This window comes from Pleuronectes platessa, chromosome 10, assembly GCF_947347685.1.
Source record: "Pleuronectes platessa chromosome 10, fPlePla1.1, whole genome shotgun sequence".
In the NCBI taxonomy this organism is placed as follows: domain Eukaryota; kingdom Metazoa; phylum Chordata; class Actinopteri; order Pleuronectiformes; family Pleuronectidae; genus Pleuronectes; species Pleuronectes platessa.
Genome location: NC_070635.1, coordinates 10,835,013 through 10,974,177, shown reverse-complemented (window position 1 = coordinate 10,974,177; position 139,165 = coordinate 10,835,013). Strand labels below are relative to the sequence as shown.

The 139,165-nt window shown below is 43.9% G+C and overlaps 11 protein-coding genes across 25 annotated transcripts in view; 7 read left to right on the top strand and 4 right to left on the bottom strand.

Annotated features, from left to right (window-relative positions):
• Positions 1–3,893, top strand: part of rab13 (RAB13, member RAS oncogene family) — a 4,823-nt gene extending 930 nt beyond the window's left edge. Inside the window, exons 2-8 of the mRNA XM_053431822.1 lie at positions 311–371; positions 663–723; positions 826–903; positions 1,456–1,545; positions 1,903–1,968; positions 2,083–2,133; positions 2,242–3,893. Coding sequence (XP_053287797.1) covers positions 311–371; positions 663–723; positions 826–903; positions 1,456–1,545; positions 1,903–1,968; positions 2,083–2,133; positions 2,242–2,313 — 479 coding nt within the window. The 3' untranslated portion in view covers positions 2,314–3,893. The remainder of the gene's footprint in view (positions 1–310; positions 372–662; positions 724–825; positions 904–1,455; positions 1,546–1,902; positions 1,969–2,082; positions 2,134–2,241) is intronic.
• Positions 3,894–6,399: 2,506 nt separating this feature from the next.
• Positions 6,400–11,654, top strand: fam189b (family with sequence similarity 189 member B). The gene is made up of 14 exons (XM_053431821.1): positions 6,400–6,633; positions 6,723–6,779; positions 7,496–7,603; positions 7,787–7,903; positions 8,000–8,107; positions 8,289–8,449; positions 8,544–8,643; positions 8,725–8,797; positions 9,062–9,362; positions 9,490–9,839; positions 9,923–9,964; positions 10,857–11,032; positions 11,157–11,303; positions 11,397–11,654. The coding sequence occupies exons 1-14, from the start codon at positions 6,400–6,402 to the stop codon at positions 11,652–11,654; spliced, it is 2,232 nt and encodes a 743-aa protein (XP_053287796.1).
• A 2,052-nt stretch (positions 11,655–13,706) lies between these two features.
• fdps (farnesyl diphosphate synthase (farnesyl pyrophosphate synthetase, dimethylallyltranstransferase, geranyltranstransferase)) lies at positions 13,707–18,460 on the top strand. 4 transcript variants are annotated; one of them, XM_053432479.1, is made up of 10 exons: positions 13,707–13,847; positions 15,040–15,524; positions 16,095–16,235; positions 16,446–16,526; positions 16,624–16,746; positions 16,837–16,925; positions 17,019–17,091; positions 17,223–17,300; positions 17,401–17,535; positions 17,922–18,460. In XM_053432479.1, exons 2-10 carry the CDS (start codon positions 15,249–15,251, stop codon positions 18,120–18,122), a joined length of 1,197 nt encoding a protein of 398 aa, XP_053288454.1. In that variant the 5' UTR covers positions 13,707–13,847; positions 15,040–15,248; the 3' UTR covers positions 18,123–18,460. The 4 variants fall into 4 exon arrangements, with proteins under 4 accessions (XP_053288454.1, XP_053288457.1, XP_053288456.1 ...); XM_053432482.1 differs by having other exon boundaries at positions 13,711–13,847; positions 15,360–15,524; XM_053432481.1 differs by having other exon boundaries at positions 13,714–13,847; positions 15,045–15,524.
• An 8,597-nt stretch (positions 18,461–27,057) lies between these two features.
• Positions 27,058–37,652, top strand: rusc1 (RUN and SH3 domain containing 1). Of its 2 annotated transcripts, XM_053433503.1 has the most exons (11): positions 27,058–27,152; positions 30,602–30,724; positions 30,818–30,894; positions 31,753–31,770; positions 32,050–32,224; positions 32,616–32,721; positions 32,859–32,905; positions 33,388–33,878; positions 33,963–34,198; positions 34,343–34,507; positions 34,913–37,652. In XM_053433503.1, the coding sequence occupies exons 2-11, from the start codon at positions 30,655–30,657 to the stop codon at positions 35,076–35,078; spliced, it is 1,551 nt and encodes a 516-aa protein (XP_053289478.1). In that variant the 5' UTR covers positions 27,058–27,152; positions 30,602–30,654; the 3' UTR covers positions 35,079–37,652. The 2 variants fall into 2 exon arrangements, with proteins under 2 accessions (XP_053289478.1, XP_053289479.1); XM_053433504.1 differs by lacking the exon at positions 31,753–31,770.
• A 551-nt stretch (positions 37,653–38,203) lies between these two features.
• LOC128450065 (histone-lysine N-methyltransferase ASH1L) lies at positions 38,204–54,531 on the bottom strand. Of its 9 annotated transcripts, none has more exons than XM_053433499.1 (14): positions 54,409–54,531; positions 49,368–50,263; positions 44,413–48,532; positions 42,585–42,933; positions 42,227–42,400; positions 42,038–42,132; positions 41,882–41,955; positions 41,740–41,785; positions 41,588–41,628; positions 41,423–41,493; positions 41,156–41,331; positions 40,553–40,644; positions 40,310–40,455; positions 38,204–40,227 (listed from the first exon to the last, which is right to left on the bottom strand). In XM_053433499.1, the coding sequence occupies exons 2-13, from the start codon at positions 50,055–50,057 to the stop codon at positions 40,324–40,326; spliced, it is 6,060 nt and encodes a 2,019-aa protein (XP_053289474.1). In that variant the 5' UTR covers positions 50,058–50,263; positions 54,409–54,531; the 3' UTR covers positions 38,204–40,227; positions 40,310–40,323. The 9 variants fall into 9 exon arrangements, 6 of the variants coding, with proteins under 6 accessions (XP_053289474.1, XP_053289471.1, XP_053289475.1 ...); XM_053433496.1 differs by lacking the exon at positions 54,409–54,531 and adding an exon at positions 53,874–54,348; XM_053433500.1 differs by lacking the exon at positions 54,409–54,531 and adding an exon at positions 50,710–51,461.
• Positions 54,532–56,768: 2,237 nt separating this feature from the next.
• dap3 (death associated protein 3) lies at positions 56,769–63,082 on the top strand. Its single transcript, XM_053432425.1, has 13 exons — positions 56,769–57,030; positions 57,126–57,167; positions 57,746–57,859; positions 57,999–58,100; positions 58,186–58,294; positions 58,387–58,479; positions 58,586–58,716; positions 59,912–59,992; positions 61,112–61,276; positions 61,367–61,426; positions 61,538–61,627; positions 62,669–62,786; positions 62,869–63,082. The coding sequence occupies exons 2-13, from the start codon at positions 57,129–57,131 to the stop codon at positions 62,952–62,954; spliced, it is 1,188 nt and encodes a 395-aa protein (XP_053288400.1). The 5' UTR covers positions 56,769–57,030; positions 57,126–57,128; the 3' UTR covers positions 62,955–63,082.
• Positions 63,083–63,808: 726 nt separating this feature from the next.
• Positions 63,809–69,342, top strand: gba (glucosidase, beta, acid). The gene is made up of 12 exons (XM_053432445.1): positions 63,809–63,935; positions 64,025–64,102; positions 64,699–64,890; positions 64,975–65,121; positions 65,640–65,773; positions 65,866–66,038; positions 66,120–66,209; positions 66,299–66,446; positions 67,118–67,342; positions 67,779–67,942; positions 68,041–68,157; positions 68,614–69,342. Exons 1-12 carry the CDS (start codon positions 63,866–63,868, stop codon positions 68,717–68,719), a joined length of 1,644 nt encoding a protein of 547 aa, XP_053288420.1. The 5' UTR covers positions 63,809–63,865; the 3' UTR covers positions 68,720–69,342.
• Positions 69,343–69,439: 97 nt separating this feature from the next.
• rnf115a (ring finger protein 115a) lies at positions 69,440–76,328 on the bottom strand. Its single transcript, XM_053432409.1, has 9 exons — positions 76,169–76,328; positions 74,034–74,092; positions 73,807–73,861; positions 73,283–73,566; positions 73,048–73,116; positions 72,882–72,954; positions 72,701–72,794; positions 72,009–72,124; positions 69,440–70,635 (listed from the first exon to the last, which is right to left on the bottom strand). The coding sequence occupies exons 1-9, from the start codon at positions 76,244–76,246 to the stop codon at positions 70,516–70,518; spliced, it is 948 nt and encodes a 315-aa protein (XP_053288384.1). The 5' UTR covers positions 76,247–76,328; the 3' UTR covers positions 69,440–70,515.
• polr3c (polymerase (RNA) III (DNA directed) polypeptide C) lies at positions 76,322–82,713 on the top strand. Of its 2 annotated transcripts, XM_053432407.1 has the most exons (14): positions 76,330–76,488; positions 76,846–76,933; positions 78,153–78,299; positions 78,657–78,921; positions 79,284–79,585; positions 79,693–79,797; positions 80,077–80,250; positions 80,343–80,394; positions 80,497–80,557; positions 80,645–80,795; positions 81,833–81,934; positions 82,021–82,070; positions 82,207–82,356; positions 82,448–82,713. In XM_053432407.1, exons 1-14 carry the CDS (start codon positions 76,454–76,456, stop codon positions 82,527–82,529), a joined length of 1,764 nt encoding a protein of 587 aa, XP_053288382.1. In that variant the 5' UTR covers positions 76,330–76,453; the 3' UTR covers positions 82,530–82,713. The 2 variants fall into 2 exon arrangements, with proteins under 2 accessions (XP_053288383.1, XP_053288382.1); XM_053432408.1 differs by lacking the exon at positions 76,846–76,933 and having other exon boundaries at positions 76,322–76,488.
• itga10 (integrin, alpha 10) lies at positions 82,712–117,071 on the bottom strand. 2 transcript variants are annotated; one of them, XM_053432406.1, is made up of 30 exons: positions 116,161–117,071; positions 110,022–110,133; positions 109,775–109,884; positions 109,599–109,687; positions 100,502–100,616; positions 100,272–100,399; positions 99,526–99,674; positions 93,752–93,902; positions 90,665–90,830; positions 89,462–89,535; positions 89,036–89,180; positions 87,907–88,055; positions 87,625–87,768; positions 87,267–87,473; positions 87,046–87,176; positions 86,671–86,837; positions 86,068–86,210; positions 85,859–85,969; positions 85,411–85,496; positions 85,187–85,328; positions 84,996–85,088; positions 84,806–84,882; positions 84,556–84,645; positions 84,380–84,464; positions 84,181–84,294; positions 83,992–84,099; positions 83,787–83,900; positions 83,601–83,696; positions 83,399–83,512; positions 82,712–83,120 (listed from the first exon to the last, which is right to left on the bottom strand). In XM_053432406.1, the coding sequence occupies exons 1-30, from the start codon at positions 116,210–116,212 to the stop codon at positions 83,067–83,069; spliced, it is 3,516 nt and encodes a 1,171-aa protein (XP_053288381.1). In that variant the 5' UTR covers positions 116,213–117,071; the 3' UTR covers positions 82,712–83,066. The 2 variants fall into 2 exon arrangements, with proteins under 2 accessions (XP_053288381.1, XP_053288380.1); XM_053432405.1 differs by having other exon boundaries at positions 87,046–87,473.
• Positions 117,072–129,103: 12,032 nt separating this feature from the next.
• Positions 129,104–135,409, bottom strand: crabp2a (cellular retinoic acid binding protein 2, a). The gene is made up of 4 exons (XM_053432791.1): positions 135,064–135,409; positions 131,376–131,554; positions 130,697–130,813; positions 129,104–129,802 (listed from the first exon to the last, which is right to left on the bottom strand). Exons 1-4 carry the CDS (start codon positions 135,143–135,145, stop codon positions 129,752–129,754), a joined length of 429 nt encoding a protein of 142 aa, XP_053288766.1. The 5' UTR covers positions 135,146–135,409; the 3' UTR covers positions 129,104–129,751.
• Positions 135,410–139,165: the final 3,756 nt, after the last annotated feature.

Genomic DNA, 139,165 nt, shown 5'->3' with positions numbered 1-139,165 from the left:
TGCTGCACGGGACATCCTCCCTCTCTCCCTCCTTTGCCCCCTCGCTGTCTATCTGTCCAGCAGGAAGAAGAAAGCAGGACTCACAGACAGTGTGTCCTGCAGGCCTGTGAGCAACATCTTTCCTTCATGTGCACCCAGGGGGTCAAAATCAACCATGAATCCCTCCCCACCCGAGTGAGGGTGACCTATATTATGCAATGTGTGTGTGTGTCTGGGTGTGTGTGTTTTTAGTTCATATCTGAGGTATTTAACTCATTCTCTGCCCTGTCCTCCTGTCTGCTCCCTCTCCCGTCCTCTTGTTATCTCCCAGGCATTGACTTCAAAGTGAAAACCATCGAAGTGGACGGGAAGAAAGTGAAACTACAAGTCTGGTAAGAGCTGACACGTTGAGTTGTGTTCCTCTGTTCTCTAACTGACTCAAACTTAATTTTTCCGGAGAGGAAAGAGGAACCTCCCTCGTTCTCCAAATCAGTGGGTTATTGTCCATCACACCCTCACTGCATGGCATGTGTGTGCGTGCAGTGTTACAGCCACATGTATTCAGTGTAAAATACACAGTAAATGCACCACTCTCCATTCAGCTACACCTCTGCGTCTCACTGTTTATATAACGTGTGTGGGTGTGTTTGGTGTGTGTGTGTGTGTGTGTGTGTGCTTTATAGGGACACAGCAGGGCAGGAGAGGTTCAAGACCATTACGACAGCCTACTACAGAGGAGCCATGGTGAGACGCCTGCTGCACAAGCAGACTGGAAATTCGGGGCTAACATCACTGGCCCTTTGTTCTCGCTCTGTACCTTTTGACTGACTCTCCCCTCTGTGTCAGGGCATCGTCCTGGTGTACGACATCACGGACGAGAAGTCCTTCGAGAACATTCAGAACTGGATGAAGAGCATCACGCAGGTGAGGCTGCTTCCCCCTCGGACTTAAAAATAGTGCGCAGTCAGTTGGGTTCATGTTAGTCACCAGTGCAGGCCTTGAGTCACCAGTGGCCATCGCACAACTGGTGACCTTAAAGGAAGTGTTCAACCTTTAATCCTTTTATTCACTTCAAATGAATGCAATAATTCTCCATCGCTTTTACGTTAGAGGGTTTACATACTCTTTTTAAATATGGTTTTCGAATATTTGATGTAACCTATTTAGTATCACTAGCATCTGTTTACTCACTGCTTTGTCAAGTACCTTTACACAACCTCATTAAATCAACCATTGCTGATTAGTAGGAATTCCGACCCACAGTCCGTGCCCTTATGAAAGATCCTCTACCTTCATTCTTATCTAATGAAACATTTTATCTTCAGCTGCTGTTAAGGCCTCTGGAGTGCAGATCCTCGTGGTTCTGCACTCACCTCATGATCCGATTTCTTTAATCTCTTTATCTGTGTCTGCCAACCCCCAGTCATCCCAAACTCTCTGTGCCCCAATCAATTAATTGCATTCCCTGTTTCCCAGAACGCATCAGCCGGGGTCAGTCGGATGTTGCTAGGTAATAAGTGCGACATTGAGGCAAAGCGGAAGGTTACCAGGGAGACGGGAGAGAAGGTGAGAAGACCCTGAGAGGAATTTAATTGAAGCTCATGTGTTATATTGTTTGGAATTTGGAGAAGTGTCATTTGGAGTCAGTGTTAAATCATCCCTCGGGGAATAGTGGATAGATGAATAAATAATAAGAGTCGGTGTCCTATCAAGCAGAACTAAAATGCATCATGAAAATGAAAGTCAGGTAGAGAGAAGTAAAAGAAAGAAACAGTTTCTTCTAACTTTAACAAGGAGTGATTATTTGAAGAGGGGGCTGAGAGTGATATACGATTTTAATGAGTTACTCTAGATAAGAAGCAGGAAGGGATTATTGCCCACATCCTGACCCACTGTAACTATGAAACTTTGTGTCCTCAACAGCTGGCTAAGGATCACGGCATCAGGTTCTTTGAGACCAGTGCAAAGTCCAGCATTAACGTCGATGAGGTGAGCCGGAACAAAACACACTGTGTCCTCTCACACACCTCAGTAAACTTTAACCTTAAGCAGTTTTTTTTAACGTCACCTCTCACTCTTGTTATCTTTCTGTGTTTCCTTTAGTCTTTCCTGGCTTTTGCAAGCGACATACTACAGAAATCCAGCAAGAAACCAGTAAGATAGAAGACTCGTTGTAACAAATAACACTGAAGCGTGTGTTCCTGGGACTACAGACAGATGTTGTAATGCACATGTCTGTTGTGTCTATTCTCTGTGTTGCAGGGCCCCACAGGTCGAGAGGTGAAAATCACCAGCAGTGCAGCAAAGAAATCCTCCAATTGTGCTCTTCTCTAGACAGGACACTGGCGAGCACACAGAAGAAACCACCCAGTACGAATTTAAGAACACATCAGTATTCATGGGGAACAAACAGTACAACGGGTTTTTGTCTCCATCTGGTGGGTTTAATGTCAAAATACACGCAGGTGAATTTTAAAGCAAAAAATTATTTATGGATTCCTCGTCTGAGAAAGTGCCTGTGTTTTATATTGGACATATTCTCTGCTGCTACATCCTCTGTGATAGCCTTGATGTCATAAAGAGTTGGTGGAGTCTTGGATGACCCTGATAGAAACTCAAAAAACACCTTTAATACCGCTCCACATTTTCATTTCCACTTTGTATTACTCTGGCTTATCAGCAGCAGCACCATCTTATGTCTTGAATGAACTTCAGCTCTGTTTTAAAAATACATATTTTCTGGACTTGGTAGCTCTGTAAAAAAACAATCACACCTCGGCTAATTGGAACCGTTTCAGTCATTTCTTTTGAGTGAACACATACAGTAGTAGTTTGTGGCACAGGAAGAGTTTGTGTTGATTTATATACAAAAAAAGGGTCTTTTGGGCCCTTTTACCCTAAAACTAATTTCTGTTAACCTTTTGAAAATGCAGATTTCAAAAGGTGACGGGCATGTCAGTGATTCTGTTGTCTGGAAATCAGATGGATATTACCATTAAACAAAAAGTCATAAAAGGCCTTCGGTTAGCAATGCACTTTCATTTTTGTCTGTTCACTCCTTCCAAATCATTGATTCGGTCAATATTACAACAGCAAAGACACGTGGACTTCTCTTTCCTGCAGTGTCACATGAGAGACACACAATCGGTTTCTCTGCCTTTTTAGCAGCACATAAACATACTCCAGAGACGTCCTGTACCAAATATGATTTATATTTACATTTCCTTATTTTATGTGTATCTCTATGTTAACTGTTGATGGGGTTCAATAGTTCACAGCAGTATAATGAATTCCACAGATTCTACAGTACAAAAGAACAAGATGACTCCATAACGTGGAAATCTTCTTGTTATATCCTAAATGACGAATTGAGAAGATGCTCTTTGTATTAATTAAATGAACAAGTTGATGTTGGCTGTTCGGTGAAACTGAAACAAACACTGCTGGTAAACTGGCTTAGTTTTAACGGATGCATGGATCGAGTATGCGGTAGATGGGAACAGTGATAAGTGCAATATGAGAGGATGCGTGAGATAAAAGAATGATGGATAAAGCAAGTGGATGGACAGGATGTAAGAGCCTGGGAAGCAGCAGTGCTCCTGTGTCCCTCATTTTCAATTGATTTAGTGGATCTTGCCTTTTACTTGAAGTGCCTGGTAAATCTCTGACCAAACGCAAACCACACATTAGCTACATCTGAAGTGATGTGTCTCTCTGCTCAGGCGGCTTTCAGAGCAGCAAGTGTGATGGCTGCAGCTCATCTGATCCTGACAGTCTCTTTTTATCCTGCACAGACACACTGAGTTTCCTGTTACAAGTTTCTGTCACATTTTGTTTCTTTTTAGTTGCGCCACAAAACTCTGTACGAGGTTTACAGATGTTCCACTTGCTGAATAAAAATCTTAAACTGTAAACGTATGAGTATGTTGTAATATGAATCTGTATGTTGACACAATAATATAATCACGTTTTTATTATATGGGGTCAAGTGAAGAAGACTTTATTCCCATAACATAAAGTCACAAATGTACCTCAGAGGTCTTGTGGGGGTGTTAGTAGACATAAGTTACAAAAGATAATTTACAATATGGAAAATCAATCTTGACGACTGGAATACGTGCAAACATATATGGAGAAAAGATGAAGGATGGAGCCATGCACATACATTTTGTATAAGGACGAAGTAAGCTTGGCTTTCAGTCCAAACATTTAGCTCATCATCATTATCTTTGTTATACCATCACATCTTAAATACCATGTCACCCCACTACAGCACTGCGCTGCCAGAGTTCAGGCCTTCTTGTGGTCCCCAAAGTGTCTAAAAGTAGAACAGGAGCCAGAGCCCTCAGCTGTCAAACTCCTCCCCTGTGCAGTCATACCCCAGTTTCAGTTTCCGTGTTGAGCTCTATGAGACAAATTGTGATTTGCGAATACTAGCTATACAAATAAAATTTGATCGATTGATGACAACTGTAATTGTTATCTGGCTGTTCAAACACTCTGGTGCATTACTTTATCACTTAGAAATCTGTTTTCACCATTCATTTTAAGTAAAAATTAATTTATGAAGGTGGCAGGAGGTAGATTTGAATGATACTTTGCTCAGCAGTCCTTTTGAGGAGAGACTCTCTAACTAATTAAAGTCCATTGCCCAAAAATATCTTGCTTGAAGAGGAATTTTTCATAACCTGGCTTTCTAAAACGTGTTCTCCTTAAGGGTTCAAACCTGCTGATAAATTATGTATTGAGCTATAATAGAGCCAAATAGTTACAGCACTGCAGCCAATAACGCCTTAGTGAACAGTGGTTCTATGTAGTATGTGTGTTGACCTATGCAGTCTATGGTGTTGATATCATGGGATTTCAGGCACCTTCACGGACACTCCCACTTCAGGACCCCAGGTTACCTTCTCTTTAACCGCTCTCCTCCCGGTGCAGCGGCCTGGAGATGCACCGACACTCTCTCCTCTCGTTGCTGCAGCAGCGGGATCCCGAGCTGGAGTGTGTCGCTAGGCAACCGCCCCTCCCTCGCAGCATCAGCACCACAGACGGTGTGTGCACGCGCTCTGCCGCATCTCCGAGCGGCCTGCACGTTCTGTGCGTGCCTTGTCATCACGCATCGGGCAGGTTTGCAAACACGATTCATTTCCTCTCGCAGTGTCAGAGCCGAGGAGCCGAGGTGAGGCGAGAAGAAGAGGAGGGAAATAAAGCTGGAAGGATTTCAGTTTAAACATGAGAGCCGGGACATAGGTTGGAAACAGGTTATGTTGTTATGTTCCTGTGACGTCTGGTGGGAGGCAGTGAGGTAAACGTCCGCACACACTAACACACGGGATGCCCGCGTGACTGCAGGGAGGAACGAGGCGGAGTAGGAGGAGGGGGGTGATTGTGGTGGTGGGGGGGGTCTAGGTGCGTGTGTACCACCGCAAAAAAAAAAAAAAAAAAAAAAAAAAAACCCGAGGTGGAGTTGTCAAGAGATCGAAGCCTGCGGGGGAACGATTCATCCCGGAGAGGCAGCTATTTTTGGTGCAGTTTGAAAATCGATGGGGGATATTTATTTCCTGTTCAAGTCGAGGTGATCTCTCTCGGATGTGATGCCGGAGCTTTGCTTCTCCACACCGTGTCTTCTCGTCGCTGACAGGATGAGGTCCTAGCACAGGGATTGCAGGAGGGTGGGAGAGCACATGATCGGATTTTTTCTTTTCTTCTTTTCATCCTGAGTGGACACACGGAGTGGCCCGGCTCCTGTCATCGCCGCTGGGGGGTGAAAACAGCGAGCGATCAGCTGTTTTTCTGTGGGACGCTTCAGAATTTGCGGCCTGCTCGGGTCTCCAGTTACCGCAATGCCACTGGCGAGAGGAGGGGAGAAGTGGAAGGCAGAAGATGGAGAACGGACGGAGCAGCAAAAAAGCAAATGAGTGAAATAATAATGTGAAGAGTGCAAAAAAAAGAAGAAAGAAAGAAGCCCAGTTGTATGTGATTGTGATATAATCAGAGAGAGACTGAGTAGGAGGACGATAAAGTGTGTGCAGTGGATATAGGCTGTGGGCTGTAATGTTCTGTGAGCTGCATGAGGTGAAAGAGACACTGGATTGACTCGAGCAACCTTAGCATCACGGCTGAAACGTCAAATGAGGTGAGTAAAGTGGCTGCGAGTGTGTAGCGGCTGCTCCTTTCTCAACTTTCTGCTGACAGAGTTCTTGGACTCAGTGACTGGACTGTAGTGCACACACCATGGGGCATTGCGCAGCACCTATGGCACCTGCCAGTGGAGAGCTTGGTGCATAATCGTGACAGAGTGGAGCCCTGAAGCCAGCATTTATGTCTCTCCTTCTACTCGACTGAACTTTGTCTTACGAAACCTGAAGCGTGAAGCGTGTAACCCTCTCTCGTCCTCCTCCACCCACGGATGAGCCGGTCATGCCTTCGCCATCAGACTCCAGCAGCGTGGCCTCGGCCTCGGGGTCTCGAGGGTGGTCGGACAGCCGTAGGGGCATGTCGGGTCGGGGGCCCGGTGGCGCACGGCTGCTCCTCTACCTGGGACTGTGCCACCTGGGCCTAGGGGCCATGGTCCTGGCCTTCTCCTTCACCAGCATGGCCTTCACCTCCTCAGCCCGAGTGAGACAGTCCTGTCCGTTCTGGGCTGGTTTCTTTGTAAGTGTCAATCTGACAACAACATGCAGCATTAACATGAAACAATAGATTCATAACTGTGTTATCTTACATGTGCTGTCTGTTTCCAGGTGGTGGCCTCAGGAATAGTTGGAATAATCTCATGGAGGAGACCGTTGACACTGGTGGTATGTACCTCTCTATCTGATAACATGAGCATTCAAGTCTTGTAGAGCAAAGAGTCCCAGGGTCCAGGGTCACTCCGTTCCAACCAGGTTGTGGTGACTTGACTAACTGTATTTGACAGTTTATTACAGTTTATCCATCATTACAGCTCAATAAGAAATGAAATGAAAAAGTTCGAAAACGATCGTCTCCAGCAGATGGAGTTTTCTCAGCTGTCATGAGAACATAGATTCAAATATTTTTAAACTTTTCATCCACCTCTGCTTAAAGCTGTGGTTCAGAGTTTATATGAGCTAAAAAACAGAAGGTGTCAAAGGAGATTTCTTGTTGAATGTAAAAAGTGTAGCAAATGTCGACACATAAGTTGATGCTCCCGCAAACTTTACCTGTAGGTAACATTCTGGGCACAAGCCTTTCTTCAGACACGTGACTAAAACTTTATCTGTACCTGGGAGGTAAAATAAAAAAATTTGGGAGCATCAGCTAGTGTCCGGACAATTCTCATCTTCTTGTTTTAGCAGCTTCTATCCATCAGCTAGAATTGATCAAGTTTGGATGTACATAACCTACAGTGCATGTGGGGGTTGGCCTTTTAGCTGGTTAATGATTCCATTAAGGGGAAAAGCAGCAAATTTACACTCTATTTCCACCTTGAGCCTTTTGTGACACGTTTTAACATCCTGCTCCACACAAATCTTGTCTCTGTGCTCCTCCACAGGTGTCACTGTTCATGCTGCTGTCTGCAGTGTGTGTGATCCTCAGCCTGGCCGGCTCCATGCTCTCCTGTCAGAACGCACAGATGGTCAAGTCGATGCTCACCTGCCAGGTACACAACATTATGCAAGTGTTGAAAATACCCTTCCAACCAGATGCACAGGGAACGTGCCAGGAATATTGTAGTGTGCAGCTCGGTACCTCACATCAACCCTGCCTGTGTGTGTGTGTGTGTGTGTGTGTGTGTGTGTGTGTGTGTGTGTGTGTGTGTGTGTGTGTGTGTGAATGTGTGTAGGTGGAGAATGGTCTGTGTGTGTGTTGTGCGCCCACTCAGTCCTGCTCCATCACAGAGGAGGAGACCCTGGTGCTGTACCTGAACGCTGACTGCCACTCAGTCCGGCATCGCCTGAAGGTGGGTAGGATGTGCCTGTGAACCCAAATGATCGTATTGCATAAGTAAAACATTGAATAAGATTCAGTGATTCCTCTGATGCATATCTGTCCACAGGACCTCTTGTTCAGTGCTTGCGGTCTCAGCATTCTCTCCACCATCATCTGCACCTTGTCCACTGTGACCTGCAGTATTCACATATTCTCCCTGGACCTCGTGCACCTGGTGAGAAAAAACACAGCACATTCTACGTTCAGCACGCTGGCTTTTGTTTAACAATGAACAGCACTCTGCAATTCATCTATAGTGTTCCCCTAAGTCTTAATGTTTCACCGTTAACAAATGTTACAGCCTATAATTAATCTATTTGTTGTGTTGTGCTGTGTTTCCCACTCTGCCCGCCCAGCTGGCTCCTCATCGCTCTCGTTCAGTCAACCCAGAATGCACCACTCCTCAGGACGCCTTCCTGACCAACATCATGGACTTTGAGGAGTTTGTCCCACCCATCCCTCCGCCTCCCTACTATCCTCCTGAGTACACCTGCAGCTCTGAGACAGACGCTCAGAGGTAACAAAAGCAGAACAGGCACTTTCGGTGGTTGACATCAATATGCTGGATAACCAAAGTTGGTAATATCTATAATTTTTGAATGAACCTCTAGCATCACCTATAATGGCTCCATGGAGAGCCCTGTACCCCTGTACCCCACTGATTGCCCCCCTCCATATGAAGCTGTGATGGGACAGAGAGCCGCCAGCCAGGTGAACATATTAGAATCTGTGATTTGTGTGTATACATGTGTGTGATGACCCGGCTGACCCTTCTCTGTTGTGACTGTCCAGGCAACAATGTTCGACCCTCAGGGTACTGAGCTGTCTGGAGAGAGAGGAACTTCTACTGCTTTCAGTGGAGAAGGTGAATTGGAATTCCTAACAGTGGTTTTGCCTTTTGGGACTTTAAGATAGTAAACAGTCCAGCAAATATTACTGTATCACTTGATAAGAGTGAGATGCTTAATATAAGGGGGTATGTCAAGTTTAGTTAAATAAATTATGAAAACTCTGCATGAACAAGGACTTTACCCATGACACAGTTGTGTACATTTCAGATAACATTTTTCCGCATAGATTCTGGCCTTGATAATAAAAACTTTTATTTAAAAAAACGTATTTTTATTAGTCTCCATGGACAGTGGATCTCTGCTGATGTCGGAGATTGTGGACATCCCTGATGATTCGTCTCCATCAGAGGACTCATATTTGATGGATGTCGGGCCAAGGCACCAGGGGGAGAGAGGAAACAGGTCCGCTGGTGGTGAGGTGGGAGACGGGGGAGACGCAGGGGAGTATATCAGCTTCCGTGGTCCTCCATCTCAAACAGCGGAGAGTCCTCTGGCAGGAGGACCGAGAGCGAGACGCTTCCTCCGAGGAGAGAGGTCCAACTCCTGCTCCTCTCCCAGCACAGCCTCCCCCACATACAGGTGAGGACATGGTGTAAAAGACCTAATGTGTTTACTCATCATTGTACAACTTTATTGGGATAAGATTTAAAAGCTCAAATCCAAAATCAACCAGATAGCTTTTGAATTCTCCTTTGTCGACCTCCAGGTCTCCAGTTTTGCGGCGCCAGGCCATGCTGGCCAGCAGCTGTTCCCAACTGGAAGCAATAGGGGGCTCTGTCTCTCAACAGCAATCCTCCAACCCAGAGATTCGACTTCAGCTGCCACAGGGAGCTGCTGCCACCTCCTCTCTTCCCCTCACTTCATCCTCCTCAGCCGCCAGCGAGCAGGCCGGAGGTCAGGGTCAGGGGCAGCTCCTCCCACGTCAACCTTTGTACCTTCGGCGAAGGGCGGGGAAGAGTGAGAAGGATGGAGAGAGTGTGAGAAGGGATAGTGAACGGCTGCCGCACCTGGTGAGGTCACACAGTGAGCCCGGGCTGGGCTCCTCCACTGACACAGGTGAGTCAGGCACAAGCATGAAAACATCTGTTACTTTGGTTTTACAGTTTCCACAACCTGTCCTTTTATCCCTTCCTTTCTAGTTGACTTTGGCACTGGAGGAAGCAAAGTCTCTATAGATACGGGTAAGAGCTTCAACATCTGATGTTCAGAGGTCTTATTAGTCAAAAATGCATAAAATCTGCGTTTTAAATCTGAATATTTGTACATGCAAGTGCCTCTTTTATTTCCTCTCCACATTTACTACAGCACTAAAGAGGGAAAAGCCCAAATGAAAACACGTCTGAGCTGTTCTGATGATCTATATCTCAGCAGCTAAAGACCGTCATTTATCAAACACTATTAGACCAGATGTGCAAATCTGTGATTTATGAAACTCCTCCGCAGCATCTAAATGAACATTGATGTCATTACAGATTGATAAATTAGATTCTAACATTATTTTTATATGACACGCTCTGATTTATTCATGTTTGTCGTCACTTGTCTTACCAAAAGGAAGTATTATACAGTAAAACCTTTATACACCATTTGACAGGGACATAGTTAAAGAAAAGAAATCAATCGGTTTTGAGTTGCCTACATTTAGTAGCCAAGATTTTTGTACTTTGTGTCGCAGTGAATGTTACATTGTAACAATTAAAAACAGGATAACTCTCTTATTCTTATTACTGTGTCATTCAGTATAGTTTTACAATGACCAATATGCAGCATTCTTACAGTTACAGTATGCCAGACAGGAAAATGGTGAATACTGTCAGTGAAATTAGCTGTGCCATTGTGTTTCCTTTTTTTCTCTGGTTTTTATTTACTTATGAAGTTAGTGTTTGTATTTTACCTTTTTCTTTTGGGGTTATTTATCATGTATTGGGTTTTTTGATAAAACCCGACCAATATGTTTTTTGGCCCGTTTATAATGGCCGGCATGAGCCTTTCACAGGAATACCAATATGTTCTATATCACACAACTTTAGAGCAGAAATATTTCTCTCTTTCCTGTTTCTTCTGACTCCAAAGGTCCGTCCTCGGAGGCGTGTCTGCTGCCGCCCACTTCTTTTCCTCCTGCTGCAGCTTTGCCCTTGAAAAGCAGCGTAAAATCTGCAACCACAGGGGTGCAGGTCCCCGCCAAACCTCCACCCACATCCCCACTGCGTTTACCTAAAGACTGCCACCGTTCCCTCGGAGACCTTAAGGCAAGTCTTTAAGGATAGGCTGTTAACGGAATTTGACAGTTCCCACATACGTCTTAGCAAAAGCTGGATTATAGTTTGTCTAATTCAAGCTTCCCCACCACTGATCTTCTTTCTTTTCCTTCAGGTGACACGAGTTCTAGTGGCTCGTTTCCTGCAACGCTCAAAACGGAACCTAGCTCCCTCCTCTGAGCATGCTGGGAGCACAGGGCAGGGGCCTAAGAGGCGGGGTGGAGCCGAGGGAGTGGCCAACAACCATCTATCCCTAGAACAAGTATAGCAATTTATACTACTCCTACATCTTCAAACATCATAATCAAGCTGTCCAACATGTGTCTAAAGCTTTGCTTGATAAAATCCTCTTCAGATGTTGCGGAGCCCTTGGAGCACCAGCCGAGGACAACCCAACCACCAGGCTCACCATCCCCCTCCACACCGCGGACACCACCACTCCCACAGTGACAGTCGACACAACCGGCACTACAGCGGCCGGGTGCCAGAGGGGATCCACCTGCGCAGCTGTGGAGATTTGAGCTCCTCGTCCTCAGCGTCACTACATCGATTGCTGACGCCTTATCCGCCGCATGGGTCATCGGGAGCTCTCTACTCTGAGTCTGCGCTGTGAGGAAGGGAGAAGGTTCAAGGAGGGATCGAGGAGGAAAACAGAAGGCGTAGAAAACTGAAGGGTTGTAAGGAGAGAAGGCAAATTGAAGAAGTCCTTTTTCTTCCTGTCACTTCCGATTCCCTGAAGTCATCTGTGCAAATGGCCTTATTTAGTGGTGCTCTTCAATCCCCTCAGAGCAGCAACACAGAGCTGACACGTTCTTCTTCACTGTTTAACATCAATGAAACTGTTATTTGATGCTTGTTTTTAGCTACTGTGGTCAGAACAATCCCATTAATGGCTGAGACCAACCAACAAGGAGCATCTTCACTTCCTCCCTCTCAATAGTCATCTGGAAAAAGGTTTTCCTCAACACTGGAGCTCAAACTCAACATTAATGCTACCGCAACCACCCGCTCACATGTACATTAAGTCTATAACTGCGTCAATATGCGACATGCGTCCAGCACTTTTGTACATTGCTGTATATCCACAGGATCGCTCAGGTGACGTGGTCATGAAAAACTTATTTGGTCTTCCATTGACTTCCATTGATAAAAAAAAATGCATCTCAATAAGCATAGAGTTAGTAAAGTAGAAAGTAAGCTAATCGGATGAGGACAGATGCTCTCACATAAAGACTTTCCCCCCCCCCCCCCATCTTTTCCACACGTTCACAGCTCCACATTGGCCTTCAAACGAAAGGCGACCAGCATTTCTAACAATGACAGCTCTGCACGCCACAGACACACTTCGGCCTTTGACATGTCTTTTTTCTGTGGGTGGCCCCTGGACACGTTGGTTTGATTTGCATATGTGCATGTTCTGCTCCAGCCTCCAGAATACAGCAGGAACCCTGTGCATTAGATCCTGACCGTCTGTGTAACTACGTAACAAGTCCTCAGAATGTCTTTATCTGCATGTTTAGAAAATCTTTAATTCCTTTTTTTTTTCCTCCTCTTGCACCCAACCCCTGTGATATTAGCCATTTGAAATGTGTTTGAGTTAATAGATAGCTGAAGGGAAAGAGTCCAAGATGTGCTCCCAACATGCCGCTGCATCCTAATTTGATTTTGATTGGGGTTGAAAAGGTTTCAGTTGCACAGGCATATCTATGAAACGGGCTCCAGCGGCCTGATCCCGGGAGATGAAGAGGTGTAAACTGCACTGTGGCTCTGATGAACTGATGAGTCTCTTGCAATAAATGTACAGACATTATTTGTTATGAGGTGGGGCTTCACGCTGTGTGTCGTCTCGGTTCCCTTTGGACTTGCAAAAGGGTTGTGAGTGGGCTTTGAGGAGAAAAGGCCTTGGGCCGCAGACACACCAGTGACTGTAAACGCACGATGAGTCGGGACACTCTGGATAATGGATTTTTGAAGTGTATCCGTATATGTGTGTCAGATTGGTCAGAAAGTCTTTTGTGGTTTGTTCACTAAGTGATGAAATTGACTCCATATCAGTAAAGGCACATTTTTGAGGCACTCACATGTATGTAACGTTTTTTTTTTAAATTACACACATACACAGACACACTCATGCCCCCCTCTTATTAAAGCACCAAGCTGTGTTTCTACCTCCTGTCTTGCATTTAAAAAATATATATTTATTTGAAGAAATGTATAATATGTATGGCAGGCTTGACGGGGTATAGCCTTGAAACCTGAATTATAAATGTATCTAAGTATTCCAGATTTTAAATGAGAAAACTTTCAATGCAAGTTATGTATTTCAGCATATGAAATAAATAATAGACATCAAATAAAAATACCCATGTTGATGTCACAGACTACATTGTAAGGTGAGTTATTTCTCTTGCTCTATCTTTTTCCTTTTTTTCTTTTCTCCTCTGCACCAGTCAAAGTTTTGATCACCAGGATCGAGGCCAACCACTCCACACCAAACCCCGCCTCTTGACAAATCCTATAGGTCGGTCATCATGAGAGCCCATCCTGGTTCGATGCCACCAGCCAATGAAAACGCTCAATGTCAAATGGAGCCTTTCGTGTCCACGCCCAGATGCGCCACTCGCAAAGGCTTTCGGGAAACTTAGTCCTGCTGCTTGGTATTAAAGCGAACCGCAGGTGGAGCGTAAACTACAACCTCCACATCCTGGATATAAGAGGCGATCCCAGACTCCGGTGAAACATTCAGGCGAAGAATCAGAGAAGCTGTTTCACTGAAATGCCCGGACACAAGGACCAGGTCGTTATGGTGAGAAAAGTCGTGTTTATAAATAATATCTCGATCCGTTGTGCGACACCTGGCTTAGCTAAGTGGATGCAGAGGAATCATGGAGTGACGTCAGAGTATTTGGAGAATTAAATATAAATCTATGCTTATTTTTTTCTGACTGAATATTTACGTTGTTATGGTTTTTTATTCTGCTACTTGTGCAGATTTGTATTTTGTGGTTTTATTTGTATTTTGAAAACTGGACAAACAGGTATTAAAAGCACAGCTACTTTAATGGATACACATGCAACAGGTATGTGTGAGTGCTGTAACATACAGGAAACAAATGCATGTGTGGATTTATTATCCTCAGTATCATCAGGAAAAGACAATAATATCATAAGCTGGCATAGAATTAATCTTAAATCAGAAAAGTATAGGCTAAGCGCAATCGGCACCGATAAGTTGTTTGCCTACCGCCAAAAAACATCAGGTGAAGAAGATGCAACTAAAGAAATCAGAAGTTAACTTTTGGCTGAAGTTTTCAAGCACAATCAAATCAGAGGTTACTAAGAAATGGCAGGAGGGATTGCACATGGAAACTTAATGTAGACAGTATGATAGAAACCAAAAGGAAGTAGGAGAATTGAGAGAAACTAATACATAAAAATAAATAAAAAGAGTTTGTTTCGAGGATGAGATTTGGACACAGGTTTTTAAAGTATACTAAAAATAATGGGCATGAAATAAAAGTGAACATGCATCAGGTATATGTGAGAACTGTTACAGGAAACCACAGAACACATTATTATTTATTGTCTTCAATATCGACAGGAAAGACAATCATTCAGTAGCAGATTAGAAAAGATCACATCACATTGGCACTGGAAGAGAGATTAATACTTGATACTTTAACTGAACTCTGGGCATATTATGACGTTGCAAGGGAAACTGGTACAACAGAAATAATTTAAGGAGTTTTGTTTATAGCCAATCTGCCAGTCTTCTGAGTCCCACTCCAGTCCTGTAGATGGCGGTGATGCACCAAAACGTTGATTGCCAACCACCAAAGAAAACAAGAGAAGAATCATTTTTTGTGTTTGTGTTTATTAATTCTATCCCATTATTAAAGCACCGGGAACAACATTTTGCCAAATAATGACGTTTTCATAGGAAACTGGTACAATAGAGAGAATTTGAGGAGTTTTCTTTCTCTGTATTTGCCTGCCAGTCCAGTAGGGGGAGGCAGTGATTCGTAAGCTGGCCTTTAACCCCAGAAGAAGAAGAAGAAGTGCACCTGATGCTAGCAGGGTTTTTTGAACATGGAGCTAACAACATTAGCCTGGCAGGTGTCCTACTGCGAATCAGCCGGTGTCTGACATGATTCATAAAGCTTTGTTAGCGTGGGCAGACATCTGACCGGAAGCAACGTGGTTCGGGATGAGACGTCTGCTCGGCCTGCTCGTGAAACTTCCCGGGAAGTGGCGGACGGTGGCTCCGCTGAAGTTTAAAAACACGTGTCCTCTTGTGCTGTGCTCCTCGTCCCTGCAGGCGGACAGCACCTCCAACGGGACCATGAACGGGACCCACAGCAAGAGGCCGCTGCTGTCGGATCCGCAGCTGTTCGAGGCGCAGTTCGATGAGCTGCTGACGGAGATGACGGAGCGGGACTTCACCGACCCGGTGCTGGCTGATGCTCTGCGCAGGATGAGAGAGGTATGTGTGTGTGTCACTGTCAGGGAACCGAAGACTTGTTTGAGAAACCTTAAAGAGTCAGAAGGCAATGAATTGATAATTCCTTAAATCCCCTGAGTGATTGCGAGTACGGTGGCCGAGAGAGATCAACGCACTGCAAATGAGGAAAACCCATGCAAATAGAAAAAACACGTTCAAATGAAGAAAACAACTTCATCATTTTGACGACACATGAAAAACCTGGCTGTAGTTTAATGCTTTGTGAAGTTCCATCTCCACTGACTTCGATAATATCCCAAAGCATTGAGCTACAGCCAGGTTCATCACTTATTTGGGTCCCCTGGAATCATGTACGTTGGCGTTTTTGCAATTTGCTGATGCAGATGATTTCCAGACATAAAATACGATTTATAAACAATTCTCAATATCATTTATTAGGCACCGTAGTTCCAAAAGCTGAAATACTAGTTTGATAAAAAATACAACCATGCAAATAATATTATAAGTGAGTTTAAGAGTTTACATTTATTGGTAAGGTAAGCGTGCAAGTGCTTCATTTATAGTTTGTGTGCCACTTTTCCTTGCTGGTAGGTTTTGGTGTACAATGCCCCTGGAGGCAAGAGGAACCGCGGCCTGTCTGTGATTGGCTCGCTCAGGGAGCTTCTCCCGGCCTCTAAGCTCACCCAGGACACCGTGCAGCGGGCTCTGGTTGTTGGCTGGTGCATTGAGTTGGTAAGTAGATGTTCACTGTCGCCACACATGCACGTTCCACATGCCTCATCCTGCTGAAGACAATACAAACAATTATCAAATAATTCTATTTGTCTACCTGTAATACAACTGTTTAGATGTGAGCCTCATCGGTTGACATTTTGCTTCAGTTGTGGTGTTTATGACTTGGTAACTGATGAAGTGTTACAACTGTGCCTCTGTTGTTTGCAGCTTCAGGCATTTTTCCTCATGTCAGATGATATCATGGATTCATCTGTGACTAGGAGAGGGCAACCCTGCTGGTACAAGAAGGTGAGACTAAAATGGCTTTTTTTTGTAATGTGATTGTCAACTATTTATCACTATTACTGCCCAGTTTCTAAAGTTGATTCTGCTGTTTGTTATTAAGGATGGAATAGGTATGGATGCCATCAATGATGCGTTTCTCATGGAAGGATTGATCTACAGGCTGCTTCGCAGACACTGCAGGGATCAGTCGTACTATGTCCACCTGCTGGAGCTATTTACTGAGGTATTACACGTCCCGACTGAGTACACAGACACACACACACACACACACACGACTAGCACAGGACACTGATTGCATCTCTTTGTATTTCAGACATCTTTTCAGACAGAGCTTGGCCAGACATTGGACCTCATTACAGCACCCCCTGGTCAGATAGACTTCAACAGATTCACCATGGAGAGGTAATTGAGGGAAATCTAAAAAATAAATTTGCAAAGGAGAATGTTGTTTTACCAAACCAGTTGAAATTAAGATTTATCTCCTTGTCTTTTCAGGTACAAAGCTATTGTAAAATATAAGACTGCTTTCTACTCTTTTTACCTCCCAGTGGCCGCTGCGATGTACATGGTGAGTTTGTTAATATCACAGAATCAACCCTGTGATGGGAATGACATTGAAAGCTGACACAATATATGTAGAAAAAGTAACAGAGTAATGTTATACTCCTACTCATTACTTTTTTATTATATATTTTGTAGGCAGGAATCACCAGCGATGAGGAGCACAATAATGCCAAATACATCCTACTTGAGATGGGAGAATTTTTCCAAATACAGGTAACGACTTTTACACATCATCCTGCTTTTGCGTCATGTATTGGCAAACATGCTGGACAGTATGCAAAGGTAATAACCACCCAGTGTGCGTCATTTGCAGGATGACTACCTGGACTGTTTTGGTGACCCTGCTGTTACAGGAAAGATTGGTACAGACATTCAGGATAACAAGTGCAGCTGGCTGGTTGTGACGGCCCTGGAAATCATGACAGCTGAACAGAGAGCGGAGCTGGAGGTGAGACATAACAATCTTGTCTGTTTAAACACATAGAAAATTGTGTGACCCAACTACAATCAGATTAAATGGAAGAAATGTGGTTTATACTTGATGTATACAGTTTGTTTGCAGTGTAGAAGAGGACAGAGATATGTTAGTATTCAGTCACTTTCCCAGGTATTCAAACAATACCAAAACGAAATCCCCTCAAATCCCTGCAGCAACAGAAGGTTTGTTATTAATTGTAATTATTTATGTCTGAGAAGAATCAAACTGTTTCTCGAGTCCCAGCTTCTGGTGTGTTTTATCTCTGGAATCCTCTGTGTTTGTGGTCACTAACCTCTGGGAGAGAACAGAACTAGTTTGTATAACAATATCTGATTTCCTCTTCATCCCCTTCACAGACATGTTACGCACGCCACGATGAAGCCTGCATAGAGAAGGTCAAAGCGCTGTACAACACCCTGCAAATGCCAACACTGTACCACAAATACGAAACTGAGAGCTACCAGCGGCTTCAGAAGCTCATCGCTCGTCACGCTCAGAACCTCCCCCACCCCATCTTCCTCAACTTTGCCGACAAAATCTACAAGAGAGACAAGTGAGGAGGAATGCTGCTCTTCTGAGGTGTTTTATCTCCTCTCCCTCTACAGAGGTTTTACCAGGGACAGACCTCCAACTCGTACAACACGACCCAATCTAACACGCTATATTTTCTAAGTCTTGCACTTTCATGAACTTTTCAGACATTTGTAGATATTTGGATGTAAATGTCATCAAACAGCCATTTTTTTTCCTGTACTATTTATTGAACCTAGTGCATAATGTACAGTGTAGTCATTGATAATGCATGTGTATGACATTAGATCTATCCTGACTACTGAGGACAGCGGGCCATGCTGTTAATTCCATATATTTTTAATAAATATGACATATACATACAGTATTTTTCTCACTTTTTGATCCTTTGTTTGTGTGTGTGTGTGCTCTGTCTGCAGAGCTGATATTTATTGAGTTGATTAAACAAAACAAATAGAATGGAACCCTGTGGAGCTCAGACCTCCGAAAACAGTCCCCTCAATTCAATTCAGCTGCACACCACAACACACCCATTCATATCAGTCCCCAAATATGTCAGATTATTTTTCACCAAGATCCATGAATTATTCCCTGGGTAATCAGTGAAAATGTAAATAAATGATCAATTTCACAATATGAAAAAAAGTTTACAATGTCCTGGTTCCATATTAAAATGTAATGTTCCTCCCTGAACCCTACTGAACTGTTTTGTGGTTGTCCATAGAGTAGTTTTTGCGTAATCTTGCTTAAAAATTTACAAACAAACGCACAGGAGCATTAACAACCTCTTTGGCCGAGCATAATATCTTCAACTATTTTGATAATTGTGTTATAATTTGAGCCATTATTATGCCTCGATGCTGGCAACAGCCAGTGGCCGTCAGTCCATCCGTCCTATTCTCGTGAACATTACCTCTCAAAAACGCCTATAGGGAGTTTCTTCCAATTTGGTACAAACATTAACTTGGACTCAAGGATCAACTCATTCAAATTTGTTGGTCAAAGCTCAATGTTATGGTGGGTTCAAAAGGCACATTATATTCCTTTTTTTTTAAAACACTTACTTGGACTCAAGGGTTAAGTCACTTCACTTGGGTACCTAAGGGTCGTAGGTCACGGTGACCTCATTAAATATTTTTTTTATTTTTCTTAAATATGGTATCCGAAGATCAGTTTGAGGAAATGTCTTCAAATTTGATACAAACATTCACTTGGACTGAAACATTAATTGATTTTGGTGATTGAAGGTCAAGGTCACTTGGACTTGCGTGTTTTTAATATGATATATCAGGAATTCCCAAAGGTAATTAAATTATATCTGTCGCAAATATTCACTTGGACGTATGGATGACCTGATTAGAATGTGGTGGTCAAATGTAAAATGTTAAGATCACTGTGACCCCACGTATCTCAGGAATGCATCAAGAGATTTTTTTCACATTTGTCCATCTTAAATTGAACTCGATGATTAACTGATTAGATTATCTCAATAAATGTATCTTATCTTATCTCAAAGGTCGAGGTGATCTTATATGAATCTGGAAAAGTAGTTCGAAATATTTAAACAGAAACTGCACAAAAAATGCCAGACATTAAGTTTATAATCTATAAGAGTAAATGAACTGTCTTCTAGTTACACATTACAAGCAATATAATATGAAGTCACTATCACGGTCTGAGGTTTGTTGCAATTGGCTTTTTTTTTTTTTTTTCACAGTGTAATAGACTTTACAATAAATCAATTGCATTCGGAGACATATTAATCAGGGATGACTTTAGGTGAGGTTTGTATATTAGTTAATTTCCTTGCAGACGCATGAACACGTGATTGAACAGCAGATATGTTGACTGAAGGGAAATGACAGGAAATTAGTCTCTCACTGCTCTTAACACTTGGGCTGAAAACTTAATTCCTTGAGGGGGGATAAGCAGAAAATCACTCGGTACAAATTGGATGTGGCGATAAGGAGAGGGAGGGGTGTGGTTTGGTCTGGAGGGTGAGGGAGGAGGAGGGGGCGGGAGGGGGGTGGGGTGGTGGAGGGAGGTAGTGGGATGCTCGCGAGATCGCGGATGCTGAGGCTGCGAACGTCGGAGGGGCTCGCGCACTGTCCGGGATGTGAGAGAGCGACGAGATGGAGACCAGCATCCGTCTTTACCCGCATCCGATGGTGAGTCCACAGCCATTTTATCATCATCCCTGTACCATTTATTTAATCACGTTTTCAAATGAGGCTGCACGACTGAGCAAAAATCCTCCCGTTCACACTCGCACTCACACACACACACACCAGCACACACGAGCACATAGACACACACATACACACACAGGCTGCGTCGATCCAGATACACGCAATTCCGCTCCTAACACTAATTATGGTTCATAACAGTCGTTCTGCTGAAACGTCAAGTGTATCATCAATCTTAACGTGAATATGAGTTTCATGTGTAAGATCTGAGATCTGGCTGAATAAGGGTGGATGGGCCTGTATATCAGGGCGATGCGGTTGGTGGTACCCCCTCCACCCTCCTCCTCCCTCCTCCCCCATCCTCCCTGTCTCCATCAGCTCTGTGGGATCAATAAATGCAGAGGTAACGTCAGGATGGGTTCGATTACATGACGCCTTGCTGCTTTTTCCCTTTTCGTTTCAAGGCTTTCTCTTCTATAATGGTCATTCCGAGGAAAGGCCTGGTGTAAGAGGGGCACTTGGGTGATTCATGTTCCTCAGTGATGTGAAGGGCACTGTGGAGGGAGGAATATGTGAGCAGTATAGCCTTCGGTGGATGGTCTGTGAATACAAGGCAGACTCGGTATTGTTCAGTGCTGCTGCCTGATTATTTCATGCCCCAGTTAAACATTGTAGGAACACGGTGGTATTTCTGACTGATGTCTCCCAGCCATGGTTGTCCTGCTTGTAAAGATGGACCGGCACAGATGGAGACAGCTTGACTGCTGTAAACTCATGAATATCAGAGCTCAGTGGAGCCGGGCAGACAGATGAAGACGTTGAGTGACAAGTTCGGCTAAAAAATTGGCTGACAATTGTCATATTATCGACGGGGGGACATTTCATGTGATAGGCCTCTGTGTGTGGGAGGCCGTTGGCTTTTGAATAAAGAGATAACGCCTGAATACCAAGCATTTAAAGATTTTAAATTCTGAATGCTAGAACACATGCAATGTTTTGTAAGCCGCTTCCTACTGCATGACTGTAATGCTAGTGTCCTGCAACAGAACGTTATTCAAGGGCTGCAGCTTGTTTTCATTCTTCATCGATCTTCCCAGAATCCAAGGTGACATCATGGAATGGATTGTTTTATCTGATCAACAGTCAAAATCCCACAGAAATTCAATTTACAACCACAAAAGACTGACAACAATTCCTGTTCGAGAAGCTGGAACCAGCCAATATTTCATTTTTCATTTGGCTTGTTTATAAACATTTTTGGCTGCCTAGTCAGAGTACAAGCAGACAACAAGAGAATTAAAAGAATACATATCACATATTACACAATAATCACAGTTTCTTTAAAATGAAGAGATTCATGAAGACATATTTCAGTGTATAATCCAATATTTGGTACTGTTCATTTGATTTTATCATCAAAACAATTGATATTTCCTTTTCTGTAAATTGATTAAACGATTGATCATATCACGTCTCATTATTTGCAGTGATACTTGAAAATATGTTTGAGACAGTGTGAGTGTTCATGTCCCTGCTGTGTCCCAAAAGAACCTCGACTTTGATAATTATTAAGCAAGAAGCCCAAAGCGATCGGGTCTGAACGAATGATCCAGATGAGCGATGTAACTTCAAAGATTTGGCCCAAATGTAAACGTGCAAAAGAAAATGGTGTTTGAAGAGCAGCTTTCGCTTGTGGTCTTATTCACTGTGTGTCTCCTTTGATGTTACAGGATCTTGGGAGTGAAGCCAAGATGTGACCGTCACGGAGCGACATTGTTTGGATCTCCCGAGCCTTTCCAACACCCGTTTCTATAGCAACAGAAAGAGCACCAAGAGTACCCAAAAAAGTCCCATTCCCAAAATGCAGTCCGCTCAGCCCGCAAAGCTGCGGCGCTTTGACGCCAGCAGACGGACAAATAACTTAGCTGGACCAAAGTCTCAAGTCCCTGGTTTTCCGAGGGAGGATAAAAACATGAACACTATCTCTGCGTCCTCCCCACGCCGGGTTACTAGGACCCCCGCTGCACCCACCAGGACCAGGGTAGGAGTGCAGCCTCGAGCTCCAGTGAACCCCTCCAGGTTTGGGGCTCAAAAACAGGTTCCCACCATCCCAAAATCGATTAAACCCAAACCCAAACCCAAGACCACTCGAGCATCTGCAGCAGCCAAGATTGCACCCAAAGCTGCTGCTCCTCCTCCTGCGATTCCAGCTGTTCTCCCTCTTGACCCAAATTGCAACGAGCCGAGCCTCCCGTGTCTGTGCTGCGATGGTCGCTCCCCGCAGGACAACAACAGCATGTTCAACCACAACCACAACAACAACAACACCATCTCTATGAGGCAGCAGCTACAGCTTCCTCCTCCTCCTGCCCCTGTGCTTCAGAGGCAGGATGGGAAAGGGGCCAAGGAGAAACCTCAGCCTCCATCACAGGCACAGGCCCAGCTGGAGTCAGCTTCCCGCCCTGCTGCGAGTCTGGAAAACGAAGACAAGGATGGCGATGGAAGTGCTGATCTGGACAACAAGAAAAATGTAAAGGTAGAGGAAGAAGATGACGAGGAAGAGAGTAGTGGGGATATCGATATTGATGATGATGAAGAGGATGCTGACAATGATGACGACGACGATGACGATGATGACACTCTGGTCCCCTCGTGCTGTGACTGTCCGCCCTCCCTCCTGGAGTTCTCACTCTCCTCCTCTACCTCCTCATCCTCCACTTCCATCAGCTCCTGCTCTGATCTGGAGTCTGACTGTGCTGATCAATCTGCGTCCATCTGCTCTTCCCACGACCAAGAAGATCTTTCTGTCGCTTTGTCCCCCAAAGACCACTCTCTTCCACTGGGCCTTGAATCTAAGCCTCCCGCACGCCCACCTCCATCGCTCCCTCTTGGCCGCAATCCTTTCACTGTAAGGTCACGTTCCCCGATGTCCCCGTGCTCCCCAGATGAAGGCTACCCCTCTGCCCTGGACTCCCCATCCCCTGATTATTTAGGAGTCAAAGGTGATACTGAGATCGCTAAACTAGGTTTGCTTGACTTTCTAGAATCAGTAGGGGAGTTTGGGAAGATGGAGCGCTTCAGCCAGGTGATCCAAGTGGCCCGCTGGGATCTGGAAGGGGAACAGCAGTGGGATGTTCTGAGGGATCGGTTAGATCACCTTGATCGCTTGGAGAAAGTTAACAGGGAGGTAAAGCTGGCCTACATCGCCAGACTCCATGATAAGGGATTCGATCTAGGAGACCTGGAAGAGCAGGATCTCTCGGATGTCATGGATGAAATGGGCAACATAGACATTTCCTGGAAGTTGTATAAAAGTCGTGGGGAGATGATGAAGTCGTCGGTGTCTCAGCAGTTCTCTGATGCTGGGGTCGACCTCACTGCTCCATCAGACTGCGACGAACCTCTCGTCCCGGATTCTCTCACCCCTTCCCCTGTCGAGCCACCGCCCAGGCCCCCCAAACCTCCTGCCCGTCATGCCAGTGTGAGCTCTTACCTCCACACCTACATCAATATCAGCAGGGAGACCACCTCCATGGCTGTCTCCACCTCTCCTACATTGTCCACTTTCACCCCTAACTCATCGTCCCCGACATTCACCACCTTTAGGTGCGAGAAACCCCTACCTCCATCGCCACCATGTGTTCCTCCTCTCCCTGCATCTGCTCCCTCTAAACCTGTCCCTTATCTCACCCTCTATACCACTCCGTCACCCCCTAGATCTCTCCCCACCCCAACTCCACCCATCCCTCCCCCTCGGAGACGCCACCTTGCCAGGAAGGAGGCACAGCGGCTCGCTGCTCTTAATGTCGAACATGAAAAGACCCCCCTGTCCCTTCCACCTCCCACTTCACGGCCCCCGCCTCTTCCTCCTCCACCTGTTATCTCAGTCTCCTCCTCATCTCCCCCTGCCATACCTCCTCCACCTGTCCTGCCTCCTCCCCCCTCCTTCCACGCACTGGATGTAGAGATTCGTAAGCTGCTGATGCTTGCAGGATTGACCCAAGCTGAACTCCTCAAACTCAGCCCAGAGCTTGGTGTCTGTGTCGGAGGGTTGGAGGATGAGAATGAGGGAGACACTCTTCCTCCGTCTAGGTCTGTGGAGCCATATGAGTTCAGACTAAAAGACAGGGAGGAGGAGAATGACCATTACACTGGTTTCATTTATAGAAATGGAGGCAGCAGCGGAGGCAAGTTGGATGGACATCGAAGAGTAGATGTAGCTGGAGAAGGCGAGAAGATAGAGGACGCACAAAGAACCACTTCATTTACAGAGATGGCAAAAAGAAAAAAGAGGAACAGCGGTCTGACGTCTGATCATTACTACACCACCGGTCTCAGCAATACAAATGAAACTAAAGAAAACAACATGAGCTTTGAGACTTTCCATTATGCTGAATTACCAAATTCTCCTCCCCCTCCTCCTCCCCCTCGCCCCTTACCCCCATTCCCCCTGTCTGTGCCGTCTGTCAAAGTCAGCACTCTCCCTGCCAACTCTGCTCAGCCTGAGCGTTTTGATTGGCTCATAGCATTCACACCTGAATGTGACGCCCTTCTGCAGCCTCCGCCCCTGGCAATGAGGAAATCTCAAAAGGAAATCCAAAAGAAACTTGCTCCTTCAGGGTCACCTCCAGGGTCGGCCCCGATTGTCACAACATTCAAAGAATTGCGTTTCCGCAACAAGAACGGCTCCCCTCCAACGAGGGTGATCATGGAGCCGGAGCCTGACCCCACAGTCATCACGCCGGATCCAGACATACTCTACAACCTGAGGTGGAGGAGAGAGAAGGTGGGCAACGATGGCATCCCGTGGGAGTACACCTCTCAGGCTCAGGCCCTGTTCATGCAGCCACCACCAGCTCTCACCTCAATGGCTGCTCTGAAGGAGATGCTCCAGAGGGCGGACGAGCGGGGCAGACAACCAGAGCTGTGCCCGTTACAGAAGATCGGCTGCTCGGTCAGTGAAAACAGCCTGTGGACCATGGGCAGAGAGTGGGAGGGCGAGGAAGTTCCGAGGGAGGAACAGGAAGGGAAGGAGAAAGAAAAAGAGGAGGAGGTGGAGGTGAGAGGACAAGCTGATGGAGGAAGAACCTTGAAATCTAGAACTACAGGTGAGTATGAGCTTAATGATCATAAAAATAATGATCATTCAAAAGAAATCCAGATTAATTTGATGTCTAAGTGGTTGAATGTGTTTATGGGATAAAATAGGCTCATCAGATTATCTCAGTGTAAATTGGATGACATAACGCGATGATGGAGAGAGACAGATGGAGGAAAACAGACAAAAAGTCATCTTTTTCATTTGTTGCACAAATATTATCCTTGGAAAGAATAGAAAGAAATAATCTCTTCCAAAAGGGATAAAAATATAAACTAATTTTTTGAGACGGTGTAAATGGAAGAAGACACAAAGAGATGGAGGAGGAGCGTGAGTCACGGAATAGGATGATGGGTGATGTGATGGATAAGTGATGACGAGGGGATGAACAGTGGGTGAGTTCTGATGGAGGAGGAAAACGAGAGACAGTAGAAGCTGGAGAGGGAGCATGAGCAAGTGGGAGAGCTGGAGGGACAAAGAGAGGGAGAGGGTCGGAGGTAATGTGAGGATAAAAAGGAGGCTGGAAACTTTCCAACGTATTTCCTCTAATGTTTATCTGAAAAGTGATGTCATCACTGTCTTACTCAATTATTCATCCACTTTATAGAGGGAGGAGAGGGGGGTGATTGGGGGGCCCACTGAGTTCTCTATCTTCCTCCTTTCTCCCTCCAGCTCTTTTGTTTTATGTTTCTATCTGTAAAATGTTAAACGCCTTCCCTTTCTCTTTTTAAAAATCCCATCAGCTTGGGTTGTTTATATGCTGCTCTCTTACTGTGGATGGCGTCTCCTCACCCCCACCCATGCTCCCTGGAGTGGCACAGATAGCTCAGATCAAGTTACTCGTCTCATACAGTGCTGCAGTGGGCTGCACAGAAACCAAGTATTACATTGTCAGAGTCAGGATGCAGTGGGCTGGAGGTTCATTATAAAACTGTTCAACTTCTCTTAGCCCCAATCTGCTTGTTATTCTCTGAGATAAATATTTTCTGTTTTATCATTACTTTGGCATTATGTGTCGCTGAGTAGTAAAAATCTAATTAATATGTGAGTTATGTGTTGTGATAGTGTCAACAACATCATTGCTATTATGAGTTTTTTTTTTCATTTCAATAAAACACAATCAAACTAACAAGCAGCCAGGGGGACAAGTGCAGGTGAGGAAAGATAAATAAACTAGAATCACCCTCAGAAGAGCAACTACCTCCACCAGGGCCCTAAATTCAATCAGGCTGCACCAAGTATCACACACACATAGATATTTGTTCACCTAGATCCAATAATATTCTCTAGGAAATTGATGTGAATGTAAAAAAAACGTCATATCTCACAATGGTATAGAACAAAAGGTGCTAACCAATACACTAACAGACAAATACCTATAAAAAAATAACCTCATGGTTTAGGTAGTCAAATAAATAAATAAATTAGTAACTTAGTAAAAAGTTCATGAAAGAAACACTTTATAGGCAACATATATTTTTCTGATTTTATTGGCTTATTGTTGTTAGAGGATATTAATACTTTTTTAATACTTTTAAAATGTTTTATTGAAAACAGACTGGCAATGTAACATATTCTCAGAATAAAGTTAAAAAAAAACTTTGCACCAACGTAACAAGGTGCAGTGTCCAATGGCAAGAAAAAGGTGTGTACACCTTTAAGAGACCTGGGGGCGGAACTAGGTACACGGTCCAATGGCTGAGAGGCAGTGTAGGACAAACAGGAAGTATCATGTGTTGGTGACAGCTCAGGAACAGACCAGTGTGAAACAGGTAGGATTGTTTTCCTACTCGTTCTCCTGCGCGTAGCTCAGCAGTCGCTCGCAGGTCATCGGGGATGTGAGGGAAACTGTGGGTCAGGCACAGGGTGGGACAGGGACACAGTGATGGAGCAGCAGTGGACAGAAGAAGTGTGTCTGTCTGTCCACTGACTCAGCATTACACTGTGTACTGGTGGAGACGGGAGGGGTGGGGGGAGAAGCAGGACGGAGAGAGAGAGAGAGAGAGAGAGAGAGAGAGAGAGAGAGAGAGAGAGAGAGAGAGAGAGAGAGAGAGAGAGAGAGCAGAGGGGGAGAAGAAGGAGAGGGGAGAGGTAGAAAGCAAAGTAGAGGAGAGTGATAGAGAGGGGTGGAGGGAGATAGAGGTAGAAAGCAAAAGCAAAGGAGAAGTAGTGCGAGAGGGAGAGGTAGAAAACAAAAGCAGAGGACAGTAAGAGTGAGAAAGTGAGGGAGCGAGGGAGAGTTAGGAAGCAAAAGCAGAGGACAGGATGAGATGGAGATGGAGAGGTAGAGGTAGCAAGCTAAAGTAGAGGAGAGTGGGAGAAAGCGGAGGAGAAGGAGTGAGAGAGAGAGGGAGAGGTAGAAAACAAAAGCAGAAGACAGGGAGAGAGAGAGTGAGGGAGCGAGGGAGAGGTAGAAAGCAAAAGCAGAGGACAGGAAGAGAGGTATAGATGGAGGAAGGGAGCAAATGAGGGAGAGGTAGAAAGCGGAAGATAGGGAGGGAGAGGGTGAGAGAGAGAGAGAGCAAGGGATAGAGGGAGAGGTTGGAAGCAAAAGCAGAGGACAGGAAGAGAGAGGGAAAGGGAGGGAGAGAGAGAAGGTGATCCAGAGGTGATGAGGGCGAGCACTGCAGTAAAGCACTAAACATCTGGCCCTCACTGTCTTCATCTAAAATGAAAGTATGGAAGAGAAAGCGAGAGCAGCTGCCTTCAAATAAAACTGGGAGCGTTCACCTCTAATAAAATCTAAACCTCTGTGATTGATGGTGATGTTTTAACTTCAGCCAATGAGATGCTGATCGACTGTTTGCTCTTTATTGCGCTGCCGCTCTTTTACGGCAGCGGGTTCTCAGTGAAGTTCAAAAAATCAACTCCACTCGATTTGCCCGTCCACTCTTTGCCTTGTTAAGCTGCCGTGTGATGTGACGTGATGAGGTTTTCTATAGACATTCATGAGTGTGCATTTTTCTCTCGACTGACACTAACATTTTCTGCATCTCTCTCCTTCCCACTTCTCTTTCCGCATCTTTTTGTCTTACTCTCCTCTTCCTTATTTTTCTCACCTGTCCATCCCCATTCTGTTGTTTCCATTGTTTGTCCACGGTTCCGACTTCGCTCCCTCATCCCACTCCGCTTGTGCGCCCGCCCTCTCCCTCTGCACTGCTGCACCCTCCAATTTACCCTTCCTCATGAGAAGTTTCCTCCCCCCCACTCTCACTAGCCCAGGCCTCCCAACCCTACTTCCTGCACACCGCCCTCCCTTCCTACCGCCCAGGCTTCTGTAACTCCCAGCCCACTTCAGATCCCCGGCCCCACCACCACGCAGGCAGGGAGTCCTCAGACGAACGCTCCGGCACACAGTGGACCCCCGCTGCCAGATCAGCTTGTTCCTACAGAGACGATTCCAGCTCTGATACGAGCTCTGTGTTTAACTACGACTCCCTGGCTGATGTAGCTGGAGACTCTCCTCGAGATTATGGGAAAATCTATAACAAAAACACACACTCGGTGCATCAGTCCATCAGCGACTCTAAAACTAATGACAGGGAGTTTGACTCTATTTGTAATTTTGACTCTCTCTACAGTAGTGACTCAGAACAGAGGAAATACATACACACCAAGTCACCTGTGAGTGGCACCACTGAGTTCTCCGGCTGCACCACTCCCTATAAGAACATAGATGTCATGATGAGGTATTCAACAGGCCTCAGTGCTGCGGATTCTTCGCTGTATTCAGCAAAGCGCTCAAACGCACACCACGGCAGCGACAAGGCCAGGACGTCCAGAGAGCTTCCTCCTCTCCCCACCTATTACCTGTACCACCCCAAGAACTGCCCCCTGCACAGGGGTGCCCCACCCCGCCTCTCCCCTATCGGAGCCCTGTCCCCTCCGCAGCGCCCCGGAGCGCCCCCTCCAGGCACCGCGGGCTCTTCCCTCAGCTCCCCGCTTTTCCCCCGCTCGCACACCTTGCCCGCCCTCGCTGCTCCCCTCTACTATCCAAACCTCTATCCTCCTATGACCCCCAAGGCGCCTCCCCTACCCCCAAAACTCTTCCAGGCACCTCCGCAGTCACGTGTGGCGAGTAAGATTTCTCTCTCTCTCTCTCTCTCTGCTCTCCCCCTACATTTTACACACTCTCTCTCTTTTGTCTGACATCTTGCTTGCATGTCTGTCTGTCTGTCTGTCTGTCTGTCTGTCTGTCTGTCTGTCTGTCTGTCTGTCTGTCTCTCTCTCTCTCTCTCTCTTCTGCCTGTCTGTTTCTCTCAGTGTTCTCGGCTCTGAATATGGTGGCCCTCACACCTTTGCCACTTTTTTAACCCCCAGGGGGATTTTGCAGATTTGAAAGAACTGGGTAACTCAAGCTGTTTTCTGCATCACAAGCCTGCTCCCTGCAGGTCATCTGATACCTCTTATGTCCACTGTCCTTTCAAATCTGCAAACATCCTCCAGAGGAAAAACAGTTTCTCTCTCTCTTTCTCTCTCTCTCTCTCTTTCTCTCTCTCTCTCTCTCTCTCTCTCGCTCTCCCCCTCCTCTATCTCTCTATCTCTGTGTTGGTGTTGTCCTGTCTGTCTCCATGTTATTGTTTTTTTTGCACGTTGTGTTGAAATGGACACACACATTTCATGCAAACAAACCAAGTAGCTGGTGGGTGATGCTGTCATGTAAATGATTTTCATTGAACCTTTTTATTTTTGCGTGTGGCAGTATCCCATCTAAGCACAGCATCCTGTTCATTATATGAATGTGTGCATTACGTAACTGGTTTATATAACTCCATTTATATAAACATGTAGACAACACCCGTCCTTTATTTGATCTTACATGATTCTTGTAGTAGGTCACGCAGTTGTTTCCCTTCTACCTCAGCCGTTTCTCCTGTGTGTGTGCTTTTATAAGGTGTGTGTTTTTGTGTTTGTGTGAGTGGAGGTAAAGCACAGGATTGTGTTTATCCCGGATGCAGACAAGAAGTTGTTTTTCACGGCTCCAGATGTTGAATGCTCGCCACAGTGAAGCATTATTTACAGAATGCGCTCACACACTATTTGTCGTCAGTGCGACCATCTGCTTCTTTCGGCCTTTATCCAATTGCTTCTCCACTGCTTAATTGCTTTTACTAACAACACTGATATTTCATTTTTTGTCTGTGGTGATTCATTTTGGTTCCGTTGATTTAGGAGTTTTTTCTCATGATCGCGCCGTGAGTAATTTTTCTTTCCCTGTCAGCTGTTCGCAGTGTCTCGTTCGCCGGCTCTGTGCAGAGGGCAGAGACGTCCTGGATGGGCGAAGATGTGCAGATTCCGATGAGAGGTCTTGGCCTGTCCTCTCTGTGCCTGCAGGAGAAGAAAGGTGTGGTTTGTCCTCTGCTCAGCTGTGCCTCTGTTTTCTTTGACCCAGCCATGACTTTCTATGTTTAACTGTAAACCATTGTTCTTCTTCCAGCTCTGGTCAGTGCGGTCAGTGTGGCAGTGGAAGCCATTTTGGCCCAGTTCAGCTCCTCTCGGACTGTGGTTCAGAAGGTCAGTCACTGCCAAATTCACTGCTGTTTTTTTGTTGTTTTTTTTTCAGTTAGAATGACTGAACCTTGTTGTATCTTGTTTCACGTGAGGACATTCTTTGTTGGGATTTAGCTTTAGGGCCAAATTGAAGGAAAACAATTCTGGGACTTCGAGAATAAAGGCATAATTCATTTCACTGCTTCATGACAAACTAAACCCCTTTGAAAACAACATAGAAGTAAACAATGATAAACTCAATGTCGACCACTATCAAACCTTTCCTCCTCTGCAAAAGAGGACGTTTCTGTGTGGCTCTTTCTTCAAAATTTCTTGCAAAGTCCTGATGCTTAGGTTAATGTGGTGCTGATGTTCCAAAATGTTCCAAAAGTATTTTGCTATTTGAGAAACCTTGATTGAAGTATAACTTAACAAGTTGCTCCATATTCCCTATTTTGGCCCAGGTGACCGACTGATCTTTTAAACTTCTGATATTCTACTTCTTAAATGGCATGTGGCATAAAATAATGACTTTAAGTTATGACTTTCCTGTCACTTCCTCTGACACTTTTTTAACGTAATATTACAACTTTTTGGCACAATATTTCTTCTTTATTATTATACACATTTAATCTAGTAAAATTCCAATTTAAGGCTCATAAAGAAATTACGCCTTTATCTCATTATTCTTTTGACTTTATTCTCCCTACTCTTTGTCATTCTTTCTCCAAATGAATGTCACTCACATTGCGAATTACAAATCTTGTGATGACTACAAAACAAAAATGTCATATTGTGATATAAGATCTGTTTGTCTGAAAATGATTTCCCTCCCTCTCTTTCTCGTTCTCACTCTGCATATTTGCTTCCGTCTCTCCTCAGTCTCTCTCAGTTAACAAGGTACTAGAATATTTCTAGATAACCCAGACTCATTGTTGTAATAATTTCTTTGTCAACTAACTCCCACCCCAAATCACCTCTCATCCCATCATCCGGACCCTGTCACCCCATGTCTCTCCACCCACCTCCTTCCCTCCCTGCATTGAGTCATCCTTTCTGATCTCTCCCTTTGGCTCTCCCTATCACTGCACATCATCTTCGTCATCCTATCCCCTTTTTACCACCACTATGTGTTCATCCCATTCTCCTCATCCCTCTCTCCTCTCCTCCTCCTCTCAGGCCTTATCAGGAGACAGCTCTATAAATCCATCTCTGGGCCGTCTGGTGCTGCAGTGCCTCTGCCACGCCCTGCACAACTTGCTGACCGATGGCTTGAAACCCCATCAGAGTGACCTGATTGCCGGCAGGAGGCCAAACTCTGCATGGGGCCTCGTCCAGGCCTCAACCAAGCCAGGTAATATAACAAGGCTCTTCAAAGAGGCTTTAAGATTTGAATATCGGGCTGCTCTATCTGTTGGGTTTATTTCCTTGGACATAATATTAAGCTCTGGAGTTTATCACCCTCTTATTTCCCCAGGCATCAGCCAATACTTGTTGATTATCATGTCTAAAATGCTGAATAAAGTGAACAGTAGGATGCAGATATCGATTGGTCAGCAAGTGCCAAGCTTCACAGCAATTTTTCATTGACCATTCTTAGTGCCACTGCTGATCTCTCTCTCTCTCTCTCTCTCTCTCTCTCTCTCTCTCTCTCTCTCTCTCTCTCTCTCTCTCCCTCTCCCTCTCCCTCTCCCTGCCTCTCTTTATGTGTGATTTCTTCTCATCCACTCAACCCACTCTTTCAGGTCATAAAACACAAGCATTGTTCAACTTACAAGTTCGAGTCGGGGAGTTGCCGCAGCTCAGAAAGAGCAAACACAGGTTCAATGCATTCCTCCTCGGCCTACTGAAGTAAGTATGCCTCTCTGGCTCCACTGGTTGCCTGAATATATTACATTATATTATATCATAATTCATGTTTTGTACTCTGTGTTTATTTCCCTGAACATGAATTCTCATTTTGTTCATCTTTGTATTTCTTCCTCCAGTATCAAGTTTCTTGATTTCTGGCTCTCTCACCTTCAGTCGTGCAGTGGTAAGTTTCCCGTACTTCACTGTTTACTGCATGCACACGGCTAATGGTCTTTGGACAATGTTTTCTTTATTGTATTTGTTCCGACACTTCGCAGTAGGTGATAAAATGGAGTCGAGCAGTGAGGATGATTTAGTGACTCCTCTCACTTCTTGAAAAATGAAAAGAAAACATTGGGTCTGTCAAAATCTGAGAAACCGTCAGGAACGAAGATAATTTAATCTTCTGATAAAGGAGCTGAGAAATTATCCCAATCGCTTCCAAGTCTATTTCAGGATATCAGTGGTCCAGTTTGATGTGTTATAAGCACAGAGACCACATATCCAAAAGAAGAAAACAAATCTCTGTGATTCAGTTGATATGAGAATGTTAATGACGGACCAAAGTGTCGGTGTGTAAAGTCGATTGACACAACACATTTATTTTTTAAAACCGAGGATGATTTCAGATGCAAATACCATAAAGTGATTTTTTTCTTTTCTCAGATGTGTTGGAGACATTCTACTGTCCCACCTCCTTCATGCGTCTGTCCCGCACCACCTGCCAGCCTCTGTTCGAGGAGCTGCTCCTGGTGCTGCAGCCCCTCAGCCTGCTCACTTTCAACCTCGACCTGCTCTTCCAGCACCACCACTTAGAGCCAGACTGTCATAGCCCAGAGATCCCTAGTCCGCCCTGTCAGGAGGCAAGGTTCCAGCTGTCAACTAAGGGGTCCCAGTCCAAAAGCACGGGCAGCAGATATATTGAAAGCCTCTCAGAAGTGGACTTTGGAAGCTCAGAACATCAGGCAGCTAGAGATAAACTTTCACCGCAGGCTCCAAATCCAAAGAACGAAGGATCTCCTGTCAGTGCTGCACCAATGAAAGCTCCGGCCTCTCTCATCCACACAAGTCCTCAGCTTCAGTGGGTGCAGGAGAAAGAAATTGGAGCGTTACCTCTTGATGTGGACGAGGACAGCCTCACTCAACAAGCAGGACAGGTAACCTCTTCTGAGTTTAATGTCTTTGATCAGTCACCATTGTGAGACTCCTGCAGGGCTGATGTTCTGTTTGTTAAACCACAGGTGATCCAGCAGGGATGGGGGGCTGTGATTCGCTGGGGAGGCCGACTGCAACAGAATCTGACTGAGCTGAGTCAGAAGAGGGAAGAAGTGAAGACTGATTTACCGGACCTCCAGACCCCGACAGGCAGCGACTACACTCCGGTCAGCAGTGGCTCTCAGGTTCCCTGGAGTCTGGGTCGGCTGTTTGGAGCCTCTAAAGGCCCCAACAGCCCGACGGGTCACACACCACCAACCAGGTGAGCCAGTGAATGTGTAGCCATTAAATATGTAATGAATGAATTAAATTGATCGCACCTCACAAATAAACTGCATGAGATGTGTCTGTCTATGATGCAGGACTGTGTGCCATCTCTTTTTTCTAATACTCCGTCTCTCTGCAGGCGTCCCTCTCAGTGGCTGGCTCCCAGTGTCTCGGCACTGACTCGGATCATGAGCAACAATCCCGCTCATATGAAGGGGGCCACGGAGCCTCAGGGAGAAAGTGAGCCGGAGTCAGAAAAAGAGGCTGAGCCACTGGAGATGAAGGACAAACCCCGGCCACTCAGGTACTTCAGGGACGGACATTTTTAACATGAGGGATGGAATTTTGCTTTGCTACATCCCCGAGTCGCTAGTGCACAGACTCTGTTGGTCAATGGTTCGAATGCAAGATATTTTACCTTCCTTTTTGGATGGTGGGAGGAAGAGGAGACAAGTCGTCCATCTTTGTAAACAGTGCATGTCTGAGACAGAATGACATTGGGTGGGAAGTGATCAGACAGATCAGGCTCTGTCTGTCCTTCAATCCATTATGCCCCTTGCGTCTTTGAAAATTGGTGACTCACCTGTTTGACTTTGAGTGAGCTTGTGCTGTGACTCATCCGCGACCGGGCTACATCATGAGCTAGACATGACGTACGTGTTTGCGGTTGTTGTTGCTTCATTTTGACCGTTGTGCCATCTGTCGTCAGGTCCATCCGAACGCTGTGTGACCACGCCGGAGCCGGTTCAGAGCTCACCTTCTGCAAAGGCGAGGAACTGGTGGTGCTGGGAGGCGTCGACCAGGACTGGATTCGCTGTCGTCAGGGAGACAAAGAGGGGCTCGTACCTATTGGCTACACGTCCCTCATCATGTGACTTTGGCGCCGTAACTGCTGCACTCAATCAATAATGAAAAAAAACAAAACAAAAAAGTATATATTTTAGGCGAGTATGGAGAGGTTGTGGTGAGGCTCCTCTACTCTGAAAGGGATATTTTACACTTTTGCTCGGTTTAGACTTTGAGTTGAGTGCATAACACCATCTGCTCTGCTTTGCGTTCATCACGAGCAGGCTGCAGCTCTCTCCCTTCATGAACATAAGGGAGTTTTTTTTTTCCGCCATCACAATCCATCCAGTTTGGTAGCAACTAATGGATCTTAGCAGCAGGACTGCAGCAGATGGTGTGATATAATGACTCAAGTCAAATTTAGACCATTTCACACATGAAGAGCGTTGACGTCGGAGTGAAGTATCCCTTTAAATGCCCTTTTAGTCCTCAGTGTCTGCCTTCCTTGCCTTTAGCCACTGATTTGAAAATGATCACAGGGGGTGGGAAATCTGCGCAATCGACCAATGGCAGATTCACACGTTTTCAGATCAGCGGCTGCTCTTTGTGAGGAGGCGGCGGTCGACAGCCCGATGGCAGCCACGTAAATATCTCTATCCGTCAGCAGCAGAGAGTGGTGGTCAACGGGTTGTCGAGTGGAGGAAGCATGTCAGAGTACTGGAACGTAGCCCCCGTTGCATACTGCGTAGTAATGTTGTGAATTGTAGCTGTGTACATCTGTGCTCTATTGACCTTTCACCCCTATTGACCTCTCACCTTTATCGCCTGGTTCATGTGTGTTTGACATGTTTCTGCTTCTATATTTGACTGTAAAATATACATAAAATATATAAATATAAATATATATATAGGTATATATATTGAGATTATTACCAAGATAGATAGAAAGATAGAAGAAGAGGAAGAAGCAGGCGGTGAGAGATGAGCAGCAGCTTGAGAGGAAGTGGATGAGTAATAATGGAAGGATTATTTCTTTGTCTTTACATCTACATCTTCTCACATACATCAGGTGGTTTTCATACATGCAAAAAGAAAGGTGTGTGTGTGTGTGCGTGTGTGTGTATTAGGTATGAAATCCAACATCTTCCCTCTTGTGTACTTCCATCGTCTTGTCGTCATATCTATCAAATAATTAGACATATAGTATTATTCATACCTGTATGCATTGCATTGTGCCATTAATGCTTTGAATTAATGCCAGAAAATACCCACATGTCCCACTCAGCCATAGACGAATATCTGACAACAGCAATCTGTAGCTTTTCTCTCCACTCGTCCAAAACCTCACCGGGCCGACGTGGGTCAAAGGGAAAGCCTCTCACAAAACTGTGCTCAGCGCTCGTTCAACACTATCTTATCTTCAAACTTATGAGGGAATCCATTCAATCATAACTCATACCTGCTACTTTAAAGTCTGCGGGTTTGGTAGCTGGACTTCACCTCGTACCTCAGCTCTTTGTATTTAACGTAATTCCTGCCATCATTTGCTGATCATGATCATTGATATTAATGATAGTGGTAGTAGAAGTGGTGGAAGTGCTTTGTTGATTCTGACGTTGAAATATGTTGCTTTGTGTCATATATTTATTCGTTATTCTCTAGATTCTGTATTTATGACTATGCATAGGGTTAAATGTACAACAAAAACACATTTCTTTTACAAAGTCAAGATTATAATTTAATGCTCTCATGCATTTAAATTCTGAAGTAATCATTCAAAGTACAAATAAGAGTGCTCTAAAAAAATACAAAAAATAAAGGACCTCAGTTTAATTCAGCAGCAAAGTTTCAATGCAATGAATCAGGGAAAAATTCAGTCCTTCAAAGTTTTCTCATCTTATTGTGTCACTGCCATGTAGCATGAGATTACTGTCACTATGGCAAGGGTCCAGTAGCATTAAATTAAACCAGTGCTCATAACTTGTAACTAATCATCACAATCAGATGCCATCAAATGGATATTTCATAGATGTTTACAAGAAAAAATGTCCAGATAGATATATATATAAAACATCATTTCACACATTGACACATGACGTTGTGTTAATCAATTTTTTGTATGGTGGATATTTGTTCCAAAAGTGAGATTATATTCTAAAGGCATTTATTTTGAAAATCGTTAATTTATTGGATGTGCTACTTATTGATCTTGAGGTTCGTTTGAAAGGGATAGCTCTCCATCTGACCCATCTAGTGTCTCTCTATCTAGGTTCTGTGTGTGTGTGTGTGTGTGTGTGTGTGTGTGTGTGTGTGTGTGTGTGTGTGTGTGTGTGTGTGTGTGTGTGTGTGTGTGTGTGTGTGTGTGTGTGTGTGTGTGTGTGTGTGTGTGTGTGTGTGTGTGTGTCTGGCAGCGTGTGAGGCAGTGAAAGCAGGGATGAGTGTCTGCACATCCTGCACTTTCACTCGTGTGTGTGTGTCTGTTTAAGTGTACTGTTCCCCCCTCTCTCCTCTCTTTCTCTCACTGGTGTCATGTAGCCTGTAGACATCCCCAAAGTATCCTACTATTGCATTTAGTTGAGTGCCCCCCTAGTGTCAGTCACTGTCCACCTCCTGCATGTGCTTGTTTGTAAATACACCAAATAAAATGATCAGTATAAACCGAACATGTTCAGCAGTTTGAGTCGTGTGTGTGCACCATAAAAGTTTCATTAATCGGTAGTTTATGTGTTAAGAAATGTAGAGGAAATCACACATCCTATATATGTTGTTGACTGAAATGTGACAGGAAGCTACCTGCGTTCGTCGGACTGCAAAGGAAATGAAGAGTCACAATGCAGCTCTCACTGTTAATACCTAAATAAACCCTACGTCCTGTTTACGCTTAAACTTCAAGAGATTCCCCGTCACGTCTTTGCCTGGAAACAACGTCCCAGGACGCCCTCGGCCGTTGTGAAGGGCAGAGCGAGTTGAATAAATCTCCCAGGGCGAGCTGCAGCCCTCCCCCATCTTGTAACGGGGTTCTTTTGACAGTGTCCTCCATTGTGGGTCATTATGGAGGACAACACGGGGTGAGATATACAATCTGACACCACTAGATAGCACTGTTAGCTCAAGCTGATTAACATCACTGCAGCACAACCACAAACACACAGTCAGACACACACACACAACAGGAAGGAGGTTTTGATAACTGACACACGCAGACTCTGCAGGGTTTAGTACTAGTCGACATAAAATGATTTTATTATTATGGATATAGAGGAAAAACATCTGAGCTGACATTCTATGGCGTTGAGTTATAACTGTTGTTGATGTTTTGTTTTCAGATGCATGTTATCGGAGGCAACAGGCAAAGGTTACATGTCATGCAAACTAGATAAATAACTCTGTATGTGTGTACCTTTGCTATAAAGTTAATCATCCACTGGCAATAACGTAGTGCTCTTAGTTAAAAAAAGGAAAGAGGAAAAATATACATACGGTATGTAAACAGTCAAAGAAATTGCACTTTCTTGGCTTGTAACTAGAAGCCGCACTACAGAGAAGAGAGCGAAAAATGTAACACTGGAAAAACGAATTCACTGTCACTGATTGTCTGACCAATTAAAAACGGAGTATGCTCGGCTAAAGAAAAAAGAAAAAAGAAATGATGTAGTTCTATAAAAAAAAATCATATACAATCATAGTCAATTTTAAGGAGAAATGTCTGATATATTGGTCAGCTGTATATCTGCTTTAAAAACATCTTAGTAAATGATTTGATTATAACCTTTTTGTATAATCCAGATAGTATTGTCAGGTATAATACTAATTTTACACGCTACTGCAGATAGAAGGAAAACAGGTCCCTCTCTATGTACATTCACATGAAACTAAACGCTTATGGTTACTCGGCCCGACGCTTCTAAGATGAGCACAATCTACGGCGCATCTGTACAGAAAAGTCCACCTCAAATATTCACAACTTAAAAAAGAAAAAAGAAACATAACAAAGGAAGTCCTTACATAGTTCTTATCAGAAGAGATATTGCTTTTAAAGACTGCATGAGTTCACTTAGGTACATACACAAGACAACATGGCACTTCTACAGAGCATTTTTGGGGGCCAATACGTTTTTTATTCCCTTCCCTCTCTCGTCTTTCTCTTCCTCAACCTCCGAGCACATTCTGATTGTCAATGCTCTGGAGCAAAGAGCGAAACATTCTCAAAGGCAGTCTGAAGTAAACAGACACACTTTTTTTTGTTACTCTTTTGTCCCCCTTCTCCCTCCCTCCCTCCCTCCCTCACCCAGGAAGCAATACTGAAAATAGTCAATAACAATAAACATTCCTATCATGAATATATTTTGTCCATTTCTGCTGCAGACAGTTCTCAAGCTGCCTTCTCTCTTTTTTTTTTTTCTTTTTCAAAAATAACTTCTTAAAACCTCATTAGAAATTCTCTACTGGCGATGCCAAAATTCCTATCGCTAAGCCCGCCCCCCTCCCCTGCCTATTCACTGGTACATAGCAGACACTGTCTCGGTAAAGTGAAGAAAAAAACAACAACCTTAACACTGCCTCAACAGATTTTTAACTGGCTCGCTTTCTCCTCGTGTCGTTTCCCCAAAGGTGCAATGTGACTTTGAAAGCCTAACAAGCAAAAGCGAGGGTTCAATTTTGACCTACTTAGGTGCCCAGGCTACATTTGAGTTTCCCCCCCGGGGCAGTTTGTGAGCGCCTTGTCTCGCCGCAATTTCGGAGTACTTTACATACGTCCACTTTCAATCAGTGAGCAAATGTCTCTCTCCCAGTTTGCTTAAGGTGCTGAAGTAAGAGCAGTCAAAATGTATGTGTGTGTGCATTTATAGTGTGTCCACTCAGCGTACATACAATCTTTAGTGTGCTTGTTCATCCAGCACTAGTGCAAATTCATCTCAGCTGGTCTGTTTCTCTCTCTCTCTCCATCCGGGACAGTCTCTCTCCATTTCTCTCATCCCTCGCCGCTTGGACAAAAGATGCGTTGCCATGGTTCCATCCTTGGTGTGATGCCCTTCAGAGCGCCGGGTTCAACACACTCATCTGTTCGTGTGCGATTTGTCTTTTCTTGCATTTTTCCGCCTCTGTGATTATCCGGCTCTCTTCTTCCCTTCTTGCTTTCCTCTGCGGCACTACCACTGTTGATAGTAGTGCTGTGACATCAGTTTGGTGTCTGTCTGTCCGGTGGTGGGCCTGGTCCCCCTTGCAGAGTGGTCCCACCTGCATAAAAGGCCAAAAACTGTCAACAAAACAATGCATATACATCTCAGAGTCCTCCTCCTGTGTGTGTTGCTCTGCTCACCGGCCTCCGTTAGCTTATGAATGCTGCAGGGTCAAAAGTAAATCGTTGAGCCGTCTCCTCCTCTGTTCTCTGCTGCAGACCTCTTCCTCCCCTAGACTCTCCTTCTGTCCCTCCTCCTCCTCTGGTCTGTTCTGGGTTTTGTTGGGCTGTGGTGGGCAAAAACAGATTTTTATCCTCCTGGAGATTTGCATTCACAAAATGGAATTACGTATTTATTTCCCGTGGGTAGCATTGTTGACTCACAAAGGGGCAGGCAGTGAGCGAGCTGGAGGTGTCCTGACTCTGATGCAGAGGGTCACTGCTGATATCCGTCACCTCCACCCCCACTGGCTGATCTGAGGTTCAGAGGTCAAACAGCGGACTGTATGTTAGTGGAGTCAGGACAGAAAAGTGCACAACATCTTTTTTTTTTAACTGATCTGTGATTATGCTAATGTACTTCTTTCCCCTCGATTCTTATCCACAATCAGTCAGGGAGGCTTTGGTGGAAACTGTGTGGTTTCACTGCTAATGGGGAAAGTTGAAGCCTGCTGGTTTTTTTGGATACCAGGAGGGGATGACAGAAATGGGGAAACATTTCTGCCGGCTGAAATTCTGTGGTTGGAAAACTGCTTAGTTTGAGCTGCTGACTGTGATATGGAGAGACAAGCCAAACATGAGGATGACGAGCTGTGAGCAGAACACGCACACACGCACACAAAACCACACAAAGTTAAAGACACGAGCACAGGACACAAAAGGGAGTCCATACACATGAACGGTATGGAAATGTGTAGAGAAGAATCGCGTATGCACACACGAACACCTACAGAAACAAAAACTAACACACACACTTGCTTCATGGACCTGACTTGATGTGGCTGTCGTCCCCACTGGCTCCGTCGCAGGACAGATGCCGAGAGTCCCCCTCCTCCCCCTCTGCATCTCTCGCCCTCTCCCTCTCTATCCTCAGTCGGGTCTGTCTGTCTCTCACGAGCTCCCAGTTCCTCACAAGGAACACGTGGTGCTTCACCACAAAGCTCCTGGCCAGACAGACAGGGAGAGAAATTAGACGTCAACGCTGACATCAAGTAGTTTTATCCTGAAAGGTGAGTCGCTGCGTTCTCTCCATACCTGTCATTGCTAGTCATAGGCTCCATGTTGAGGTGAGGGAACAGGCTGGTAATGTCACTGGAGCTCTCATCCTGTACAAGAAAAAGCAAATGGTGGGATGCGTGTTAAATTTATAGAACAAACTGTTTAAGTTTCACTCTTGGACATTTCTCCTCGTGAACTTACCGCAGTCAGGTGAGAGGATAGAGATCTCTCCTTCAGTCGGCCTGAGGGAAACAGAAAGAGAGAAACAAAGGATATGAGAGAATTGATCAGACCATCAACTAAACCTGACGATAACACATCAAACTAAAATGGCCCTAATAATCAGGACTCACAGTAACGCCGCTTCCTCTTCAGTGGGACAGCCGGCTGGCTGTGAAGCTGTAACCAAATAAGATGAGAATTACATCCTTGTCCTTATTATACTCCAAAAATCGACTTTCCACTCTGTCCTCTGTGCGATGTGGTGCTGTATACCTGGTTGTTCTGCCACAGCCACATAACATCGTAGGGTAGCTGGAAATGAATCCGCTTCAGCCTCAGGTACTTCCCTTGAAGACGCAGAGGGAGTTTAGATGGACGATCACAGCTGCGACAAAGTACAGCCGTGTTTGCATTTTCTTCTCTACTTACCGACATGCATGGGAGCAGGTAAAAGTGTGTACTCCTTCTCCCCAGGTGTGTACTCCAAACTCTCTCTGCAAATCTGCTGGGCTTGAGAGGGGGGGCTAGGAGAGACATACCAAGCAAATTAATAAACAGAAAACCTGACAATGGTAAAATCATTAGAAAAGCTTGTTTATGAAATCTGCTACTACTCACTCTGTAGTTTTATAATCATCTGAGTAAAGACCCGCCCTCAGAAACCTTTTCATGGGAGGACTATCAGCTCTCTCCTCTCTTTGCATGGTTACTGGCTGGGACGGAGCCGGGTCCACATCCGCTTGCTCGAAACATTCAAGGAGGGCGTCACACTCGGGATTATCCACAGTGACACTAAAAGGAAAGCATGAAGAGAGAGAGATAGAATGATAGAGAGGAAAAAGAGAAAGAAAGAAAAGGCACTGGTTTAGCACACAGTGCTGAAAACAATAGGTTAATATAGTGATAGTGAGTGGTTGTATTGAATTTTCTAATCAACCAGCTCAGGTTCCCTTTTGATGCAGCTGTGAGCGTTTACCTCTGATGACAGGGAGAGTCACCGTGTTTTCTCTTCCGCCCTCTCTTCCTCCGAGCCTGCAGCTCGGACTCTGTCACCTGCTGCACCGTGTCGCCTCCTCGATCTCTCTCTGGTACCCGCTCCTGTTTCCTCCCTCCAACTCCATGTCCATCTCTGTTGTGGTTGTGTCCTGGCAAGAGGTCGAGTGATGACACAGAGGGAGCTGCGGATGGGTGTGCGGGGGAGTTCGCAGTGAAGGGCAGTGGGTGCTTCCTGGGCCGTCCTGGCCTTCTTTTGTTTTTCACCGCCACACTGTCTGGCGTTGGCACACTTTTCTGCTGCCCCCGGCTTCTCGAGTCACCTTGTAAACCTGCCGTCATTGAAATGAACAGAAAGAGGGAGGGAGGGGGTGAGGCGGGAGGGGAGGGTGGGGTGTAAGTGGCGGAGAGGAAATGAGACAGATGTGGATCAGTGATTGAGGCAGCAGGAGGTGTGAGGTGAAGCCAGTCTACGCTGAGTCATGTGGACGGGCCGCAGATTAGGTGAGTCACAACATTTCCTCTGACCAGATCACTTCTGGGAAATGCATTAAGAAGTGATTTATCTGCACACACACACACACACACACAGAAACACACACACAAAGAAGAATGGACCCCATCCCTGTGCTGCATGTATACTTTTCACATGCGGGCATGCACACGTATGCACTCTTTCACACAAATAGTTTTTGCCGATTCAGTTAATGTGGCAAAACAATCTCAAAGGGCTGAGCAGACAGAGAGAGAGATTGAAAAAGTGTGTGTGAATATGCCCATGCTCGCACGCTGTACTTGAAAACATGTGTGTTTGGTTAGATGATGAACTGAAGTCACATGAATTCCACAAAAACAACACGCTTCCCTCACAAGCTCTCTTTGCCCCAGCTCTGACCCCCCGTTCTTTTCCTTCATCAATCACTCCCGAGGTCATTCATCTTTTTCCTCAATTTTCCACAGTCCCTGACAAGACTGACCAATCGAGCCTTATTGGATTTTTCCAAGTCAAATAGGCTGCTGTTGGCCGGCAGTGAGGGATAGGCCAGTCTTTAAATAGCCAATTTGGTGGTTAACTAATGACTGTGTTCACTGGGTAGCCCTGGGCTGCAACAGTGTGCGGTTCGCTGCAGACCGGGGAAGATTTCAAAGATTTTCTGGCAGATTCCCATCGAGATGCTGCTCCCGCCTGCTCTAACACTTTATCAAAATTCCACCAGAGAGTAGTTGCGTTTGTGTGTGTCTTTGTGCGTGTGTCAGGCACGTCCCCTGCACAGCAGAAGGAGTCTGAAATTGACTATAAAAAGTCTGATTTCCTCAGACACCCTCCAAGGCTTTGATGTCCACAACACCTGAGGAAAACCCATGCTGTCTGTTTATTGGGTAAACTCCTGGTGCCACACACTCGTTTCAGTGCAAATATAAAAATCTGTCATGCTGAGCGGCTGTAAAAAAACTCTTGGCATAGAACTTATTTACTCAACTATCTGTCAAAATTTGGTTGCTGTTGTATTTCAATGGTAGGCACAGTTGATGTCAGATCCCCGACATCATCTAAATTACTGCCAGTTTTTCTGAATATTCATATTTTCTGGAGGTGAAACAATCCTCGAATACAACTGTGCAACTCATGAAGCATTTATCACAGTTTCCATCTACTGAAGTTCAAACAGTGCTACTACATCCAAGTGTAACCAACAACTTTAGCACTACGGCTAAAATAACCTAATTTTGAGCAAACAAGCACATACACAAATATGTCATTGACCTATTCATTCACATTTGTATAGATTAAGTCATTCATGCATCCTCACCTGATTCTCTCCTCTCCCTCCAAGCTGGCTCGTCTCTCCTCCATGACCTCTCTTCACTTCCTGAATTCCTGCTGGCCAATCCACTCCTCGGGCCCCTGCCTCCTGTTGCCGTGGCGGCGGATGTGAACAGGTTGGTGTGCGGGGGGGAAGGGGGCGTCCTGTACAGGTGTGACTCTTGAAAGTCCTCACCATCGTCGTCCTCTCCGTCCGATGCGATCAGTCTGCCTGTGCGTTGCTCCGCAGTGAAGCCCCTCCAGCCTGGGTTTGAGTTTCCAAAGCCTGGCCCTCCCAGGCTGCCGAATTTCATCCAGCTCTGACCCAGGCCACCCCAGCCTCCTCCGAACGAAGACAGGTGAGAGGAACCCAGCCCAAGTGAGGTGAGGGACATGTGTTTGTACCTCTCAGCTGAGGAAGATGATGATGATGATTTGGCGGCAGCAGCAGAGGAGAAGGAATCATTTCCATTCTCACACAACCAAGGTGATTCTTTGGAAAGCATGCTCCCCATTCTTCTTGTCCCTTTCCGTCCTACGTCTCCTTGCCCCAAAGTGAACCCAGACCTGGACTTGGAACTGGCCAATCCCTCTCGCTCCATGCTGTCTTCCTCCTCGTCCCTGTGTAACTCCTCCTCATCATCCATGTCTTGCTCGCAGTGCCGGTGACGATGTTTATGTTTGTGTTTGTGATCACTCCTCCCACAGCCACACGAAAGGCTGGGTGCGAAGCCTGAGCTGAGATGTGGGCTTCCTCCACTGCCTCCTCCTCCTAAATCCCCCTCAACCTCTCCTCCTAATGCTCCTTCTCTCAGCAACCTGCTCCTGCGTCTGTGGAATCTGGCGGGGTTGAGGAGGAAGTGGGCATGGTGGGGCTGATGGGTGGCATACTGGTGAGGAGAGGGAAGCGGGTAGGAGCTAGGGAGGTGGTGGTAAAGTGTTGTGGATGGGGGATAGCCGCCGTAAAAGCCCATGTTTTCAATGGTCTCCTGGAACTTTGAGGGGCAGCCACACTGTCTGCGATCAGGCTTCCTGTTACAATGCACTTGCTGGCAGGGGTAGAAAGGCTGGGGGGAGAAGGAGGGATTAGAAGCGTAAGACGAAGGGTGAGGAGAGTAGAAACCATTCAGATTGATCCTGAAGATGTTGGAGCGGAGAGGATGTGAGGAGGGGTGATGGCGCCTTCCTCCTGCAGATGTCCCACTCCCATCAAAGCCCTGTCCCAGACCGGTCCTCACCCAACTTCGCCTACCGATGTGGACCTCACTGAATTGGCCGATCAGGTCTTCGAGTTCGGCGAGAAACTCTGGATCCTGCATGTGCAGCTGCTGGTGCTTCTTTTTGTGTTTATTTTTCTGTCTCTTCAGTGCATTGTGCCCAAGGCAAGGGTAATAGTCTGAATGACTGCACTTATTGTGTCCTGGGCAGGGGCACAAGCACGTACAGGAAGAGGAACAGTCATAATCTCTCCGCCTGTGCCGGTGTCTGTCTCTGTGCCGCTCTACATTACTTGAGTTGTTGATTGAGTTTGTGTGTCTGGGGATATGAGAGGGGGGTGAGGAGATAGGAGAGGGACAGTCCACAAGAGAGGAGGGGTGTCTTTGACCCCCAAGCATCATTCCTGACCCCAACCTGAGAATGCCTCGAGCTCCCCTCACCTCCCCTCGCTCGGAAACACTGTTGCTATCCATTCCGATTCCGCTGTCGCTTGGCAGTGTCTCTTCGCTGTGTGATTCACTCCTTGGGGAGGGGGTGGTGTCTTTGAGGTGGCCAGGGGAGCCAGGTGTGCGATGCAGTGGTGGGATGGGACAAGAGAGCTTACATGTAGACTGGTGAAATGGGAAGTGAAGCCTTCCCTGACATGGACAACTCTTCTTTACAAAGGGAGAGAGGGAAGAGGAGGAGGGAGGACGCGGGGAGGTACAGGATGATGACGGGGAAGGGAGGGAGAAGGGGTGAGAAAATAGTAGGGAAGACGTTGGTTCTGCCAGGCTGCCCTCACTGTAGGGACTCTGGGCCCCACTGGAGTGGGTAAGAGATGGAGAGGGAAAGGGGTGAGAAGCAGGAGGCTGGGGCTGGTTAGACGAGAAGAGAGATGTTTCAGGAGGATTGGTAAACAGACTCGACTGAGTGGAGCTCTGGGAGTTGGAATTCAGGTTAGCTGTTTGGACTTTAGGCTTGCGTCCTCGTCTCTTGCCCATGTAGATGGTCCCTCTCTTGCTCACATTGATCTGAGGGCCCAGCTTGCTCCCAAAGGAGGAGGACAGGGCTGAGAATGTGTGTACTGTTGTAGCATCTATTGATTTACACGTTCTCAGAGAGGTTTCGGCATCTGCTGCCTCTACTCCCCTTCCCTCCTTTCCAACGTACCCAGACAGCATTACCTTGTGAAGTCTCCTCTTCTTTCTTTTCTTCATCTCATTAATGAGCCTCCTGATCTTTAGCCTTCGGTTCCCCTTATCAGGAGCATGAAAATCTTTACTCTCGTCTGTATCATCAGTGGGATTCAGTGCATCTCCATTTTGTCCCTCTGGGAGGGGTCGTTTGGGAGGACGGCCACGCTTCTTGGGGCTAGATTGAAACTGAGCGGCACACTGCAGCATTGGACTTGGCTCCAGTAGAGGGGCTTTCTGAACTCCGTTAAATCCCAGAAGAGGCTCCTCTGCTGGGACAGCTTTCATAGAAAGTCTCGGGGGATGCTCATCTAAACTAGAGCTGTGGGATTTAGGGCGGCCCCTTTTTCGGGCAGGAGTTATGGGGCATCTGGATGCAGGAGGGCTAAGATCTAAAATTGGGTGCTTTGGGGATGGGGGTTTGGTTGAAGAAGAGAGAGGGGAGGAGCTGCTGCTTAAGGATATAGAAGCTGGGTGCGAGTCATCGGCCGGTTGAAAAGTGGCCTTGGCAGGAAGGGATGTCTTGGGGTTCTGGGGGAAATTTAGTGAAGGATTATGTTGGGAATCTGAGGCGGCTTCATAATTTTCTGCCCTCTGAGCTCGTTGCACCAGCTTAGTCCAGCTGGGCCGTCTAGCCTTACGTTTCTTGAGTGGTCGGCTGTCTTGCTCTTGGGGGAAAGAAGGGGGAGAAATGGGGGCACGGGTAGAGGGGGTGGGCAGAGAGGGAGGAGCCGAAGAAGAGGGGTGGCTTGGAGGCACAACTGAATGTCTTTCTTGTTCTTTTGATTGACTTGCGTCACCTGTTGTTGTTAATGGCTCAGCTTGTTTAGCTGACATACAACTGTCATCTGTCTTGTCTTTCTCTTCTGCTCTGCTTGGATTCACTACTTTTTCAACTGTTACACCACATTTTGGATTATTGTCTTCTGCTCTTTGTCCCTCTGGGATAAGCTTATCCCTCTTTTTCTCACCCCTTGCTCTTTCAGTCTTTAGTTCATCTCTCCACATATCATCACTCCTATGTCTTTCAACTTTTTCTTTACCATGCCTTGATTTTCCCTCTTTCCCTTTCTCTTTTTTCTTCTTCTTGCCCTCCTCCTTTCTGCTCTCAGTCTTTGCTCTTTCAGCTACCAACCTATCGCGCTTGGATTTTTTGTCTTTCCGTTTGTCTTTCCTTGATTTCTTCTCTTTTTCTCTCTTTTTCTCTGGCGATGTCTGTAGAGAGACATTCTGATCTTGGGATTGGGTAGAGGAGAGCTCCGCAGCGGGGGAGGACTGTGGTTTCGAGGTGACTGAAGGAGAGTCTGGCCTACTCTTGTTAGAAAGGCTAATTTCTTTATGGGAGCTGGTGGAAACTGGAGGTCTTGTCGTAGAGTCCATGGAAGAAACAGAGGAAGAACTGCTGTGTTTTCCAACTTTAATTCTTGACGACAAGGAAGTGCCGAGAACGTCGGCATAGCATTTCCCATTTGATAGTCCCTTCTGCCTCGCTGTCTGTACCAAACCATTATGTTTCTTGGCAGCATTTCCTTCATTTCTGGTCTCCGATGCAGAAGGTGTCTGGATGCATGTGGTGGAAGGAGTAGTTGAAGCTGTCTGGTCTGTTGTGGGTAAGCAGGGTTTGTGTCCTGCAGGAAAAGGCTGGCCATTGACAGTAGGAAGCTTCTCTTTCTTCACTTTCTCAGATGAGCCATTTGAATTCACCTCTGTCTTATTGGCCAGTTTGGTAGGAACCTGGGGAATGCAAACATGCAATCTCTGTCATAGAAAGCAAAGGCTGTCACATCCATTAGTTTGCTGTTGACAACAGTGAAGGATAATGGGGAAGAGACAATAACTGAAAGCTTTTGTTTTTGTCTGACCATTAAAAGAGAGTGAGAACAAAATGACTCAATCAGGCAGAGAAAAGAGGGCAAACTGTGGAGAAGGAGAAGTGAGGTGATGGAAACAGGAATGGGGCTGACACAGAAAGGAGAAATACAAAGGCAGAGAAACAGCGAGGAAGGGAGTGGGACAGGGACAGAGGGGGGAGTGAAAGATAAATGAGAGCAGGTAGAGAAAAGAGGGGATGTAAAAATAGAAGAGAGGGACAGATATAGAGAGCCTGGCAGAGATGGAAAGAGAGAGAGAAAGCTGTGCTATTGGTAGCTATAAATTGCCACTAATACAGATGAGAAGGCTTGACATTTCATACTTGTCCTGTAATTTTGGTATGCTGCAGTCTGAGTGGTGTTTGTGCAGCTAAAGCAATAAGCTTCCCCTCGGGTGATTGTCATAAGGACTGATGGACCAATGTCTGTAATAGCTCCAAGTGGTTGCTGTGCTGTTGTCCTATTTATAGGTGTGTTTATTTAAATGTGCTGCACAATGGCTCATTTGACCTTATTATTACTGAGCATATAGTAAAAAACTAAACAAAGCACAGATGTTCCATAACATCTAAATGCCTTAACTATCTGCATCTTCAAATTTTTCCAGTCAATTTCAGCTAATAACAGGTTTGATATCGGAGGCTGACATAAACGAATCTGTGCGTGTGTGAGGAAAATTGCCTTTGTCCTTAACTTACCTGTTTGGCAGACTTTGTCCCCTGGCTGGCAGTGGCAGGGACTGAGGCTGGGGTGGTAGCTGCAGCAAATGTTGATGATAATGACAGTGGCTGCGATGACGAAGATGATGATGATGACGACGAGGATAATGATGAGGCCAGTTGTGGTAAAGCAGCAGATGCAGTTTGTTTGGATGTGGTCTGGACAGCATCCAAGCTTGAGCGCTGCTCTCTGGTTGTCTCATCTGGGGTAGAGCTGGTTTTGCTCTGTTGCCCCACAGACCCTTCACCATCCACCCTTGCCAGCCCCCCCCTGCTTTGTCTCTGATAGGTCCTGATGGTGGGCTTGCAGACGTAGCTCTCCAAGATCTTGGGCGGTTTCTTGGTGCGTTTGGCCTGGAGCCCGATCCGGAGTCGCACATTCCCCTCAGGGCAGCTGGTCTCTCTGCCAGAGATCTGAAGCTGTTGCTGCCCTGCACTTCCACAGCGCCCCTCGATGAGCAACTCCAGCACTGCCCCCTTGTCCCCTTCTCTCTTCCTTCCTGCTCCTTTTTTCTCCTCCTCCTTTTTCGCCACATCTCCATTCTCCCCATCACCCCTTCCTCTCTTTTTCTCTGCCAAACGGTCCTGTTCAGAGTCCTCAGGAGCAGAGGTGGGGTCCAGATTGGAGTTTGTGGATGGAGGGGTTCCCCCCTTCACTCTCTGGTCCATCAGAGAAGTCAGGGGGGAGAGGCAGGATGCAGTGGGGTGCCCAGTATAACACTCAAATGTACTTGTTGGTGTTGATTGGGTCAAGGGTCAATGGGCTAAATGCAGGTCTAGATAAGGAGATTTCCAAAAGGATGTCCTAAAACAGCAGGCTCAGTTGGGTGTCCTCGTCCAGACAAGGTCTCTCTCTCTTCTCTTTTCGGCTCCAACTGAGAGGGAGTAAGGTTGAGGCAGAGAGAGAGAGAGATAGAGAGAGAAGAGAGAGAGAAGAGAGAGAGAGAGGGGGGGAGAGAGAGAGAGAGAGAGAGAGCGAATGGACAGACAGAAACAGAAAGATAGAGAGGGCAGTGATTAGTCATTTCAGTGAGCTCAGATGCAGAATAGCAGAAGTACAGGAATCGAGGGGAAAGTCCCCTTCCTGCAGGCAGCTGTAGAGAGGTGGTGAAGTGTGTGTCCACAGAGATGATCTCATCATACAGAAAACCCACGGGACCAATCAACGCTGCCGTTTCCCAGAACGTCGGCACTAACAGGAAAGAAAGACCTACTCACATTCTTTCAAAATCACCTTCAGATAGTTTTCTCCAATAATCCACAGACAACGGCAACTCTGAACGACAGCAAACGCTCGTTAAACCTCCGCGCTTTTACTTACGTTCCAACCTTTACACCCTGCGTCCCCTTTCTCAAATCAATATATCAATCAATCAGCTCCTGACTAATTCAAACACTTGATCCAGTCTCCTCCCCTCCTCTCCCCGCTGTCTTTGCGCCTTCTGTTCTCAGCTACTCCCACCAGCACTTCTCCTCCCACCCTTCCCTCTGCTGTACCGTCTTTTCTCTCCGAAACTCCCCTCTTCATGTTTGGCAGAAAGCGTTTGCATGCATTCTCTATTAGTCCCATCCACTCTCCCCTCGCTCTCTCCCTGTAGACCACACAGTAAAATGGTCAACTCATGCGCTGTATCCATGTTAATCAGAACCATATTTCCTCCTCCGCTTCGTTCTTTTTCTCCTCTCCTGCCTAAATCCCTCTATTCACGGTCTGACCGTTCCCCTCCTCCCCCTTTTTCAGTAGTGGTAACACAAATCCGTAGGAAAGGGTAAAACTTATTTTTGGAAAGGAGTGCAAATTCCTCCTCCTCCCATTGCTTCCTCTAAGTCAAGTAAGCTTTTCATTGACCCCATTGTAAATGGACTTTTAATGTGACATTACAGCAGAGCAACACACCCTGAAATAACATTCTCCTCACCAGGAAAACTTTCACTCTCACTCGCACCATGTTCAGTCCGGTTTTCGACCCATCGTGTTGGGGATAGGGAAGCAGCATCTTCTGTCATGCTTCCTTCATTATTCCCTCTCATTAAGAAAGACACTCATCCGTTTTCAAATCAAACACACCCTGCCAAGCATTCCTGCAAATTGCTCCTGAGAGCCTCTTATGAAATAGCACATCCGTCTCTCAACATGTCACCCCCCCGAAACTTACAACTGCATCTCGGATAATATTTTCATTCAAGAGCTCAGTGGGCTATCTCTCGCGCCTCCTGGTCCCCCCACACCCAAACCTCTTTTCCTCGAATCACGCTGAGCTCAAATCAACATCTGTTCCAATAACTTGCTGTTATGCAACAGTATTGGAAAGCATTTCCAAGGCCCAACCTCCTCCTCACAGTGAAATGAAAATGAGCACAGAGATGGACAGTGGTCCTCTTAAATCACAGCAGCCACTTTTTATCATGACCTCTACTCCAGAATCCTGACCTGAATGAAGAGGTGCAAACTGAGTAGGAATCAGGGCCTGAGGAGAAATCTGGATTCATACGAGTTATGATCAGATTGTGCAAAGGGACTCTTAAAAACAGAAATAGAGTGGCAGGTTTGCAAACCTAAAAGGGCAAGTCCATTCAACGTGAGTCAAAGTGCATACTAATAGCTTTTTATACCCTCCACAGCTATACCTCTCAAACATAACTCAGAATTATTCTAACATTAGACCAGAAGCTTTTCCCAGTGACAGGATGATGGGTGGACTTGACACTGTAGTCTGTGTTGGCTCCTTGGCAGCGCCGAGGAGCCGATTAAATCATGATAACGGTCCACCATATTTCCAGGCATCATCAGCATCCCATGACGGTGTTATCATCAATAACTACAGCACCATTGTCATCTGCCTGACAACAGCAGGAGCATGGCCGTGCTGCCCCCTGGAAATCCGGTCGCTGTGTTGGCATCTCGCATATGAACCATGAAGCCTCACACAGTGGGTGATGCTCCATATGTTCAAGGATGTTTTCACTTCATTCTCCCTCCTCCTCACACACACACACACACACACACACACACCTCACCTTGAAATTTAACGATTTACGTTATGGGTACTTAATTTTTGTCCCCATAAAGAAGACAAGTCTCAAGTCATTTGCTGGAGACTGACTCTAACCTTAACTGTAATCAGGCAACTACTTGCCTCTCCCTAATCCAAACCCTAGATACATACCTAATCCTTACCCTTACTCTAATCCCAACTAACTTGGTCTGCATATGAACCTTTTACTCACTTACCTCCTTTCTGTTGTTTTTATTTCCATGTCCTGACCCCTGCCCTGTCCCTTAACCTAACCTTAACCCCCTGCCCTGCCTCCTAACCATAACCTTAACACCTTGCCTCGTCCTCTAACACTAACTGTGTCCCCTAACCTTTGACGTTTTTCACGTAACAGATAGACAAATCTGTGCCTGTGCCTTCTCAACACCTGCAGGTGTTCGAATGTAAGGTCCCCTAAACTAACCCGAACACTAAAATAGTCATAACCATAGTTACTACTTGCCTTACTCTAAACCCTTACCTTTACCTTGACCCTAAACTACCCCTAAACTTAGCCTTAAATCATGTCTTCACTTTTCAATTTATGGATTTACGTTATGTGGACTTTTATTTTTGTCCCCATAAGGAAGACATGTCCCCATATTGTGACTGAGTAAACAGATATAGGCCCCCAAAGTAGGAGCAATACCTGGATCTCACACACGCACACACACACGCACACACACACATTAGTTGGGGTGTATTAAAAGTGTGTTGGTCGTACATTGTGTACCCAGGTCGCAGCTGCGTAGGCTGAATGATGTTGCTACTGTAGATACAGTACGGGCAGCAGTGGGGGTGTTCACCGCACCGGAGCAGCCTCTCGCTGGTTTTACCGAGCACGTCAACAGGAGCTCCCTTCTCCATGATGACTTTGCGCACCCGTTGAAAATATCTCTGCTGTCGCACTTACAAATGATACACACATGCACGTGTTGTTGTTGTCGTCGCCCCTATACCTCCTATAACGAAATACATCGCACCTCCGAGCCCCTATAAACACACAAACACACACACACACACGCATAGTTGCACGTTGAAACTCAACATGGAAGTGGATTAGGGGGGGGGGGGGGGGTGTACGTAGCATGAAAATGTGCTTGCTCTTGCAGGGTTTGTGTTGTGGATTAGTCCCGAGACACCTCTGCTTTTTTCTCCCCTTCTCTTCTATCCGCCTGTCCTATGCTGGCTCTTCTGCTGGTGTCAGCAACATTGAAATAAGAAATATCACCGTGCACGGAGAACGGGGGTGGGGGTGTGGGGGGGGGGGGGGGGTACACATACACTCAGCAACAAGGGATAAAATTAGCGCAAAGCGGATGCACACACACGTACACACCAAAAAAATATCCCCGTAACCTCCAGTGGTTTGGTTGTGTTGATGTCAGGCCTGCACACACTCACGCACACTGCCATGACAATCCGTAATAAGGCTACGTAGGCTACTTACCCGAGAGCGCGTCCCGGAGCCAACTGCGTTTAGGCAGGAGGAGGTGAAGGTGTTGCTGTCCTGCTCTCCTCTCCTCCTCTTCCTCCTCTTCTTCTTCTTCTTCTTCTTCTTCGCGCCGACAGCTCCCGGTGCATTAGACGTTGCTTTGATTGCACAAGTGAGGCCAGCGGAGGTTCAAACACCTCCTAACGCCGAGTTTCGGTGCCATCCGAGCGCGGAGCCCGCTGTGGAACAACATTGGCGCGGGTGTTTTCATAATCGTACAGTCGACGGTCGGCGCGTCTCTGCAGCTAGGTGGCGGACTGGTTACACTGGCGCTGCTTGTGTTTTTTTTTTTTTTTTTTTATGTCCTGCCACCACTTCTTCTTCCTCTCTTTTTTTTCTCTCGGGGAAAGTTACGTCGCTCCCTCCCGCGATAGTAATGGCTCAGATTGTGCCACTTGCGTATTTGCGCACAGGCTGTTAACGTGTCAGGACGACGCGCTGCTGCTGTGCGTGTGCGTGTGCGTTTACGTGTGTGTATGTGTGTGGTTACCAGAGCAGAGAGAGAGGTTGCCTTGATGTGCGGGAATGCATCTGCGTGGCCATTTTCATGTGGTCAGAGGCAGAGGACGAGATTAAACGGTGAACACGGCGCAGGATCTCGTTGCGGTTCCTAACAGGCGAACAGGGAGGGCTATTTAGACACTTAATAAAATGGCGACGACTTGGCTAAAATAGGTTGGCTGGTAGGATTGTGAGAGAGCAGCTGAAAAGTTGCACGGTGTAATGTAACAGGAGCTTCACAGCAGAAGGGGGGGGGGCAGCTCAGGACTGAGCACTTATTAAAAAGTTCATCTGTGTCAGTTTAACAGAAAATACTTTTTCATTCATTTGAAATACAAAAATCGATGTAATGCAGAACATGTATTTACTGTTGTTATTAATAGTGTTAATGAGTACTTTCCAAGACTCTGCATCAATGAAAAATAATCTCAACACCTTGGTTGTGTGGTCTCTAATAAATTGTTCTGATTCTACTAACACCTCTGTTACTGCTGTGTAGTTTGTGGTGTCTATGCACAGGACCAGAATATCTCCCTATGGGGTCACGGGACAAAGACTAATGCTTGTAGGTCTCTACTTGCCCCATATTCCTCCTGTGCTCTGTGCATCATAAGTGCTCTGTAACCTCCAAATTCCCTATTGAATGCACACGCATGAATGTCACCCAATAAACAACCACCTACTGTGTCCATAGATACAGAACATTTTAATGAAATACACAATTAATTTAAGAATATGGATAATAATAAGGGCATTATTCCCTGAATATAAAAGTATTAAAGCTTGATATTGATTTAGGGTTCTTCTGCAAGACTGATCTAGCAAGACCTTAGTATTTAAGCTGCTCAAGTACAAACCCTATTATCCGTCATTGGCCTGGCTCTAATCAAATTAAAACTTGAGAAATAAAAAAGGCTCTTGGTTTTGAAATTGATTGAGTTGATTATTTGAAAGATTTCATCGGTATCACAGATTTGCATTATTATAATAATTATAACTAACTTATTTAGGGCCCGAGCACTGACAGGCACTGACAGACAGTGAGGCCCTATTGAAATTGTAAGGATTATCAATTTTTTTTACCTCCTGCGCAGAAGCGATCTGAGCAGCATGATTAAAAATGTTTTATTTATGTTTTAAATTGAGTGTAAGATATGGTGCAATTAATAGGTATTCAATATCTTGTCAAGGACAATTCAACATGCAGATGGGAAGAGTGGGACTCAAACCACCAACCTTCTAATTGGAGTACATCCACTCTACCCCCTTGGCCACACCGCCTTCTCTTTCCCATGAGAAACTAATCACACTAAGAGGATGGACAAATTATTATGCGTGTGTCTGTGTCATTCTATGCTGCTTTTGATACACATTTCCGAGAAAACCATTGTATTTTCTACTTTACTACATATGTTTGACAGCCTTACTTAAAAGTTACTTATATATTTTTCGATTTTTGATACTGGATGATTTAACATGCTTTAAAAACTTATTGTTAGAGAATAACACAGTAGTTTATAACCTTGGCTTCTGACACATTACAAGAATCACAGTGTGGGACACATTTAATTTAATATAATTCTGAAAATTCATGCAAAACCTTCTAGTTTATATTCGGTGATCAAATAAATTACATATTGTTCCGTTCAACTAACACAAGGAGTATGGATCACTCATTACTCATTAACCAAATCAAACCTAAGGCCTCCTGAACTTTTACTTTGAAGGTGAGCTGTCTCTCTGTCCTCCTCTAGATGTCCTCGTTCAAGTTTAGCTTCTCAGGTTGACTTCCACTTCTTGCAGAGACCAGGTGAGGCCTACTACTGCACGAATCTACAACAACAACAAATCCCTGGTTTCTATTACAATTTGTTTCTGTTTTACATACAAAGACAATTTAAGTATCCATCTGTCCCTCCCACCTTCTATCTATCTATCTATCTATCTATCTATCTATCTATCTATCTATCTATACATTTTGAGTTACTGCGCAGGTATACGCCAGGGCAGTCGTCTTAGTCCCCATCTTTTCTCATTACCATTAATTAATGTACCAGTGTATGTATTTTTACTTTAAAATCTGGCAATTAACATGGAAAAGAGGAATAAAATAATCAGATATTTTTGTTATGTTAAAAAAAATCTACAAAGTACATCATTGGATTGTAAGCAGCTGAACCTTCTGTCTACCTTTGCACTAGCATTTTTCTAAATCGTCATAGGCAAGTTTTGAATGTATACAATATTTACTGTTATTATTGTTATTGTTATTACAGGTGAAAAATGTCAAACTCCATTTTCCTCTGTTGTCGTCGCCTGGCTCCTGCCACCTGATTGGCTGAACAGAATCCTGATAGCATTTCGTCACTTCCTGCTGTGGGCTGCATGATGGCGGTGCCCATGTCGGCTTCGGCTCGTTGACTTATATTCACTTCTCCGGCCGCTGTGAGGTTTTTACTTTCAGCTTCAACCCTGAACACAGGAGGTTTATGTCTCCCTGACATTACCCCAAATCCTCCTCGGTGAAGATTTGCGGAAGTGAACGTGTGCACGACCTCACGCTGCTCCGCGCTGCTGATGTTAGCTGTTAGCTAAGCGTGCGTTACCCAAGGTGAGAGCTGTCAGTCTGACCACGCACATCATCACCTGTAGTTGTCTCTGTGTCTGTGGACAGGATCTGAACTCGTGTCCTCCTCTGGGTTTCAGATCATGGCGCTGCACAGACTGTCCTTCAGACTCCGGCAAACGGTGAGGTCACAGCTAGCGAGAGGAAGCTGTACACTGTCATATAACCTGCTCTGTGCTTCAATAATGATAGGAACGTGTAGATCTGTGTAACTTGCTGCTCTGTGTACAGCTAATGGAAGACGATGTAGCAGCTGATCATTGGACATCAGCTCATGTCTGTCAATAAACCAACTATTCAAGCAATTCAATTCTGCTACTGAAATTACACATTATTCATATTATATAATCATTTAACAATCGTTTAAATACAATTATTACATATCATGCAACTTGTGTAGTTGTTTTTCAAAGTTTACAGTGTATGTGTCAAAATACGTTTCCTTTTCTTGAAAATTTAGTTTGGTAAAATTAAGTAGAACTCAAACAATGAGACGATCGATAGGAAAACAATTGCTAAGGATTTAGGTTTTTAAGGTGTTTTTAAGTTGAGTTTGTCCTGAAAATGCCTGTCAGACATCTAAGTGTGTTGTGAAATGTCAAATAAATGTAGATCACGGTACATGTTTGCATTAAATCTGTTTACATCCCTGAACATGTTCCGGTGTATATTAAATATTCCCCCTTTTGAATTTTCCCAGGTGACGCATGTAAGGAGCCTTCACACCTCTGGATGTGGGCAGCAGCTGGAGTCTGTGGCTGTTGAGTCAGATCCTGAACCCTTCTCAGTTTTCAGGACCCAGGAAAATAATCCAGTGAGTAATCAGACGTTGAATACATCTTCACCATGATGCTCAGAGCCAGTGACCACGTCGTTAAACAGCCTGGCTGCATCAGATATGTGTTTGTAGCAATACTTAATTTTATATTTCTTAACTCTTTGTGCCTTTCTAGGAATTTCAGTGTGAGAAACATCTGGGACAGTATTACACTCTGCCCTCTGCACACATCAGCACCGCGTTCCCTCATGGACTCCCCTGGCGCTATCAACAACAGGTGGGATCTTGTTTGTATCATTGCATAAACATAAGTTTTAATAGTAAAATACAAGGACAACAAGATTGAATGCCTGGTTTTACAGGTGAAGACGTTCAATGAAGCCTGCATGATGGTGAGGCAGCCTGCTCTGGAGGTCATCTCGTACCTGAAGAAAGCCGACTACAGCAAACCCGCGCTCAGATATTTATTCTGTATCCTTCAAAGCAAACACTCACACAGACAGAAAAGTAAACAACCTCTGTGAATTGTTGACTATTGTGGACCTTACATCAGAGCTGCTCAGACGGGTTGAGGGGCAGCGGGAAGACGATGTCTCTCTGCCACACAGTCCACTTCTGCCACACACAGGGGTGGCTGGTGCTGCACGTCCCGGACGGTGAGACGAACACAGTCACACGTGATTCATGGCTGCTGACTGGTAAACGGAGAGTTTCAGGAGTTTACCTTCTACATCTTCTCTTTGTTCTTTTTTTTCTATACAGCCTTCCTGTGGGTGAAGAACTGCAAAGAGCTGCTGCCCTCGTCCTTTAACACCTCTCGCTTCGACCAACCGTTACAAGCTGCGGAATGGCTGCGCCATTTCAAAATAACCAATGAGCAGTTCCTTTCAAAGGTAACAATTGTTGGGCAGTGTGCATTAATCAAGCTTTCTGCAGAGTCTTACACAGTCTGTGTAACATTAAAAAGTCCTGAAAATGGCGAAATATTAGGCTCTCAGTCTTAAATATATTTAGTCGAGTTTTAATTCAGTTCCTTTGAATAATTTTTAGAGAAATTTCCTTGTGGCATGCATGTTTGTAACATCTCTGTATGGTTGAGTTCTTTCTCAACGATCCAGATATTAGCATGCTATAATAAAACAACACACAAGAAAAATGTTGGACTGATAACTTATTAATTCAGAATTTATCTCAGTACAGTAAGCTTGGCTCCGGTAAAGTTTAAGGATACCTACTGTCTCTGGCTGTAGTGTAGAGATAACTTGGTGTTTCAAGGGTTATTGTCCCCTCTGCTACTTCACTTTATCTTCAATGATGGGGAAGTGTCAGTATTTCTAGAACTCTGATATTCCCTCACATGTCATCTTGACTTAGGTCTTGAAATTAATTTATTATGGTCTTAAAAAGTCTTAAATTGAACTTGAAGAAACCTGCGGAAACCCTGCTGGATCAACATCACTCATCAAATGATATTTATATAAGTCACTTAAAATATACATAATCAAATTAAGGCTTGTGGTGCTGGAAACGATTCTCACATTATCAACAAGCTCTCAGGCATTAATATTCCTTAAATGTGCCTTAACTGTGTTTTCACAGCAGTTGAGGTCACATGCTAATAAACATAAAGCAATTAAACTGCTGGATGAACAAACCTGAATCTATTGTAGTTTTAATCACAGTATAGTATAGTAACCTGTAAATCACTGTAAGAAACAATACTGTCTTATATGTAATAAAGTAAACAGCCACACAACAGACTGATCAGATTATGTTTCTGGATAATTTAGGATGTCAACTTTACTCAGGACTTTATATAGCGAAGTGTAGAGTGTTTACTTTGGCCCTATTGATTTAATCACATAATCACAGTCTTAAACATATTGACACATGCAGTTAATGCCAATAGAAACATACCATTGTGCAGTTAGGAAAGGCTTCAGACATTTATGGGAATGATTATTGTAAGATTAATAACACAAGCCTTACTTTTCATTTTGAATGTTTGGCGAAAGAAACACCGGAAACTTAAATGAGAACCTTGTTTGTATAAAAACAGTGAGTGAAATTGTGCCCTCTCCCTCTCAGATAAAGACAAAGCAGCGTTATGTGTGGACAAAGCGTGAGTCCACCGAGGAGGGGAGCTTACTGGGACAGTTGGTGGATATGGTGAGTGCTCTCTTTATTCTTCTGAGTAACTATTTTTGTGCAGCAGGAGGTGCAGTTTTTCTTACCCGCCACGATATAATTCTATCTGTTCGCTGTTCTTTCTCTCTGCCTTAGCAGCTGCCCCAAAGGGGTCATTAAAGTTTCATCTTTCACCTCGCCTGTGCTTAGTGCTGATCTATAGCCGATGAACTGAGCAGGGTGATGGATCAGCACAATGTTTTTCTACTACATACTGTCAACGGCAGAAAGAGAAGTGAATTTATGTGCAGCCCGTGAATTTCTCCTTTTTCTATGCTGTTGTTAGGCTTCTAATTTAAAGAAACTTTGGGACAGCAGCGCTGACGGGCTGTGTCTGGCTCGTCAGGGGGTTTATTTTTAGGTGACGCTGTTACTGTGAGCTCATTATTGGCTTTTAATGTGGTTAGATCTCATATCACCAGCCATCTGACAGCACAATATGAGACAAAGCAGGTTAGACTGACAGTTGTGGTATTTTATTTCTCACTGATTTTGTTTCACATCCCGAGTTTTGGCATCTGTATTAAACAGTTTGGTCTTTAGAGGTTTAAAATTAAAAAAAAAAAAAAAAAATTGCGGTAGATGAGTGTTTACTAGGCACGAAAATGGAATTTATTTCCTATGCAATAACCAACGCTCATTAACCACTTATTACCCATTAATCAACTGCCACGAGTAAAGAAGCACAGATCAATACAGACAGTCTGTGGTACTGTGAGCACATTGCTCCATGTGTCAGGTTCGGCTCCAGCAACTGACAGAGGTTTATCATTCCCTCTGATGAGAATCTAAATCTTTCATTAAGATACTAATTTTTATTACTTTTATTTATTTAATTTTCTCTCAGAACCCTTACATGTTGTATCAAAGGAATTGATTGGTCTGTGGGTGGAGCTCTGAACTGGTTGATTTTTTTTTATCTCTAACTTAATCTGCTCCGGAGCAGGTTAGCCGCTCAGCATTAGTTACCTTAATTACTTTTCCATTACTCAGTTTCACAGATTTTCTCTTTCTAGAGAGTTGTGTATTGTCACTCTTTCAGTTAGATGTCCCTTCACAATACAGTGTCTTCAGGTTTCGATTGTGTGTCCTTTACCGCAGGGAATATCCCGTGTGAAGAGCAGCAGTGATGTTGTCGGGGCGGTGATGAAGGAACTGAGGCTACAAAGCGGCCAGCCGGAGTCCAACTTTCGTCTGGCCGTGGCTGTGGATGGTGTCAACGCCCTGTGGGGAAGATCCACCATCAAGAAGGAGGATAGGAGCGCTGTGAGAAAACATATTTGCAATCCTGTCATGTTTCATCTCAGTGTCAACAGACGGGATGTTTTATGTGTCTCTGTTTCTCGCCATCATCAGGTGGAGCCAGAGGAGCTGACTTTGGTTTACAACCTGAGGAAGCTGATGAACAATGACTGGGTGAGAAGAACACACTAAAGGCGTTGACCATAGTTACATGAGAATATTTTATATATATATATAAAAAAAATTCTTATTTAAATTATTTCCTGATTAACTCTCTTGTCACAGACCGGAGGCGCCATCATCTCCACTGTGTGTCAGACAGGCTCCCTCTTCATTTCAAAATCTGCCTACTTGCCTCAAGAGCTGCTGGGAGAGGTCAGAGGTCATTTTATCACGTTTATCTCTGAAACTTCTCATCAAGATCTGACAGCAGATTCATCTTTCCTTCTCGTTACTAACTCTGGTTATTAATCAGGAAATTGTAATTCCGACCTCATGGCTGCGCCGCTCCGATTATCAGGGATCTGACTTTGAAAGATGACTTTTAGTGGAACACACAGGACATAATGTTTTGTTATTGATTTGCAAAACAAACCTTTTATTTTCTATGAGCAACAAGGCTGCTATTATATCAAGTAATATTAACAGAAAACATTAATTCAACACATTCCTCCAGACTCGTTTTACCTTCTGATTTTGTTTATTAACATTAGAGCCAGTTGTTGCACGCCACTCCATTTTGTGGAGAAACAATTCTTAACGATATCCTGTAGAGTGATGCACATTTATTCTTTAATCTGGTACTGATAGCTTGTTAAAGATTATAGAGAACCAGAATATTCTGCTTAGAACAGAAACTTCAACATGACAGGATTTTGAATGTGTCCTCACCCTGTCTGCCTTGCTCAGTTTAAAAGCCTGAAAGCTGGGAGTGTCGTACTGTGCTGTTGTGTTGTCGCAATGGGCTTTTACAGGATTATTTATTACCGTCATATTTATCTGCTGTCGGCTGCATCTAACTAGATCAATTTACTAATGGACCAATAAATCCATCGCTGTCAACCACCTCTTCCATTTATGGAGGACGAGGGCTGAACTATAAAACTGAAGGAAGGGTCAAATAACATTTTACTAAATAAAAATGGCTGATGCTTTGATCGCATAGTTTTAAATCATTTCTATTTCTATTCATGACCAGCCACCATGTTTACCCATCTGTGTGTCTGAGGTATATAAATCCTAATATCTGTATTTGTTTGAATATTATAGCAGGGCTTGTGTTGAATATAGTTTTGTCTGTTTGTGATCTTAATACATCTCTTAATATGCTGTTCAAACCAAAATGTGTTTCTCTGCATGAACACAACTGCTCTGCTGTCCTGTATTTTGACTTCCTGTCTCTGTGCCGCTCACCAGACGGGTTTTGACAAAATGGACCCGTTCATCCCGGTGTCGGTGCCCAACTACAGCGAGAAGGAGTTTGAGAGCTGTTATCTTTACTATATGGATCGCAACTGGCTGCAGCATCCACAGAGTAAGTGATACTGACATCGGAGCTTTCACTATGACGTTGTACTTTAAGTGATGCTGTTCGACTAACTTTTTCCCCCCATCAGGTCTGACAGAGGAAGGGAAGAAAGAACTCGTCTTTATGACCAACCGAAATCCAACCATGATGGAAAGAATTTGTTCCTCCCTGTAAAGACACAGAGAAACACGTCACATAGAGATATCAGTGTCCTGGGAATATACAAACTTACCAATGTCCATTTCTGTCATTTGTAAATTATGATGCATGTATGTTGCTTTGATAATAAAAAGTTGAACCAAGTGCTTGTGTAATAAGATGCATTTATTCGTCCCAAACACATGCACAGTCATGCAAAGGCACACTCATGCAGGTAGGGAAATTTAATCTCTGCTTTTGACCCATCTGGTGCAGTACACACAGAGCAGTGAGCAGCCATGTACGGCACTCGGGGAGCAGATGTTGGGGGAGTAAGGTGCCTTGCTCAGGGGCACTAGACAGGGTAGGGAGACTCTTGGATTTTTGGACTGATCAATCCAGGTTAGTCTTTTGTTGTCTCTCCGTGGAGTCAAACCAGAGACGAACCAGAGACCTTCTCTGCCCATAGTCCAAGTTTCTAGTCATTTCTCTCTTGATCATTTTTAAATCCAATGTAGAAACATCCCATCTTTTTGATGTTTATGAACATCTTCATACAATCTTTAATTTCAAGTAGGATGGATAGATGGAGGAATAGATGGATAAATAGATAAATAGATAGATAGATGCCACTGTTGTATATATTTCCACATACAACTTGATAAACTAATAAAAAGTGATGCAAAGCTGTTCTAAGATAAAGTCACTGAAATATGTATTTGGAACATACATGCTGCAGAAGTCTAAAAACATAAAATGATCTTGAATAGGATCAGAACAGTATAAAAGGTCCATTTAACCACATTTATTATCTATATGAAGATGCAGTGCCTCCTGGTGTCCGGTACAGGTTATGGCACCGGTGTCCACATGACAAAGTCACATGACTGTCAACACACTGCCGTTACAGGAAGTGTTTGTTTGGTACAAAGGACACGTGAGAGTGGATGGTAGAGAGAAACTATTATTTCCACTTATTCCCAGGACATGTCAGAGTTTCTTTCTGGACCCTGTCAGGTGAGACCATCTGCTGTGACGTGTTGGTGTTGTTTTACTGAATTAACCAGTGTTTCATTCATATGCAACTGGATCTACTTTGCTTGCAGATGAAATGGCTGTGTCACTGCCAGCTGCTGGACTTGTGGCTCTTGTCTTCCTCACAGCACAAGTGATCATTGCAACAGGTAACACAACACAACACAACACTTAAGACAAGTTGTGTTGTTAAGCTGAGAACCAGATCCCTGCTCAACTCCTTGAAATAACTCCCTTTGTCAACAAGACAATTTCAATGTAAATAGTTAAACTTTTTCCAATATTAAAACCACAGAATATCTGCTTCTCTTGTTATTTAATTCAAACGTTTTGCTTTCCAGTACTGGTTCCATTGTATTGATCAGTACAACCCAAAACTAAAAAATGAAATCATAACATGGGGTGTTCAAAATATCTGAAGTATTGCCAACTTAAAAAAGCACATTTCATTTAGGTATATCTACGCACTATAGATTGGCCACTTGTCTGTTTAAACTTTTTGTTATGTTTATTTTGTGTGTGTGTGTGTGTGTGTGTGTGTGTGTTGTATTATATACACAGAATGTCCCTATTGTTATTGTGACCAATCACCCAGTCTTTTGATGTTATATGTGTTTTATATGACCAGCCTTTATTGTTACCTCTGTTACTTTTGATCTGCTGCAGTTGTTTAAATGTTGTATCCTCTTCTTTGTTCCACAGTCGTTAAACCTTCTCACTCCTGCGTCTTCTTCTCTCCCAACAGAAAGCAACACATGTGTTGCCAGGAGCTTTGGCCATGGCTCCGTGGTGTGTGAGTGTAACTCCACGTACTGTGACAGTGTCGGGTCAGTGACCCTGCCCCCGCTGGGACAGTTCTCCTCCTACCTGAGCAGCGTGGCAGGCAGCAGGCTGGAACGGGGCCGGGGTCGGGTCCAGGTGAACAGCACCGGGGCAGGTGAGTGATGTGGGCTTTTGTTGTGGATGTCAGTGGCGTTTGCACAAGTGCAGAACATCTCTTGTGTGTATGTGTCTCTGTCAGGCCTCAGGTTGACCATCGCTCCCTATCAGAAGTACCAGAAGATCCGGGGGTTTGGTGGAGCGATGACAGACGCAGCAGGAATAAACATCCTGTCGCTCTCTGCTGGAGCACAGGACCAGCTGCTGCGACAGTATTTCTCCAGTGAAGGTAAACTACACGTTCTACCTGCCTCGTCTCGAAGGTGCTTTGTAATACCACAGTGCTGCATCAGAGATGTATGATGTTAATGTTCATTTCAGGAATATTCAGGAGGTAGATACAAATGTATTACTTATTATTATTTGCTTGTTAACTTTTCACACATGAACATAAAGTAACTAGAGCTTTGCACAAAGCGACCGCTTCAACACAATAAAAAGTAAATTGCATACAGTAGGGGTCCAATAAAGCATAAAAAACTTCTCTAACTACTTTTGAGAAGTTAAGCAGTTTACAAGTGGGAGACAGCTGCCGTAAATGCTAAATAAATGGGGCTAAAGTAAAGAAATCCAAAGACATAAAACATCAAGAACAACTTTAATCAAACTTTTTAAAAACAATTCTTCGGTTACTTTAGCTCCAGGAGTGAATTACTGCAGAAAGTTGTTGGTCCACTGGGCTTTGATTAGTCAGAATATGTAGTGATTATTCAGCCTTTGTTGTAACTGGTGCTGTGTCTCTGGCAGGAATCGGCTACAGCGTTGTGCGTGTCCCTATGGCAAGCTGTGATTTCTCCACCCGTCTGTACACCTACGCTGACTCCGCTGGAGACTACAACCTTGACAACTTCTCCCTGGCCCCAGAGGACGTCAACCTGAAGGTCTGTCTCTCTGTCAGTGTCTCACACACACACACAGACACACACACACATCCATCAGTCCCTCTCATCTCTCCTCCTCTTCCTCTCCTCAGATCCCACTCCTGCAGCGAGCTCAGGCCCTGTCTCCTCGCCCCCTGTCTCTTCTGGCCAGTGCCTGGAGTGCCCCCGCCTGGATGAAGACTAATGGTGCACTCATAGGAAAAGGCTCCCTGAAAGGCCAGCCTGGTGGCAAAGAGCATAAAACATGGGCTCAGTACTATATCAGGTGACGTGTGGGTTCACCTCAGTGGGATCCAGGAGGGGATGGAAAATGAGTTCTGATGGTCGCTCCCCTCTCTCCTCTCAGGTTCCTTGAGGAATACGCTAAATATAACTTGACCTTCTGGGCCTTGACCACAGGGAATGAGCCCTCTGCCGGACAGATGACTAACTACAGGTGAGGGATACACTATGAAACATCATTAACCATCCTCATGGCTTCTAAACATTCACATCAGACTGAGAAGAAGCTTTGTCTCGCTGAAGTTTCCAGGCTCTGGGCTTCACGCCTGAGGAGCAGCGGGACTGGGTGGCTCTGGACCTGGGCCCTGCACTGCATGCCTCATCATTCCCTCACACACACGTCCTCATACTGGACGACAACCGTCTGCTGCTGCCTCACTGGGCCAAAGTGGTGAGTTCAAGGACAGAGGTACTCTGGAAAAAGCCACGTAAACTTAATTAAACCTGAGTATTCATTGGTTTTGCAGAAATGTAATCAGAACTCTCCAGCCACATTAATGAATAATAGGTTTACTCTAACAACAGAAAACAGATTAGATAATACAAAAATATAATATTAATAATAACAAACTTTATTTATACAGTACTATCAAAACAAAGTAACAATTCTAATCAGGGGGCCTTCAGGGTAACATTAAAGTACATCATTAATACAATAATCGGATATAGTCAACACATAGGTAATAAAATATTGTACTAGGATTCATAAATTATGTTTTAAGAAGCGTCAGGGAGCTGAGGAGCTTCAGCTGCGTCACCTTTAGTCTTGCAGAGAGCCCTACTCTTAGTCGCGCAACAATTATCTTAATGCAACTTTGGACCCAAATAAGTTTCTAAAATTAATGTATGGTTAATTTTTTTTTGAATGATTAATAAATATAAGATAACTTAAAACTTGTGCTAAAACTATGACTTCATTAGCTTCTAAGCTGCTCTAGATAGTCCCAGTAAATTTAGTGCTTTTCCAAACCCTTCAGATACCCTGGTAAATAACTGTGGTGTTCTGTGTTGCCTTCATTTATGTGGAAACTCAGTTCTCACTCCCTTCCCTCGTCCCTGCAGGTCCTAACCGATGTTCATGCAGGAAGGTACATTCACGGCGTGGCGGTCCACTGGTACATGGACTCCTTCGTCCCCGCTGAGTTGAGCCTGGGAACCACCCATCACCTGTATCCAGAGTATTACCTGTTTGGCACGGAGGCCTGCGCCGGGTGGAGCCCGCTCGACAGAGGGGTGAAGCTGGGGAGCTGGGACCGGGCTGAGCAGTACGCACATGACATTCTAGAGGTGAGACCCTCTTTATCTTACGTGTGGAGGGTTGTGCTTGTTCAGTCACATCCACAGTAGCAGATGTGAGTCCTGACAAGCCGTGAGTTGAACCGGAAAGGTGAGTCACCTCCTCTGATACTGCAGTGCAGGTGTACAAGTCGCACTCTGCTGCACACTCTCCACACACTGCCTGCAGGCCATCAGAGCAAGCTGGAACTGGTGTTTTCTTTCGTCTGTCTTCACTCCCTCAAAGGAAATTGGACGCCTTCCATTCTGTCCATTTTGCATGGGTGCACCCGGCCTCCAGACGGCTCCAGACTCAGGAGGAATTTGTTTATGTAGATGTGTTGTCTTTGTGACATTTAATCTAAACACCAGGCTCCACTCCAGTTGATTCATTTACACAAAGTAACACCGGATAAATTTTAATCTGTGGGTGTTTTCTCTGTGGCAGGACTTGAATCACTATGTCGTGGGCTGGACTGACTGGAACCTGGCGTTGGATCAGACTGGTGGGCCAAACTGGGTTAAAAACTTTGTGGACAGCCCTGTAATCGTAGACTCAAAGCGTGACGTCTTCTACAAGCAGCCGACTTTCTACAGCATCGCCCATTTCAGGTAGAACATGAACCATCATCGCACTGTATGTCCCATTTTTCCTGTTTCATCCTCAGAGGGCAGCAGTTTGAGAATCACAAATCTCCTGTTTTACACAGTAAGTTCCTGTGGGAGGGGTCTCAGAGAGTGGGTGTGTCTGCCAGTCAGGTCACACACCTGGAATTCTCCGCCTTCATCAGACCAGACGGCTCAGTGGTGCTCATCATACTCAACAGGTACAGGATCTGTTTGAGTCATAGATTGTTCATAAAGATGGACGACTTCCCACCATGCGCAAATGAAGCCAAAATATCCTAGACATTCGTGCTGCCACTTTGTGAAAACAACGTCATTTGAAACCAGAGTTAACAAGAGAGATCGGGCAATCGAGCCGTGGTATCGAGGTCCCATCGATACAAACCAATAACTATTAAAACTTACCACATAACTTAACACTTGCACATATATCAGTGTGATAATAATTACCTCACATGTTTAGAAACTATCTTTTTTATTGATCAAAAACTTGGGAGGTGGCCGGCTTCATGTCCTGTACTGCAGCCGGCCACCAGGGGGGGATTGAAACAGTTTGGCTTCACTTTTGGGGAGCGGTCATGTCGTCCATCTTTATATACAGATGGTTTGAATGTGTTTAACTGATAATGGGTTGTACTGATCACTTTGTGTTGTAGGTCGTCGTCCGTGATCCAGTTTGAAGTTTGGGATCCGGCTGTGGGCTACATCCCCTCCACCGCTCCGGCTCATTCCCTCCTCACACTGGCTTGGAACACTCACTGATCATAACCACGACATCATATTTACAGGGGACTTGTTTCAACAAGATCCAAATCATAGAAGTTTAAGTTCAGGGAGTCGTCATGGAGGTGAAGAGGTCATGGTAAATGATATCAAGTCGAGCATTTCTCCACAGGAGTGTATTGCAGCGGTGCATTTAAAGAAAGATGGAAAAGTTGAGAAGTACAGAAGTGATTTCAACATTACACGAGATAAGCTTGTAATGATTGAACTCCCCATCAACAAAGATGGTCATTACTTTGAGTACGTCTTCAGCCACTTAAATGCACTTCTTTTAAATTATCTGCTGCAATTTTAGTTTATCTACCATGCCTTTCTGCAGGTTTTGTGATTTTGTTGGTCACTTAATTAAATTAACCTCAGCTAATTGCACTTTGTAATGCACCACTTCCTATCAGGGATGGTACCTTGAACTACTGAACGAAAACACCTCAGCAGAAAGACCTGTGCTGCTGTGTAACTGATGCCTTAATTTCCAGGTAATAAGATGCTTTAAGTGTCCTCATCATGTCGGAGCACTGAATAAATTATATAAATAATGTACAGAGTTTGTAAACCACTACGCTTGTTTCTGTTTTGAATAAAGCACATCTTGTTTTAAAGTATTCCATGTCACTTCTTATGTTTGTAAGTATCCTTGGGGGCAGAGAGAATATAAAAAGGAAACGTGTTAACCGGATTGTGAGAAATGAAAAGGAAACATTTTAAATTTGTCATTTATTAATACCTCATAGACATTTTTTTCCCATATATATAATATACAGTTTCAATAACCAGGTATTTCACATTTGTTTCTCCATTCTCAATGTTTTTTCCTTTGCAAACCGTAAGTAGTTGGACTAAAATTATTTACATCAAAAAAAGTGATAAAAATGTGAAACAAAAGACAAGTCATAAACAATAGGAATCAAATGACAGAGGGATGCCATCTGTTTAGAATATATACACAAGGAGGAATATGTTGGAACCTAAAGCATTAGATCATGGGTTGAGCTCCATAGATATTTAATTTCATTCCCTTACTGTTATTTTCAAATGTAGAAGAGTCGAAAAGGTGTGAGGAATCCTTTGCTTCCATCTGATGTCCTAGATAGTTTCGACAGCGGTACTAAAGTACTCGCTTGTGTTGTTTATCAAATAGTAAGACTACAGAGGATGGTCGCAATGACATCAACACCCTGAAAATGCAATCCCAAAAAACTACCAATTAAATAACCACCGTCCTATCATCCTCCTGAAACTATCTCAACAAAAAACATTCTACACTTAATAAACTACATTTTATTGCAGGGGTGCAGGTGTTCATGTTGTTAGGCCCAGGCTCTGTAAATGCCAAACCCTACTGTATTCCAATATGCCGTACAGGGCTCAGTTGCAGGTTTCAGCGAATCGTCAAGTGACTAGAGAGGGAATGGTACATGATATAAAGTTTCCTCACAGGAGTGTATTGCAGCAGTGCATTTCAGAAAAGATGGAAAAGGAGAAGAAGTAGAGAAGACTTGGGCTTGATCATCATTATCAATCTAGGCTGGTTTGTTATTAGGCAAAAAAAATCTTGTAGACCTCAACTGAGCGTTAAGACGTCTGTTCAGGTATCTGTGTACATGGTTGAGGAGAAAGGCATTGAAACAGAAAATAAAAATACAAAAGAAACAATAGACTGAGATGATTACAACTGCAAAAGAGATGAAGAGAGGGAAGTAGAGAAGCGCTTTTGTCTTCCCGGTGTGTTGGTGAACGTAGGCAGGGAGAACGGAGGGATGAAACGGGTGGGCGTCTCAGAAGGACCATCTCTCCTGTGTGCGAGGGTCCATGGAGAGGGAGGGGGACTCTGATGGGGGCTGGCTGCTGCTGTCTTCACCGTTCAAACTCTTCCTACACACTGGACATGTGTCATGCTGCGTGGCCACAGAACAGAATGCACATAACACAACATTAGCTTTAGGCAGTTTTCTCACAAGAGTTTCAACAAGAGGACTTTCTTATTTTACTCCTGTTTTTACCTCTGACAGTGAAATTGTGTTTTCATGGCTGTTTGTTGGTTTATTTGTTTGTCAGAAGGATTACACAAAGATTACTGAACCAGTTTTTATTAAAACCCAGTGAAAGGGTTGGATATTACTTTTATATTGTTTTTTGATTATCTTGTTGGAATTTAGAGATTTTTTGACACTGATTTGCCAAGGACTAATTCATGAATCTTGATTAAATAAAAAAATCTGTCTGATATCTATAATTGTGTGTGATTTGGTGTTTGAATCTAACCTGATGGACCTTTGTAAGTGCAAATGTAGTCTATGATGATTTGATTGCATTTGATTGACTGTGCCTGTCTGGTCACTCAAAACATACGTAAGCCAAGTTCAAATTCAGCTACGCTTTAATTAAGCATCAAACTATGTATTCAACACGTCTGCACAAATGTTATCTATTAGACCTTCTTTTACTGAAAGTGATTCTAAGTTTAGTTTAAGGACGGTAATATCCTACATTTTGTATTATTGTTGACAAGTATCACAAGACCACTAAAGCCAGGTATGATTACTCAAGCTAACTAATAAGCTACTACATTTTTTTTGTAGCTTATTAATCTCAAGAACACAATCACTCTGTACATTATATTATTGTTTTATGAAACAAATTTTATTTTATTACTGCTTTGTTTTCTGTATTATAACTCTGGTCTGTCTTAATTGATTCTTCTTTATTTATTACTTACTTAACCACCAATTTGTTTTTGTTAACAAAGCCTCCCTGCAAACGTGAGTCCCTCATTTGTACTGAAAAATGGTTTAATTAATAAACATTCTTGAAACCCGCTTCCCTAGGTAACACGTTCCTTCATTATAATAAACGAGGGAAATGTTTATATTCAGGATATATCACGCACAGTACATGGTTCTGCTGATGGAAATGTTCATTGGGCATCAAATGAATCTGAAGCATTATTTACGTGCTTAGCTGTTCTGGGATATTAGTAAGGTTTTCAAATGAAATTCTTCTAATGTATAAGGTGCTATTAAATATTTTCCTTTGGTTTCACAGACAGGGGGTATCGGATTATTGTTTTTGGTGTCTTCATGGTATTTATCGATAACAGAAATATATAATATCGCCGGCATCACCATTTAAATTTACCCTGAGGTTTCTATGTGGATTCCCAAGAAGCCAAAACATGTGTAAAAATGTCATGAGTGCTGTTAACATCAAATACACTGTGTGCACCACTACATGTGAGGAAGCGAAGTATATCTTCTTTGATGTGACTCACCATTTCCAGCCATGGCACTATACAGTCTGAATGAAAGAAGTGGTTACAGGGTAACTGTCTGACTGGCTCTCCAACTGTGAAGTCCTCTTTGCACACTGGACATTCCATACAGCAGTCTGAAAGGAGAAACCATACACATGTTTAATCCTTCCCTTTGTATTAATATTCCTGTGTTTTCAAGAAGGACTTGAGGTGATACCAGGCTGCTGAGGATGACTAGTGAATAAAAACACAGACAAAAAGCCTGACTAATCACATAGAGCGCCATTAATCCCAACAGATCAGCTATCAACAGCTAGGCTGCACAATCAACCACAATGTTACAGCTCAGTGGTAAAATAGGACACACTGCATTCACACGAGGCGCAGCCCAGAAAGACAGGACGTCATCTTGAAATAATTTATGGAACAACCGGTTGATACTCTCAAGGTTAATGGGCATTTCTCCTCAAACACCAACAGTTTCAGAGGCTTCTCTTGGCAGTTGGCAACAGAATATAAACACAATTGCCTGTTCATGCTGTGTCTGAAATGCAGCAAAGACTTCTAACCAAATAAGCATCTATTTACATAATGACAAATGTGTTCCTAGCCATTGTTTTTACTGAAAGTGTACAACTTTATACATGTCCAGCAAGAAATATTTAAATTTGTAGTTAAGGATTGCACAACAAACAACGCTGCTTCCTTACCGGCTTGTTCCTGAGATATATTGACAGTCGGGAGAGAAGAGATCTTCTCTTTCTCTGCTGGAGGAGGTCCTGTGTTTTCCAGCTGACCTAGTAGCTACATAAAAACACACCCATGTAAATTGAAGACCATTTAAACAGCGACACATATACAAAGTCAGATGTTCTTTTAAGTTTGGTTTACTTGTGTGATCACAGCGTCTAACCCTCCCTGTCCCCAGGCGTAGTCCCCAGGGTTAGAGTGCAGCATCCCTGTCCTGAAAAAGATACAGATGACTCAGGCTGATCAAAAACTGCAACAACATGACTACCCTGGCAGACACGGTGATGCTACTGTGATGTCATCTTACCATGAGAGCGGAGGTGAGCTAGAGACTCCAGAGTTGGCAAAGAGGCCAGCAAGAAACTGTTGCACAATCCTAGCACACAGAGAAAAGAGAAAATACAGATAAGTTAATGTAATTGCCAAAAAAAAGAAGAGTGAAGATTGTAGAGGCATAAATAGCACTGTCATTATAATGAGTGGGAGTATGTGAGGCGGACAAAAATGCCAAAAGAATGCATTTACTTCAGACATTAACTCACCCTTCCACAGCGGGCGAGCGGTCAGGCCTGCTGCTGCCTCTAGAACGGTATCTTCTCTGGCTGTGCAGGCGAGGGGGGCGGCCCGGTCCCCAGTGATCCCCCGCCCCTAGTAGACCCCCCATGGGTCCCCCAAGGCCTGCTGGGACTGACCCCCCGATTGGTCCCCCTCCCAACCCCCCCAGGTCACTGAGACCTCCCAGCCGTCCTCCAGGGAGCCGGGGTTCTGAGTCAGGGGTGTCATTGTCTGTTGTAAACGGCCGCTCCAGTAACAACAGGTGCCATAGCTACGGGAATATCAGGATACGACAGGGAGGGAAAACAGATCAAGGTTTGAAGAGAGATGGGGTTTCAGACAGAAGGAGGGAAATTAGAGGAAACAATAGTAAAATGATGAACAGGGAGAGAAGAAAGGGGGAAAGGCAGGGGAGGTAAAAAAGTTATTAAAACACATGAAATTATCGCAATCCATCCACTTTGCAAACTTCCCCACCCTGTTCTCCAAACACATGTGTGACAGCTTGTACCTCTGCAAACTGTGTGGCTGTGTCATCTATCCCATTTGCACCACCCTCTAGGAGACTGAGAAAAAGGGGACAGAAGACAGTATAGTTTTAACCTGCGACAAAACTGTAGAATGAGCCTCAAAACTTCAACAGCGTAACATGTACACTAACACTAACAGGACTTAACACGTCTTCTTTTCTATGGACTTGGTGTTGAGTAGATAACAACAATAATAGACATATCTTACCTGGAGTCTTCTGTTACTTCCTCTATGAACCCTGAATCACATCTCGGACAGATGTACTCCTGCAAAGAGACGCAACAAAGACTGAGTCACAGAGGTGAGGAAAAACAGACAAATAGAAAAAGGTGACACATTCCAACGTCTTATTTCCTTAACAAACTTTCCGATAACAGTTGACAATATTATAAAATAGAAACGAGCTGCAAGATTTCCACCTAGAGAATCAGGAACCAAAAAAATAACGTTTGCTTTAGAAATGTCTCTTTACACCATACTTGAAAACACAGTAGTGACAAGCTGGTACCTGGAAATATTCACCCAGCCCTTGGAGTGAATCATAAATCACTGTAAAGACTTTGGGCTGACTGGCTTTGACAATGACATAACACTGTGTCAGAGGATAATATCTGTCATATTTGTACGATGGCCTGTGTTTTATGAATGTAACCCAGAAGGAAGAGCTCATCGGCCAACCACACCTCACATATGCAGTGTTTTTAAAACCACTCTAACAGAATGAGGAAAAGACTCCTGTCCGCTGGGTCAGCCAGATCACGTGTTGTTCACTCAATGTTAGCAAGAGTTCCTCAACGTGAGTTCCTTTAATATACAGACAGGGCTGTGACAGATTAGACAGATACTTAAGCTTTATCATTATTATGTTCAATTTGTAGATGAATAATCATGTTAATTGTGTTTCTTCACTCAGAGGTTAACCTCTCTGTTGTATAAATGGACAAATGATTGACAGATGATCCTTGGTATATACTGAGGTTGTCTTGGGGTTATAAACTGTGTTGGCTCAGTCAAGACACGCAATAGGATTGAGAGAGTCAGTCACAAAGCAGGCAGGAATTACCCTCAGCCACAACACATAAAAAAGGATTTAGTCTCTTCAGCATTTTCAGTTTTGGTTGATCTGATATTGATTTAATAGTTTGACAGATAAATTATTTGGTCAATACAGTAATTAAACAAATAGAAATGTTTATCACAATCTCCTTAAGAACAAGTCGACGTCTTCAGATCCCAAAGATACTAACAGTTTACATGAAAGATGATGACAACGAGCAAATCATGTGAAAAACTGAAAATAATAATACATCACATGAAATCACAAGGCGAGATAAAGGAAATTGAAAAAAGCTTTAGCAGTATTGGTTCAGATCTATTTTCTGACTATCAACCAACTGATTATATATATATATATATATAATAATCATAATCATTTCAGCTCCCGTCTGTAAAATGCCCTACAGCCTCCAGAATAAACACAAGTTGAATCAACACATCTTAAAGCTAGTTTTAATAAAACCTGAACATATTAACATTGAAGCTATATTATCCTGCAGATATGTTGTGTTTGAATGGATTCATTTGAATTATTAATTTGTCTTCTGTCGACCCGTTTAAAAAACTGCTCAACACTTATTTTTATGATCTTGCTTTTAATTAATTCAGCCATTTCCTTTCTTGTCTTGTAATCTGAACCTTTCTTTAAACCTTTATTCACACATATTTGGGTTTAAATCGGAAATCTTCACTGTACAGGCGGTAGAGATGCATTTTAAAGCAGCTGAAGGTTAATAGAAGTCCGACCAGACATAGATCTCGTCACTCTGCCTTCACTTTTAATTTTAAAATTGAAACTAAACGTGATCGCGAACCAGAAAAGTCCCCAACTCTCCTCCCAGGATTGTTTACCAAGAAACAATCTCTGAAAACGAAAGCAACCCGGCGTTACAACAAAGCCTAACACCAATTTAAATGACAAAGTAGTAACACACAGCTCTTGTCTCTCAGCTGTTTCTGTTGTCTCGAGCACAACACAAACAAAACTGAGCTAATGTCAACTGTCGAGTGTCCACAATGACAAATAATGACTTACACACGCGATCTAATGAAACGTGTCGACATTCGCTCTACGTGTCTGCTTTTTGAAGAAGATTCCAGCGAGTGTCAGGAGTTTATTTAGCGAGTTAACAACAACAAACGCTGCTACATGCTAACAGGCTAGCTAGGGGTTAGCTGTAGCAGCCGAGCGAAACAAACGGGATTCCGGACCGCGGCCGACTTGTCAACCGCACGAATTGTCCGAGAGAGCGCGAGGGGTGCGGGGAGGAAGGCGTGCGTCTTACCGGGAGTTTGGGATTGACTTCTCCTTTACAACAGTGGCAGAAAAATCGATGCGGGGGAACAGCCGCAGCCTCCGCCATCTTCCCCAGAGCAGCACAAACACTGACGTCGGTCCTCCACAAAACCGACGACAGCTGTCCGCCTCCAGCCCGGCATGCACCGCGCCTGAGCCGGGGGAAACCCGAGCGGAGCCAGACCAGACGAGCGGCCGTGTACCGGAAGTGAGAGTTCTTGTGTGTGTGAGTGTGTGTTGACAACGAGAAGAAGAAGCAGCGTGTGTTCAGGAAATGCTTAAAAACGACGATTTCTTCTGTACAGAAAGGTTCGTATAAAAGAAACAGTCTGTGTATGTTATGTTCAGCTTTATTAGCCACTAGCTAGCCGGTAGCTAGTCAGACTGGTCTGACAATTAGGTTCATCTGTAGACAAGCGTCAGTGAAATGTACCCAACTGGCGGTTTATTATTTAAATTAGCTGGAGTATGGATTATTGTATGACAATGTTTTTACACACCTGCACAACCAAGAAGACACATGTCTGTAGTTAGAAACAGGCAGAGTGGAACCGGGACTTCTACTCTTATTAAGATTGAGATGCATTTATTAGTCCCAAACACATGCACAGGCTATCTCATGCAGGTAGAGAAATTTAACCTCTGCTTTTGACCCATCTGGTGCAGGACACACAGAGCAGTGAGCGACCATGTACGTTGCTCGGGGAGCAGATGTTGGGGGAGTAAGGTGCCTTGCTCTGGGGCACTAGACAGGGTAGGGATCTCTTGGATTTTTGTTGTTTCGAACCAGAGACGAACCAGAGACCTTTTCTGTCCATAGTCCAAGTTTCTGCCACTAGTCCACCGTTTCTCTCACTAGTCCACCGCCTCTCGGACTTGGACATGAAAGTTTTAGGCATTAAAAGTGCAGTAAAAGTAAAAATACTTTCAAGTTACACATTGAAAAATAGCTTAATTCAAAGTATTGACAAAAGAAAAAATTTCAATCAATGTATTTTTCCTCAGATTTGTAAAATGTTAAATTTGAAAACAAATTATAATGTGACATTCATTGTGATAATAATAGATATAGACTGATATATATTTATATCTTATAAATATATATAACATTTTTGGCCATATCGCCCAGCCCTAGTTTGCTCCGAGGATCTCTGTTATCCTGCGACACTTCCTCTGTAGATTTAGGCCGACTGTCTCCTCACGACATCCCAGACACAGACTCCATGATGTTAAGATAATCTGTAGCAACCACAGCGATTGTTGCAGGAATCCATCTTCTTCTTGTCCCTGGAGATAATTCTCTTTTTGAGTCTGGATGCGTTTTTGATTTCGTTGTCAAATCGTAGGTTGAATCTGGGACTGATCTGACACCTGCTTGATGATATTAAATTGATAGGAATCTAAACATCTAAAGTGCCCTTGCCGGTGCTGTACATCTTGCTGGGTACTAGGTATTTCCAGTCTGTAGCAGTTTAATTGAAGTATCTTAACCCAAACAAGTCTCCTAACCATGGTTAAAGGAGAACTCCAGTGATTTAGATTTGAGTTTCCATAAAATTGGATGAGTCTGACATAATAGAAGGAGAAGGTCAAAATCAAAACAGCAGAGGCCAAGATGATCTCACTTTTTCACACATGAACATAGCAACCAATGTTGTTCACGTAGCAACAGTAGCCCTCCTCCAACATCATATAAATAAGACATTTCACACATTTATCTTTTTAAAGCAGTCATAGCTGTTCGAAGCTCCCACAATCACTACTCAGTGTCTTTATACATCTCAGTATTTCTTTGAAAATGCTTTGTTAAATTGATGTGTTCTGGAAAGGTCAACCTTAGCCCATGTTATAGTGCATATTAAAATACAGGGTTTCTATTTATTGTTGTGTTGATACTTGACTTTGGTCTTAAGACTAAACGTGAGCCCTTTAATCATTTGTGTGTCCCTGTGTGTGTATGTTTGTTTGTGCAGATGACTCTCCAGGAGGTGCGTCTGTGTGGTCTCCTGTTGCGGGAGCACTTTGGAGAGGTGGTGGAGAAAGTGGGGAAACACCTCCTTAGAAGTGGAGCACTGAATCTAAGAACCATCATCAATGAGACTGGACTCCCACTGGATCTGGTACCAGTCCTACTCTTACCATATCTAGACTGATATTATCTTTACCTTACATCATGGAAATATTATTATACATTACACATTTAGCATCATATACGCTGAGCTTATGATGGTGGCAAGTTAACCTATCCTAGATGTAATCATATCAATACACACATTGTATTTGGTTACCTGCTTTTTCTATGGCATTAGTCATTTTGCTACTGGTTTTTAATGAGCACCTAGCTTTTCTTTTTACATGACTGATCAGTTATTGCTCTAGAACTTAAACAAACTTATATTTTTGATCTATGTTTTTTTTAGTGCTTGCAAAGAGACTCTTGAAGGTAACACACTTTTTTCTTTTCTGGCTGAACTTAGGTAAAGAAGTGTCTGTGTGTGCTCGTGCAGCATGGGGCCTGTGTGTTCAGCTCAGGTCGTAAAGGACCCGGGAGTCCCACCGAGTATCTGACCAGCTGTAATCGGATTCTGAGAATTCTGCGTTACCCACGTTACATCTACACCGCAAAAACCCTGTACGGCGACACCGGAGAGCTAATCATAGAGGAGCTACTGCAGAGAGGTCACATGACCATGAGCAGCACCGTCAAGACAGTTGCTGACCGCCTCACGCAGAACATGGAGGGTCAGTATCTCAGTGTCTGTATCAACTAAGGACTGGAGAAAACCACATGGTGGTCAGCCGAAGTTTTCTATGTAGATGGGGAAACTAAACAAGTGCTCCCTGGTCCTACAAATCACCACTTAGACCCATATTAGCATGAATCTTAAGTATACATATTTGAATATCTTAAAACTGGAACAAAAGTTTGTCATTTACTTCCACAACTTCTGTCGAATTTGAGTTTCTTTGGAGCTAGAAACTTGAGATTTTAGAGCACCACTGACGTGTGGTGTTAAATGCAATGACTTCATTGTTACACTTGATTTGTGTGGAATGGAATTATAGAAAGTCACTGTTAACGATATTTGTGTTTCTTATTATAGAGGGACGCAGCATGGAATACAGTGAAGTGTCGTCTGCCTTCTCCAATCTAGTGGAGACTCATTTTCTTCAGCGCTGCCCTCCACAACCTGGAGCAGGGGGAAAAGACAAGACGACCGCAGCTCCTACTGACAACCCTGCTACTCCCGCTGCCCCTGCCAAGACAACCCTGCAAACAGCAGAGAGCTTCCCTGACTGCTACAAGGTGCCACATATGACACTGAGTGGACGAGGCAAACGGCAACTCTCGACTGAGGAGGGAGAGGACCAAAGGAATGCGAAGAAACCTAGACTAGATACAGCGGTGAGTGTGAACACATTTGCTGTCTGTGTTTAATGTCTTTATTTTATTACCCTTCTTTAATACCATGGAAAACCTTTTCTCTGTGTCCCTGACCCTCGGCTGTGCAGACACACGGTGATGAGGGAATTTACTGGCAGGTGAATTATGAGAGGTTCCATCTTCACTTCAGAGACCAGGCCATCATCAGTGCTGTAGCTAACAAGCTGGACCAGGTCAGGTTCACACAAGATTGCTCGATAAATGTATGACCTGTATTAAAGCCACATCTCACTGCTTTTATTTACATTAGAAGATAATTTATTTTCGATGAGATCAATAATCTGGAAAGATGCTATAACTATCAGTTTAGTTTTGAAATGATAGCAGCTCAAAAACTGGTATATCTTAATACCAAGCTTTACCTGTTTAATATGCACAGTTAGATTAGTATTCTGTTGTTTGTCATTGTGCTTTATCATGTTTTTAAAAATATTGTACCTTTTACATCTAAGACCAGCAGTGAGATAGTCAGGACTATGCTGAGGATGAGTGAGGTGACTACCTCGCCCACAGCCCACTGCACAAAGCCCCTCTCATCCAATGAGATCTTCCGGTCGCTCCCAAGCAGCTACAACATTGCCAGACCCATCTTAGACCAGTACCTCACTCTGTTGGTGGATGACCCGGTATGACCTCCGCAAGGAACGTTCCATTTTCAAATCTTCCTTCATATCCGGGATTGTTTTTAAGAGCAGCTTGTCTTTTCTTTTTTTCCCAGATGGAGTTTGTGGGAAAGGCTGGTGAAAGTGGAGGAGGGATGTATGTTGTTAGTATCCTTTTTAATTAAAGCAAGAGTCTTCACACTGGTTTGTATTTTTCATTTATGAAGCACAATATTCAGATGCTTTTATATTTTTTAACTCATCTGTCAGATCTACACAGAGCGCTGGCCAATCTGGCACGGGCCACACTGGAGTCTGTAGTTCAGGAGAGGTAAGTGTGTGAGTGTTTCATTGTGGTTACAGGCGATTATTTGCCATCAAAAACCCATTCCTTTATTCACTGTTGATCTGTTGTCAGGTTCGGCTCCCGGTCAGCACGCATATTCCGCCTATTGCTAAGGAAACGTCACCTGGAGCAGAAGCAAGTGGAGGATTTTGCCATGATTCCAGCCAAGGAGGCTAAAGATATGCTCTATACATTACTGTCGGAGAACCTGGTCCAGCTCCAGGTATGTGATGATGCTTTCATGTTTCCTCTCTATTCCATCTAATTGTAAGTTTCAAGCTTTTACCCAACTCTTGATTTAGCAGTGTGACACGAGAAAGGAAGATGAGTTTTGTTTTACTGTGTGTAGAATCCACATTGAAAGGGTCATTTAGGCACATCACCGCAAAAATGTCTCCGCTCTACCAGACAGAAGAATAAATATTACTTCCAGAATGCACTGTCTCTGGTTTATGTGTTAAACTAATGCCTTTCTAGTCAGCCTGCCAGCTGGTTTTTGAACATTGGGAAATGCAAGTTTAACGATAAGTGGCTTGAGAATGACGAGTAGGCGTGGCGCTTAAAACCTAGAGAAGCAAACTGCGCTGTTTGTCCAAGACTTTCAAACTAAGAACAATAGGGATCGAGTCTAACAGACCTACATGTGTTTATTTGGAACAATCATATTTTCACTCTCGGTGTCTGTTTCCATCACAAGTTTGGTCTTAAATTTAATTTCAAGTGATGCTCAAAAAGCTTTTATGTTGGACTGGTTAATGGCTGTAGACTCCCTGAGTAGGTTTTGGAGTGACTGGGCTTTTTCTCTTCATTCCCGCAAGCACTTGAAAACAGCAAACCAAAGCAGTCCTCCAGCTCAGCTGCTACCACACACAATTTGTAACTGTGACAAAGTTAAGACGACAGACTGATCACTGTAATGTCTTTAGGTGCACGAGGCGAGCTCCAACTCTCTTCAAGCCAATTCTCTCAGTGTATGAACATGAGCGACTAATCCAAGAAGCATCCGATCCAAAAACCTACTCTGGAAATTATTTGGCACAAATTTTTAAGATGCACCAAGTGAATGAGGCCTTTTTAAAACCACACTTTTAAAACACTGCAGCATGATCTTTCATTACAGGTTATCACTGTTGAGAATCTGATAAAAGTGACTATCAGGGAAATTTCACTGACATCCAACAGATTAAATGGAGCAGTACCTATTTTTTTGACTCTACCTAAACATCCTTGACGAACAACTCTTATAATTTTGATCTTCAGGAAATCCCAAAGACTCCGGACTATGCTCCCTCTCGTACTTTCTATCTTTACACCGTCAATCAACTCCCAACAGCAAGAATGCTGCTGCAGAACTGCCATAAGGTAAAACAGTGAGCACAAGTTATTCTCATCTGTCCATGATGCAGGTTTCTGCCTTTTTCTGATTGGCACATTTATTTTCTCTGCAGACAGTCGCCAATCTCATAGAGCGACGCCTGTTCGAGACCAAAGAGAGCAAGTGAGTTTCTCATCAATAATTCCTTGTCCTCATGTTTTCAAGCCAGAGGATTCGAGATGATCAGTTTTAAAAGATGTTCAGTTAATACGCTGCGTTACAGACGAATGGGCTAATTGGCTTCATGTTCCATTGACAGGCGTCTGCTGGAGAAATCCCAGCGAATCGAGGCCATCCTCGCCTCCTTGCAGGCCAGTGGGGCCGAGCCTGAGCAGCTGCAAGAGGTGGAGGAGATGATCACTGCTCCTGAGAAGCAGCAGCTAGATTCCCTAAAGCTTCATATCAACAAGTAAGGACACAAAATCACAAATCCATTTTATACAGTTGCTAGTCACCTCTGTGACGTGCAGGTGTAACTCTTCTTATCATCTGTCTTCCAGGTTAGATTCAGCAGAGAACCAAGTGGATGAAACCATTTTTCTTCTAGAGTCGTACATCACAGGCACAGCCTCATCCACATAGTAACTCATAGTACTTATATACTAGTACTATTACTTATTGTGTATGAACGATTTCAACTACGACCTTTTTATAGTTTATATCTGGAATGTTTCAGTTTGAAGTGGAATAAAATATAAATAGTTTTTTGCTTGTTCTTATTTTTTACTGCCTGCATTATTAAACGAATAAACGGGGAACAAGAAAACTTTTCAACACTTTTTATTTCATTAAAGAACAAACACAAAACTTGAAGGACAAACATACGACAAGGTGACTGTGAAACCATGAAGATTTCTGTATATTAAATAGAAGTATTGTGGTTTAATACACACTGGCGTTCCATACAATAAAAAAAGATTATTTACACAAGTGCTCCCGATGCTGGAAATAGTGGGTAGTGCATTTCTGTTTGACCCCCGTGATGCTCTCTTTGGTCCTGAAGGTCCCAGTCGCATCTTTGTACCAAACCAGTCCAATCTGTGGACTCATGTGGTCGTTGTCATGGCAAATGACCGTTGTCATGGCAAATGACCGTTGTCATGGCAGCAGACGTCGGGCTCAGTCCTCATGGTTCTCATCCTCTGCTCTCTGTTTGCGTGTGAAGAACCCCAGCTGATGAGGAGGGACATAAAGATTGATATTTTAAACACAGCACATTCTTGTATTTGCAATGTAAAAATACATATAAATACTCTATATCAGTGATTCTCAACCTAGGGGTTGCGAGATCATTTCTGGGGTTGTGGAGAGTATTGATATAATGTTTTCTAAATACAATTTACATATTTTAGACTAGGACTAGTTCACCCATATAAACCAAATAGAATCAGTGTAAAGCAGTTGATCTGAACCTTTATCACCAAAATTTGAAGTAATTTGTAACCTAATACCTTCCACAGTACAAAAATGATGAGGGCCAGTAGCAGCAACCCTCCGATGATGCTGCCGATCAGAATCCAGAGTGAGATTGGAATAGCTCGGCCCTTCAGCACCTCCAGTACAGTCTAGAGGAAAACATATAAATGGAGTGGAAACAGAGAGTTAATACTGATTCTCATTCTGCCACTTGAAATCCTGCTGTAGTCTTCTTACCTCCCTCCAGTCTGTCCCTGTGTCCAGACTGATGAGGTTAGTCTCCTGAGCTGCCAGGCGATAGGCTCCCATTATCCTCACTGACTTATATTTGGCCTACAGAAGGAGACGCAGTTGCGTTGACCAATTAGTGTCAAAGGGCACAAGATTTGGGCTGAAATGAATGTGTGTCTCGGTTCGTCTTACTTTTCTGAAGAAGTCATCGTGGACTCTGCGGCTGACACGAATGAGTGCAGCCTGCCCTCTCAGAAGCTGCTGCACTTCACACACAACCTCCGTGCACCACGACCTGCTGCAGTTCTACACACACACATAAATACACAAACACACATTTTAACATGTGCTGACGCTGCACAGTGTTCAGGAGCTGCTGTGCTGCCAGAGGCCTCACCAGTATGTCGTTGTGCATCATGTCTTCTGGATGTAGGGGGCGCACATCTCTGTGTTTGGCTTTGAGCTGGTCCAGATCACTCAGCACGCTGCAGTTCACTCCTGTCGCCTGGGGGGGGGGGGCAATTTAAATATGTCAGATTGGATATAAAAAGGGAGATACAGAAACTCAAAGGGAAACGTAACTCACATTGTAGGAGAAGACCTCAGTGACAGTCATGAACACTCTGTCTCCTGCAGCCACTGAGGGCAGATGCAGCCTCACCACCAGATTACTCACAGAGAAGCAGCCAAGGTTTTGCAGCTATAGGGGCAAAAACAAACAACAACGCTTTAATCTAAAAGTCCAGCCTGACTTTAAATGTGCACCATGAGCACATGAGACATACCCTGAGGTGTGTATAGAACTCTGGTCCAATCGCCTCTGACACCGTCCGCGTGGGGTGGACCTCGTATCGGTTCAAATTAGAGTCACTGCACAAAACCACAGGAAAAAAGAAACATCATATAAATACTCCAACACATAAAAAAGAGAAGCTAAAATATTAATGCTGTGCACACGCACCTGCTGACAAACAGGTCCGGTTCATACTGAACAAAACTCTGCAGCTGAACACTGTTGTCCCCCAGCGTCTCCTCCCTCTCCACACTGTCACTGTGAAAGAAACAGATCAGATAAACCTCATTGCCTTTCAGAGAAGACCAATAATATCTATCCATCCTTATTTGAATTTGACCCAAACAGATGTCATCCCTATAAGCAGTTGTCTCTAAACCTAGTGCACAGAGAATCCAGAGCTGCCTCAGTGAGCTACCTGGCAGCATGGAGCTTCATCTGGACTCGACTGTGCAGAGACGTGCAGCTGAACTCAAACTCCAGCATGAAGTTAACCTGCGAACACAGAAGAGACCGGGCTGGTGAGGGGACGGGTTTCACCTGCAGTGAGTCAAGTATGAGTGGGCTCAGTCAAGTGTGATGGAGCCGTTTCTTCTGCACTGACGCACCTTTGACTGGGAGCGAAACACCGGATAGCTGACGTTACACGAGTGGCTGTTGGCACCGAGCGCCGTGCACTCGATCTTAAAGTGGGCATCCTCCTACGCCAAGAGAGAGATGAAGAAAGAGAGAGGTTGTGTAAGGGAGCCTAAATGTGTGTGATTAGTTAGAAGTGGTGCTGTGTGAACGTTGTCTGTACCCGAATGCTGAGGCTGGAGAAGTGCAGGTTGCGTGAGTAGTGCAGCGTCAGGCTGGTGTTGTAGGCGTTTTCAAGTCTGTTCTGGAGCTGCACCTCCACCGCCAGACGCCTACGAGGGCTGCGGATCACGTAAGGCTTCTGTCTGTGGAGAAAATCAGGATGAAAACTCAACCGAAACCGAACAAACCGGGAGAGCGAACTGAGGAATGTCTCAAATACAGTACCTCGTCCCAGAGATGTCCATATGAGCCTGCAGCACCAGGTCTGTGGTACACACGTCATCCTCACCGCAGTCTTTGAAGAACGCGATCTGGAGAGGGACAAGTCGAAAGTGTTTAACGGAGGAAGGAGAAAGGAAATGTGACCCATTAAGTAATCTATTAATCCATCCATGATCTATACCGATCATCGCTTTGAATGTCGGGGGGGGCCAATCCCAGGTGACATTGGGGATAGACGTGGGGGACAGTCTGCATGCCTTTGGACTTTGGGAAAATGCATTGTAGAAAAAAACCATGCAAACATTGGGAGAACATGCAAACCCCACACAGAAAGATCGCAGTCGAACCGGACTTCAAACCAGGAACCTTATTCCTGTGAGGCAACAGTGCCAACCAACGCATCACCATGCTGCCCCTAAATCAAGTCATGAGTCAATATTTTGCCACTCACAAATTTCTTGACAGTGGTTGGCCAGCCCTCATCCAATACCGGACCACTCTCCGTGTCGTTGATCTTAAACCGCAGCGAGAAGCTGATTGGACGGATGTAATCTGCTGTGTCCTATACGCCAAAGACAAACACAAATGTCAGAGGTGAAAACACAGGTGTCAGCTCGTCTCTCTCTGTGTGTGTGTCTGTGTGTGTGTTCAGACACTCACATAAACATGAAAGGGAAGGTTGTAGCAGAGAGTTTGTCCCGTTTGGACTCGGACGACCATCTGGGTCTGTCTGTGGGAGCTGTCGTCAAACAGGGCCCGGGCAGACAACTTCCTGTCATCCAACATCGCCGACACCCACAGGTCTGAGGAGGGAGATGGTAATTAGGACAGATGGTGAGCGCTGGAAAATGAGTCCCTGGCCATTTGGCAACTCTTATTTTGACCTCTGCCAAGAAGAGGATGTTTGTTTGTTGGCCAAAACTATCGAAAGGATTTTCAGGAAACGTATTGGAAGGATGGGATATGGGCCGGGAGAGAACACAGTAAACTTTGGGACAGTTCTTGAGAAGAGGACAGTTGACATTTCATTTAAAATCTTTCTTTAACTTTATGTTTTTCACCAGGGAATAACTCATGGATCTTTGTGATAAATATCTGGCATATTTAAGAGGATTGATATCTATGAGTGTGCTATTTGCTGCAGCTTGACTGTTGGGCCTTGGCGGAGGTATGTGCTCTACTGAGTGCTTCTTTAGTTAGTTGTATGAATCAGATAGGGCAGGCCTGTGTTTTTGGGATTGATGAAAATACAAAGGGTTGTACCAAAGCTGTTGCTCTGTGGTCCAGGGGAGCGGGAGACGGCTGTGAAGCAGGCAGTCGCATCCAGACAGGCTGACTCTCTGCCTCCTCTCTGGCAGGTCTTCTGAATGACGTTGATGGAGTGCGGCTGGAAGGACAGACTCACGTTGATCTGGACTATGCTGCGAGAGCTGAGGGACAGGCATTAGGGAAACAAATTATTAAGCCTTTAGATTTAGATAATGTGGATCTACTTACATGCATATGTTTATATTGTATTGTTTACTTTTAAATGTGGAATCTAGCTAAAGGTGATACATTTATAGCGTTAAAAAATTAAATATGTCCTGGCAATAATTTCTCTGTCCCCTTAGCCTTTCCTTCTCTGTGTTTACCCACCTGAGCAGCACAGCACTGCCCAGTGCTCCCACTGCCAAGTCTATTAGCTCATCTCCATCCAGGTCCATCCGAGCGCTCACACTGCGGCCAAAGTACTGCATGGAGGAGGAGAGCGATGACCCTGCGATACGCTGTAGGGACGGGAGCCAGGAAAGGACATTAGTTTGATTGATTTCTGACAGGTTCCAGAAAGCTTCTACCTGTAAGTAAAGGGTAGGTACCTGTTTATAATTGTGGTTGATGTAAATGCCATCTCCGTGGTACACATAGATGGCCCCCCGGTGCTCGTCCTCCAGCGGGGCTCCCACCAGCAGGTCAGTGAAGCCGTCGTGGTTGAGGTCGGGGGCGGACGCCAGCGCATAACCAAACCTGGCGTCCTGGGACTTCTCCTCTGAGTTCAGAGTCCCGTTAGATACAAACACCTCCTCCTGAGAGACAGGAAAGAAGGTGGAGACATTACAGGGGGGTAAAAACTTTAATGTTTTCATTGTCAGTTATTATGGTGATTATTGTTGCGTCTCCTCATGATGACTACACAATCATCCTTATAGAGAAGAGTCAGTGTCGCCCTTATCTCACCCCACTGAGGCTGTAGATGTAGACCCTCCCAGCCTCCTTGTTTCCTGAGCCCAGGTACATCGGAGCAGCCACCAGGAGGACGTCGGTGATGCCGTCCTGGTCGATATCCATCCCACACACCTCACTGCCATAGTAAGACCCAATCTACACACAGAAACACGGCACTTCAGTTTACGGCCAATAGGTGGAGTCCTTGCTTTAATCTCCGACTATTGAGGTTCCTGCTGCTCTGTCGTGTAAAGTGACTGACAGGAATGAAGAGGCCCAGGTAGATGGTTTTACCTGTTCTCCATTGAGGGCCTGCACGATGTTGACGTCGCCGTCGTCGCTGAGCTCAAACAGGATGACTTTGCCTTTGTGTTTGAAGCGAGGAGCTCCAGCTACATACAGCCTCCTCCAGTCGCCAACTATCACAGATGACACTGTGTAACCTGAAAACACATCATCACACACTGCTGCTCAGTCCACCACCTTCGGTCAGAGATTACAGACTCATATAGGATATTTATCAAGTGCACATCTCACTGCTGGCATGGCATAAAACCCCTTTTAATTGATCTTGCTTTCACATCTTTTTCATTAAATTGTTCTGTCCGTGTTTGTATCATGTTCTGTGTTAATGCAAACTGCTCCAGTGGTGTGTTTATGGGCACGTGGAAAGCTCAGACATTTGTGATTCGAGAGTGGGCTGGAGAACAGAAGCGCATTCACGAGTTATGTTTTCAGAAACGTTGAAAGACAAACAACGATCAAACTCTGAGGTTTTGAAAAGGATTATGTGGATTTTGGAGCTTATTGGGAAGAAAGAAGTTTCTGTTCCCCACACAGTTGAAGCTGGTTCACTGGAGCACCAGACACGCAGGAGCCCCAGGAAACCCCAGGACCACTGTTTGGCATTATTTAGTGGTAATTTACTTAACTGGAGATCTGGAACAAATTTGGCCCAAATTTTGTTTTTCATCTTGTAATATCAGGTTTATTTAATTACATTCAATCATATTATACCAAAACTAAATAAGAGTAAAGGGGAGAGAGCAGTGTCTGAATTTGGGCCATTGGCTCAGTTTTGCCATGGAACGGTCTGTCTGGTGCCAGAATCCCCACCTACATCTTTAATTTGTTGCTATTTTAACCACTATTTAAAACTTTTGTTATTGTCATTAACTTTGTGATTCATTCTATATTTATTCTTATATATTCTTATCCCCAATTTAGCTCCCCTCTATCTATCTCCATTGTATCGCTTGTACATGTTGTGTTTCTAAAAAGCTGTTCCAAAAACGAGTTCACAGGAAAGCTTCATTCTTGAAGTCCCTCCACACGATAACACAATAACAGCGTGATAGTAACACACTAACACATCGAGTTTGATCCTTTGAGTGCTCTGCTCCATGGTCTGTTATGTCGGTACCTAAATAAGCAGCATGATTCTTCAGCTCCAGTGGAAACTCGCTCTCGAAGGCCTCTCTGGGCGGCACGATGCGTCCGTTGATCCCCTCCTTCAGCACGCCACCGTCCCAATCATAGGCGCCGACCATCCCAAACAAAATGCCATCCTAAAGAACCAAGAGCAGTGTATGGATGAGAAACAAATAAAACATATTTAGTTTTTGAATCTAATTTAAAGTGCTGTGCCTCTTCAATATTGCTTTTAATTCAGCTTGAATCTGTTTTAGAGACCAGTTAATGACTATTATCATTTTACTTTGTCTTATCTTTAATCCACTTTGCCATGACTTTAGGGCACTTTGGTTCAACTCCTTTAATGTGCCGTATAAAGAAATCTTGAGTTTACTTCACACTCTGATGAGAGAGTTCAGGTTCAGGTCTGACTTACATCCAGTGTGTGTGTGGAGAAGCCGATCTGAGACATCTCCATGTGGAACGAGCTCTCGTTGTAGCCCAGTGTCCCTGTAGGTGGACAGAGACAACCATCATCACGTTTCTTTACACATCTCCTCCCTTCCTTCCTCACCCCCCACGGCATCTGATCTCGCTGCTTCCTCGACACTCTCACCCACAGGAGCCTCGCCCTTTCCTCACCTCCTTTCCTTTTCTGGTTTCCTTAAACATTTGAAGGTGGCATCACCTTTCATTGGTCTTCCTCTCCTCCTCCCTCAGCTATTATGATAGCTGTCCACTCCTTCCACCTTCTTTTCCCTTTCTTGCTTTTACTGCAGAACTACTGTTTATTTTTTTCTTTCTACAGTGATGACCCTCAACTTCTGACTCACATACTTCTACTTTTCTCAGACAGACTCTTACCACTTTAGTCCCAGTGTTTGTTTCCTCTGAGTTGACAAAATCCAATCTGATGAGAACAGTATTGAAACTTGGAAGATTATGGATTAAAATATATTTTATACCCTGAGAACATAAATCTTATCCTGAATCGTATCTTATCTCCATCTTATCTTATTTTATCTTATCTTATATAAAACTAGCTTAATAACTTATGTACATAGACTCACTATCATTTTGAAAATATGAATCCAATATTCTATAGATCAGTGCCACAACATAACAAGCTAAAGCTGTAACACATATTTAGTGGATGATGATGTAAATAAAACTGTATTTTAATCCATGGTCGAAGTCGAATCAGCATTTGGATTTCTTCATTTCCTGTTACTGTCCTTCAGCTTAACTGTTGGACTTGAAAAATCCAAAAGATATACAATAACATTTGTATTTCTATGCTTTTCTGATTTCAGTTTTTACAGCTTTACTTTACAGGTGCAGTGAAGAGTAGAGTAGAAGACAGATAAGCTGTAAAGGGTCGGATGTCAAACGTAACCAATCAATCAGATCTCCCTGTTTCTTTATGCTTTTGCTTCACGTCAATCAATATAACAATACATGACATCATGTCACACATCTATATATATATATATAAAACTTTCTCAAAGTAGATCAAGTGGTTTTATGAGACATCTTAGGTGCTAATCATGAGTGAATTGAAAAACTCTGACATTACTGCTTTCTTGTTTTAAACAGTGCATCATTGAATCCTCCCTGCCTCCCTCCCTGTATCACTCACCTTCCAGGGTGAAGATTCGGTCTCCCAGAGCGTCCACAATGTCATTGAGCGCAGCTTCATCTGTCACGTTGAAGAAGAATTTGTCGTCAGGGTCGCTGGCGATGTACTTGATCTCGTTAATGAACGTCTCAGGGTCCTGCTGCCGGCGGATATAATGACCCAAAACCTGGAGACCAGCGTGGGAGAAAAAGGGAGAGAACGATTGTAAGAGAAACACAATAGATGAATAAGCAGAAAACACAAGTTCAATAAACATTGAGGGATTAAGCTGCAAACAGACAAAGGCAGTGAAAGTGATCAAAACAGAGCCTAAACTAATACGTGGGCATGTATCAGATATATTATTTTTCGCGGTTTGAGAGGAACTGAAACCATGAGAAGTGATGATTGATTGTTTTGAAGAGAGACAGACATAGTATGAAGGGGAAGAGGGGAGGAACGACACCATTCCCAGAGCAAGTAACCTGGACTTGCCGGATCCAGCTCTCTAACCTGAAAAATAAACACAGTTCATAGCTGTTTCCCTGCCCGTGTAATTTACCCGTAATTAAGCAATAGCTAAAGGCAACACACTGACTGGAAGACACAAGACAAGAGGAAATGGCAGCCCCCAGAGATTTGTAAATGAGGTGCGCAGGCCCGGCTCAGGGGGTGAAGAGATGACGGATGCACAAGATATATTGTAGCAGCAGCGGCTTGTGGATTAATGCCTGAAGTATAAATGAGAAAAATTCCATAAGAGAAACCAAACCCAAGAATCTCCCCCCGTGGATCCAGCTGCCAAGCAAACTAAGGAAATCCTCTGTTTTCAAAGGGCACGGGATGGAGGGGGGGGCTGCACTGTGTAACGTGAAGAGAGTCGACACATAAATATGTACATTAACATCTCATAGAGGCCGAGAAATTCCACGCAGGCAGCCAGCGGCTTCTGGTTTTTATAAAGTCATGAACAGAGAAGAAAAAAGAAAGAAGCAACGGCCTTATTTAAATGTAAAGCACATTTCCAGATTTCAAGGATTTTGCCAACACGTTTGTTTTCAAGTATATGAATGAAAGTGCCCCTGCTCACTTCACATGGTTCTGCACGAGCTGCTCCCCCACAAACACACAATTCACAGCCCCTGACCTGCACTGATGTATAAAACACAGTCTGCATTGCCCACGCTCATGTTTGGAAAGCTCAGTCCTCCCCTGTGAGCCTTTTTCACTGCACGCACACACACACACACACACACACACACACACACACACACACACACACAAGCACACAAGCAACCTACACACACAGTGGTGGCAGCAACATCAAAGCGTAGCTGAAGTTACACATAGCCATTACCTGTCACCACTTGGACTTTTCGGGGCAAATAGTTGACCCATAAAAAGCTCCTCATTCTCTCTGGCTGTCATCTTTCACTTTTGTTTGTTTCTCTTGTCGTTCAAAGCTGCTTATGTCCTTTTCATTGAACCAGTTTCTGTCTGTTTTCTGTTTTCTCATACCAAGCTGCTGGTGACCTATAGCATTAAGGTTGTGTTCAGGTAGTCGGACTCCAACCAGACCACAGCGATAAAACCATTACAGCATGTTTAACAAGGCAAGACTTTCTCTCCTCTCCATGTTTCTGCCGTATGCTCGGGATTCAGACCTCAGGGGAACACAACCTCGGTTTATTTTAAAGGGTTAGTTGACCCCAAGTATGAAAAAACAATTTCTCCCTCTCCTCTGTGAGGTCTGTAGAGTAACAAGGACAGTATTAGTGGCTGTTTAATTTGTAGCTATGGTTTTGGCAATGTTACACAGTACATTTATCTCCCTCTCAGGACAAATAGTAATAATTTCAGTGATTCTCTGACTTTTTATTTAGCGCCACCATCAAAATTAATCTTTGACTAATGCTTTGGATCTTATATCACTAATATATTTCCAATTTGTGGTCAAGTGCTATATTTGCAGGTAAGTTTCAATTGTTTCGTTATTTGATGCTATAAAACAAGGGTGAAACATCACGATTGACAGCTGAGGCTGACTCGTGATTGGTCAAGCATGTCTATCAATAGGACCTGGCTACCGCTGTTCAATCCCCTGATCGCTACTGAGCAGACTCTGGCTCCAAACGCGCAAGATGGCAGCATTTGTATCCGGGATATTTTAACCTAATTTCTGGATCATGGTCTTGTTTAAATAGATTTTTTTCCCTTTGATTTCGCACCTTTTTTCATCCCAGTTGTGTTGATGAAGAATTAGACGTGAGGGAAATCTCCAGATCTGGGCAAATAAAACGCCAAACTATCTGCATGGCTGGATACCACGAAAAATAAGTACACGTTTTCCCTTGGATGAACCAAGGCAGGAACAGAACCTACTTCTATCCCAAGACGCTGTCCTTTAATGTGGCAGTTTGAGATGCAAATTCAGGAAGACAGAGTCGATTTTTAAACGGGAGCTGAGTCTGATCAGACTTAATGGTACGTCTGCACAGGACTCAAACGCAGACCTTTAACCGAGCCTCTCCACCCATATATCAATAGATATATCTGATCTACACATATTTCTATGGTGGCCCCTTGCCACTCCTCCTCAGTGCTGGCTCATGTTCTCCTCTGTGGTTCTCGCGGAGTCTGAAGGTTTTTTCCAGCGTCTCTTGTGGGACAGGGAGGGGTCTGTAACCAGTGCTGCCGCTAGACTCTGTCCGGTCCTCTGCCTCTAAAACCATACCACCGCTCAGTGTGTCTCTGTGTGTTGAGGGGGTCGGGTGGGGCTGGAAAGGAAGAGTTTTTGTTCCCACTCGTCTATTTTCGTAGACTCAAGGGGTTCATTTGGTAATGTTATTTCTGGGGGAGTGGCGGCATTGTGTGGTTGCCCGAGGGTGCACAGCTTGTGGTCAGTGTACCACTTTCACGCAATGAGTGTGGAATGTCTGAGATGCAACACACACCCCATTGATACTGTAGGTTAGATGTGGTAGATTTACCAGTGAGGGGAAAGGGAACTCCTGAATCAACGTTTTGAGCATCATGAGACTCTAGATTGGATTATGTTAGGACAGCAGCTCCAAGATGTCCCATCACAACCAGACGAGATGTACTCACAGCGATGGCGTATCTTGTGATGTTTCTCTTCTCACACTCCTCCAGAGCTTCAGGTAGCTCCTCTCCGTCATGCGACTCTCCGTCCGTCACTACGATCATCACCTTGGTCGCTCCATCCCTCGAACCACGTTCCAAACTGAACGCCTCTGTGCTACAAAAACAGAAAATGATATGAGGGAAGCTGACGTTAAAGTGTCAGGTTCTAATCATGCAAATCTTGCTGATTTAAATTGGATTGGAAAAGATAAAAAGGTCGAAATGGAAGAAAATAATAAAGTAAAAAAGTTAAAGGAGGGAAGGGGCCAGAGGGAGAGTGAGGACACCAGGGAGTATCCACTTACTTTGTTTCTTAACTTCTCAAATAAACTTCCTCTATATGATAACATACAATTCAAAGTGCTTCTCCGAGAAAATTAATAACTAGGAGTGAAGGACTGAGACATTAGCTTTAAGTCCATTCCCACCAAGTACGATATAAATGGTCCACAGCTATATTAGTCATTGACACACATATATTTACTGCCAGTGGACTCAAATTGGCCATTGCACGCAGCGAGCATGTGTCACTGCACACAGCGACCGCATCTGTGCATTCCCATCCGGTTGTGCCATGTTGCAGAGAGGAAGCCTAAAATGACAAACACACACGGACAGACCCAGGCCGCACCCTGTTTGTCTGCAGGAAACCTGTTCTCAGCAGGACCTGCTCCAAGTGTTGAATAGGGTTGGTGAGCCTCAAACCAACCCACACAGTCACACACTCACACACACACACACACACACACACACACACACACACACACACACACTGAACTCTGGAGAGTCGTCACTGCTAGTGAACTCAGTCATTTTCAGGCCTAACTCCAGCCCTGACCTAAATATAACATTGTGGTCAGCCGCAAGAAACTCAGAGTTAAAAACAACTGTTTCCCCTATGCAGTCTGCAAATTACATAGGGTGCAGAGAAGGAGAGGAGAGGAGAAAAAAGAAGAAATGAGTGGACGTAAAGGAGAGGTCAAGATAGATAAAGATGAGTGAAACACTGGGAAACATGATGAAAGAAACTATAAACCTGGAACAAAGTAGTTAGATAGTTAGAGAAGTGGGAGATAAAAGGAAAAAGAAAGAAAGAAGGAAAATACGTAAAATCTAGTGCTTGGGAACCTACTTACAAGACCAAAAAGAATCATAAAAGACAGTAAAAAGAAACCAAACGTTAAAACTAAAAGTACAAATCCTGCTCTGATGTGGTATGTAATTTTCCAATTAAATGAATTTGGTAGGAGACAGAAAGACACAAACGAAGGGAGCAGTGAGGACAGAGAGGGATGAACAACAAGACAAGACAAGACAGACGGAAACAGATTAGGAAAAAAAGAGGAAGAATTGAAACGGAGGAAAACTGAAAAATTAGGATGAAAGATACAAAATAATGGGAGAGTGGAGATGAAAGAGGAGAGAAAGTGAGCAGAGCTAATTGGGAAGCCTGGTCGTATTTACGAGCCATTTTATGGAGTCACAGTAGTACGGTAATGACTCCGTGCAGCGGTCTGCTGCTTGTGTACTTTTATGTGTATGTGTGCGGCTGACTGAGTGTGTTTCAGACGGGTGGAGCAATATAAAAATCGGTGGTTAATTCAATTGTAGACGGCTATTTGATGTTTGTGTATCATTCTGTCATAGACAATCTAAAATCCACAGTCCATGTCGTTAACATGTCAACATTGCATTGTGCCCTGGTGCACAGAAAGACGAGGCTCACAACATACATGCTATTTTTGGTAAATGTATGGTTCAATGTACGGAGTCTAAAATTACATGTGGTGTTTGTGGTGTTCTGTAGAAGGACAGGTTCACTCAAGTCTAAAGTTCTATATTCAAATCCAAATCACTTGAACGTGGTTTTCCTTCTCAAGCCGAGACCCAGTTCTTTCAAAGCAAAAGCCGAAAAATAAAGGAATAGTTAAACAATTTGGAAAATACTCAATTAACTTTCTTATGAAGAATCAGGGCACAGTCACACCTCGGTGAACGCAAAGCAAACATTACAGGTCAGAGTTCACCAAACATAAACTCCATGTGAAGCCACTCTGCGATTTGCTTCACCACAGGACGCGTTTTATTCCTGTATGTGTGGCCGCGCCCGGTCTCAGGTCTAAAAAGCTACAACCAGGAGACTTTAGCTTAGCTTAGCATGAATGAAATCCATACTGTAAAGCTATACTGTAATGAAATCCACCAATCAGCACATTGAAACCTCACTGCTTCACATCTCATGTTATATTTTTGTAATTTGTTCTAAACTGAACTTGAACAACAACCCACTGGGGGTTATATGAGCCAGACTTTTTTCTTGGCCGTAAACAGCAGCTCCTTGAATTCTTCACCAGTTGACAGACTATCTCAAGATATGACGAGACTTCAGGAATGTTTAACAACCAAAAAACAACATGATAATTAGTGAGCTTTAGAGGTGATGGTGGGCAGATGCTGTTTACTGTGGACAGACCATGACTCGCTGTTTCCTCATGCTTCCAGTTTGTACCGTGGAAGCTAAGCCAAGCGAACTTGGAACTGGCTCTAGCCTCATATTTACCTTGTGAAATAGCATCTAACTCTTGAACAGAGAAGTAAAGATATTTCTCACAATGTTGAATCATTTATCTTTAGTGCGGCTTTACCAAATAAGAACTTGAGGCTTGAATATTTACCTTTTACACGTGTACTACGAGTGGGTTTACCCTAATTGGTTACGTCTGTCTGTCTGCAGGTTTCAACAAGTTCAATTTAACCACAACCACAATGAATGAAATTTTAGACCTATGAAAAGTACGGCAGATGTGAATAATTGTAGATGAGGTAAAATAGCAGAGAAGACAGTAACCCTTGAAATGCCGGTTTATAAACTACAGACAAAGACGACAGCTACCCCTGTCTTTTGCACAGCCATATAATACAGCTATAATTGTAGGTTATTAATCCCATGTTGATCCTATTTGTAATTTCCAATTTTTGTTATTTTATCTTAATTTCTCAAAAGATGCTACACACAACAACAAAATAAAAATCCATGGAAATGGCACTAAATGCACATTGACATAATTAAGACCTACCAAACATATTTAAGACGTCGGACATGATATTTTAACATATGTAAGACTTCTTAAGGCCTTAAATTCAGATATGACCTTTTTTCATTGACTGTTTAAGACCTCGCAGAAACCCTGATCTTTTCTCTCTGTGTCTGTTTGAATTCAGTATTGATTACACTCAGTTATTTAGTTGAGGGTTGGGGTCACGACCTGCACTTTTGATATTCATTATTTTTAATCTGTCAAAGTTCACAGAATTGGGATCAAATTGTGTACATTTATATTGTTACAGAGAGCAAGAATGGTCGAAAAAAACACTTCCACCATCAACCAAAATATTTGCATGGCCTTGGCAAATCTTGTAAATAACTCTTTGAGAATTTGCCCAATCATGATAAATCTTAACACCTCCAGAGAGAGAGGTGAGAGGAGAGCAGTTTGCATGTTCTCTGTTCTTTTAAGACCTATTTAAGCCAAGAGCTCAGGTTTAGGTCTAAGTTTATAATAAGGACAAGGTTAGGGGTAAGGGTTAAAAGTCAAGCATGCTGTTAAGGTTAAGGGGCCAAGGAACAAATGCAGTCGATGCCTCTCTAGATGTAGAAATTGAAACTATATGCGTGTGAAGTGTAGGCTGCGTGTAGGGGTTTGTCCATGTGTGTGTGTACTGTACATGTCTGTGTGTGTATTTGTACAGCTGTAGGAGCACGACTTGGCCGGCCAGGCTGGGTCAGGCCGTGCCACACCTGCAGCCGTGCTGAGCCAGCAGTCAGCCCGACCAGCTCAGCTAATCTTACTGTTTTTCTACCCTGTCACTTTCCTGCCCACTGCAAACCCTCTTATCTGTCAATCAGTGTGTGTGTGTTTGTGTGGGTGTGTGTGTGAGAGAGAGAGAGCGAAAGAGGTGATGCATATGTTTACATAAGTCTTGACATAAATCTGTATGTTTTGAAATGAACTGATATCAAATTAATCTTCAATTATTTCAACAATTGCAGCCTGAGACTGTTTTCTTAACCCTGAAACTCACACATAGACTCACGTGCAAAGCTAATGTAGAGTTTTTACCATCTGTCAATGACCCTGTGAAAGTGAGAGACAGAGAATGGACAGTGTGTGGTTGTCGTCTGATTTTCCCGTCACTGGTGTTTAAAGGCCACAGTTACACAATTTTACTGGCTCCATTTTCCAGTCACAGCTTTTCAAATACCTTTTAAATGTTTTTCCTAAACTCCTCCAACTGGTACCTTTAAATGCACCCGAAAACAGGAACTCTCCAATTACCTGTGTGTGTGTGTCTGTGTGTGTGTGTGTGTGTGTGTGAGTGTGTGTGTGTGCCTGCAGGAGTAGAACACCTCTCCAACACACACATCCCAAAATGGACGTAGGGCCACACATCAGGTCTGGGTGTGGTGCGACTTTAATAAGGCAAGAATTTTATTTTGAAAAGAAACTTTGAAATATTTTACGATTTAGAGGTTGTTGCGACCCTCAACCTACAAAACTGTTTCCTTAGACTTGAATTACAAACTAAAACACCTCCAACACATTGTATTTTCTATGAAGAAAGGCCATGAAGAAAGAACGGCAACAGTACAGGAGAAATGAAGAGGAGTGAATTTAAACTCAGTGGTGTAAGAAATATTAAGATTCTCTACTTGAGTAAAGCCCGCAGTAAATAATAACTCTATTAAAAACTAATGGGTTTTTTATTTACTCAAGGAAACATATCTGACATAATCTGTTCATCAATTTGTTTTGGCAAATGTGAGCAAACAGTTGTTTATTTACAAATAAAATTGGAGAATCATTATCATTCACTTAAAGTTGTGTTTATGTTCATATGGCAAAATATTCCCTTTCCTTTTAGCTCTACTTTTGTCTCCACCAATTCCTCCTTTAGCTGCTAAATGCTCCACTACGTTCAGATGGTTTCTAGCTTTGTGTGTCCAGTGTTTGGTTCTTTGAAGGCAAACTGTGGTGAACTTGTCAACAGCTCTCTGCTGTTCAGGAATAATAGCGGGTTGTCCACTAACCAGAGTCGGAGGTTCGAACCTTCTGACTGCTGAAGTATTCTCGGGCAAGATACTGAACGGCTCTGCTAAAGCATGTGACTGATGAAGTGGGGCACATGTACTGTATGAATGTGTGAATGGTTATATACTGTAAAACACTTTGAGTGTTCATATAAAAGCTGCTATATAAATACAAACCATTTACCTGCTCCATAGCTGGAAGTTTGTTTTCATGAGAAAAGTGTGAGGATTTATCATAATATAAGTTTGGCACTACAAGCGACAAATTTCATATAACACACACTTATTTTATACACCGTCAAAAAATATTGCTAGGAGCATATTTAAGTATCCCGGGATGTTTAGTCTAATCCTTCAGATAACTTGGTAGGCCATGAATCTAAAGCAGCCTGGTGCGACCTTACTGGAGCGTATCATAAGACAGAAGAACAGACTGGAAGAAAAAAACCTGGTTGTCATTATAATTACAAATTATATAGCGAGTGATATATTTGGAGAAAACCCTCCTAAGAATGCCAAACACCAAAAATCGACCACCAAAATCTAAACAGCCAGACATTTTCCATAGAGCACGCCAGATCTACGGTATGTTTTTAACATGAGAGGGATCGGCCAGTAGGAGCGAGGCAACAGTGATTGACAGGCCTACCAGGCCATGTGGATGGCGTATGCCGTGCGCGTCTCTCGTCCCTCCTGTCGGCTGATGTTCTTGGCAGCCTCCACCACCTCATCTGTGGTCTGGTAGTCCTTCAGAGACCACTCGTGGACTGCTACCTCGCCGTACTGCAGTACACCGACCTGAATGTGAGCACGCATACACACACACAGACACAGACACAAACACACAGAAGCATTTCAACAATGACACATGTTCCTGGTTGTGCTGGCACATATTTGTGGGAAGCAACATCTGAAACATCTTGTGTTTCTGGGGGGAACTATCGCTTTAAGTACCGAGCCTGTTCTTAAAGCAAACAGTGCACCCGGGGAATTTTTGAATTCATTGAAAAACCAGAGGTATTTCCTCTTCACCTCTCGTTGCCTGCTACTCCTTACCCCCCACCCTCCCTTTGTTAAGCTCAGAATAATGTCCCTAGATCCCGAACTTGCCAGCTTCCATTCCTCCTCAACCTCAAGTTAGCTCGGCTCCGTTCCCTTTACATTGATACCGCAATTCATTCTGGACAAATTTGCCAAACTGGTTCTTTGAATGTGTCATTCGATGCATGTTTTCACTCCAGGGACTCGGCCTGTCTTACTGCTCTGGGCAGCAGCTCAGGGCTTCCAGAGATTTAAGCGGGAGACAAACTCAAATTCAAAAACCACAAGTTTTCCATTACTGATGTAAACAATATTTATAGGCAGTGAAAACATTCACAGGATTTGAACTTTTACCTGCATCTGGTCTGAGCTGATGTGGAATTTGCTGAGGATGTTGCTGAGGAAGTTCTGGACCTCGTACCAGGGATAGATACTGTTGGAGCCGTCCAGCACGATCACGATGTCCATGTACGTGGAGCACCCTGCCAGATGTGGGAGATTAAAAATACTCTGTTTGGTTAACACAGGCCAGTGCAGCATGTTTCTCTGCCTCAGTGTGTGCGTGTGTGCGTGCATGTGGTTACTTTGTGCTGTTGGAGCGATGGTCTCTCTTGGTTCTAGGTCATCGCTGACCGAGGCACAGATGCCAGTGCTGAACATAGACGTACCACACTCCTGCGACCACAGTGGTGCACATGCCTGCCAAACACACACACACACACACACACACACACACACACACACAGGGACAGCATCTGTTTTACAGGTGAAGCAATTACAGGAGCATTCGCAGTCGATTTGAGCAGTTTATATTTCCTAAGTCTTTGTGTTCCGCTCTTGAGATGCGTAGGTGTTTCTCGGTTGACAAGGGTTTAAACACGTAGACAAATGTCGCCGTGTGTCCCGAGTATAAACACTCAATGAGGGCAGAAGGGGAACAAAAAGAAAACAAGTTATACGAGGGGAGTCATGGAAAAACTACAATGGTGTGGTTTGGGGGGATATAAAATGAGGGATAGGCACAGAGAAAGAGAGACTATTGTTGACATGTTGGCAGTCACTGTTGTCATGAGCGGTTTAACAGAGCTGGAACACCAGACCAGTAAGGCAATTTAAATCTGATTGTGTTAAATGTAGGGGGTGAGCGTGGGGTTGGGGGTTTCACATTTCAGATATTTCTGTCTTCAAAGCGTGCCGTTCATTTGGCTTTCATACACACAGCGAGAAAACGAGGGAGAGTGTGGCGGGGGGGAGATAAAAGAGAAATGCATGCACACAGCCGGGAGACAAAAGAGGTCGACCGAATGTGGGGTGAAACGGGGTAGAATGAGAGAAAGAGAAACATCACGGGGATTGCTTGCCCTGTTATTATGGACGCGTTTCTCCTCAGGCGCAGAGACAGAGAGGGAGGAAGGAAGAAGGGATGGAGAGAGGGACGAGAGAAAAGTAAGGAGGAGGAAGACGGAGGAGAGGGAGAGAGGTGCTATGGCTTTTGGTAGGTCTGTCATTAACAAAGGGCCGGAGACGCATTCCGATCCTGTTATAGACCTGACCACTGGGGTTAGGATACGCACACACACACATGCATGTATGCACACACACACACAGTGGGCTATGTTGGCTAGCATGAACTTCGCACAAAAACACTGGCAGTCACCAAATCATAAAGCACGCTTGCCTAACACACACATATATGGACACATATTCTGACACACACACAGAGTTGCCTCCTCGAGGAAGCAGAAGTGTGTTTGTGTGGAATCCAGAAGCCTCAGAACTGGAGAAATCAGGATTGGAGAGCAACAAAAAGACTTGGGATGTGAGACTCAGACACGATTTCGAATAAAGTTTTAAAACTACTAACTCATCATTCCGGAGTCCGTAAAGTTCAGTGTCAGGAGATATTGTTTTAATATTGTGCACATAATGTAATAACTTGTTCGCACAAGATAAATTAACAATTTAATTATAATAATCTTGGATGTTTATTTATTAGGGCCCGAGCACCTCCGGTGAGAGGCCCTATTGAAATTGAAAGGATTATTCTGAGCATTTTTCAACGTGCTCAAAAAGTTGTAAAACTTTGCAGTAAATTAGAAAGTGGTGAAAATTCACGTATTCTGGAGAAATGGAAATGGGCGTGGCAAAATGGCTCAACAGCGCCACCTACGGAAAAGCCCCTCATTTAGCATTCACTGATCCTCACGAAAATGAGGATAGTTGTGTATCATGACCAGATGCACAAAAAAACCTCAAGGACCATTGTGAAATACGCAACAGGAAGCCCGCCATTTTGGATTTAGTGGCCATTTTGGTCATATTCCATATTTTTACTTTGATGTACTTGTCGTAGAGCTTTCATCAGATCAACTTAAAATGTAGACGAGTGTCATCACAACAAAATGGAGATCCAAAGTTATCGATTTTTTTGTCATACCGTGTGACCGTGGCGTGACGTCAAAGTTTGATGAAAAGCCATCAAAACACGAGCTTATGTACAGTGCCTTGCATAAGTATTCACCCCCCTTGGACTTTTTCCCATTATGTACTGTTACTAACTGGAATTCAAATAGACTTAAATAAACTTTTTCCCGTTTGATCAACAAAACATGCATAGTACTTTGGAGGTGCAAAATAAATTTTATTGTGACACAAAAAATAATGAGAACAAAAAAGTTGACATCTGTTGGGTGAATAAGTATTCACCCCCCTGTGTCAATACTTGGTAGAACCCCCTTTCGCTGCAATTACAGCTGCAAGTCTTTTGGGGTATGTCTCTACCAGCTTTGCACATCTAGAGATGGAAAGGTTTGTCCATTCTTCTTGGCAAAAAAGATGAAGCTCAGTCAGATTGGATGGAGACCGTCTGTGAACCGCAATCTTCAAGTCTTGCCATAGATTCTCTATTGGATTGAGGTCTGGGCTTTGACTGGGCCATTTTAAGACATTAACATTCTTTAATCCAAACCATTCCTTTGTAGCTCTGGCTGTATGTTTAGGGTCATTGTCCTGCTGGAAGATGAACCTCCGCCCCAGTCTCAAGTCTTTTGCAGACTGCATCAGATTTTCTTCAAGGATTTCCCTGTATTTGGCTCCATCCATCTTTCCCTCTATTCTGACCAGTTTAGCTGTACCTGCTGAAGAGAAGCATCCCCACAGCATGATGCTACCACCACCATGTTTCACTGTTGGGATGGTGTGCTCAGGGTGATGGGCAGTGTTGGGTTTTCGCCACACATAGCGTTTTGCATTGAGGCCAAAAAGTTCAATTTTGGTCTCATCTGACCAGAGCACCTTCTTCCACATGTTTGCTGTGTCTCCCACATGGCTTCTGGCAAACTCCAAACGGGATTTTTTATGGATCCCTTTCAACAATGGCTTTCTTCTTGCCACTCTTCCATAAAGGCCAGATTTGTGGAGTAGACGACTAATAGTTGTCCTGTGGACAGATTCTCCCACCTCAGCTGTGGATCTCTGCAACTCCTCCAGAGTAACCATGGGCCTCCTGGTTGCTTCTCTGATTAATTTTCTCCTTGTCCGACTCTTCAGTTTGGGTGGACGGCCTCCTCTTGGTAGGTTTGCGGTTGTGCCATATTCTTTCCATTTTCTTATGATGGATTTTATGGTGCTCAGAGAGATGTTCAAAGCTCTGGATATTTTTTTATAACCTAACCCTGCTTCATATTTCTCCACAACTGTATCCCTGACCTGTTTGGTGAGCTCCTTGGTCTTCATGATGCTGTTTGTTCAGTAATGATCTCCAACAAACTCTGAGTCCGTCACAGAACAGGTGTATTTATACTGAGATTAAATTGCAGACAGGTGGACCCTATTTACTAATTATGTGACTTGCAAATGTGACTTGTGAATGCAATTGGTCGCACCAGATCTTTGTTAGGGGTTTCACAGTAAAGGGGGTGAATACATATGCACTCAACACTTTTCAGATTTTTATTTGTAAATAATTGTGAAATCCATGTAATATTTCCCCCCACTTCCAAATGATGCACTATTTTGTGTTGGTCCATTCCATAAACTCACGATGAAATAAATGTTTTATCTGTGGTTATACCATGACAAAATGTAGAAAAGTCCAAAGGGGGTGAATACTTATGCAAGGCACTGTATCTCAGACATATTTGGTCCAATTGGCTCCAAACTACACATGTAAGACAAGTGTCGCGACTTGAAGACATCTAAACAGAAATCGTGACTTAAAATCCCAGCGCCCCCTTCTGCAAAAACTAAAACCTGAGAGCCCGTCCTATGTGGACTTGTGGTGCAGATGCTAATGTTGATAGTTGGGAGTAAAAAATCCAATATACCCATATATTGGCAAATATATATATATGAACATTAAAATAATTCAGACATAGCTCAACATAATTAAGACTTTGTATGTAATAGTTTTGCATATTTAAGACTTTTCCAACCAGCAGTAATTGTGGATTCACAGTTTTATTTCATTGTCTTAAACAATGTGAGTCAAAAGATTTATTTTACATTTTCACTGATTTCACAGAAAGTAATTCATGGATCTTGATGAAAATAATAATACATTTAGGGGAGTGCTGAAATCCACGATTATTAATCTAGATTTTTGCATTTTGTGATGAAATATGACGGAAACATGAAAAATAAAGAAATCAAGGAATAAATGGAATGTTCCGGAAGAAGATAATTGGCGGCCATTTATGCATGTGCTCCCCCACTCTCTCTGTTTCCCTTTCACAATAAAGCCTATGTCCTATAAATAAAAACAACATAAAGGTTATAACGACCCAAAATACATGCAAAGGAAAAGGAGTCTTTAATGTTAAATATTAAAGACACATTCTCAATGTTCTATATATCGAAGGCTCATGTTCCTTTATCTTAAAGGTTCCATTGATAGGTCCTTTATAGCAAAATAAGATGAAGGGAATAAATTTTAACTTACTCAGAAATCTCTCCATAATAATTCTAACTTTCTATTTAAAACTAATAGAATAAACTAGTGATGGAAGGTTTTTTTCAACAAAACGTGGGGACTATTCAAGGCCCTGCAACGATTCTGCAAAACTCTATTTGTATGTCCCAACAAATAAGGTACCTCATAGACCTGCTGGCCAAGAAGAACACAGAGATCCAGGAGGAGAAGACTAAAAAGAACCTTCTCCAAGAAGAGCTGGATAAGCTAAAATCTTCTCATCAGGAGGTCTGTCGAAGTCATACAACCGACCAGGAGGAGTTCAACCGTGAGCTCCAGGAGGAGAAGAAGATGAAGAACTCTCTCCAAGAAGAGCTTGAGAATCTCAAAGCTTCTTGTCAAGAGGTCTGCCAAATTCATGCAGCCAATCAGGAGAAGTTCGACACCGAGCTCCAGGAGGAGAAGAGGATGAAGAACAATCTCGAAGAGGAGGTGGAAAAGCTCAAAGCGTCTCATCACAAGGTCTGCCAAAGTCATACAATCACCCAGGAGAAGTTAGACACCGAGCTCCAGGATGAGAAGAAGAAGAAGAAGAATCTCCAAGAAGAGCTGGAGAAGCTCCAAGCTTCTCATCACGAGGTCTGGCAAAGTTTTGCAAACAACCAGGAGACATTAAACACTGAGCTCCAGGAGGAGAAAAAGAAGAAGAACGATCTCCAAGAAGAGATGGAGAAGCTCAAAACTTCTCACCACGAGGTCTGGCAAAGTCATGCGACCAATCAGGAGAAGTTCAACAACGAGCTCCAGGAGGAAAAGAGGATGAAGAACGATCTCGAAGAGGAGGTGGAAAAGCTCAAAGCTTCTTATCACGAGGTCTGGCAAAGTCATGCAACCAACCAGGAGAAGTTGAAAACCGAGCTCCAGGAGGAGAAGAAGAAGAAGAACGATCTCCAAGAAGAGATGGAGAAGCTCAAAGCTTCTTATCACGAGGTCTGGCAAAGTCATGCAACCAACCAGGAGAAGTTGAAAACCGAGCTCCAGGAGGAGAAAAAGAAGAAGAACGATCTCCAAGAAGAGATGCAGAAGCTCAAAGCTTCTTATCACGAGGTCTGGCAAAGTCATGCAACCAACCAGGAGAAGTTGAAAACCGAGCTCCAGGAGGAGAAAAAGAAGAAGAACGATCTCCAAGAAGAGATGGAGAAGCTCAAAACTTCTTATCACGAGGTCTGGCAAAGTCATGCAACCAACCAGGAGAAGTTGAAAACCGAGCTCCAGGAGGAGAAAAAGAAGAAGAACGATCTCCAAGAAGAGATGGAGAAGCTCAAAACTTCTCACCACGAGGTCTGGCAAAGTCATGCGACCAATCAGGAGAAGTTCAACAACGAGCTCCAGGAGGAAAAGAGGATGAAGAACGATCTCGAAGAGGAGGTGGAAAAGCTCAAAGCTTCTCATCACAAAGTCTGCCAAAGTCATACAATCACCAAGGAGAAGTTAGACACCGAGCTCCAGGACGAGAAGAACAAGAAGAAGAATCTCCAAGAACAGCTGGAGAAGCTCAAAGCTTCTTATCACAAGGTCTGGCAAAGTCATGAAACCAACCAGGAGAAGTTGAAAACCGAGCTGCAGGAGGAGAAGAAGAAGAACAATGTTCTCCTAAAAAATCTGGAGAAGTTCAGGGCTACTTCTGATGAGGTCTTCCAAAGATATAAACCTTATGCTTCCACAACTGAGCTCACACTCAAGGAGACAGGGCTGCCTGAGAAGACAGAGAAACCTAAGAAGGCTTCATTGTGTAAGAGAGTCCGTCACCTTTTGGGGTTGTGGAAGCAGAAGAGGTCAGCGGCGCCAACATCCCCCAGCAACTGAGCTGACTTTACCTTCTTCACCTGCTGTGAGGACTGTCAAGGTTAATGGAGGGATTTACAATTTCATTTCAAAACATCCTAAAAAAAATATAATGTCCTCACAATGAAAGTATTTCACCAAATAAAACGATAAAAAACAAAATGTCTTGCACAAGTTGATGTACTTAAGATAAGGTAAGATAAGATGAACCTTAATTTATCCTCCATGGAGGAAATTCACAAATGACTCAGCAGCACAAGAAAGTGTATCAGATAGATCCTCCTGCAGAACCGGAGAACGGTTCCTCATGTACACATGCAAGAGTCATGGAACCACAGTTTAGGCCGGTGCATGCACCACCAGTTTGGTTCTCGTGGTTTTCCAGGTATGCTTATGTCAGACTCTATATATATCACATTTATTCTCTTCTATAAAATGTTTGTGAATACAGATTTTTTTATCAATTTAAATATTTATTAAGTGTACACAGCCATATCCCTACATACAATACATTAATCAGCTGTATGCCTGCACACATGCAAATACAAATATACAGACACTGGTATCGATAGCGTTTTTTTTAATTCATACAGATTTGGGGTTTTTCAAGGAAATATAAACTTGAAGAATTTTTGTTGACCTTTGTTTAGGCACAGCCATGAAAATCTGAGTGGAGATATAGAGTGCTCCTTAAAGCTGTTCACAATGCCACCAGTATATTTATTTGTCTGTTATAGAGTGCTTGAATTAATATTCTGCTTCTGATGATGTTAGAATGAAAACTAGATGTTCAGTTTACTTCTCTTAGTGGGTTTGAAACTCATGCATGCTTAGGTCTTACATTGTGGAGAACAGGGGCGCTCCATCCCTGCAGGTCGATGTTAATAAAGAAAGTAGCAGCTCAAGAGAAAAATATAGTATGACAAAAAATATGTGTAAATATAGAAATGTATTCAAAGTAGGGATAATTACATATATACACAAGGCTATTTAAAAAAAAAAAAAAAAAATAGCGATGGGATCAGAGTTTTTCCACTCTATGGGCCCGAGGTGCGGTGGGCCGATCCTCTTAAAGGTGACATTAAGGACACCGGTCCAAAGTCGTCTGCAGCACTGGGACGATGCAGGATATCTTCCAGATCTCGGGCAGTCTCAGCGAGAGGTTGTATAGATGTAGAAACACACCTGACCGCTGCTCCACACACCTTGAAGACCTTGGGGTCCATGTTGTCCGGACCTCTAGGCTTTTTCATCCTGGTTTTGGTGAGCTGTCATCTCACCTGGCTGGTCTTGAGTTTTTGGGGGTAGTTTGGGGCGTGGTGGGGAGACAGACTGGGGGAGGTGACAGTAACTACAAATAAAAAAACTACAGATATTGTTTGTACATCTTGTTGTTGAGTCATACCCCATGACGACTAAAGGGAGACGGGACTTTTATCTCCATCTTATCTCTATCCTCATATTTTCTCTCCATCCTTGCTGCTTATGATCCTTGTCTCCTAACTTCCCCGATAGCAGATTCCACGCAAAAAGGGCCGGCACGGAAATCAAGACGAGCACTTTCTACACCAATTCTCACCGAGATTAGAGCAGAGGATGATAAACGGAAATATTATGATTAGGGCCCGAGCGCAGAATGGTGGGAGGCCCTATTGAAATTTAAAGATTTAGACATGCTCAAAAAGTAATAAAACTTTTCAGGAAATTCAAGGTCTATGGATAGTTTAGTATTCATGAGTAATTTAAATTGGGCGTGGCAAAATGGCTCAGCAGCGCCCCCTGGAACCAGCCCCTAGGTTTCCCTATGACCGATCGTCACCAAAATCGGAACACAGGTGTATCGCGACCAGTCATAAAAAAAAGTCTCAGGGGACATTATGAAAAACACCACAGGAAGCCGGCCATTTTTCATATAGTGGCCATTTTGACCATATTCACCATTTTTACTTTAACATACTTGTCCCAGGGCTTTCATCTGATAAACTTCAAATTGAGATGAGTGTTATCACAACAAGGTGGAGATAAAAACTGATTTAAAGATCCTTTGTCGTCGCTCCGTGGTGTTGAGTCAAAGTTTGATTACATGCCATCAAAACGTGAGGCTCTGTATCTTAGACCTAGATGGTCCAATCGAGTCCAAACTAGACATGTAACGCAAGAGTTGACTTGATGACATTTACACAGAAATTATGACTTGAAAACAAAGCGCCCCCTGATGGCTACAGGAAGTGACATGTTTTATATTTTGATGAACTGCTCCTGGCTGCTTTACAATATACACCTCAAAAGAGCTCAGTCAAATCATTGGATCAAGGTCAGAATTGTAACATTTCCTCAAACCGTGTTAACATTGATGTGCGGCGAATGATAGTCCTTTGCCAAAGGACATGATGTTTTCATTACTTCACTCTGCATTGTCCTTTCACTACCAAACTCTGTCTCTTGATCAGAGTCCAAGCCTGAACAGCTCTTTGTGTCAATATTCCCTCATTAGTCATAGCGCCACCTACTGATTCGCCATGAAACAGGAAGTACTTTGTTAATCCACTCTGCCTTATCCAACTGGCTGGAAGTGAAGCGTCTATCCTTACCACAGTGCACAACATGCATGCAACGCGGAGACGTGCGCTTGTTCATCGATCGCTCTCCACCGACCGCAACAGGCTTCAACGTGAGGGTGCTCGGGCCCGTCAGTGCTACAACGTAGCCCTAGTTTAATTTTGAGGTTGGGGGGGGATCAGTGAACTGCACACGGTGGTGTCTTGAGTCCGATAAAAAAATACACTACAGGAAATGATTCATTCAAATTCAGACAAACCCAACCTGGCCTCACCACATCCCTTAAGGCTCCAACAAATGACCCCAATGCCCACGTAGCAAAAACATGAAAAAAGCCTCCCAGTGTTCCCAGTGTTCAGACCACGTACCAGGAAGCCGTCAGGTGAGTCCGGAGTGAGGGTCATTCCCAGGTGAGAGTTCCTCAGGTTTTTAGAGACGTTCTGGAGAGCAATCTCACCTGAGGTACATGGACAGACCAGTGTTTATGATCAGGCAACATTGTGCATTTAAACTCGATGAGGATTTCAGCTGACCAGTTCCTCACCTAGATTCACTTTGCTGCAGTTTGAGTTCCTCTCGTCCCCCACGATGCATTTATACACGTCTCCTTTCCTGTTGTTGGGCGGCCCGTCCCAGGGAGCGCCAACCAGCATTCTTCAACATAATGACACAGTTATTATGTTGACATTAATGCATCACTGTGCATCTTCTTTGTGTACGAACTATGACAATTTAATTATTCATTTCTCTTTGTGTATCTGTCGCTGCCACTCACACTCTCCCACACTTACGATTTCTCTCCATTCGACTCGTGCTGTAAAACAGAGAAGCCGAACAGAGCGTCCTCTGGGCCAGTGAAGATGCGCGGATTCTTTACATCTATGTTGAAACACTGACAAAACTCTGAAAGACAAAAAAATATTATCAACTTTCCATCAAAACTCTTTTGTGCAGCCAAACTTGGTTCACCCTGAATTTACTTAGTGAGTAAATTATAAAGTATAGTGAAGATCTAAAAAGATTCCAAAAAGACCAAACATGTTAGGATAAATATATAAAAGAATATACAATGATTCATAAGGGTTAACCCTGTTGATGAAATACCGCTTCCACAGAACACATTGAATCTTTCAGTCAGAGTAAACATCAAGGAAAAGTTGGAAGAAGCTGAAACTGAATAGAGATGTGCTACTGGCATAAATAAGAATTCAATTTTACAACAATAAATCCACTTCAGAGTGAGTAAATGGGTAAAACTGGAAGCTAAAACAAAACTGACATATTGGGAAATTTACTTTTCTGTTTTAACTTGAGTTACGAGAGTTAAACTTTAATTTCTGTAATATTACAGTCAACAGTTGGGAAACTTTGCTCAACAGAAATACTATGAACAGGGAAGCAGCTTCATTTTCTGTGTCTAAAAAAACTAAAGACTTCCGCCAAGGACATTGAACACACCACAGACTAATGCTTTATATCAAATTTATTTGATATGTACAAGATCAGGGGTGTTAAAGTGACAGTTTTCAGGGTTTCATGTGTTAGATTATCTTTTTAATAACTAAGTAAATAATTTAGTGTGCAAATAGGAATGGGAGTATTCTCCTCGTCTGTCTCTTTGGAAGAAAATTCTATAAGCAAACCAACCCTAGCTTTAAAACATGCGAACTGTACACTTTACTGTAGTTAGAATATCATTTTCTCTCACTGCCTTAAAGAGTGGACTGGGGGGAGAGAAAAGAAGGAGGGGCGTTGAGAATATGGATTAAACAGAGTGACCAAAGACAACCTGGGAGGAAAAAGGGAGTTCAGTTCGAGGGGAGGGAGGGAGAAGAGAGGGGAGAGAAGAGGCAAGGCAGAGAAGGGTGTGGGTTCGAAAAATAAATGGAGTATAGTAAGACCCCTGTTATGACACACAAGTCTGCCCTTCATACATACAGGGAGAGAGAGAGAGAGAGAGGTGAGGAGCACAGAGAGAGCAGCAGTTGTCAGTAAGTTCACTGTGAACACTTTGGAAACTGAAGCACGAGAACAGACAAAATGCTTATTTTCTCAGAGGCTGCAGGAAACCTGTAAATACTGTTTACCCAAACCAGACCATGTGACATAAAGGAGCAGGTACAAGATCTACTGTTCCTGTTTGTTTAATCAGAGTCCAAGTGAGTCAATGAACTCTCACTCCCTTCTGATGCTCTCACGTCAAGGCAGTTTGTTGATGTGCATTTAACAAAGATTTATTCTTCATGTAATTCGATCTTCAAGCAGATTCCTCATTGCTGCTCAGATAATGTCAAAGCTTCCTGGGAGAGCTGAGCCCTTTCTTACCAGAACTTATGGTAAAACAATTTGCTGTAACTGTTCGATTCCTTCACATGAATCCGTCTCAGCTACTGTTTGCAGCTCCTGACAGTTGGTATGTAACACACATCACTTGTGTATCTACTGGATGTCATTTGAAGCCCTGAGGAGACGGGCGTGCTCGATGCGTTTTCTTAGAGGACCTCTTGGAATAGATTTGACCTGACGTGTCATTTAGCAGCATGTGAAGCTACAGTAACTCTCATACTGTACGTAACTCTGTGATTGCACTAGTCCAGGATGGGCCCAGGGCACCGCTGCTGTTATTCTACACCAGTTACTCAAACACACTTGTGTACAGATACTTCCCCAAAAAACCCACACACAGAACGGTTACCTCGGTCAAGCCAATCAGAGGGGGATTCCGCTCGCTTTTGAGAGGGAAACTGGATACGCTCACTGTTTCTCTCTTGCATCTCTGATTCTGCATTCACTTACTGTAGTTTTAACAACCTGCAACTACTGACTTGTCCTCTTCTCACAGATGTTTTTCATACAGTTTCAGTCGCAAGTTTCTGCTTCTTTTTGTGCAAAAGATGTGGGGTTGTTGGTGATATAAGCAGAACGGCTCTCAGGCCGGTGAGTCAATCCACATCTCTGGTGAACCATCTCAAAAACAACTGCCATGCAATTTTGTACCGAGGCTCCCGCTCCGTCATCTTCTGTTGTCCCGAATCAAACACGACTGTTGTGCACTCGTTGGAAATGACAATCGCATCATGTGACCACAACTGTAACTACATCTGTCACCACCCAAATTCCTGCCGGCTGCTGTATTTACTAGACTTAAAAATGTATATCTTACACATGGAAAATGGGAATTAAGCTACCAACGGCAGTGATGATGAGAACGGCTTCCTCTGTCACCATTTTCACAAATTTGAAAAGTCATTGGTTCCTTCACGTAACCAAGATGGCAAATGTATTTCAGTGGCCACAATAATTGACAGACAGTGAGCTGCAAGGTTTTGGACCATGAGCTAAGTGGTGTGTATTGGGATATAGAGCTGTTTTTGTGTTATGGACTAAAATTAATGGATTGGATCATCCAACGTTAACTTTTTCTGACTTTTTGAAACCTCAAGGATCCACAGAGATCAATATTGGTATCCACGCCATCTATAAGAAGTGACACGTTTAAAAGCAGCCAAACAAACTGGGACTCAACAGTTTTTACAGTTCAGTGCTATGCTCAAAATATAAGTGAGTATAGAAGAACACAAATTCAGCCATAGCAGCAGTCTCACAGAGCCGTGAGCGGGGCTATGCTCTCCACTTTCTTGTATATCTGTATAAGCTCTTAACATTTCGATGTCCAAACCTCCATTGACATCCAGCCATCTTTCTGATTCTACACAGATGTTTAATACACTTCACTGATGGGAACATGCGTAGGCAAGGACAGAATAGGTCCTTAATACTAAATCTTCTATATTCCCGGACAGAAGGAATAAAAATCATTTTGTCCCAACTTGCACGAACAAGCCCCCCTCTTACAATCGATGTAGTAAAATGTTTTCTGTCTTTATTGTGGGATCACTCACCCGCTCCAATTCTAAATTTCCTTTCCACAACAAACCAGGCTTCTGATAACAACCCCCCCACCCCCCCACTAAAGATTCTCTCCTTCATCCTCCTTGTTCAAGCATGGTCTCATAAACTATAACCCCCCCCCCCCCCCCCCCCCCCGCTTTTTTGTTACCCTCTCTCCTTTAATATACAGAAACATATACTCGTCTGTACATCTACCACAAGGCTCCTCAGACCTCCACAAAACAGCACCATCATCCCTCTGTTTTCCCCCGTCCCATTCTGCCTCCTCTGGTTCCATTCTCATCGGGGGGGGGGGGTTCTATATATGACACTGGACCACAGGCCGTCTGACTACCCATCGCCATGACAACTGGGCGACAAACATCTGTCGAGCCAAACTGAGTCCAGATTCCCTCAACCACACGTATGGGCCCGGGGCCGCTCCTGGTGCTCAAAGTGTAGGTGTCGTACGGTGTGTGCATATTTGAATGTACTGCACATGTAGAGGAAGAGAAACTGAACTTGACACTGCAATGTTTTGGATTTTATGAAGACACTTGTAGCAAAGAGATTGAAACGTTTACAAGGAAACCAGTAATGTGACTATTGACCACCACTATGAACAAGACATTACTCAGTTAATGTTAATTGAATTTTCCATTCATTTACCGCATGTTACAGAGCAACATGACGTCAACATTAAGTCCACTAGGTGAAATGTCTGACCTGGCCAGAAGAATTTGAAAAGCCCCAACCTGAAATTGTTTAATACACGACTTTTTTGTTCCTTTTCTTTCAAATTTAGCAAAAAAGGATAGCTAGCTAGCTAGCTAGATAGATAGATAGATAGATAGATAGATAGATAGATAGATGCATCCAGTAGCACACACAACAGGCAAACACAACAGCATAAGAATAATAAAAGGTCTCTGTAAAGAAGTAGGTTGATCCCATGCTGGGAAAATTCCCTTGTTTCGATTGCTGTCAAGTATGATCTTATCTGGGTTGAGGTGATCAGAAAATGTTGTTTACACAGAAGTTTATCTCAAACAGGTTAATATCAGAGTATTTGTGTCCATGTAAACACTTCGATTGCTTGTTTCAATTGGATTAACATATTTAACCCCCCCCCCCCCCCTCCTGGTCCTGCCCTCAGTTTCTCTAATTCACATCTCTGACTTATAGCACCTCTGTGAAATGTCCTGCATGAGATGTTTGCCAGACTACAGTATCTGTTTCTATCATCTTCACTGAACTGACTCATGATGTTTCCCAAACGCCCCCCAGCTCATCTCTCCATCTTTCACAGATTTTCTCTCCATTATCTTGATCAGGTTTTGTTCTCATCGCTGTCACCCTCTCATGGGGGAGCGGGGGTGTGGGAAGAGGAGGAGTACAGGAATGAAAGTGAGCAAATGATAGGAGAGTAACAAAAAAACAGAAGATAGCTGAGAGAATAATAGAGCAAGAATTTATGAATCACACGCGCACACACACACACACACACACACACACACACCTGTGTTTGACATCTCAGTAAAGCATAACAGAGTGTAACAGACATGAGCTGCCTGCTGCCTGCATCAGGGGAGCCCTGCTGAAACCATTAACGTCACACACACACTCACTCACCTACATGCTCCTGTACATGAAACATCCCCCCCCCACACACACACACACACACACACACACACACACACACACACACACACAAATCACATTGGCTAAAACACAAATTAAACCAAATGGGTAACTTGGTGAAACAAATGAAGGAAAATTACCCAGAACATGCTTGAATAAAACAGATAATAGAGGGAGTTGTGTCAATCCTGACCACAGGCACAATTTGTCTGCTGCTATCTGTGAATAGGTGTATATGTGTATGTGTTTGTGTAGTTTGAATAACCTCAATGCTGTGTGCATTCTCCTTGTTTAATCCTCAGCTTCTGAAGGATAAGCGTTTTTTTGCACATAGCATAAATACTGACGTTTTAGTCTAAATGTTAAATTCTGGCACACACGCCAACTTCTCCATCTATAGATCGACTCCAGACACTGTGTGTTTGATTCACAGCAGATATGAGCTCAACATGCCTTGCACCACTTAATTGCTCAGCCTATTGATATCATGTTGGCCTAATGGCTGCATGCTAGGATGCAGCAGTTAAACCGCTGCTTATCAGCTGCAGAAACACTTAAGTTTTGGTCGACAACAATGGTCTTTTTCTTCTGTTTCTTCCTGGTGAGCAGGAATGGCTCCATGAAGTGTGGGAGGCGGCTCTGCCACAGCGATAGGACCAACGCATGGAAGCCGATGTTCATGCTTCATGAAGAAAACAACTCGTGGCACAGACGCCTTATTAGGGGGAACTTTAGACATCAAGTCTAAGAGATGGAAATGGCTGATACTGGAGGTCATATTACACAGCTGCCAGGGTCAGGGGGTGTCAGCTGTAAGTGGAGATGAACCAGTAACCTTTTGGTAGAGGACACATGCAAATATCTCTGATGGCTCCAAACATCTTCTGGTTGCTGAAGGCCCCCACTGAGAAGGAAATACCTCCTCAGTGCTGGAAGATTTACTGAAGGATCAGACTTCGAACCAGGAACCATCACTCTGTTGGACCGGTGCACAACTTCCTATATCTCTGATGTGTTTGGCAAATCGAGTGTGGCCATATGTTATAATACGCCTGCTTCTCCACTCACATGCACACAATCATGTTAGGAATGTCTCCACGGTCAGTCGTTTGCTGCCACACAGAATAAAGCTCTTTGGGACACGGGATGAGACTCCATGTTTCACACATGTTGTCTGTTAAGTGGAGAAAAGTTGAGGAAGTTAATGACCCTGTCGCCCAGTTAGACAGTGCTGGAGGACGGGAGAGCACATGGGCAGAGAAGAGGCATAAATCATGGATAGATGAGTTTACACAAGGAGCTTAAAGACAGTGAAGGGATTATTAGACATCCCGCAGGGACAAATAATTTGATCTCAAATAAATACTTAAGAAAAAGTGGAATTAGAAGTATTCTTACCTTTAAGGAGGAGGATGAACTCCAGGCACATCAGGTATTTACGCAGCTCCATTTATGAAGCAGGTTTTAAAACCAGTCTCTCTCTTTTACTTTTCTCTTTTTTCTCTGTTCACAATGTGGTCTCCCCTGAGCTAGAGATGCAGTACATTGGCCTCTACCTGCACACACACATACACACACTCACAGCCACACACACGCATTCACACACACGCACACTTTTTCAACTCTCTCTTTCCCCCAGAGATGCGTAAAATCCAGTCGAACGGTGCTGCAGTGGCATGTCTGCTGCGCGTGTACGTGCGTAAAGCTCCCTTCAGCGGTAACCAGAGAAACTCGTTGTTATAAATTAAGATTAAATAATCCCAGTCAACAGGAGGAATCTTGTTTTTGCGCTTGTTCAAGTCCCCGGAGCAGTAAATGAGTGACACCACGGAGGCAACGTGGTCTGTGTGGATGAGGATCAAGGCGAAGTCTTAATTGACACTTCAGTGACCCGTGGTTTGGAGCGTGGAAATCGGTGCACCTGTCCCATCCAACAAGAGGCCGCAGTTCAGGGTCATTAAAGCATCACTAATGTGGAACACCTTCACAAACAGTCCATCAGCCGCGCGCCTTTCTCCCTCCGGACTCCCGAGCGCGTCCCTGGAGCTCAAACTCTCCTGTGGATGGGGGCTCCGTTCGTCAAGCGCAAAGTTTGAGGTTCCTCTGATAACTTCGCATCCAATATCATGTCCTCTTCTCCTAAAGTGACAAAAACAGAAAACCCTCTTGTTGTTTGTTCCTCCTCTGCGTCTCTGTCGATGTAAATATGCGGCTCCAGTATAACGGAATTCTCTCCCTTTGAAATGAAAGAGCGCATTTATCCTGAGCGCTGCCCTCCCTCCAGCAGACCTCCTCCATCCAGCAGCAGACTGACTCCTCTCTGAGCTGCTTCACACTGACAAACCCCAAACACACAGCCTCTCTCTCTCTCTCTAAACCTGTCAGATGGCAAACGTCTTTCTTTCTTTATTTAACAGCTTTGAGGAGTATGAATGACCTCTTTGATTTATTGATAGTTAATTAATACTTGTACTATTAACAAGTTAAACTGTAGGTTGCCAGGTCCGTTTCCCTATTTCTCACTTTATTATAACCCAAAATGAAACTTTCGCCAGACACATTTTTTACATTAACCCCTGAAATCTGATTACATTTCATTTGTCATGCTAAAGTTTTCTGTAGGGTTGAAGAGAGCAACAGAGTAGGTATAAGTCTGGAGGAGGGTTTACTATAACCTGGCAACCTAAAGGTTTATCTGAAAAAGATCAAATAAGATTAGATTAGATAATATTTATTAGTCCCACTAATAAAGGGAACTTGGCAGCAGCAAATGGGGAGAGGGAAAATAAAGACTCAGGTAAAGAAAGAAATCGGTAAAAATACAATGTAAGGAAATGGAAAGTTCGTCGGTCAATATTTCAGCCAAACCGATATATCAAAAAGGTTCTAGCCTTTTAATTGGTGACAGAAAGTTAAATTATTCAAAACCAGATTTACCACCTGTTGCTTTAATGTTTGACCCCTACAGCAGCTCAAGTAACTGTGGACGACCTCTGTCTGGTTCCTGGATGACATCCACCAACATGTGAAACACGTGTAACTAATAATATCATGACATCACAATAGTTGCAAGGAAACAAGAATTTGGTAATCTTTCTTCTTCCACCATCTGCTACGAAATTTTTTAACTTCTGATGTGAAAATAAAGATAACAATCATAAATGATAAATATATTAATGTTAGAATGCAAATCTATCAAGATTCAGGTTTTCAAAACTAATTCACATTTATAAGGAAAGAAGAATGTGTGAGATTTTGTGGCGCTAGCCCACGCTCAGCACCTTGCTCTCAAGTTTAATGTCAACATACAAGTACAACCTTGTGTCTTCTGTGTGTTAACACAAGTATTTGAGCTAAATTTTACATTATTTTAGAAAATATGCAAATATCTTCTCAATAATGTGATTATTTCACTTTAACTTTTGTGTCACCACTTTGATGAAACCTCTACATACTGATGGGAGTTTTCTCTTCCACCATGACAATGCTTCCATCTGCAGGCCATGAGGAGGTACTGAATCGTCTGATGAGAAATAAAGTTGTGATTCATATATGCTGATCTCAACTCAGCGATAAACCTACGGGAGATTTAGGACTGACACATTAGAGAGTGCTCTCCATACACTGGACAATTAGAACGGACCTCTTTATATTGGATTTTTAGCATTTCTTCTATTTTTCTAAATCTTATTTGAATCATTTAGTATTCCAGATTTGGAGCCAAATTGGCTAATATAATGTTGTTAAGTGGACATGGTGTCCATGTCCTCCAGTCAAGAATTGGGTATATTTAAAAGACACAATCCTTTATCCTGTCATAGTAGGGATTGTATCCATTGACTGGGAAATCAATATAGTTTTTCAGCACAAAAAAAGTGGTGCCGCCCATTCCCCCGAAATAAACATTTCTGTGCGTCTTTATTATTTGACAGTTTGCACCCAAAAAGCAAATTACTTTGACCTCTTTTTGAAAATAACCACAATGAAAAGTGTTCATAAAATTTTGTTCTGTTTTGTTCTGATTGTGTCAGGTAAATCATTTTGCCTGTAGCCTTTATATATATTTTTTATTGTATTGAATTATTTGCTTTGATAATTAATATCTTGTGGAAGATTGGCACCATTAAATTAACTTATTCTTCTGTCTTCTCCTTTTCATTCAAGATTTGAAATTTTATGTTTGTGCTTTTAAATTGTTTTGTTTGGTCTATGAATGAAATAAACAAAACTAAAACTCAAATAAACTAAACGCAAACAAACAAAGCCTACAGAAAGTACCACTAGGAATACAATATAATTACATATATCATTACAGATGAATACTAAAGCTGAGTGGATCACATCGCTGTCTGGATTGCACTCTGCTCTTACTCTCAGCACTGAATCCTCTCAACAGAACATGAAACTGCTCAAATCCAAAACCTCGGAAATTACTGTGAAAACATATGAAATATTATTACTGATCTATCAACAACTTTAACAGTAAACTGCAAGGTTGTGTTATGTTAATTTAATCGTTGGTTATTTTGTTGAAATTTTTGTTTAGATTGCTAATTCAAAACATGTGATCTTATTTCAAAACAGCAGTAAAATGTGGCAGCTGTTTAGAGCAGTTATCCAGTGTCGCCGCTTAGTGGCGCTATAATTCCACTTACTCCTCAGTCTGTATGAGCCTGAACAGCCTCATCAACAGTTTGAATATTTGTCTTTTTAAAATAACTAATTACAAAGATCTGTCCAGGACTCTTTGTGGCTCAAGATCGATCAGGTGATGTCAGATTCACATTATGCTGAATTCATCCTCTCACTTCTGCAGTAATGTTTGCTGGACGTCTTTTTCTGTCCTGGGTAAATCAGCTCTCTCAGTCCAGACCCATCATGCTGTGATGGATTTGATAGGAGACTGGGACTCAGGGTGTAATGGGTTTGGAAGGTAAACTCTTAAGTGGACGACATGTCTCAAAATGGGAAGAACTTCATTAGCTTAGATTTATGAACCCACTTGGGAGAAAAGATGGTGATTACTGGATAATTAACCTCAGCAGTTACTGCCTGGTTGACATTGGTCTCCATCAGTGTCCTTGCCATTATTGCCTTGCTTCTCTTCTTCTTTTCTCACGCACCTCCTTCATCACAACCAGAGAATCTCTTGGGACATGTCTGATGATATGTAAATTATCTAAGATGATTTCCCATTCACTACCTGCAGTGACCCGCGGTATCAGTTTTGGGGGCTGGTGCCAGTTGCTGCAGCTCGACTGGGAACGTAGTCATGCTCACTTGCAGCCATGTGAAAAGTCAAACGTGAGAGCTTGCACGCAACCAAACTGCAGATTCCTGCACTGAGGTGGAACCAGTGTGAGCCAACACACACACACACACACACACACACACACACACGGTCTGCTTCACACCAGTGGGAGCTGTGCAGGAGCCCATTTACGTCAACACAACAGCACAATAGAAAATTAAATACCGGCACCAAGAATACTTTAAGTTGTTTTTTTTGTTGCCCTTTTTTGCCATTTAAGGGACGTCTTAACATTTCTGTATAAAATAGGTAAGTGTAAATTAATTAGAGGTCGGCCTTTTCATCTGTTTCTGATGCATAATTGTTTATTACCTCAGAGATGGAATTGGTCAGTTTATTAATCCCTGCTATTGTATCAGGCTCCAGTGACCATGTTAATGTCGTATGCGTGTGTGTCCACCTTTTTCCTTTCAATGAAGAGCTGCAGAAGGAATGTCCACTGGGCGTACTACATTAGTTGGCATGTCCATGGGATATTTTGTCTGCTGGACGATCAGTAAATCAGTGTCAGACACAGAGCTCTGTTTTCTAGATGGATGGACGGAGGGCAGCAGGAGCCCACAGCACCACGGTGTTACATATTATTAGTGTAGTACAGTGGCTTTGACTTGCAGGCAGGGTTGACAGTAGTGACAGTGTAGTGTCAGCGGACGAGCCTGTTTTCTGTCTGTCACCAGGTGCTCCGGAGGTGTCACTCCGGTTAGGTTTGGCCGGAGCTGTGCCAAAACCTGACTCCACACTGGGCCTTTTGATCTGTACTGCACTGTGTTGATATTTCATTGGTTTCAGGTTTCAAGTTTTATTTGTCATATGCAGTCAACACAGGGTCGAGGTGTCGGAGAAGAATAAACCAGTCACCTCAGCAGTGCTATAGTTCAATTAAAAAAAAAAAAGCCAGTTGTGTGTCTTTCTTTCAAAGCAGTTGTGCGTCCTCCAACTCTGCCTGTGTGAGTATTTTGAGATATGGCTTTATCGGCCGATGTGTGCATTAATACAAATTGGCAATGAAAAAGATCAAAGATAATAAACACCTCTTTTAAGTCAAATATAAAACACTGATACTCAAATGTGAAATGCTCATATCGGCCAATTTTTTTTCCGACCAACCAATAAATCAGTCGGGGTCTCTGCACCACAGCACACCTCTGTTGTCAGCCATGACGTGCTGGTATGCCCGGGCCTCACTAGCGTCTGGAGCTGGTCAGAGGAGGAAGGAGATTGAAAGGGTGAGGGAGGGAGAGGAGGAAGGAGAACAGAGAGAGAGAGAGAGAGAGGGAGAGAGGGTGACAAACTGAACCTCATGTAGGCAGTAATCAGATGCAGGCTCTCTAAGTAACACTGATCTAACTCCAGTTCTGAGCTCTAATCTTTTTCCTCTCACAGCTTAATGCACACCCTCATATCCACATTGTTGTGTGAAGAATCAGCTGATCCACAACAGAAGCACATTAGTGGACGTACGGTTGTGTGTTTAATATTTACAGTGAGCTGATCCTATAAAAGAAGAGTGACTACAAACACTGATGCTATCTTTAACTGCTGTTTACTACATCCTATGGCTGTACATTACATGACTTCCCATGAAGTATTTTTGCCCTCTCAATCCATGTTTGCATTTTTCTGGTTTGCACTACTCTCATCTAATCCACCATGATTTGAGTACTTCACATATTGCGTACTTATATGTTATGTCTACTTATATGTTTACACATGGGATCAGAGAGAAACAGCATTTCTATCCCGTCTATGTTCTGTACATTTGGCAGGATTGATGATAAAGTTGACTTTGACTTTGAAAAGTGCCCTTCCAACTTTGTGAACTTCAGTGACTCCTGCTGGCCACTTGCCAACGTTGGGCATTGACTTTGTGTTTCCTGTGTATCAGGAAGCTTGTCTCAGAATGACACCTGAAACTGTCACGTGAGCGTCAGTGAAGCTCATCCTGTGTTCACCTTCTTCACAGCCCATGAGAAGGTCCTGTCTCTGAGTTTACACATCGTGACATGATGTCTCTTCAACATGAGCACATACTGTTGAACACATGTACGTAAATGATCTCTGGTGGATATGCTGGGCATCTGGTTAGGAAGATTTAACTTTCCTTTAGTTTCCAACATGGGTTTTAGCATTGATCCATGTAGGATACAGTCTTTATTTTTCAGCACAAAGAAGTAATTTGGTTGGTTTTGGAGTGAGCAGCTCAGCGATTACTTAAAAGTGTTTTACTGTTGTGGTTAGAAAGTAGAGGCCCTAGGTAATGTTTGGTTTGAATGCAGTGTTTCAACCTTCAAGAGCTGTGTCAAACAGGTGTGAACTAGACTAGGGACACTTAGAGAGCACACCTCCTCCAAGGCCCAACAGCCCCCTTCAATTTAATCAAGCCGCACCAAACTTTACACACTCGTAGATATCAGTTACCTATTATATGCCTCTTTTCATCATGATCAGTTTATTATTCCCTGGGAAATCTGTGAAAATGTCAAAAATCTCCCTGTCTTTAAATGTTTAGAATTGAATGGGATCTTTTTTGGCCCGTGTTTCATTCTTCCTCCAAGTTTAGTTGGGACTGCGTTCAGTGGTGTTTGTGTAATCCTGCTGAAGAGCAATAATTAAAAAAATGTCATGTATAAAAAGTTAAAAAGAGGGTAAAACTGTGTGTAATATGTGCAATATGTCACAGATTGTGCAGAATCTGTGACATATTGGGTTATTCTCTAACAATAGGTTTCATCCAGTATCTAAAAGCCAAAAATATAAAAGTAACTTTTAAGTAAGGCTGTCAGATATATGTAGTAAAGTAGAAAATATTTTCTCTGAAGTGTTTATCAAAAGCAGCATAAAATGACAGCGACACACACACGATAATTTGTCCATCGTCTTAATTTGTTTAGTTCCAGGTGTAAACCATCAGCTGAAGTGGTCTAGTCAGTAAAGCGTACACTCTCTAACAACAGTGACCCGGGTTCAAATCCAACTCATTCCCATTTTTAAGCTGGCAATATGTTACACTTAAAATTGGCAGGACTTCTTCTATTAATTGCAAAATATCTAACACTATGTTAATTTGAATTAATTAAATATAAAAACATGGAAAATTTAATAAAAAAAAGAAAAAAAAAGCTGCGCGCAATTCCTGTGCATTGGGCTTCTGCGCAGGATGTGCGCAATGGGCTTCTGCGCAGTAGGCTTCTGCGCAATGGGCCTAACCCTAACCCCATTTAATCTAATTAAAAAAATATATATATTTAATTCAATTAGATTTTTTTTTATTTAATTTTATATTTAAAATTTTTATATTACATTTCATCATCATTTCTCCGCGCTGGTTCAGGGGTAAATGATGCTGGTCTTCACAGGTGACTGACCCACACAAGCTTGTAGCCGCCACCCCCCCACAGGATGTGCTTGTGTGTGTGGCTGCGGCGCTTCCTGGTTCTTCCTGGCACTACGCTGCCGGTGCGAACAGCCAAAGTATTTACCATGGGCGAGGAAAGGAGGTGGAGCGCTTTTCACAGCGCTTCTACCTCCGGTGCGTCCCCGGGGTTAAGGCCTACTGAGGCCTTGAAGGCCTTGAAGGCCTCAGTATGCTTCTCCGAGTCCGTTGCGGACTGACGGACGGACGGATCGGACGGACCCTTTTTGATTTATAGTTCCACGAGCCTTTTTGTTGTGAAAACAATTCACCGCCAGAACAGTAGATGGCGCAACTGAAGTCGAGCTTAGAGAAGCCTACCTCATGAGGTATATAGAAGAAGTCCACGCTGGTTTATTTACGTCCCACCGGCTCCTCACACACAGTGAACGATGGCAACTAACAGCAAAAGGATGTTGATGACGCAACAGTTTTTGCTGAATAAAGTGACACCCAGCGGGTCAAAATGCTTGTGTTATCGTGTCTTAACGCAGCGGTTCCCCGGTCTTGTTTCCAAACTGCGTTGCTAATTCAACAGCTGCAACAGCTTGAAGCTACACGGAGGCAGCTAGCTTCCCCCCAGCTTCCACACACAGTCAGCACGGACACCCGATACTAACTACTACCAAGTGCTTCTAACCTGACGGTGTTTGAGAAACAGTGTCATGAGAGCCGTGGGATTAAAGTCAGCGGGTTTTTGCGCTGTTCCCACCGCAGTTAGCATGGTGGCTAGCCCGCTAGCCCCGTTATGAAAGTTCGTTATAACCTCATGTGACCGTAAACACATGCTGTAAGTGCTCTAACCAGCCACCGTCAGCCGGACAACGCCGCTGGCTTAACACACTTGTCACATTAATCATAGAGTCGTAGTTGTGATTTTGGTTTATTGTGATTTAGGGAATGGAACAGGAAGTTTCCATTCCGAAATGCTGGCGTTAGCAGACCAATCACAGCCAAGGGCTATCCGTGGGCTGTCCGTCATTTCGACGTGTAGTTAGAAAAATGAGAGCTGCACGAAAAGCTCTGCGAGGAGCCGCGGAGAGGCACGGAGAGGGCGTTCCACGTTGGAGAGGGCGGTCCTATCTGTCCCTGTCCGTCAAAACGGAGAAGCATACATTGGCCTTTAGAGGATGATGGTGTGACGTTAATGTATTGTTTTACATTGCATGTGTGACGTCATGATAAATCAGTCTCCTATGTCGCCTGTACGAGGACCCACCCCTGTCACTGGTTATCTTGGCTTGCTGTCTGGCCGGTAACCAGCCGTCCGGACCGCTCCGTGAAGAAGGAGGAGGAGATGTTTCTTTACTTGGAATGCGGCCACTTTATTTCTCGGATATACAGCAGGAGCAACACTCGCATCACCTCTAGGTGCTCCGTCACTTCTCCTTATAAACACACTTTTAGCGTATTTTCCCACAATACCCAGGTGCACTACGTCACACACTACAAACTTTCCTCAAAGGGGCAGGCCATACCTGCAACACAACAGCTCTCGGTCTCATATACAGATGGCAAGAGAAAAGCAGAGACGCAGACTCAGCAACTACATCCGAGATCCAATGCACCTTATTATTATCTGAGGGATTTTTACACACTGTCTGATAAAGATTCCGACAGTAAAGGCAAGGGGTAGTGATGGATAAGGTTTTCTTTAACAAGTTAAGTCTTTCATTCTCACTGTCCACCTTAAAACTATGAAATGAACTGAAATATGAACTAGTTCAGAATTTAAATGGTGAATTATGAACGTGAACTATTCATGTTTACTTGTATGAACTGAACTTTGAACTTGTTCATGAGAGTAGTGAACTTGCACAACACTGTCCAGAGGTCAGCGTTAGTCTGTAATCACTCTTCTTATTAAATTCTTCCTCTCAACAAAGACTTCATTCAGCCCACCTCTGATATACTGTGAACCCATTGTCCCACAGTTAATGGTGGAGTAGGATGCTGATGCCAGACCCGTGATATCAGTCTGTGAGCTGATGGTAAAATCTGCAGACTTTGTGTAAACCTGTTGCCAGTTTGTGTGTTAGTGAGTGAATCATCTTTTGTGTTTAATTAGACGTTTAGCTAAAAGGAAGCGTTTTTCGTCCTCACCTCACCTCCTCAACTCTGACTCAGATGCTCCATTGCGCTTTTTGATTTTATTTTTCTTAAATGGAAGGATCCTCCCTCCAGACATAGAAGAGGGGAGGATTTAAAGTCCTGTGTGTGGTTCAAAGAGCCGAGGTGCCAAACATATACTCTGGATTTCCAGATGTCAGCCTGTGACCTTGACTGCATGCCTTCCCCGCTCTCTCACGTCTCCTCTGTGTCTTGGTGACTCAGCCTCTTCACTTAGAAAGAAGGGAATTTTAGGATCATACGGCAGATGCAGTTTCTTTCCACCGCTGTGGTCATGTCTTTGTCTGCGTTTGTCTGATGATCTGCAGGATCACGCAAAAACTACTGGACAGTTTACCACGAAATTTGGGAGGATGCAGTACGAGTAAATTTTGGTGGGGATCTTGATCAAGGGATCCCCACCAATGATATTTATAATAAAAAATAAAAACATATGTTTTGATGGAAAAAAGGCAAGTTAAGGGGACTGGTCTTTATGAGTGTGTGTAATTGTGCACAGATACAAATCCAAATCCGGACTGTCGGGCCTTGGGACAGGAATGTGCTCCGTGTGTGAGATTTTAGTTTCTGTATGTGAATGCGTCTAAAGCTGTTGGTTTATGTGCATGTGAAAGAAGCGTGTGTGTGTGTGTGTGTGTGTGTGTGTGGTATGCCTACTATTCTTGACCAATCTTTTACAAGAGGCCTCAGAGGTTCCTGGGTGGTCTAATTGCGTTTGCCACAGGAGATTGGTGCACTCTCACCGCTGTAAAGTGCATTTAACTGTCTGTGAGTGTGTATCAGTTGCCTTGCAGGTGTGTGTGTGTGGGGCTGTAAATCAATATCCTCACGGATGCCAGTACAGTATGTGTGCGTGTTTTTTAATGGTGCTTATCTGTCATCGCACTGTCACACGCATGCTCTCTCTACGAAAATGTGTGCGTGTGTATGTGCAACATCAGACTTGCCGCGAAGCTTGTGCCTCTTATTTTACCCAGCATGCTCTGCTGCTTCACCCGCTGCAGGGCATCTTCACTACAAGCCACTTCTTTACAATCTTACTCAGAATGCACTTGACCCGCATGGCAAAAATGTCTTCAACCAGATCACAAATCAGCCGTTGTGCCTTTTGTGACACACAGACACACACTCAAGTATGCAGACGAGTACACACACTCCACTCCACTCCTGCACATGAGTCATCTATCAAACTGCACCCTGACTCGGCCGTGGCCCCGGGGCCCCTAAACTAGTGTGCTCTGACACAAACGTTGGGTGTCTATTCAGATATCTGCTGATTGTGTGTGGTTACCTTGTTAGGATATCACATGAAGAGCATGAGTTGTGTGTAGGGACATTCTTTTACATACAGGTGTTTTCTATTTTCTCGATACGCATGTGAATATGTGAATATTTCTGTTTCTTGTTAAGTTTTCTGCCAAGCCAACAAAAACAGGGATAGCGATGCTAGCAGGGATGTCAGCAGCAGAGCTCAGTTTAGTTTTGTTCTTGTTTTGTGTGCGACTCTTCTTGTGCTTCATGTTTGAGGAGTTTTGTCTCTGCACCTTTCGGGTGAGTGTCAGCAGTGTTTTTATGAGCTGCATGTACAGTGTGGGCGGGTGATGGGAGATTTGATGGAAGGACGTGAAGAGTTCCCAGAATGTGTGTTTTTAGTTTGGTATGTGAATATGTGTGTACATGTGTGTGTGTGTTTTTTTTCACAGGGGGATAAGGTGAAGGATGAGCTTTTTGAAGGGGGCCAGACAGCTGCCTTTTACTGCCCCAGGGGGTGATAAACAGAGAGGGAGGGGTAGTTATTTACCCCTGTTTATTAGGGCAGGAGGCAGAGGAGGAGACTTTATTGGGGTCACACTGTAACTACACACAGCTGCAGGGCAAGAAGAGAAGTAAAGAGGAGATACTTTGTTTAAAAGGAGCAGATTTAGAATCACTAAATCCCTCGCTCAGGAATCCATCCCTAGTTTTGACTTGTTGTATAACTGTAAGTGTATGTGTGTGTGTGTGTGTGTGTGTGTGTGTGTGTGTGTGTGAGTGAGAGCCGTGGGTCATCCCATCCGTCTTTCCCTCCCCAGCCCCTTTTCCAGGTCCCTGAATGGCCCACTCCTTGTTAAGCACATCTGCCGTCAATCAGCTCCACCCTGTAATCCAATCGGTATTTCCTGCTATTGGGAACACGCCCCCTGATGCTCGGCCTCTGACCATTTGCTGATTGGTCCCAAAAAAGTTCCCGGGTCGACCTCTGTTTGTCTCATCACCCTGCTTGGTTACTATAACAACAGATGGAGTGTTGTGCAAGGTCACACTTCAAACTAGGAATAGCTCAAAGTTAAGTAAATTTGAAATGAACAATGGTTCAAAGTAATATCTAACATCTATTTTTTTGGGAGCCTCTTCTCCCCAAGTCAAGTTACTTGTATTTCAGCTGCTGTTGTTTGGGAGGTAGAGCGGGTCGTCCACTAATCAAAGAGTCTGTGATTCAATCCCAGTCTTCCCCCCGTTCTGAGTCCTTCATGTGTTTGGTTTAGTGAACTTAAGTTCTGCCCATAGATACAGAACATGAATGTGTGTCTGAGTGTGTGGAGTGGAAAACGTTACTGTGAAGCACTTTGAGTGAAATTCAAAACAAGATAAGCACCATCTAAATATAGACCATTCAGCTAAGCAATGTAAACTTGAATAAAACGATGTGTCATAAAGCAGGACAGCTTCATTAGATTGGTTCACATATAAAATTTAGCTTAAGGGATCTATCCTGCACAAATTAAATTGAGTTGCAATTGAAAGAACTATGTTGTCGAGTCTGTCTTGCCGAGAAGTTTTCTGAAAACAAAGACACCACTATCGAATCGGGGGAAACAACAAAGACGTGGAGTTATTTCTTGATACTTCCTCTCCAACTCTCAACAAGAAACCGAATGAGAGTTTCCCATAAATTCAAACATCATTCCGAGTCAAGCGGCAGTTTCTTTACTTTTTTACCAAAAAAATATGAACCAAATAAAACCGAATGACAAAAGAAACAAAAATATAACAGAGGAGGGTTTAGTTCTGTTATTCCTGCGGCTGCCTGTGTGTGTGTGTGTGTTGCTTTGAATGCCAGAGAAAGTTGCTGGATGAGCAGAGTTAAATGAAATGTGTACTGAAAGTGAGCAGAGACAGAAAAATGAAGCGGAAACATAATGAGGGCATGTGGCTCAGAGAGAGAGAGAGAGAGAGAGAGAGAGAGAGAGAGAGAGAGAGAGAGAGAGAGAGAGAGAGAGAGGGAAGACGGACGGACGGGAAGACAGAAAAACTGCGAGAGGGTGACTGGCAGGGAGGGGACAGACAAGTTATTCTAGTGGCAGACAGCTGTCAGAAAGCCTAAAATAAGATGGAGCCATCTAATGTGCACATATTCCACAGCTACACTCACAAACCATAAAACAGAGGCAACGCTAAGTGCTGTTAATCGTTTTCAGCGCAGGAGAGAGACAGTGGACGACGTAACGCTGAGTTAATATCGTGCTTTATTGTTCTCCCATAGAAAGTTTCCAATGATCACATTTCATATAAAAGACACACAAAGTAAAAACCGTAGCAGTACTGTATCCGACTCTAGTGTAGTAATAAATATAAAATGTCATCATGAGAAAAAGGTTAGAGCTGTTGGACAGGGCGGAAGGGGCAGAGAAGAGGGACTCATCGAAACTGACCTGGAACTGCAAGAGCTCATAGATTGGTTTACACTTCTACAAATATAGTCTCGCACCTCTTCTGCTGATACACACGCACACACTCACACACACACACACACACACACACACACACACACACACACACACACACACACACACACACACACACACACACACACACACATACACATACATGATGCCAAATACATGAGCTTTCACTGATCAAATCAAGCATACAGTCAACACGTGCGATGGAGCTGGAAAGTAGGATAAGTCAGAAGCTAAGACTGTTCTAGATCTGTGACATGCTAGATACAATTACCACACTTAATGTTGTGAAGCTAACAGAGATACTGGAATTAAACTACAGACTAGATCTCCAATCGCCACCTCGACAAAGCGGAGGGGTGGGTGACCCAAGTGGTGATGCCGGAGAGAGGGAAGGATGAAAAGTGCTCGTGTTCATGGTCGCTCGTAGAATCTGGTGCAAATCACATCATCAGCTCTCATGGTCTGAAAGGAAAAAAGAGAATCTGTTTCAATATGGATGCTGTCTGCAAAGTCGTTTTAAAAGTTAATTATGTGTCATAGCAAGCCATCCAGACCTCCAAACTGAGCTTCTTGCCTGTCTTTTCCGCATTTATATCACCGGGCAAAACTCTTAAATGAAAATTAATTTACGGAAAATTTTGTTGAGCGAAAATGCTCTGCTCAGCAACTCTCCTGCCGCCGTCTTAAAAAAACTGTTGTGGGTTTAGACTTGGCTTAGATTTGAACTCGACTGCCAACCCTCCAGCATTGCCCTATAAATCCTTGAGGCTATTTACAGTTTCTTCAATTCAAAAATAATTTGCTCCACAGAGGAGTGAGTGAGTGTGTGTGTGTGTGTGTGTGTGTGTGTTTGTGTGTGTGTTGATACCAACTCGGGTCAATGAGTTATTTGTAAATCGTCTTGTTTGAACAGGTCTTAATAACCTGTATTATCAGCGGCCTGGGGTTTCTTATTACATATAGTTCTGTTTGGGGGCAGACTGTTTTTTAACTGTAAATATCATCGACATAATTATATGTTATTCCCTGTTTTCTTTTGATTTTGATGAGATGCTGTTTTCATGACTCCTCAGGCCTTTATGCTTTTTGTAATTTCGAAATGCGACATGCTCTCATCTTTTGACAGAAAAATTATACATGTCAAATTAAAGTGTCAAGTTGTTTTACAAATGGCTTAGTAAAAAAATACTTGTACCTATCGGCAAAAAGCACCAGTACAAGATATGGAAGGTCAGATGAGATTGGTGTAATTATGAGATACCAGTCTAGCTCGTGCTCTGTGATCCACAGTGAAGTGTTAACCTTTTGGTTTCTGAATCTAAAATCTGCCTCAGTGGATATTTTGTGTAAAAGTACCAGGATCAGTTTTCCGTCATTGGTGATCTCTCGGGTCCAAGATGTCTTAGGCCCCTCTCCTTTCAGCAGAGTCTGGTCACAGCTGATCTTACTGTCTGTTTCCCAACGAGGCAAACTCTGTGGAAAGAGAGAAGATGAACAACTATGGTAATTATTTCATGTATTGATAGATGGATGCATACAATACCATTCTTAGGGAGGGGGAGATGACGAGGGAGCGGCTGATGGTGAGAGAAAACAACTAAGGTGGAGCAAGGCGATCACTGAGAGGTGATAATTTGTGATGCGCATGTGTTTGCTTTGGAGACGGCCAAACAGAGGCCATCTATGGGAAAACGGGCCGAGCAATGAGGAGAATTAGGGAGGGACGGGGGGGCAGGAAAGGGCAAGAAGGGGTAATGGAGTGAAGACGGGAAGTTGAAAGGGGGTCGTAAAGAGTGTGAAGGAGCGCTGTGTAGCATGATAGGCCTTCAGAGACCGAGGGAGGGGTAAAGATATGCTATCAATCCAAATATGATGAAAAGCCAAATGAAACAGATTGATGTAATCTGGACAGCTCCCTCCCCACACACCCATTACTGCTGTGCGTGTTTAGTTACGTGTGTGTGAGTCCGTCTGCATGTGCAGAGAAAGAAGAACTGAGTGAAGGTTGAGGAATACGTGTGTGTGCGTTGTGTACCGTGCAGGGGCGTCCGTCCACCGTGCACTCGTTGAACTCCTGTCCCACGGTGAAGGTGATGTGGGTGTTGCGGACTGTGGTTGAGGTTATGATCGACAGAGTCTCTCCATTCTGTGTGATCTCCACCTGTGGCTTGGAGGCTGCCTTCACCGCGATCTTACGCAGCATCACATTCACATCTAAAAAACAGTCAAAGTAAGACAAGGAAATGATGGTTAGACTTCGTAAGTGAAGATATGGGGTTCGTATAAAGGTCACCACTCACCAGGACACAAGTGAACACTTGTGTTGTGTTGTGGTTACGTGGAATGAATATTCCCATGCAAACAGTAAACACCGCGAGGTGAACTCGGTTCATGAGGACAGTTGCTTTTTGTGTCAATAATCGGTTAATAGTTCCTTAAGGAGACAGACAAATTATACAAAAGAACAGGTTGTGTGTTTGTGTGTGTGTGTTTTGCGCACTCAGGGTAACAGGAGCAGTCTTGCATCGCACAGCTCTTTCCAATAATGACAGAGGAAACAATGAGATCATATGACAAAGCATGCCCAGCAAATCTGCATTCCCCTCCAGACTTACCTTTGCGTGTACACACACACACACTCACAGATTTTGTCTGACTATGTTTGTGTGTGTATTATAGAGTATGACGTCTCCCAGAGGAGACAGGGAGGGAGAGAACCAGGTTTTACAGGATGCGGAGTCAGCTTTACTTAGGAATAATCATTGTTTTTGCACAATTAATCCACATTTATAAGCCCTGAGTAACACAAAAAAATAATACAACTGTACAAATACCCTTTTTGGTTTCCAGTGGATGATAAATGCCTCCTGCCATAAACTACTTTTTTTTTAACCAACAGAAAATTACACGTATGAGAATGAGAATAAATATTTTGAGAGAAAACATTTCAAAGCACCGTCCTGACACTGAAAAAGATAAGAAGGGGAAACTGATGATCCAGCGTGGGAAAAGGGGGGAACAGGGAGCAGACCGGTGTGGACTGATGGAGGGAGAGAGGGAGGGAGGAGAGAGGAGGAGGGGGGAGGAGGGGGGAGGAGGGGGAGAGCCAGACAGATGAGGGGCAGTGGTCTGTGTGTGGTGTGTGAAGATTTCTGCCCAAGTGTGAGGGGAAGTGTGTGTACGTTGACCAGTGTGTGTCTGCCGTCGAGTTGGGTTTCGCACTTCTCACCTCTCACACATTCCCACCTGTCACCAAGGGTAAATATATACATACTGAGAAATGCACAGTCATTCAGTATGCATCAGGCTGCTTACTGTGTGTACTGCATGTACTGGATATACATCTGCGTCTGTGAGTGTGTGTGTGTGCGTTTTCTTTGTCTTATGTAAGTTTTATGCAAATGTCATTGTGTCTTAGTGCAGGAATGTCACTATGATTGAATGATGAATTCGATTTTTGTGTTGAGTTGAAGGTATCTTAAGTATTTTTACTACTTGAATTAAAGGCAAATTTTCCTCTTCATTTCACTATGAAATTAAGCACTTTTTACTCAGGTCCTAGTAAAAATTAAAACATTAGCTTGTTAATGTTTAGAAAAAATGTCTAGTGTATCTATTTTATAAAGTTTATACCATTTGTGAAATGTTACAATCATGATAGGATAACAATGTATTGATAATTTAGGAAATTTATGGATTGTAAAATAATGATAATAATAATTAGGGTTAATTGCAGCCCAATTTCAAATAATTTTCTGGATTCAACACCCAATTTTCAGATAATTGTAAAAAAAGAAAGGCAAACCTTGAAATGTGAGTAAAACATCTCTAAATACATTACAATACTGAAATACATTTAGCTGTAGAGACCTTTGGTGAAATAGTAAGTCGGAGCAGAATTTCCTTCCTAAAATGTTTGATTACTCCAGGCAACAAACTGACCTCCAGACGGTTACCGACGTGCAGACGGTAACTGACATCTGTTTGGCCTGGGGACCATTTAGGGTTCAACAGAAGGAGCTGAAGCTTCTCAAGTGTCTACCAGTTGTTAGAAGTTAGAAAATTACCTCAACAGACTTTTGCAAACCTGTGACCAAAATGCCTAAACTCCCACAGACCTGCCCACACGAGGACACGCACCCACTGACAGACGGACGATCAGGGTCACAGGTCAAAGAGCAGGGGGCAGAGGAAGCATTTGGGACACTGGAATGACAGGGAGCAGAGGGGAGGAAAGAAGAAGTGAGGAGAGGAAGAGAGGATGGAGGGAGGGAGGAGCAGGAGGAGGAGGGTGGGTGCTGACAGGCTGTTTCCAGCTGTGATCTGTTCCCCAATGAAACCAGGGGCCATTCCTCTCTGTCAGTCAGGCCGATGCAGAGGGAAGTTATATAGGACACATGCTGTGATGCATGTCTGTGGCTGTCCGTGTGTGTGTTAGAGAGGTGGTAAGAGAAATAATCTATTTGCTAAAGTAAAACAGTTTGGGTGGAGTTTAACATCATCTTACATTTCACATCGAGAGAGTGCACGTCATCTTTCTTATGGATATCGAACTCTGCTTCGCTCTTTCTCACACACACACACAAACTCAGTCCTGTGTCCATGACTTCCCAGGACATTACATGGACTAACGTTGATTATCTTAAGACTTAACAATAGTTACTACTTAACTAACCCTAACTCAACCTAAACATGACCTTCTGTGTCTTTACTTTGAAATATAAGGATTTAGTTTGTGGGGACTTGCTTTTTGTCCTCATAGGGAAAACAAGTCCCATAATGTGACTGTGTTTTTATAGGTCCCCTCAACATGAGTAATACCTGAATACGTGGACCATACAAACACACACACACACACACACACACACACACACACACACACACCCACACCCACCCACACACAAACACAGACACACTCACACACACACTCACACACACCCCCACACACACACACAATCCCACACACATCTGTCAATAAAGAAAAAATGATTGCTCAGAATAAAGTGAATTAAACTTCATATTAAAAGTTGAGGTTGAGGGAATGAGACAGATGATGATATGAATTCCAGGTATGCACTGGCAAGGAACCCAATGGAAATGGATTAATAACGACAGACGGCTCTCTCTATATCTCTCGTTCACACACATACACACACACACGCGCGCGCGCACAGAGACGCTTGCCTGTAGACTACAATTGTGCAGTGATGGGGCACAGCGCAGGACGCACAGTGGGTCTCAGCAGCAGGTGTTTGTTCTCGGGCCGGACTGTCACTTCAGATAAGGATGTGACTGTCCAGCACTGTATCGTGTCACAACGGTCTTCCCCGACACACACAAACACCCAAACCGAGGCTTTGACACAGACAGATGTGCCGCCGTTTGTCTCTATTGTGTTAGCAGGGGAGGCCAAAGGGGGAGAGGAGAGAAAAAAGGGGTGAGGCTGGCCAGGGGCCAAGAACTGAGTTTTGGGTCGAGCAGAATGACAAAGAGCCCCCCCCCCCCCCCCCCACCAATGCGGTACAGAGGGTGATCCTCCCCTGGTGCACGCACACAGAAAGATTTGACCCACAATGTGCTGAGATAGAGAGCTACAGTTTGAGCTGACACATCTGATCTGTGTCATCAAGCAGAAATAAAAGCGTCATGAGAAACCGCCCTTGCGCAAAAAAAAATGAGTCAAACTGCTATCAAGAGTTTTTCATTAAATCAGCATCACTCACTCAACGCTTTCAAGAGTTCCTCGAAGTTCTCAGAGCTCTTCATCTCCCAGCGTCCGGCGAAATCAGGGATTTTGCGCTCCATGTTCTGCTGCAGGTAATTTGCGTTTTGAGGTGAACTGTCAGATCCAAGTCTGCAGGTTCGTGCGTTGCTGGTGATGCTGGTGCGCGTCTGTGCGTCCAATAGGCTTCACTTGTCCCGTCTGGGTCTGGTCTGGGTGTGTGGGCGAACCCGGTGGATTGACTGTCCACTTACCTCTGTCCTCTGTCCTCTGGATGAGCGGTGGACTGTAAAAGAGCTATTCTCTCATCAATGTGCCGGTGCCCGTTATGAGCGGCTGCGCTTCAAATGAATGGCACAGAAAGCAACTAAAGGGGACGCACACGCCCTCCTTCTATGAGGACACGCCCCGGAGACCAACAGATTACAGGCAGACTTCCACCTGACCACGCCCCCCTCCACCCCCCACCCCCTGCTGGCAACGTGCGCCCCTCTCATCCAAGCGGGTACCTCGAATCAGCCAAAGGGGCCGCGCGCTCTAAAGTTCCTGTGCGCGCTGGAGACGCCGCTGCAGGCTGGATGTGATGTGATATACAATGTTTCTGTGCATGAGGTGTTTTGCTATTGTGAGACAGTCAGTAATGACCTGCTTGTGAAAATGACTTCAGCGCATAACAGGGAGGATGTAGCCAAGCCAGTCTGTTGACAGAACGTGTCGACTTGGCAGGGCGGTGTGAAGGAAGAACCAGTCAACTGCCAGACTGAATGGGTGGCAGAGCGTGCATGCGTGTGAGCGTGTTTGAGTGTGTGTGCATTCGGAGAGACAGGCCAAGCTCACCCCCTCCCTGTGCGCCACCGCGCTGTGTCATAAAAATAAAAGCAGTGGTAATGGGATACAGCTCCTGGTCTCCACTGGTGGACCATCCATTTAATAAGGCCCCTGTACAGAGGAAAAACGACTTGGAACAGAGAGGGAGAAGAACAGAAAGAGTCGGAAATGGAATTGAGAGGTGGGACTGGCGCAGGTCTGCGGTGTCTCCTCGGAGCTGTTGTGCCTCCCCGCTGTTCGGACGGAAGAGAGCGAGGAGGAGGAGAGGAGGAGACGCGGGGGCATTTGGGACAGCGCGTCATCAGACAGCCCAGGGTCAGGGGCCCTCGGGGTCGGAGGTAGTCACTTCAAGAACACACAGTTACACACACACACACAGACACGCTGTATGTGTGCTCACGCACGCGCACTCACGCGCTATGATGGATAGCACCGGGACAAAGCCGACGTTAACTATTGACTCATGATGGATGATCCTCTCCGCTACACTGCTCCGCGATATTAGCGCGTGGTAACCCGGGTGATTTGGGGGAAAGAGAGGGAGGAAGGAAGGAGGCATCGGAAGAAGGTTCCCTTCAGCAAACCATATGAGTTACACGTCCACACACTAACACACAAGTAAAGTGTCCGACTTAATACAAAGACACACCAACTAACACAGGTGAACAACAGCCTCACAGTAACACGATGCACGCTTGTGCGTTTAGCTTTTACGCACGGACCTGTATCCAAATCCAGCATCTCGCTTCGGGTCTATTTGATGTGTGCTTACATTGTTTCCCTCGTCAGCGCGCGCGCACACACACACACACACACACACACACACAGTTGCGTCTTTGGCCACACACCATGCCACAATCACAGCATGCGTGCCCTCACAAGTTCCTCCTAATCCAAGCAGCTGAGGTGAGCCAAATCAGAGCTGTAGTTTCCACTCCAATCTCCCATCCTCTCTCCTTTCCTTTCCTGTCACTCACTTTTTGCAGCTGACTTGCATTTGTTATCTCCATATGGTTTTGCTCGGACAACACTGAAAACAAACAATCAGATTAAAGCACAACGATAAAATTTCTAGGCAAAGTGGGTCTGTGAAGATTCTCAGTCATCCAGGTTAAGGACTTTCAGAAGTTGCACGTGTGCAGTGGAAACTGGACAACACAAGCAGGTCCGGTTTCCTGTGTGCCCATGTTCTTCTGAAGAGTCCACATCTAATGCAGTCTCTGTAAGTTGAAGCACGTCTGATTTACTGCTGCTATGGTGGTCTGTCGAACGCGGCCTGTCCAGAACAAAGCGAATTGATGATGCCCCCAGTCCGAAAGTGACTGATGCACACACAAAGGTTATAATAGAGAGCTGTCCGGCGCTGGGAAATCCATCTTCGGCCTCACCACATGCAGGCCTTTTGCATATTACCATGACATATCGAGAAGTGTACGAAAGGCCACTGAATCAAACGGGCAGTATAGCACAGTGACAGCCCCACCCATCGTGTGTGTGCGTGCCCGTTGAGAGCGTGCACGCTTGATGAAGAGCTCTGAAACATGTGTGATACTGATTGTCAGCACGTGATGACAAAGCACCGCTCGCCATTGAGACCCATTCAACCGTATAGCTCTGCTGCTCTCAACCTTTCCGTCCCTCCTTTACCTCAATCAACTTTCTCCCTATACCCCTCCTTTTCTTCTTCCTCCTCCTCCCGTCAAGCTTTTGTTCTTTTGTGCTGCTCTGACACATTCCTCAAGCATGTTGAAGAGAGGGAGAAGGGGAAAACAGAAGGGGAGAGGATGGGAAGGAGAAGAAAGAAAAAGGAGAGGAGGCGCTGGGGGGTAGTGAGAAAGTTAGGGACTGGAGTGCAGGTCATTTTTTATCTCATTGTTTTGGAGAAAGGGATAGGGAGCGTGAGTCAGCAAAGAGAGACTGAGAGCGAGAGAGGAGATCAAACGCAAACAGAGAGTGACGGAGATGGAGAGGTTGAGAAAGAGTGAAAGAATGAAGGCCACAGATATGTAAAGAGAGACTCCTCTTGTCTTCAGAGGTGGAACAAGTATTACTTTGCTTCTCCGGTGCCAACTTTCACTCATCTTCATTTCCTCGTGCTCCCTTCCAACTATTTTCCACACATATACTGTTCACTTCTTTTGTTTGGTCGTCTTCATCTCTCTGTTCTCACTCATACCGAGAACCTTGCTGGTAACCGATACGGCTGACAACTGCCAACAGGCTGCACCACGTGCAAGAGAAGCAAACTTATTATGACTTGTTTAAAGCGATGATTGACTCTCACCATCCAGAGTTCACGACAAAGACACACTCAGCATTAATACAAAGAACAAGAGAACTACTATGGAGTATCGGGGACAACTTGAACAATACAAATTCTGAGATATTGAGATAAAGTCATAATTTAATAAGAAAAAATATGTTATTTAAAGAAATTAACTTTTTTAAAGGAAGTTACTCTCCCTATGGATATTTTATTTCTAAGACCTATATACTGAGGTAGAACTTAACAAAATGCTCAGGTTTTCCCTCTAACATGAGACATACTCTCAAATAAGTGTTTAGAATTCTCAAAATCTTGTTTTATGGATTAAAATCAGAAATATTATTCGATAACGCTGAAGGTAATCTGTTTGATGCTTTTCTCTGTTTTATACAAGGGGAAAATGAATATGTTTAAGTTTCAGACTGTTGATCAGACTAAAGAAGCCATTTGAACACGTCTGCTTAGACTATGAAAACAATTGAGGTTTTTACAAATTTCTGGCATTGTATCGAAAAAGTGACATCGATTAATAAAAAGATAAATCATTGGCACCCTTACTTTTTATGGATCCATACATCTTTCACTTCAGTTTTTTTTATTCTTCATTTAATCAAATGGACTTTCCCCTCCAAAAAAGCTCAAATCTTTGAATCTGTTACAGTGGAGAATCAATAATTATCTTCCCTCTGTCTCTCTGTGGGTTTGTGGGGACTCGTGTCTCATTCAAATCAGACCTCACAGAGTTGCTGTGCACCTTATCTATACGCCAGTTATTGTTTCCTGTTCCCTCCCTTCATTCAAATGATATGAATCCTATCAGTGGAACATCCAGACTCCCATAGAATTACTATCAGGGTGTGGAATGGGAAACTACATGCAACCAGTTCCACTTACTGCTACTTGTCCAGTATGTACAGCACTGTGGTGTCCTGTTACAAATGTGGCCCTTTTCAAATTCATGTTGCAATCAATTTTTTTAAAACATGTGAACGTGTGTGTATGTGTGTGT

Excerpts from the sequence above, each read along its gene's own strand:
- LOC128450065 (XM_053433499.1), bottom strand. The coding sequence starts at position 50,057 with ATGGACCAGAGAGTGAAGGGGGGAACCCCTCCATCCACAAACTCCAAT. Across the intron at positions 42,133-42,226 it reads GATGATTATAAAACTACAGA|CCCCCCCTCTCAAGCCCAGC; the intron begins GTGAGTAGTAGC and ends TGTCTCTCCTAG. Across the intron at positions 41,629-41,739 it reads GAAGAGGAAGCGGCGTTACT|GCCGACTGAAGGAGAGATCT; the intron begins GTGAGTCCTGAT and ends TGTTTCCCTCAG.
- dap3 (XM_053432425.1), top strand. The coding sequence starts at position 57,129 with ATGGCGCTGCACAGACTGTCCTTCAGACTCCGGCAAACG. Across the intron at positions 57,860-57,998 it reads GGACCCAGGAAAATAATCCA|GAATTTCAGTGTGAGAAACA; the intron begins GTGAGTAATCAG and ends GTGCCTTTCTAG. Across the intron at positions 61,277-61,366 it reads AGAAGGAGGATAGGAGCGCT|GTGGAGCCAGAGGAGCTGAC; the intron begins GTGAGAAAACAT and ends CGCCATCATCAG.
- itga10 (XM_053432405.1), bottom strand. The coding sequence starts at position 116,212 with ATGGAGCTGCGTAAATACCTGATGTGCCTGGAGTTCATCCTCCTCCTT. Across the intron at positions 88,056-89,035 it reads GAATCATGCTGCTTATTTAG|GTTACACAGTGTCATCTGTG; the intron begins GTACCGACATAA and ends ATGTGTTTTCAG. Across the intron at positions 85,329-85,410 it reads ATGGACATCTCTGGGACGAG|ACAGAAGCCTTACGTGATCC; the intron begins GTACTGTATTTG and ends TTTTCTCCACAG.
- gba (XM_053432445.1), top strand. The coding sequence starts at position 63,866 with ATGGTAGAGAGAAACTATTATTTCCACTTATTCCCAGGACATGTCAGA. Across the intron at positions 63,936-64,024 it reads TTCTTTCTGGACCCTGTCAG|ATGAAATGGCTGTGTCACTG; the intron begins GTGAGACCATCT and ends CTTTGCTTGCAG. Across the intron at positions 67,943-68,040 it reads TACAGCATCGCCCATTTCAG|TAAGTTCCTGTGGGAGGGGT; the intron begins GTAGAACATGAA and ends TGTTTTACACAG.
- crabp2a (XM_053432791.1), bottom strand. The coding sequence starts at position 135,145 with ATGGAGCGCAAAATCCCTGATTTCGCCGGACGCTGGGAGATGAAGAGC. Across the intron at positions 130,814-131,375 it reads TGGACGGACGCCCCTGCACG|AGTTTGCCTCGTTGGGAAAC; the intron begins GTACACAACGCA and ends CTCTTTCCACAG. Across the intron at positions 129,803-130,696 it reads ATGACGGAAAACTGATCCTG|ACCATGAGAGCTGATGATGT; the intron begins GTACTTTTACAC and ends TTTTCCTTTCAG.
- rnf115a (XM_053432409.1), bottom strand. The coding sequence starts at position 76,246 with ATGGCGGAGGCTGCGGCTGTTCCCCCGCATCGATTTTTCTGCCACTGT. Across the intron at positions 73,567-73,806 it reads CAGCCACACAGTTTGCAGAG|CTATGGCACCTGTTGTTACT; the intron begins GTACAAGCTGTC and ends ATATTCCCGTAG. Across the intron at positions 70,636-72,008 it reads TAGTGCCATGGCTGGAAATG|CATGACACATGTCCAGTGTG; the intron begins GTGAGTCACATC and ends GTGGCCACGCAG.
- fam189b (XM_053431821.1), top strand. The coding sequence starts at position 6,400 with ATGCCTTCGCCATCAGACTCCAGCAGCGTGGCCTCGGCCTCGGGGTCT. Across the intron at positions 8,108-8,288 it reads CCCTGGACCTCGTGCACCTG|CTGGCTCCTCATCGCTCTCG; the intron begins GTGAGAAAAAAC and ends CTGCCCGCCCAG. Across the intron at positions 9,840-9,922 it reads GGGCTCCTCCACTGACACAG|TTGACTTTGGCACTGGAGGA; the intron begins GTGAGTCAGGCA and ends CTTCCTTTCTAG.
- rusc1 (XM_053433503.1), top strand. The coding sequence starts at position 30,655 with ATGGGCGAAGATGTGCAGATTCCGATGAGAGGTCTTGGCCTGTCCTCT. Across the intron at positions 32,225-32,615 it reads CCAGGCCTCAACCAAGCCAG|GTCATAAAACACAAGCATTG; the intron begins GTAATATAACAA and ends CCACTCTTTCAG. Across the intron at positions 34,508-34,912 it reads GACAAACCCCGGCCACTCAG|GTCCATCCGAACGCTGTGTG; the intron begins GTACTTCAGGGA and ends ATCTGTCGTCAG.
- polr3c (XM_053432407.1), top strand. The coding sequence starts at position 76,454 with ATGCTTAAAAACGACGATTTCTTCTGTACAGAAAG. Across the intron at positions 78,922-79,283 it reads CCTCACGCAGAACATGGAGG|AGGGACGCAGCATGGAATAC; the intron begins GTCAGTATCTCA and ends TTCTTATTATAG. Across the intron at positions 79,586-79,692 it reads AACCTAGACTAGATACAGCG|ACACACGGTGATGAGGGAAT; the intron begins GTGAGTGTGAAC and ends TCGGCTGTGCAG.
- fdps (XM_053432479.1), top strand. The coding sequence starts at position 15,249 with ATGAGACGTCTGCTCGGCCTGCTCGTGAAACTTCCCGGGAAGTGGCGG. Across the intron at positions 16,747-16,836 it reads TGCTGGAGCTATTTACTGAG|ACATCTTTTCAGACAGAGCT; the intron begins GTATTACACGTC and ends TTTGTATTTCAG. Across the intron at positions 17,092-17,222 it reads TGGCCGCTGCGATGTACATG|GCAGGAATCACCAGCGATGA; the intron begins GTGAGTTTGTTA and ends TATATTTTGTAG.